The sequence below is a fragment of the Acomys russatus genome, chromosome 10 (genome assembly GCF_903995435.1).
Source record: "Acomys russatus chromosome 10, mAcoRus1.1, whole genome shotgun sequence".
NCBI lineage: Eukaryota > Metazoa > Chordata > Mammalia > Rodentia > Muridae > Acomys > Acomys russatus.
Genome location: NC_067146.1, coordinates 67153808 through 67296158, shown reverse-complemented (window position 1 = coordinate 67296158; position 142351 = coordinate 67153808). Strand labels below are relative to the sequence as shown.

At 48.4% G+C, this 142351-nt stretch overlaps 2 protein-coding genes across 2 annotated transcripts; one reads left to right on the top strand and one right to left on the bottom strand.

Annotated features, from left to right (window-relative positions):
• Positions 1–879: 879 nt before the first annotated feature.
• Positions 880–7250, bottom strand: Inmt (indolethylamine N-methyltransferase). Its single transcript, XM_051152326.1, has 3 exons — positions 6895–7250; positions 5611–5818; positions 880–1423 (listed from the first exon to the last, which is right to left on the bottom strand). Exons 1-3 carry the CDS (start codon positions 7049–7051, stop codon positions 889–891), a joined length of 900 nt encoding a protein of 299 aa, XP_051008283.1. The 5' UTR covers positions 7052–7250; the 3' UTR covers positions 880–888.
• Positions 7251–31877: 24627 nt separating this feature from the next.
• On the top strand, positions 31878–135820 carry Mindy4 (MINDY lysine 48 deubiquitinase 4). Its single transcript, XM_051152325.1, has 18 exons — positions 31878–32086; positions 35246–35365; positions 39677–39912; positions 41421–41667; positions 46576–46982; positions 78898–78953; positions 83539–83645; positions 85469–85585; positions 86751–86839; positions 94651–94752; positions 96208–96271; positions 97327–97392; positions 103096–103163; positions 115466–115529; positions 118569–118730; positions 125127–125307; positions 125830–125902; positions 135284–135820. Exons 1-18 carry the CDS (start codon positions 32024–32026, stop codon positions 135330–135332), a joined length of 2271 nt encoding a protein of 756 aa, XP_051008282.1. The 5' UTR covers positions 31878–32023; the 3' UTR covers positions 135333–135820.
• Positions 135821–142351: the final 6531 nt, after the last annotated feature.

Below are 142351 nucleotides of genomic sequence, written 5' to 3'. Positions count from 1 at the left end.
AGAGCCCAAGAGACAAGCTGCACGTGCTGTGGTTGACAGGGTACTATAGCCCTCCACTTCTCTTACAGAAGGCCAGGGTGCCCAGAAGCAGCCCACACACCCACGAGCACATTGCATACATTGATATCTCTGTTCTGAACCCGGGCATGGTGGCCAGAGTGGCTGTGGTTGGCGCCTGCAAGTCTGCTGAAGCTGCTGAGACAAGAGACCCTCAAGAGCTGCCTCTGAAGAATGTCAGGACGTTCTTCACAGTTGAGTGGAGAGTGGGGTCTGACTTTCACACGAACTCTGGTGCCTCATATTTGACCATGTCCCCTGGATGGGGAGGCCTGGTGGCACTCAGAGGAAGGATAGCTGGCTACCAAGAAAAGACTGGATAGCCTATGAGCATATACAGGAGGAAGAGTTCCCCTCAGTCAGTCATAGGCGAAGGGAGTAAGGGGAAAATGGGAGGGAGGGAGGAATGGGAGGATACAAGGGATGGGATAACAATTGAGATATAATATGAATAAATCAATAAAATATATTTTAAAAAATAAATAAATACATGGCGGGGGGGGGGGGAAGAGCTGCCTCTGGCCACAGTGAGAGACGCTGGCCTGCTCCCTCAGTGCAGGCCCCACATGGGCAAGCGCTAGCTCCAGCTGCCTCAGTGGAAACATCTCACCAACCACCTCTCTCCTGTTCTCCGTCCTGTGCCTACACTTCTGTTTACAGCACCCGCTCTCGGATAAACGTCTGTTTTTGGAAGAAGATATCCCAGGACAGAATGTAAGGAAACCACTTTATTTTAATGAACTTTGATCAGGGAAAGAAAAAAGAGCAATAGGGACCTTGAGGGTTTTATTTGTTTGTCTGTTTTGTTTTCTTTTTTTCCCTTGTGACCAGTTAACAGATAGAAGCAACGTGATCTGTGTTAGAAAGCTGTGGAGCAAGACTTTTTAAATGTTTGCCATAACTTCCCCAGGGAAGGCTCTTGTCTGCCAGGGGCTTCAGGCACTGGGGTTTTTTGCGGGCAACCACAAAACACATGCCGTCGTTGACGCAGTAAGCCTGTGAGTAGCTGAGAGGGACACAGCTGCACTTCAGCACCTGGCAACCAGCGTTTTGAACAGCCTTCTCCACTGTCTCCTTTTCCAGGTAGACCCCTGCGAACTTCTTGGGGCCCACCATATAGTGCTGGAACCGCAGGGTAACCATGGTAACCAGGTGGCCCCCTGGCTTCAGCAGGCCAGCCAGTCTGCACAAGGCTGCCTGGTAGGTCTCCAGGTCAGGACAGGCACATTCCATGGCCAGACAGGTTAGCACGCAGTCAGCCAGGGGCACTTGGGCTGACCCCAGCAGGGGTGTCTTGGTCACATCACACTTCAGTACATGAGTGACTGTCCTTTGGAGTTTGGCCTCCTTCTCCTGCCACTTGCTTCTGCGAAAAGGTCAGAGAGATGATGGGATGGTTATAACAGATAACGTGGCTGCAGTCAACCAACAGGATGAATGATAACTTTAGTAATTATTAAGAGCAGCTGTTGTGGTTGTCAGGCGCTTCTATGGCCCCACAGTGCCCCAGATTTAATCTGATCAGCAAGATGCCATGCAGATGAAAAGGGAGGCACAAAGCTGCTCACAGCTACCAGGGGCGGTGGATTTGTTATTTGATTCTGTCCTCCTCTTTCTTTCTTTTTTTTCTTTTAATATTTTTTTCAAGATTTACTTATTTATTATGTATATAGTGCTTGCCTGTATGACAGAAAAGGGCATTAGATCATATTATAGATGGTTATGAGCCACCATGTGGTTGTTGGGAATTGAACTCAGGACCTCTGGATGAGCAGTCAGTGCTCTTAACCTCCGAGCCATTTCTCCAGCCATGCTGTCCCCTTCTTTCAACTCCACCTTTCCTTCTTAAAAATCATCCAGTCTTTTTGGTGTATTCCATTATTGGTATCCTGTTTGTATGTACAAACATGTACTCACATGTGTAGAAATGTGCATGCAAAAGTTTGCACATGTGTATGGAGGTCAGCATACAACCTCAAGTGTCATTCACTCCTCAGAAGCTTTCTATTCGATCTTATTTTATTAACACAAGGAGGCTAGGCTGGCTGCCTAGCAAGCCCCACGGTTCACCTACTTCAGCCTTTTTTGCCCTTTTTTGGAGACAGGGTCCATCTATGTACTCCAGACTGGCCCAGAACTCACTCTGTAGCTCAGGCTGGCCTCAAACTCATGATTCTCCTGCCTCAGCCTCCCAAGAGCTGGGGTTCAGGTGTGTGTCACTTAGCATGGGATTTTGGATCATCTTGTGGCCAGTTCTGTGGTGTTGCTTGCAAAGGTAATGCTGTATAGGCCCTGCCACTCTTTCTGACCCCACCTCCCACCTCATAGAGAGTTCCTCGGCTTCAGCAGGCTGTGGGTGCTGGTATCTCAGCACTAGGGAGGCGGAGGAGGATCATGGATGAGTTTAAAGCCAATCTGGGCTACATAGTAAGACTCTGTCTCAAAAAAACAAAACAAAAACAAACCACCACCACCACCACCAAAACCCAGACCAAGCAGAACAAAGCCTAACTCCTAGGAATCTTGAACTTATTAAACATCATAAAACAGTGACTGGCAGGAGTGGCCGCCTCTGGTTAGTAGCTATCTGACTTTGGTCTCTGGATTTGCCAGTTTGGGATAGCTCTGCACATGGAATCCTGCAGTGTTCTTTCCTCTGTGCATGGCTTACTTTCAGTACAATGGCTTTAGGCTCGCCCATGTTAGGGCTCCCTGCTTGTGTAAATGTGTACTTTCCTTGGCTTCTGGGGGGGGGGGCACATGATTATGGTGTTTTCCTCCCTGTCTCCCTTCCTTGACAGCCTCCTTCCTGACCTCTGCTTGCAATGGGCCTCCTCCCTCTGGCCACTCAGTGATGCACCCAGAGCTCCTTGCCCAGCTCTGCAGTAACATTGGAGTTCCCACAGTCCTACGCTGCTGCTTCCCCCAGCATCTCCACAGCCATGTCAAATAAGCAGCTCACGTCACAGTGCCCAGCCATATCTGCTGCCTAAGGCTTTCTCCTCCTCCACCTCCTTCCTGAAGCTGGGGCCACAGACCTGAGGATTACCCTTGACTCCCCATTTCCCTTTGCATGTAAACTGCTAGTCAGAGTTGCTGTGGACTCCAGCATCCTCCAAGCCCTGGCATGGGCTTTTTTCTAGTTATAGTCACTGCTAGGGGTAGCCCTGCCACCTGCTGCTCTGATTGGGTTGGACACTTTCCTCACCTTGGTGTGCTGAATAGTTCTTTCTTTCTTTCCTTCTTTCTCTCTTTCTTTCTTTCTTTCTTCCCCCCCCCCTTTTTTTTTACTTTTTAAATTTACTGTAATTTATTCACATTACATCCTGACTATTATCCTTTCCTTAGTCTCTTACTGTCCCTCCCTCTCCTGCCCTATTCCCCTCTCTTAGACCTCTGACAGGGGGGCCCTCCTCCTCCACCAGCTAACCATAGCTCATCAGGTCTCATGTGGATACCCTGCTTTCCCTTCCTCTGTGTGCCTACAGGGCCTCCCTGCCAAGGAGAAGTGATCAAATCGCAGGCACCAGGGTCCATGTCAGAGGCAGTCCCTGCTCCCTCGACTCCCGATGTGCAGAATGAGCTGTCCATTGGCTAGATCTGAACGGGGGTCTAGGTTCACTGCATGCATTGTCGTTGGCTGGTGCTTCAGTTTGTGCAAGCCCACCTGGGTCCAGATCCACCAGCCCTGATGGCCTTCCTGTGGGGCTCCTGACCCCTCTTGGTTCTTCCATCCCCCCACCTTTCAGCCCTCTGCCCAGAGTCTGGCTGTGAATCCTAGTGTCTGCCCCATCCCCTGTTGGGTGGAGTCTCTCAGAGGGCATCTATGTTGGGCTAATATCCACTTACAAGTGAGTCTATACCACGTGTGTCTTTCTGAGTCTAGGTTACTTGACATAGGATGATCGTTTCTAGGTCCATCCATTTGCCTGCAAATTTCAAGATGTCCTTGTTTTTAATAGCTGAGTAGTATTCCATTGTGTAAATATACCATATTTTCTTTATCCATTCTTCAGTTGAGGGACATGTAGGTTGTTTCTGTTCTTTCAAGGATGCAGGTCCTGAACTACCGGGATGACTCAGTGGGTAAAGAAGCTTGTTGCCAAGCCTTATAACCTGAGTTCAACCCCAAGACCCACATGTTGAAGAGAAGGAAACAACTCTCACAAGTTGACCTCCACACATCCACTGTGGAATGCGTGTTACCATACACATGCACGCACATACACATCACATACACACGCATCACATACACATGTATACACACATGCACTGTACATACATACATGCACACATATATACATACGTATACACATTAACATACAAACATACACTCTCACAGATAGGGCATCCACACACACACAAACACACATTCATGCTGCATCCACACATATGCAAACGCAAATACACATGCACACATTCACACATACAGACACATGCACACATACATGTGTATACATATGTGTACACCTGCTGTGTCCATTTTTCCACTCTTATCACAGCCTTTGGGGGTGTTAGTGTGTGGCCTTGGTGGCCCACCCTGATGCCTGGCCGTATCTTCTTTATACATGGGTCTGCAGCCTTGGCTGTGCTGCTCACATCACTTGCATGGTCTTTCTGAGATGCAGCCCTGTTCCTTAAACTACAGGAGCTTCAGCTCTTGGAAGAGAGGTCACTTCTAGCCTAGCACATTGCTCCCCTGTCCCTGCTGAAGCTTCTCATCTCACCTCACACCACCTGTCTCACTCTAGCATGAGGGGAGCTGTCTCCCTGGTGTCACGGGAGGTCCATGGACTTCCTCCTGCTGGCTGTGTGTGCTCTTGACTCATGACACCCAGATGGGACAAACTCCAAGGCTTCTGTAACTAGCATTGGCCCTGGACACCACAGGCTGTCCTGTTCTGTAATAGAGTCAGTCTTCTGTTTCAATATTTCAGGGCAGAAACAATGACCTGTTTTTACTCTGCTCTAAGGGTGCCTAGAGGACCCTTTCTAAACCAGGGCCTCAGTTTCCCCAGCTGAAGGATAAGGTCAGAATCACAGACCCTTGCAGCTCCAGTTGGGGCATGTACCATCTATAAACCAAAGTGGATACAGGACCTGCAGAAGGTAACTGCTGTTGGCCTCCGAGGCTTTGTCACAGTGCTGAGGGCACAAGTGTAGGCCTATACCCCACAGCCTGTCTTTCTATAACAAGTGTGTCCCCAACATCAAAGGAGACACTGAACCAGTCTCCAGAGCGGAGTGGGGGTGGTATAAGCTGGGACAGTCAGCAGGACTTCCTGGAGGAGGTGACATAGAAGCTGGCGTCACAGCTGGATTAAGTAGGTACAGAGAAAAGGAGAGCAGGGCCAGACAGTTTGGGGACAGCATTAAGACTGGAGGTCCCAGAGGGACCCAGAGGGAGGATAGGTTCACAAGGTTCAGGCAGGCCAGGAAGAAGGTGAGGTGGGTGGTGGGGTCCTTGTGATGTCTTGAGCACCAGGCAGGTGTGGGAGGTTGTCTGAGAAAGATGAGGTGGATGGATAACATGGGACACTTGCAGATAGATACCTGTCTCCCTCCAGCTCACACACATGCTGCACTATGGCAGACCAGTCATAGGCCCCTGGCTCCTTTTTCAGCCACTTCTGCAGCTCCTGCAGATTCTGCGGAGTGTAGTCACTGACGATAATCTCCCGGAAGGCCTCACATGCTGAGAGCAGGTGATAGATGGTGGGGCCAGAGCCAATGTCAATGAGGACATCCCCCTTTATGCCTCCTGTGGAGAGAGCATGGCAGGACTGAGCACCCAGTTTCTGCATCCTGCTTGGTGCACGGAGAACCCCAAACCTCATTAGGATGTGCCAGCTGAGAATGCAGCAGTTCTTGCCTCTGGCCTATGTGTTGGCAGGATTAGGGAGCAATACTGGGGGCAGGGTACAGCTGACATTCTCAAAGCCTTCTCCATTGCCCCCAGGATAAAAGTGGAGGCCTAGAGTGTATGTCTGGCCTTCTGGATATATTTAGGATTGTTTTCTAATCAGATTACGTGTTTACTTCCAAAAACAGTAGATTTAGAAAACCCTTTCTGTAGTTGCCTTTTACCTACTGTGCCCCTGCCAAGGGCTGTGCCTACCCTCTGCCCCGGCCTTCTCTAGAAGCCAAGGACTTGCCTTCCACTATATTCTGAGGGAGCTTCTTGCCCCCCTTCCTTGGCACTGGTTAAGAATGGGTTTGGGGGTGCCCTGAACAACCTCTAGGCTCATACAGAAAGAACACTCTCTCCCCACTCGGCAGCCTGAAGCATGTTGCTTTAATTTTGCTGGTGCGACCATTTACTGTCTGACTTTGAGTGGCCAGCTCTCTTCCTCCCCACCATGCTGAGTCTGTTCCCCTTAGATAGTGGAGAGAAATTATGGATGCTGGCATGTGTGTGTATAAGAAGGCTATAGAGCTCTCTGGAAGGCCTCTGGCAGAGGGGAAAGGGGTGCACCATTGGTACTCAGGCTCTGTCACGTGTGTGTGTGTGTGTGTGTGTGTGTGTGTGTGTGTGTGTGTGTGTGTGTGTGTGTGTAAGAAGGCTATAGAGCTCTCTGGAAAGCCTCTGGCGGGGGGGGGGACACTCTTGGCACTCAGGCCTTTTCTGTCACTTCTCCCAGCATGGGCCTAGGAGCTCCACAAACCTGCGAGTACTCCTCAAAGTTTACAAGGGAAGCAATTAAGGCCTATCGTGGCGGCAAGCCAAGTTCTTTGCTCCTGAGGCACAGCTCCTCTGGACCTGCACACACTGCCATTTGTGGGCCCTGCGGACTGCCAGGCTGGTCACCTCCACAGCATCTGTATGCAGCCACTCACCTGCAGAGAAGGTCTGGTGGAGGTTCTGCAGGCTAAACTTTACGATCTCCCGCTCTGCCACCATGCCTGAATCAAAGCTGTAGAAGGTGGTCAGGTAGTCTCTGGGACTGAAGTGTTGTTCATAGTCCTCACTTCTCAAGTACACCTTGCCCTCCATTCTGGTCAGCCCCGTCACAGCTGTCTGTACTCCTCTTGCCCCTGCAGTGTGCCCTCTCCTTTTACACCATACCTTTTATGATCTCTTTAGTAGACCTCCCTTGCTAGGGAGGAGCTAGGGTTCCTGCAGATGATGTCAGTATGCTGGTATTAGATTTCTGGCTGGGTTGGGTTTTTGTGATGAAGCCAGAAAATGCTAGAGTCCTGGGGAAGCTCTCCTCCCTAATTCCCCAGGGTGCTGTGCTGACAGGAGGTGCTTACTGTAAGAGAGATACAGAGGGGCAAAGAGTAATTTGCAGAGACCAAAGAGACCAGAGTCCACTCACTTTTTCTTTGTTTAGTTAATTCTTTTTATTTATTTATTTTTTTGAGGCAAGATTTCTCTGTGTAGCCTTGGCTGTCTCAGACTCGCTTTGTAGACCCAGGCTGCCCTTAAACTCACAGCAATCCGCCTGCCTCTGCCTCCCAAGTGCTGGGATTAAAAGCGTGAACCTCCACGCCCACTGTTAATTCTTTTTTTTTTTTTTAACATATACACTTATATTATTACACACACACACACACACATACACATAATAAACTACATACAGCAAGAAGAACCATGAAACAATCTGGAATTATATAAATGTTACATTCATAGTGGTTTGGCTATTTGTATTTGGCATCCTTGAAGAAAACATCTTTCCTAGCTTAGTGAGTCTAAAATTCTGAACATAAATCAATAACTATCATATCTCATTTCTGTTGGGGTTGGGGTGGGGATGCAGGCCCCTGGCCAGCACATTCAAGGGCCCTGGGCTTCATCCCTGGTATTGCAAACAGAACAAAAACCAGAGCAGACGTGCTTGCTTCTTGGGATGGGGAAGTAGGATCAGAGACTGTTACAATTGGCATGGGGAAGTAGGATCAGAGACTGTTACAATTTCTCTGTTCCAGCCAGTGAACTGGCCTCTGTAGACTGCTTCTCTTTAACTGAGTTAATGATTCCCTGGTGCTTTCTCGTTTGGCTTAATATTTTCCTTTTTTATTAGCTCAAGAGTAAACTTTGACAACACCTCCCCCAAATCACCAGGCCTGTGTTGGCCAAGCCCTGCATTTGGACAAACAATTGAAAAAATTGTTAACAAACATAGGAAGGAGCTCCATACACCCACATACATGTGTGCACACATGTGCATGTTGCCATCCTCCCATCCCGGTATCTTTGGCTTGCACAGATCCGGTGTGGTCTGGCCTGGTTGCTTAGAAAGATGATGCCCCATTTTGCCTTCTATTGCATGGGAAACACCATGACCAAAAACAACTTGGGAAGGAAAGGATTTATTTGACTTAATACTTCCCGATCATAGTCTATCATTGAGGAAAGTCAGGACAGGAACTCAAGCAGGAGCAGAGGCAGGGACATTCAAAGAATGCTGCTTACTGGCTTGCTCTCCACGGCTTACTTAGCCTGCTTTCTTATACAACCCAGGACTACTGGCCAATGGGCTGCACCACCCACAGTGCACTGGGCTCTCCCACATCAATCAATAATCAAGAACCCCCCCCCTCCCATGGGCCAGTCTGTTGCAGGGGGGTTGTTCCTTATTTGAGGCTCCCTCTTCTCAAGTGACTCTAATTTGTGTTAGGTTGGCAAAACTAAGTAGGGAGTATGCAATGATCACAAATTAATAATAATAATGATAATGATGATGATGGTGATGATGATGATAATAATAATAATAGCAGCCCCATCTCTTTCCAAAAGTTATCCAAGAGTGATAGCTTCTGGATAACAAATTTTGGAGTGGGTTGCTAGAGGGAAAGCACGGGGGGTGGGGTGGGTGTCACACCATGGCCAAAGTTCATGACACCAATTGCCTACTATGTGACAGGGGTCTTCCATCATCTTCACAGCAACCTGCAAGGTAGCTGCCCACTCAGCAAGGAAGGGGGTGGTGTGATGCCCAAGGCTGCTCTCACAGCAGCAGAGGCTCCAGATTCATGTTCAAGGCCTATGCCCAAAGAGGGACAACAGCCCTACCCCAGGTCTTACCCTGTTCATCATCCCAAGCCATTCCTCAAACTCTCTGGCCTTCAGTTGTGTGGTTCCTGTACTCACATACTGCCTTCTGAGCTCAGGGAATCATCTGGGGACCCAGTGATGTAGAGCCTCTCCCTGGATCTCCAGCATGCCCTCAGATACCATGTTTTAAGCCAGAAGAATGAGGCCTGTCATCTAGAATGGAAGATGATCATTTCTTTTTTCTTCAGGTTTTCTAGAGCCTGGGAAAACATCTCCACAGGATACAAACTCAAACCCATCTTTCATCGTCATTTTCATTCTTTTCATTGTGGGAAGCACAATTTCCCCCATTTCCTTGCATTCACAGGCCCTGGAATCTGGTGTTTTCTATTTCACAAGAATGGTGCCACACAGCTGCCCATCCCGCTGTAAAAAAATACAATTAGTCACCCACTCAATGTATTTAAAATGAGTTGAAGCTAAGATCCATGGAAGCTAAATCCTAGTAGGTTCGTGTGAGTGGAGACACTGAAAGTGTAACATTTGTCTATGGTTTCTCACCCCGACACTTCCACCTTAGCTCAGGTACGGAGATCCAGGCCTCCTTGTGCCCACAAGTGTCTGGGGCAAGCTACCTGACGATGTTAGTTGTGCCTGGTTGTGTCCGACAATTGAAATCCTAACAGCTACTGTAATTAACAGAATCCATGCTTTTGGTCTGGCTTTTGACTGGGTTTTTAAGTATGTGGTTACCGAGTCAAGGCTTGGAAACTTTCAGTACAAATAGTTTAGGCAAAGAGTTCTCATGTTATTTTCCTTTTGCCTTTGAAGTTTTTTTTTTTTTAAGGATAAGTATCTGCTTAATTTCCCTCTAGGACAATTTGAGAAAGATTAGGCTTTGTTCCCTTTGGGCTGGTTTCTTCCTTCCAGGGTTGGGGAAATTCTTCAGTGTTGATGGTGTGTGAGAAGATACTGAACCCTAATTTTGAGATTTGGCACGAAGTAGAACTTGCTGGAAAAGCAGGTCTTTTCTGTAAGATTCCTCTCCCGGACAGGAGTCTCTCTCCACAGCCCAGGGAAAGAAGGCAGGGGAGGCAGGTTGACTGTGCATGCTCACCTGGTATGATGCAGTCTCTTCTAACTCACTGAATTTTCAACTGACCTCATTATCTACATTGGAATCTTGAAACTTGCCCATTTGATTACGATTATGGCACAGGTTTTTCTGAGTATAATTTCTTTTAGCTATTAAAAAAAAAGCACAACATAAGAAAAAGTCTAAAATGTCCATGTTCTTAGAAGGGACAGAAACTGTCCCAGTAGGAACAAAAATCTTGGCACTGTGGTTCTCAGTGGGTAGTGACTCTGCCTACTTGGGGCTTACCGGCAATGTCTGGAGACATTTTTTGTTCATCTTAGGTGGGGCCCCGGGGTAATCAGCATTTTGGGGGTAGCTGCGGACCATCCTGCAGTGTTGTTAAGTTCAGTGTCAGTGGTTCTGATGTGGAAAAGCATTTTTTTCTTAGAATACTTTCATAAGAGATCAACTCTGAGCAGATTCCCCTACCTCTGTGAGGACCCCAGATTGGGCTGAATTCAGTTTATACAGAGAGACCAAGAGGGCAAAGCGGGTAGAGAGGCAGGTGGATGCCAGAGGAAAAGGCCTTGTGGGGGGCCGGGAGGACAAGCTGAAACAGTGGAAGCAGAGAAAACGGTTCTGGGAAGTATGAATATGCACGCCAAGGGGTCCCATCTGTCCCATCCATCACATGGCATAGGTTCTGCATAGTATAGTGACATTTACATCCCGCAAATGCAAGTGTGGTGAGGTGCTGGGCAGCTAGGTCAGCCAGCAGCTGGTGGGGAGACTGGCTGGGGAGGGTGGGCATCAGGCCTCCAGCCTTCTGCTGCTGGGTGTCTGTACAAGACAGAACCATAGAGCCATGTGAGTCTAGGGCAATAGCGGTCCTTAGATAGTAGCCCTGATTTTCGTGATGTCTAAGTGTTAACTTGGCGGGCCCAGGGTGTTTTGGATGAGATTTAATTTTCACTGGCAGATTTTTAAAAATGAATCACACACACATAGGATGGGAGACTGACTTGCCCACACAGGAAGAGCTCTGTGGCAGATGGCCCCTTGCCTGGGTCTCCAGCCTGTCAGCTCACACTGAACATTTGAGTCTGCCAATCATGTGAGTTAAGAACTTAAGACAACTCTCTTCCTATGTGCGCTTCCTGGATCATCTGGAGAACCCTGACTAATAGAGGCACCTCAGAACCTCAGCCAGTGCCCCCCTGGTTAGAACTGTGTCTGTCTCAGTTTCTAGTGCTGCGATGAAACACCACAAGCAAAATCAACTTGGGGGGAGGAAGGTTTGTTTTGTTTATGATTCCGTGTCACTATTCATCCTGAAGGATATCAGAGCAAGAAGTCAAAGGGCAGGAAACTGGAGGCAGGAGCTGATGCAGAGGCCTCGGAGGAGGAGTGCTGCTTGCTGGGTTGTTTCCCATGGCTTGCTCAGCCTGCTTTCTTATTGAACCCAGGACCGCAGATTACAAGAACAGCCCCACTCACAATTGGCTGCCCCCTCCCATCAATCACTACCGGTAATTAAGACATGCCCTAGAGACTTGCCTACAGCCCGATTTTACGGACAACTGAGGTTCTCTCCTTTCAGACTACTTTAGCTTGTGTCACATTGACACAAAATTAGCTAGCACAGTCTCTTTATTAAACACCTCCCCCTCCCCCGCCCCACCGCCTGAATTATGAAAGACAGAGAAGCTCCCTGCCTGCTGGGAAGTCCTGGGTCACCTCCTTGGAAGCTGGATGGGTGACTGCTAGGTGACCCTGGCTTTGTGGAGGCCCCAGGCTGTAAGGGTTTTATGGAGTCAGAACTGTTTGTTTATGGAAACTCAAACAAAACATCTTGTCCTTCCCACTTCAAGGGCAGCAGGCCTGAACCTCGGCATGGCTGATGCGGTTCTGCCTATTTGTGACCAAGTCAGAGCTATTTCCTGGCTAAAGGAGGCCAAGTTTTTTTGTTTTGTTTTTTTCTGACTGTGGGAGGTTTCACAACTCAATCTCGTTTTAAAGGGAAGGATACTGAAGTCCAGGGTTGACTTAGCCAGGATCTATGTCAAGCCAGTGGCTGGGAAGCCAAGCTCCTCTGACTGTGGTTGGTATTCATGGTAGGCCTCCAAAGTCCTCATTCCTGGAGATGGTGCTGAGCTCTGGGCATCCAGTGGCCTCATAGTATTCCTGGCTCAGCCACCCAGCTCTGTCCCCAGGTCTCAACTCTAACCGTGGCCTATCACCTGGTCTGCAGAGAGCCATTCGACTCCAGTGACCAGCAGGAGATGAGATAGGAATATGTCTAGTCACTCAAGCCCATTACACTTGTGACCCAGGGGAGTGGCTTTGGGGCCTCCCAGCAGATGCAGATGGGGGCACTCTGTTTTAACACCTTCAGAGGTCACACACAGAAGAGAACTGCATCCGGAGTATGGGCATCAGTTGCCCCTGAGGGAACCAATCTATCTCCTGAGGAAACAAGGCCAGGGAGTTTATAGCTGCCACCAGGCCAGCTCTAGGCTCAGAGGACTTTCAGATGAGGTGTTAGTATGGTGGTCCTGGGGCCTTTTGCATCCTTGAAGAAGGGGAAACTCAAGGACCAGACAGTATGGGAGGAGCAAGAGGACTGTGTGGGAGCTCTGCAAGGATGGATTCTGGCAGACCAAGTGAGCCTCACTAAGACCTGGTCAGCAAAGGCAGGAGGGGGCAGAGCTCAGGGTTGCAGCAGAGACAGGTTTCACAGGCGATGGGTGACCGAAGCTCCTCAGGCATAGATGTTATCTGGCCGCTACTGCAACTCCTAGGGGGATGCTAGCCCCAAGCTAAGCTGTAAAGATAGACCTGGAGTGTGTGTAGGAGCCCTAGAAAGAGGATGGGGCAGGAATGAATGTTAGAGGCCTGGGGCTCAGGACATAGTGGGAGGACCTAGCACCCCGAAGTCCTCAAATTGCTCTCCCTGGGCCCTTGGATGGCTAGGGTGGATGGGAAAGTCTCTCATTATGCCCAATTTTATCCCTTTCTGAGGCTGTAGGTAATTAGCAAGGTTGTGGTGAGCTTAAGATATCCCCCGCCCCTGAAAAGATGAGATGGTGGCTGATGGGAAGAGCAAATTCCTGTTGGAAAGGTAAGGTGTTCGCCCATTGGTCCACTGTCAAAAACACATCATGAACTTCTGGGTTTGCATTGCCATGTATCCATATACGATCTGCAGTCAGTTTGTGCATCTAGCCACTTCGTAGCATCAAGATTCACTGCTTATCCCCTACTTGGGGCTCTTTATCCTTCTTGAGGATCAAGGGAAGGAGATTCCATTGGAACCACGGTGGAGGATCCCATAGTTGCTCAGGTCCACTCACCGTGGCCATTTTCTCACTGGAAACTGAAGCCTAGAGTTGGGGAGAGCTGTCCCAAGGTCACACTTGCAATCAGAACAGTAACGTTCTCGGCATGCTGAGGCTAACATGGTGCTTCACCGTGGATATAGCGGTCCCTTCTCAGACTCTACTCATGGTCCCTGCCTGAGCCCTGCCATCCAAGCAGCTCCAGGAAGGAGAAGTCTGACTAGGACGAGGCAGGAGCTCACGTATGATGCTAGCCGAGGCTGGTGCTGCCTGCTGACCACCCTGCTGGATGTGCACACCTACAGCCCACGGTGTAGCTGCCATGGCAGAGGGTGTAGTATGCACTACACTTGCCCACCTGCCGGGGCTTTGCTGCCTCCCCCACCTAACTGTGAAGCCTTTCTTTGCATCTCAGGCCGGTCACCACACCATGATTGCCGTACACTGCAATCTCTTACTCTACCTGGTGGGGAGGCTGGGGGCTCTCTGTGAGACTCTGAGGGTGGAGTTGGTGAACAGCATGTTATCCTGGACCCTGCCCTTGACAGTGAGCAGTTCAGACACAGACATCATTGCCATGGAACACTGCCACTGCTGCCATCACTGGGCTCAACACGGTGACCTTCCAGGACCTGGGCCCAAAGCCTAGAGAGCTGGCCAGAGGCCTGTCATACTCTGAGCTCCTCTGGGTATTCAAGATGGTTTGGGAATGGACAGTTTGTGTCTGGCTTATTTAACTTAGTTAATGTTTCCAATGCTTATCCATGTTATCCCCTCCCCCCACTAATGATTCTCTGCCGAATGGATATATTATGCCTATTTTATTTGTTCGTTCACCCATTAGTAGATACCCAAGTACTTCCACCCTTTGAATATTGTGAGTACTGCTGCTATTAGGCCAGCCATATTTAAAAACTTGGTCAACTTTTTTAATCCTCCCAGTAGCATTATTTTGTATCCCTGTTGTCCGTACAAGGAATCAGAGTGCTTCAAGTCACACAGCCATCGAGTGCCTGAGCCAGGCTTGGGAACTGGAACAGTTCAGCTCCACGATCTGAGAACACAATGGGTCCCACTGTCCTTTCAAAGCACCTAGAGAGTGTCCAGGTGGGCCTACGGAGATCCAGGAAGGTGTTAATGCTGAGATTCTCTACAGATAAAAAAAAACCTATTTCATTATTTTGGGCCAAATTTGAAGCAAGCTTTATTAAATATTAAATACTGAATAAGAGATGGGCTTTGGTCAGGATCACTCCTTGGAATTTCCCAGCTGAGTGGCCAGAGACACCTGTGTGGCCGGGGTTTATAAAGACAAACCTACAGGCCACTGTCCTTTGCCATGAGGCTTTTGTTATATCCAAGAACTACAACTCCCAGCATCCCAGGAGGTTACCTGGTCCTTGGCCAGGTGGGGCTTAAAGGTTAATTGGGGATATTACAAAGGCTCCATGGTCCCCATGACTGAGTGGTTCATTTGAGGCCCCAGGGAAGAAGGCTGGCCCTTCCTGCAGAGGGGCATCACCTGTGCTGTGTCTAGCCACACAGAGGTCCACCCTGCTTTCTAGTTAAAGCCCCCGTGGGCCTGAAGCACCGTAGATAAGAAAACACAGGCTGGAGAACCCCAGTGAGCTTGCCATTCCCTCCCCTCTACATTATCATAGAATGAAGGTAGCCTAGGCTCAAAGCAACACAAACTCCCAGTCTCCCAACCTTACCAGAGTGGTGCTGTGGGGAGGGAGTCTGACTGACTCCCGGTCTGTAGAGCCATTTTGAGCTCAGCGTTAGGTGTAGGACTCCCTCTCCCCAGCAGGGACTCCTACTCTATGCTTGACTTTATCTGGAGAGTGTCTTTAAGCATATATGCCCCAATGACATTTGATATGTGGCCCTTGACACAGCTCCCTGCTAGCTCTCCCCTCCCTGTACCTATAGGATAACTAAATACTGTGTTCCCATCCATATGATAGGAGCATGCTGCTAAATGCAAAACAAGCATCCTTAAAGTGCGTGGTTTCAACCAGTTATGTACACCTATCCTGGAAGCCCCCTCACAGCTCCCCAAGGACTATAAAACCTTTGTTCTCCGCAAGCAAAGTTGAACTGGCTCCCTGAAGTGGTTCCCCGAGTGTTTGATCTCCATCACACTACCACTCTCAGCCTTCCAAGCTCTGTGCCTTGCCTTCTGCTCCTGCTGCCTTGGTGGGCCGGTGACCAACAGCCCCCAGGGAGGAGGAGAACCACAGAACAGAGAGACAGTGAAGATATTCCCACAGGACATTGCTCCCTAAGCCCTTTCCTGAGGTGGCATTAAGACTTAAAGCACAGAAGCGAAATGGTCCCAGATCCATCTGGGGATCAGCCTGCAGGATGTGGGTGTGAGATACTATGCAGATGGGTGTGCTGTGAATGTCTGTCATGATTTAAGATCCTAATAGAAAGGACCAGAAATATAGAGACATATTAATTTAAAATAGAAGAACTCCAATGTGTCTGGGGTTGCCAGTTGCCCTTCATTGTCCATTACATCCATAACTCTTTTGGAATAGAGAAAGCTGTGCCTACAGCAACCTGGAATAAAGACTACATTTCCTGGCTTCCTACATAGCCAGGTGCAGCCCAGGAGTGTGTTCTAACCTAAGGGGCAGAAGTGGGCATCTTAATGCCAGCTTCTGAAACCTTCTTCAAGATGCACACGTGGATTAGACTCCCCGCATTGACTCTTCAGCCTTTCCTCCATCCTGCATCTTGGAGGCCAGATTCTTCCATCTTGGGAGAGGAGACCAAAGGTCACCTACTGAAAAGAAATGACTCAGAAGGAAAGCAAACATCTAATCACATAAAGCCCAAGGCAGACTTCCATCGTGAAGGTCCTTGATGTCATTGTTTTGGCATGGAAGCCCCAGAGGCAGTGTCCAGTGTTTCAAGTGTCTAAGAGGGAGAGGTACATGATGCTGATTGACCCCTGGCTGGTTGTTATCTTTGACTATGAATTGTCTCCCGTAGGCTTATGTGTTGAATGCTTGGTTGTGAGCACTGGCGTTATTTAGTGAGGTGACAGAAGCTTTAGGAGCTGGTGCCCAGCTGAAGGAAGTAGGTTACTTGGGGGACAAACTTTGGATGATTATACCTGTTCCCAGTCCCTTCGTCATTCTTGGCTTGCTGTCATTTGTCACATGCCTCTATCACCATAAGGTCCTATCTCAACACAAGCCAACAATCAATAGAGCTGAGGGCTGTGTCCTGGTACTTTTGAACCTGAGCCAAGATTAATCCTTCCTCCCTCCCTTAACTTGCTTCTGTGGAGATTTTAAAGGTGAAATTTATTTCTCAACAACCTCATATACATTTTCATAAACATAATATATTTTGATTATATTTGTGTTCACTCTCTCTTGTTGTTCTTCCACCTGTGTCAACCCTACCTCCAGTTGCAAGTTCCTTTCCTGATTTCATGTTATCTTTGTTTTTTTTTTTAATAACCTAGTGAGTTTTAAAAAATGTTTATTTATTTATTATGTACACAGTGCTCTGCCTCCATGTACACCTGCAGGCCAGAAGAGGGCATCGGATCACATTATAGACGGTTGTGAGCCACCCTGTGGTTGCTGGGAATTGAACTCAGGACCTCTGGAAGAGCAGACTATGGAGCCATCTCTCCAGCCCCCGACCTAGTGAGTTTAATGAGGGGAATCAGCTTGAGCATGGGGGTGGAGCTATCCTCTAGAACATGGGGGACCTGCCAATGTCTACACATCAAAGACAGCCAATTTCCTTCCAGCATCCCTCAAAGGTCAATAGTTCCCCAGGGAGAAATAGGTCTCTATGAGCACCTCTACCACTCATAAATGGATACTGTATATGCCTGGTGATTACAACTACTGTGAATCCTTGATTCCAACAGCCATGCCATGCCCCTTTCCCTCATCATCTGGCTCTTATGTTCTTTCGGTTCCTACTTCTATGATGCTTTCAAAGTCCCCAAGGATGTCAGATGGGTGTTTGGTTTAGGATGAGAACATTGTTAAACAGTCAGTTTATTGCAGCACAGTTAAGATCCAAGAGTCTCTGCATTCATTGCCATTTGCTACAAAAAGTGAACCCAGAAGCAGAAAGAGTCAAATGGTATATACTCACTTATATCTGGACACTAGCCCAAGGGGCATGTCCCATGAAAGTCTTCACTTACCATGAAAGTGGGACAGAGGGAAAGACTTCCTATTGGGACACTAGGTGAGAGAAGCAAGGGGAATGGGGAAATAGAAGGATCCAGAGGGTCCTAGAAACCTACAAGAAGAACATTATAATGGACGAATCTGGGCCCAGGGGTCCTGCTCAACCTATGGCACCAGCCAAGGACAAATAAGTACAGTAAACTTTGAACCCTTACCTAGATCTAGCCAATGGACAGGACATTTTCCACAGTTGAGTGGAGAGTGGGGACTGACTTTCACATGAACTCTAGTGCCCCATATTTGATCACGTCCCCTGGATGGGGAGGCCTGGTGGCACTCAGAGGAAGGATAGCAGGCTACCAAGAAGAGGCTTGATACCCTATGAGCATATATGGGGGAGGAAGTCCCACTCAGTCACAGTCATAGGGGAGGGGAGTAAGGGGAAAATGGGAGGGAGGGAGGAATGGGAGGATACAAGGGATGGAATAGCAATTGAGATGTAATATGAATAAATTAATAAAATATATTTTAAAATTATCAAATAAGAGAAAAAAAGAAGCTTCTCTGGTTAAAGTATTGTTTATGGTGATACACACAAATATTTAGAATTTAGTTCATTTGGCAAAACAACAGTAGTGGGTTCTTCCATTGGGCCCAGGACCTCCTTATCCATGGGATTTTGATCAAGATTTTAGTACCAGATATAATTCATCTTTGTGGGGACAGGCTTCAAATTCAATCAGAAAACAGCTGGTTACTCCATATCAGTCATGCCACTGTTGCACCTTTGGGCAATCTTGCTTGGCAGTCAATATTATAGCAAGCAAATGGCTGTGAGATATTTTTTCCACAGTAGTGAATGAGTGACTAAAACACTGTTGGTGGTTAATTCTATCACCTACTTAATGTTGTGCTGGTTAACTTTATGCTGTCAACTTTCTGCAACATGGGTTAAGTATTTTCCATTTTGTAATTCAGTGGTATCTTATTCAGATACCTTTAAGCTGTAGACATCACATATCTACTAGTTTTAGCACTTATTGATTATTCTTGCTTGAGTGAAAGATTATTATTATTGTTGTTGTTGTTGTGAAACATTGATTAACTAGTTACATCACCCTTTCCACATTTATTGGCTGCTATTCAAATGTTTTTTCCTTTCATTTATTATCTTGTACAAACATGAACCCAGAGACTCCTGTTTGTTCAGTGAGCTAACGATCTACCACTGTCTGGGCTGAATTTCATGAGGAGAATGGCCAATAGCATAGCCCAAACAGTCCTTTTGAGTATTTCCTCAATAAGCTTATCCTCTTTGGGATGACTGTCCCTTTTAATGCTCAACCATGTAACCAGGCCTGGAAGAAAAGGACAAGCATGAGGGCTCCTGGACTGTCTTTTCCAGCTGTGGCCCCAGAAGTGGAGAAGACACCTAGAGGCATCGGTAACTCATGAAGTAATCACCCTTCCACCAAAGTAAGGATCTGTGCCTGTTCCAAATGATATTGTGATTGAAAAATGACTTACAAGTGGCTCTAGCCAGGAATGCTAGAAGAAAGCAAATCCATGATAATACTCAAGCACTTCCTTGGAGCAGAGCAAATCACAGCCTTTAGGAGGCCCCAGAAGATGGAAGTAAAGGGCTTATGGAGGTTTTCAATGAACATCAGCTTGTTATGTGGAGCTCGAACATTCTAGCCACCTTGAGGGGAAAGGCCCCAGTAGAACCATTGGCACATAGATTTGTTCAGAGCAGGAGACTAAGAGGTCAGAGAGGTGGACCATAGGAAAAGCAAGAGGTACAAGGTGTAAAGTTGGAAAGTACAAGGAGACTTCCTATGCCAGCGGCCACATACGACATGCTAGCATCTACGCAGCAGCTTGGGGTAAATAAAAAAGATGACTGGAAGTGAGTGAATCAACTTGATATGGACATATTAACGAAAACATGCCTCTTCTCTTGCTTTCACATTGTTTTCTTCTGAGTCTTAGCTGAGAGGAAAAGTACTGTGATATCTGACTGGTGAATTAGATGAGGAACAAAAGATGAGGACCAGTCTTTGGTCCTACTTCTGTAACTTCCCTGAAGGCAACTTCTAGGGATTAACCACTAGCTTCACCCAATCCTATTGTTTTTATTGTTCTCATTGCTTATGACCAAACACACAACAACAAGCATTTTAAGTGAGGAAGGGTTTATTTTGGCTCACGGTTTAAGAAGTGATACAGTTCACCACTGTAGGGAAGGTGCGGAGGCAGGGGCATGAGGCAGCTTGTATCGTTGTGTTTGCTGTCAGGAAACAGCACAGACAGAAGGTTGGATCAGGCTATAAAGCTGCAAGGCTCACACTTAATGTGATTTTTTTTCCTGCAAGTTTTTACTTCCTAAAGGTTTCACAACCTTTCAAACCAACACCATCATTTAGGGACCAAGTATTCAAGCACAGGAACCTATGGAGCCAGGGGAGGGAGGATGTTCTAGTTAGGTCTCTGTTGCTATGAAGACACAGCAACCAAACTGGATAGTGTTGGTGCATGCCTTTCTTTAAATCTGAGCACTCAGTTCACAGAGACAGGAAGATCTCTGAGTTCGAGGCCAGCCTGGTCTACAGACAGAGTGAGTCCAGGACAGCCAGGCCTTCACAGAGAAACCCTGTCTTGAAAGAATCAAACCAAACCAATCAATCAAGCAAAGGAAAAAAAAAAAAAAAAAAAAAAAAAAAAAAAAAAAACCGAAGCAACAATGAAAACCTATCAACCAAAAGCAAGTTGGGTAGGAAAGAGCTTGCTAGCTCACAGGTTACAGTTACTTATCAAAGGAAGTCAAGTCAGGAACTCAAGGCAGGAGCTTGGAGGCAGGGATCAAAGCAGAGACCACAGAGAAATTATGCTTACTGGCTTGCCCAGCTATTTTTCTTATACAGCAGAGACCCTACATGGGCTGGGCTTTTCCATACCAATCAATCAAGAAAATGACTCACAGACTTGCTCACAGGACACTACCAGCAGCAACTCTGTTGGCTCTGGTTCCTTAACAAGTGAACTTTATTATGAATTTATTAAACAAATATACCTCCCTTACAACCCAGCTATCCTCAACAGGAGGGAAGGGAGATTAGTGAGAACAAGAATAAAACCTTCTGGGTGTCAGTTCTGTGGGGTGGGGAAGGTAATGGCTGTGGGGGATCAGGTATTGGGAGAGAGGGGGTGGGGGGCGGAAACCAGGAAAGAGAACATAAATTGGTGGTAGGAGGCATTTCAGGAACAGGGGAGACTCCTGGGAGTCTATGAAGGTGACCCTAGCTGAGACTTCTAGTAGCAGGGGGATATGGATCCTGCATTTGTCACCTCTGGTAGCCAGCTGGGACTTCTAGTGGAGGGAGGGGGACACCAATCCATTGATAAAACCTTTAACCCAAAATTTGTTTTGCCTACACGAAGTGTAGGGATAAAGATGGAGCAGAGATTTAGGGAATGGCAAACCAATGACTGGCCCAACTTGAGACCTACCCCATGGGAGAGAGCCAACCCTTGACACTATGAATGATAATCTGTTAATCTTATAAGCAGGAGCCTAGTGTAACTGTTTTCTGAGAGGCTTCATTCAGCAGCTGATGGAAACAGATGCACAGGCCCACCGTGAAACAATAGAGCTTTGGGAGTTTTGTGGAAGAGTGGGAGGAAGGATAGAGGGAGCTGAGGGGTCAAGGACACCACAAGAAGACCTACAGAGTCAACTAACCTGGGCTGATGGGGGCTCACAGAGACTGAACCACCAACCAAAGAGCATGCACGGGCAGAGCCTAAACCCCCTATACATGTGTAGCAGATATGCAGCTTGGTTATCACTTGGGTCCCCTAACAATGGGAGTAAGGACTGTCTCTGACTCTGTTGCCTGCCTTTGGGTCCCTTTTCTCTAGCTGGACTGCCTTGTGTGGCCTCAGTGGGAGAGGATGCACTTAGTTCTGTTATGATTTGAGGTGCCAGGATGAGTTAGTACCTCTTGGAGGCCTCCTGTTCTCTGAGAAAAAGGGGAAGGGAGAGTGGAGGCGGGGGAGGGAGAAGTGAGGGTGGGCTGGGAGGAGAGGAGGGAGAGGGCTGGGATCAGGCTGTAAAGTGATTAAATTAAAAAAAAAAAAAGATAAATGTCTGATCACTTATATCTTTGCTTTGTTAAACGTTAGTCATTTTTTAAAAATCAAGTCATATAAAAAACTGTGGGATTTTGCAAATTGAGGTTCCTGGTTTCTCTGTGGACTGTACTCATGGTTTAAAATTTATTTTGATTCCAAAGCATCCTTAATTCAAAAATTATGAGTTTCTGATATTATAGAAGTTACTTACTTACTGTAAACTGTTAGGGATGGTTAAGATACATAAGTTAACGGTTGGTCACGCTAAGTCCAAATGGAATGTTTGTAGAGACAAGCTTGCAGGGAGATGCCCACTCAGACACAGTTTACAGCTTATTGAAAGTCTTTATTCTAGGCAGCTGGGACTATATACAGGTATTTGGGGACCTAGATGTGGTCCCCAGTGTCCAGAACATGGGACTTTTAAAGGCAGAAACCATGTCCTGGCATTTCATTCATCAGTTTTAGGGGTAGGGGTGGGATTTGCAGAGGTAAGCAGCTAAGTGTTTAGCTGGAGGGGATTTGTACAGACAGTTTAACAAAAGCTAAGATAAATTAATCAGTACATCCTGAACTTGGGTTTCTAGAATATAATTGCTTAGTTTACCATGGGATTCTCCATCAAAGGGGCTCAAGTTCTACTTAAACTTGAAACGGCCTCAACAAGAGTATAAGATAGAGCAAGAAACTTTTCATTGTCTTGCACTATCACGAGACCAATTTATCATTTTTCATCATACAGTCTTGTGTATATGTTGTCAATGTTAAGCCTGCAGCAAATAAAACAAAACAAGTTTAAAGTAAACTTAACTTTGTTTGTTTAATGTGACATAATATTTAAAATCAGGTATATTAAAATTGGTTGTAAAAGATTAAATGCTTGAGTAAAATGAGTTAAATTTGCAATACACTTGCATGGTGGGCAGTCCCCTGGCTCAAATCATTCCCTTGGATGGAGAACCACGCCACCAGAGTCAGATGCATGCCAGCCTCATTACAGGGCAAGGATGCATGGGAAGTGAGCCCTGCCAGAAGTCTGCTGCTTCTGCCTCTGGCTGTATAGGCCTGATCAGCTCTGGCTGTGTGGGCCAAAACCAGAAAAACCCTCCTTATGTAAAGATGAATTACTCCTCATGGGTCATATGTCAGGAATTAATTCTCTTGCTCAGTAGAGAATCTCAGAGTCCATACCCACATCCTAGACATCTCAAACAACAGCGAGGCAAGTAGCAGTTACACTACCTTCGGTGTCTCCCAAACTGACGTATGGAGATTCTGTAAACAGGGGAACCTTTTTCCTAAGCTTACCGCCCGACTGGGATGGAACCTGCATGTTAGTTCTGTTGGCCGTGACCTTTACCCTGGTATGCAATTCGTCCTCTTAGCAAAATCTAATTCTAGGCTCCACACCCTAACCACTCATGTTCCTTTATTAAAGGAGGATGCTAGCAGCTCTGTCCTCAAACTCACAGCTTTGGAGACTAATTCAGAATACCCAAGCAGTGTCTGATTCCATTGAGTGATATCCTAAGCCCTCAGGTTCATCAGGAGGAGGTGATTTAGATGAAGGACGTTCTCTCCAACCTGGGCTCACCTATGCTGCTTTGAGACTATAATCTAGACTCTGCCCAGGCAGAGAGCTCCAGGACTAGTGGCTGTGCTCTCACCTTGAAGTCTAAAAGGAGTATCCTGAAATATAGGCCTAACAATTTGATGTTAACGAAACTATGTATTCAATTATGTTGTAAAAGACTTGATGATGGTTGTTTAAAGTAAGAGTCCCAGTTTTGCTTTTCTTGAGATACTTTGTTTTTGTTCATTAAATAGTAGCTGGTATTGCAAAAATCTGAAACAAAGATACAAAGTTCATCATACTTGCATGCAAGGAATAGACACTTAGACACTTTCTGTTCAGATGCATTCCTCAGATGCTGAACCTTCGATGTATTCCTAAACCCACTTCTTTTACAGAGCCTCCAGCTGCTTGTTCCTTATGCAGAAGTCTAATGTAAACAAACAGCTAATTGCAGTCATTTTATCCTTCCACAGAACGCCGGTACATGCTCTTGTCAGTTGTACAATTGCATTTAACCTTATGTTAATGTCATATTTAATCTTAAAATACCATGTTAATTTTGATGTAAAATTTTTCTTTGTTAACTTTGTCCTAATGTTCCCCAGAACACTGTACAGTTAATACCTTCTGACTTATGTCCGGGATCTTTGCCAACTGTTAGATTTTTGTTTTTTCATGACTGTTCGGCGGACCCTCTTTTGTTGCACTTTAACTGGGGCTCCCATCATTGACCTTGGTCAGCCCAAAGCAGCTAACTAGAGATTGGTGCTCCAGGCTCTTAAAGGCACTTTGGGTGACCTCTGAAGAGGGCCATCCAACTCATCCTTTGGAAACTCCCCCAATAGCTCTGACTCTACAACAGCTCCATTTGTTCCTGATACATCTGCAAAAAGACCTTTTAGATGTCGTGGAGAAGTAAGGGACCTTCAACCCTCTCATCCTAGGCCAGATAAAATTCTTTACACAAGTCCTCTATTTTCTACTGTTCCCTTCCTTTGGTGCTCTGTAGCTCCTTGCTCCTTCTGCTCCTTCATTTTGGCATGGCGGTTCTCTGCTTCCATTTTTTCCTCACTGGCCCATTTTGTCTCTCTTGCCTCCACCCCTCCCCCTTTCCTCCACTCCTCCCATTTCCTCAATCGTCCCAGAAAATCTCTTCACTTCTTCTCTCCCCCAAATACCCTCCTCAGCAGGAAACAACCCCACCTTCCACTATATCTTCTTAGAGTTTAGAGTGATGATTTTCTCCTGAAAGACTACATTTCCCAGCTTCCTTGTGGCCAGGCGAAGCAACTCTGGAAGGAGGGACTATGGGAGGGAACTTAATGTTCAAGTAGTAGTCCTTTCCACCCCTAGAAGGGTCACAGGCATCATCCACTTGCATGGAATGGTACACTCTCTCATCTACCTGTATGGAGTGAGGCATTTGCTCATCCACACATGTGGGGAGAATGTGGTCCCTCTTATCCATCAGAGAGGCCTCTCTGCTTTGTACCTTTCGTCTCTGCACTAAACCACTTGCAGAAATCTAACAATGAGTGCCTGCATATTTTTGGGTGACTGGAATGATTTCTTTTGCTCAGACTGGGATTTTTCTCGTGCCTCTCCTCTGTTTTGATATTTTTCTCTTATGCATGCTCCTGGAATTCTCTCTCCTCTGTGATGGAACATACACTGCCACTACTGTAAAACTATTCAAAAGGCCTTGTAACCATTAAATAAACAAATCTTTTGAGCCACATAGCTTATTATATCTGTGGTCCCATGTGCCTTCTATGGGTCTCATCTACATCCTAGTAAACCATTTTGACTGGATTATCATCAACACCACCTTTCTCATTAAGACAACTTCACATAGTTGAATATAAAACTTCAAAACTTTATTGTTTTCAAGAATCCTTACTAATGTCCATATAAATATTACTCCAAGTGGTTCCTATTTGTACAATATTCTCCTACTCTGGACCTTTCTAAATATTCAACGAAGCATTTACAGTTCTCTCATTAAGCCCTCATACAACACAATGTAGAAAGCCTGGATGGCTAAGACCAGACATCCACCTTTGTAAAGATGACAGCCAGGTCTTCTACCCCCTTTTGAGGCCATGAGCAAGACAAGCAATTTGTCTCACAATTCAGGATCTGTCCTGTCTTGGTGATACTGCCAATGCTCTCGGTTGCTCACTACAACTAGATGGTAAAACTCTATTGCTGAAGACAGCACCCATTCTGGTTGCAAACAAAGACATCAAGCTGGACTTGGTCATGTGTAAGAGTTTCCCACAGGCTTTGGTTCTGAAGACATGAAGGGTTCCAGAGAGCAGCAGAAGGGCTCTGTCAGGAGCTGAGGTACTTCAACAAGAGTGGGAGGGGAATGAGAAAGAGCAAGGGTGAGCATAACAAGAATGAAGTACATATATATATATATATGTATGAAATAGTCAAGAAACAGGTTTAGTTATTAAAAATAAATACTACAAAAAAGAGGGCAATCCTAGGAAGTAGTTTTTACCAGAGGTTTTATGGCTCAGGTAGAGTCAGGCCCAGAACAACACTTTTTTGTAAGAGAGGGTGGAAAAAAACAAGAAGAGGATCAGGCAGGATGGCTGAGCTGTAGTAGGTCACTGCCAAACTCAGTGACTGAATTAAAGTCTTGGGATATACCTGGAAGGAGAGACCCAGCTACTGAAAACTGTCTTCTGTTGGGAGCAGGGACGGGGAGGAGAGGAGAGGAGGGAGGGGAAACTGTGGTTGGGATAGAGAAAGAGGAGGAGGGGACTGTCTTCTGACCTCCACAGATGGATCATGACAACCACACACATTCGTGTGCACACACTGAGCCATTAACAATAAATAACTGTAAGGGAGCAAGAACAAGAGAGAGAGAGAGAGAGAGACACAGACAGACAGACAGACAGACAGACAGAGACACAGAGACAGACAGAGACAGAGAGACAGAGACAGAGAAAGAGAACTGTTTGGCTTTCTTATTTTGATCCACCCTCTATCATCTACATTTTCTTTGGAACTGAAACATATTTCTGTCTCCTCAACACCAGGTAAGAACTCTTACTTACTGCCTGCTTTACCCTTCCAAAGCACCCTGTCCAGCTCTCCCTTTTATAAAAATTTGAGGAAAAAGTAATATTTAACCCCAAATAGGAACCAAATGAATTGAGCTAGTTTTATTGCCCCTTCTCAGAAGCTTGGGACTTGTCCCTGGAGGTGACCTCAGTCCAAAAAATGAGAACTCACCAGCATGTAAGGCAGCAGCTCAGAGCACTCAGTTCCTTGCTACAAGATCATACAAGACAATTAATCTTTCTGACAGGATGGTGTTTCAAACTAGACTGGCCCCAGATTTATTAGCAGCTAACAAAGGCAGCGTCTGTGTAGTACTTCAAGAAAAATACTAGTTCTATTTCAAGGAACCTGGACAGGGACTAGAGAGCCTAAGTGGAATCATAAAATATCAGTGGGGTTTCTGGTGAGATTACTAGAAAATTGTAGGTTTATAACTCAGGAAGGAGAAAGATCTTAATCATCAGTAGTGTTGAGATCCTTGATTCTCACCTGGCTAAAGGTTCTAACTAAACCGCTGGCAGAGAGACTTCCTTTTCCTTCTCATGTCTCTGTAAACTTCCATATCTTTCTATGCTGCCCCACACAGACCCCCAGACAGCTAGTCACCATGATTCCTATGAGTGTGGATGTGGGTTTCTATGAGAAAGAGTGCAAGACTATATCTCATCTTTCAGGGCTTGTGACTATCTCAAAGGCACATGTTGATGGCCACTGGGACACAGATCAAGGGTCAGAGGTTAGGATGCAGTTGGCAGGATAGGGCCTTGAAGGAGTGTGTGGATGAACCATTTCTTATGTTGCCTGGAAGGAACCGCTGCCCTCTGGAAAGGGTGACCACATAGCTGGGAAATTCTGCAAGTCAAGTCATCAGAAGGACTTTCCCACAGTGTCCTGCTAACTAAGCTGGGCGAGCTGGCTGACCTAGTTAGTTCCCATCTCTTAGCTCTGGGCGTGGCATGGTGATGTGGGCAATGTGTTTGCTTGTCTTCTGAAGCAACCCCCTCCATTTGAGTAGACAGCCAGCTCTGCACGGTCCTTAAAAGCATTGAGCTGGAAGTGTCCTTTTAGTCAGTGTCCCTCCTAGAACATTGTGAGGGAGACAATGAATGCTTTCACAAAACCCCTGTCCCTGGATGGCAGGCCTCACATTCTTCTTTCAAGCCCCAACACACCTGATGCTTCCTGCAGCTGGAACCGAAAAGGACACCAGACAAGATTCTGTACATCCCAGGACTAGAGACACATAGAGACATAGGAGTCCACTGACTCACACCAGGACAGATCCACAGCAGAGTATAGATACGAACGCTTTCTAGGAAAAATCCTATCTCTGTTTCTCTCTTTCTCAGTCTCAGTCTCTGTCTGTCTCTTGCTCTCTGACCTTTCTCTTGCTATATTCATCCCTAACCTTTCCCAGATTGCTGTTGTAACTCTTTCCTCATCTTCCTGCTTCCTGACCTGTCCCTCTATAGTCCACTGTCAAGAAAAGAACCAGAAGAACCTGTCAACACCAGTTAGACTGCATTGCTCCTTTGCCCTGAACTTGCCAAAGGGTCCCCACTTCCGACTATGAAAGGAAGTTCTACTGATGGGCACAGGCTGCCCCAGCTGGGCTCTTCGTTTTTAGGGTTGTTGGAGGCTAGGCTCGACCATCTGTCTTCAATAAGCAGCAAAAGGTTTGCTCAATGTGCCTATGTTTGGATGAGGAACGAATAGAGCTCCAGAGATACTCCCTGGGGTGTGAGAAGAGCTCAGCATCATCAGAGTCCCAGTGTGAGAGTCAGGTTTAAATAGAGGGTCAGAGCTATGCAAAGCTCAGCAGTTATGGTCAAGGATTTGCTCTGTCTGGCCATTATTCACCCACTGTTGTCTCCCTGCAAGGTGAACAGACAAGCTGTCAGAACTGTGTGCCATCTCTTCCAGGGAGACAGGCTCCCTGTCTGTCTGGCCCTAGGGCCCCAGGCTTTTCCTTTCCCAGTGTGAGACTCCCGGGGGGAAATTCCAATTTCTTGTAGTCTATTGTCTCAGTAGTCTGATAGTCAAAGGGAGGGGCACACTATCAGTCTTTATATAATATTTTTGTTTCTTCCCAGACTATTATATCCTGTTTCCTCCTTTTCTTTCTGCCCGATGGCTTTTGTTGGTTAGCAAGCTCTCAGGCCGTCTTGGGGCCTTTTGCACTCATGTTTTTCTTTGCTTGGAATACTCTTCCTCCAAGTCTCTACATAGCTCATGTGTTCTCCTTATTTGGATTTTGCTGGGATGTTATTATGTGATCCGCCTGATGAGCTTGTGTGTGAGTGTGAGTGCTCATGTGTGTGTGTGCATACAAAGACCAGAAGTCTTGGATGCTGTTTCTCAGAAGCTGTTCCTGTTATTTTATGTGACAGGGATCTGGGACTCGCTGATTCATCTAGGCTGCTTGGTAAGCAAGCCCCGTCTGTCTCCATCTCCCTACTCCAGAATTACAAGTGTGCACGGCATGCTGATTTAAAAAATTTTATTTATTTGTTTGGTTGTTTACACATGGTGCTCGGGATCAAACCCAGTTGTCATTCTTGCATGTTAAACACTTAAGTGACTGAGCTGTCTCCTCAACCCTGTGAGGAACTTTTAAAAAAAGTGTAATCTCTGCCTACTAAAAGCCCCTCCTAATATTTTTGTGTTTTCTCTCCTTTAAATCTATGACATAAAAATGTCTTCTATGCTTATTTTTTCATTTTGTCTCTCTCTGACATTTCCCCCATTTCTCTTTTCTCTGTAAAGACATATTTTACAGGGTCAAATTAGTCTCATTGGTGTACTGTGTCCATGACGTGACACAATAAACAGGTGAATAAATGCATAGTGCTTCTCTTTGCTCCATTATTAGCCAAGGTTCTTCAGGACAGGAATGAATGTATATTAAAAGTGATTTATTAGATAGGTTTATACAATATAGTGTAGTCCAAAAATGGCAATTTCATACTAGAGAATCCAAGAGTTCAGTAGTTGCTTAGTCCTATAAGGATGGATTTCACAGTTGCTTAATACAGTGCTGAAAGACAGGAGGGTTCCTAGAGAGCTGCTGGCCTTTGGTCTAAGTTTGAAGCTGAAAGAAACTGATTCTAATATCAGCAAAGGAATCAGTAATAGCAGCCACAGGGTAGAGGAATTTGCCAGCAAGAAAAGGAGCAAGAAGGCAAAAAGCAAAGTTTCCTTCTTTTATCTCCCTTTTACCTAGGCTACCATTTAAGAGAGGGGCTTCCCCCATTAAGGATAAGTCCTTCCACTTCAAACAGTATCAAGAAAATCCCTCACAGGAGTGCCCAGGGGTTGCCTTTCCAGTATACTTTTATTCCAGATCCAGTCAAGGTGACAAGAAAGATTAACCATGACACCTCGATTTGACCTTGATCTTGATTGCCATAGAGGGATATTTTGCTTTCCTTTGTTTTTGTTTTTCGAGACAGGGTCTCACTACATAGCCCTGGCTAGCTTGGAACTCACAAAGATCTATTGCTTCCGTCCCTTGAGTGCTGGGATCAAAGGGATGTGTCACCATACCCAGTATCTTTTGATTTCTTTTTTTTTTTTTTTTAATTTTTTTATTTTACACCACACTGAGATAGTTATTTTAAACTATCAGCTTGTCACAATCTAGAGTCTCCTAGGAAGAAAGTCTCCGGGATTATCTAGATTAGGTTGTCTGTAGGAGGAACCGTGGGTGGTTCCATTCCCCAGTCAGGGGATTCTGAACTGTATAAGAGTGAAGATGTGGCTGGAGAGATTGCTCAGTGGTTAAGAGTACTTGTTGCTTTTGTAGAAGACCCAGGTTCAGTTCCCAGCACCTACATGGTGGCCCCCAACCACCTGTAACTCCAGTTCCAGGGGCCCCAACATCCTCTTCTGAGTCCCTGGGCACCATGGTACACATACATAAATGCAAGTCAAAATACCCATGCACAGAATAAAAATAAATTAACCTTTAAAAAAGAGTGAGGTTAGCCGAACATGAGTTTATTCATTGTTATCTATTCTTATTTATGGCTGTGATATGAGCAACTCCCTCAAACTCCTATTGCTGTGACTTTTGCAAGGTGTAGATCTGGAAGCTAGGACTGTGAATCACAGTATTTTGTCACAGCAACAGAGAACAAAGCTAAGGCAAACCATCACCGTTTTAATATGTGAGCTCTTACCTGTATATGTAAGTAGGTCTAATATATATAAAATAACACATTTATTAAGTGTGTCTTTACATCTGAAATAGCAGGTCCCCTGACAAAATTCATAACTGTCATCCTCACGCAATCCACATGCTACATAGTCTTATAGCACTGGGAGCTAGAGAGTGTCTTCATGGTGAACTTTGGTGAGTTAGAAGGTGGGGGTGGGGTGGGGTGGGGGGAGTGGGGGGTGGGGGGGGAGGGGCCCTGGAAATTGCAATTCAAACTGTGCTGATACACTGACAGTGTTGTCTTCAGGACTCTGAAGGGTGATGCCTCCTAGTCACAGTGCACATGCCACTAGCTGCTAGACCATCTTAGATAAAAAACATATCTTTCTGATTTTGTAAATGTTTTAGTGTTTATTGGAATTTAATAATCATATAAACCTAAGATGTTGGGTATTACTGCCTGGGAATAAATACTTTTAAGAAAAAAAATAAGGAACATGTTGGTTTAGAGAAAATAATACATAAGTAATAGTTTTGGTGATGTGTGTTAAGTCGAGACCCTAAAGTTCCCGGGTTGAAGTCTTAATGTCTTGTATCATCTAGAATGTGACTTACCTGGAGGTAAAGTTAAAAGGATGTCATTGTGGTGGACACAACTCTTTGCAGTCAGTGTTCTTCCAAGGAGATTTGAATAGCGCACAGACACATTTAGAGGGAGCCTCTGTAAAGACACAGAAAGAAGATGGAGGCAGTGAGAAGCGCTTCGAGCAATAAATGCTCCTGGTGACACCTTGATCATGGACTTGGAGGCTACAAGACTGCAGGACAGAAATTTTGCTGTTGGAGCCACAGACTGTGGCGTTTTATTATGGCAGCCCCAGCAAACCAACACAACAGGCAAAGGGCAGAGGTGGAGAAAGCTGAGGTGCTACCCAAGTGACTCGCAAAGACTTCACCAGTTTTTCATCCCTTCCAGTTTCTAGATGTCGGACGTTTGAGTCTTGGCCTCCTGGCCATATAGAGGCCAGTGAACTTAGGGGGCAACTACAGTGCTGAGGTGGGTTGTTGGGGACACTTGCCCGCGCGTTCAGGCCTTTAAGAACTACAGGGTAGGCGTGCTTCGCATTTTATGTATGGAGAAATGGAACCTTTGATTGGAGCAGTGACATCCACCTTAAGAGGCTGGAGTCACTCCTGCACCCAGAACTCATAGGCTATGCCCCGCCCTCAGCTGCTGCACAGACTCTGGTAAAGAGGATGCTCCTCCCTTCCCTCCCGCCCTTCTAGGGCACTGATTGCCCAGGAAGGGGAGGAGTTCTTCCCGGCGCGGATGCCGCCGTCGCCACGGCAACGCGGCTTTACTGGGCCCAACGGATTACGCGGCCTGGGGCTGCAGGCGGCCGCGTGGCCTCGTGGGCAGCGCCAGCAGCATGGACAGCCTGTACGTGGAGGAGGTGGCCGCCTCCCTGGTCAGGGAGTTTCTTAGCAGAAAGGTAATGGCTGGACACTCCGAAGCCCAGACAGCCGCTCTAAAGTTGGAGGGTAATCTGGGGTTTCCCTCAGCATCTTTGCACTTTCGGGGAGGGGGGGAGGGGGGAGCATTCCATGCTTTCTGTTCGCCTCAAGGATTCCCCCCAAGAGCGCTTCTTTCCCGAGACATGGCAACTACATTTCCCAGAAGCCAGTCCTTCCTAGTGCGAGAGCACGTCCACAAAACCAGGCCGGTCCTTGCTTGGCTGCCCTCCACTGGCACCCACGGTGACGGCAGTGCCAGATTGGCAAGAGAGTCCAGGGCAGAACAATTTCTCCCAGCCAAGGGCACAGGCTATGTCTCTAGGAAAGAACTTCCCCAGAGGATAGATCTGGACAGTCAGTCCTTTTGATAATTTTTAATCGAGTGGGGATTCCAGCGCTGCAGGAGCTTGGAGGGAGAATTATGTAAATTCTCTTACTGTCTTGTCCCGGAAGAGTTTCCAAAGCGTTTACAAGTTAGGAGGATCTTGGGTCCCCCATGGGCTTCTAGGAGAGGGAGGAGCTGCATGGGCTCCAGGAGTTGATTTGCATTTTACACGAAGTGGCCTAGCACGGGGCACTAAGGGTCTGTGCTTCCATGAGATGTCATACTGAGCTGTCCCGTGGGGCACTTACTTGAAATGGAAGTGTTTGGAGGAACGAAAGGAAAAGGCTTGAGGTCAGATGGTGCAAGTTTAGGTATGTGTTACAGGTTTGAAATGTGACATTAGTATCTCATCTTCTCTGCAAAGCAGGAGCTTTAAAGATGCACTGTGTCTGATGTACAGTGAGGGGTGAACAGGCAGTGCCTGTGCATTGTACCTGATACTCACATACAGCGTGCACAAAGCCATTCACCTTTACACTTCCTTGGCTGTTTTATCCATGCTCTGATGGTACCTGTTTTGAGATACCTATGTGCTTTTTATAATTTATTTTTATTTGGAAAAGCTGTAATGCATCTGGCTTCACTGCGTCTGCTCTGACTTTCTGACACCGAGTCCCGGATGCTAGTTGGATTATCGGTGTCCTGTGCTTGGAGGCTGGTCACTCCTGCTGTGCAAGTCTAGACACTAGATCTAAAAGTGTCAAGGAAGCCTTCGTTTCTTCAGTGAAATCCAGAGCCCCCAACTGACGTCTTCGGGCCTTACCATTTGGCGCCAGCTTACGTTCCCACCTCACACCTACCCAGGATTTCTGTGGGTACTGGGGATCAGAACTGTAATCTCTGTACTTTATTCACTTGCCATCTTCTCAAGCCCCCGGTGACCTTTCTGCCTGTATCTCCTGTCACTTTCCCCTGAAGCTCTTTTGCTTTTTAAGTTGCTAAAGGACTTTTGCACTTGTTGTCCCTTGTTTGGAGCACTGTGTCCCCAAGTGCCCCCAGGGCCTGCTCTCTCACTCTTTTGATGCCTCTATTCCGTTGCCACATAACCAAGGAATCATTTCCTTACCACCTTTCCCCCATACCTCTCCCGGCCCTCTCTGTCTATTTATCTGCATCCACCCCTCTCCTTTATATAACCCGTTAGGCTGGTTATCTTCTCCTCCATAGTATGGAAGCTGGAGTTTGTTAACTCCTCTGACCAGTGGCTGGACCACTGGACAGATGAGGAAACCAGAAGACAAGGGTTATGCTCAACACGTAGCTGCCTATTCAAACATGCCCCTGTCTTCACAGTCACCCTGCCTTGCTTTATGGTATACATTTTTATAGTGTACAAACTGTTCTGTCGTCACGGTCCGCTTCCCTGGCATGCTAGCCTTCCTTCCTTCTCTGCCTCCTGGACCAAGAACAGAACCGGGCACACTGTGGGTGCAGGGCACATGTTAGCTGAGTGAAAAGGATGGGGTTGAGGGGCTGTTCACCTCCACAAGGTGCCTGTACCCTACCCCCAGTGGTTTCTGCATGATGATGTGCTTCACAGCTAAACATGAGGAGCGCTCCCCCCGCCCCCTTGTGTATTAGATGCATGGAGACTCGGTGTGTCTTGAAGCTAATCAAGTCTGAAGTGGGCAATCAGAGAAGGACTCTCATTACTGAATGATCCCTATCAGGTTGGCTGCTGAAAATCATGCTATGTAAGGATGTAGAGTGTAGGTGGTTGCTTCTGAGCCTTCTTCTCTCAGCTAGCCATCTTTTCCCCCAACGTGTGTGTGTTGCGTGTGTGTGCACACGCACTCACACACACACACACACACACACACTTGTGCTTTTCCTTAAGACCTCATTCACTCTCTCATTTAGCACTATATGCCTATCTTTTTTCAAATTCACTTTTTCATCAAAACTCATGACAGGCAATGAGTTTGGCCTTGTTTCCCGCAGTTGGAGCCACTATAAAGTTCTGAGCACAAAGGCTGAGGGACAAGGCCTACCTAGGTACCACTTGCGGTCTGAGATCCGTCATGAACATGGGCTATCCTTGGCCCAGGCAGAAGGGGTTGAGATATCTGCAGGCATTTGGTGGTCACAGTGTCCTGTGATGGAGAGGAAACAGCTGTTGTAGCTGAGGATGCCAGGCTTCTGGCAGCTGCAGGGCTCCCCCTGTTTCCTGCTGTCTTTAGCCTACATGGTTGGGTGATGGCAGATAGTCACGATGTGCCCTGTGGGGGTATTGTGTCCCAGCCAGGCTTCCTGGCTAGACTGATGTAGATCTCCATCACGTGACTTCAAACATGTCTCCTGGCTTCCTCAGTTGAAAAATTCAGGGAACAATGGTTGGCCTTTACACTGTGTTTTGTTTTGTTTTGTTAACTTCCATTTATTTTTTAAAGGTTCATCTTTCATAGCCCCATGTCTAGGCCAAACACAGAGCCCCAAAATTGTGGTCCTTCAGCAAGCTAGTTACTGGAATTTCATTGTTATCTATAAAATAGATAAAAATAGTCCACAACCCCTACAGACCCCAGCTTTAGCTGACCCCAAATCAAACTGACAATGCTGTCAAGCCCAATTTTTTATAAGAAAATGTGTTCCTGAAGTCAGCTTTGGGCCCCTGCCGTGGCTGTAAGGAAGGTTGGTGAGCCCAGTCCTAACGCGTTCCAGCAGTCCTCTGTTGACACTGCGTCAGAGAACGGGAAGGGTTTTCATTTAAAAAAAAAAAATGTCAAACAGTGACTCAGATGTCTTCCCTCAGGGTTTGAAGAAGACGTCTGTGACCATGGACCAGGAGCGCCCCCGCTGTGACCTCAGCATCAACAGCAGGAACAATCTCCGCAAGGTTCTCCATCTGGAGGTCCTCTACAGGGAAAACAAGGTGCGTGCCTCTTGAAGTGTGAGTCCGGTGGTGGTCCTCGCAGCTAGGGCCTGGCACCTGTGCCAGGGTTAGGCTTAGGGACTGTCCAAGGTGACAAGTGTCAGAGTGAACTAGGCTCAACCCACCGGCCCCAAGTGTCCCCGGGCGGGTCTGAGGTCACTTTGTGTCACTGAGTCTGGGCCTATCTTGCCTAGTGTCAGGTTAATTGTTCTCTGTGCTCCCCTTTCGCCACACAGTGGTATTTTTAGTAAGACTGCTTAAGGATATGTCATGCAGTGTGATATGTGTAATAGATTGTATCATATATAATGTAACTGTTAGTATACTCTATGTAATATAGAATACATTTATGTATTATACTAATATTGTCCGTCCTCTGCCTGGGTAAGATTTCTCTTCTGTGGTGGTGAGTTTCTTTGAACGTACGTCAGCAGAGGTGGAAGCTGAGTGTAGCACATCCAGGGGTGTGGGAGGTGAGAAAGGCAAGGGAATAGATTTTCTTGGGGGTATGGAGGGTCCCCCTAAACCCAGACTCATATCCCACCTGCTGCTCCCATGGTGCCTCAGAGGCTTCTTCCTGTCACGTATCTGAAGTAGAACATTTTTGTTTCACTCGTGTCTGCCTCCCTCATGTCCGTGGCCTTAGTAGATGGGCAGAGCCTGTGTGTCATTTCAGTATTGTGGCCCCATGGTTAATGAATTCTCTAATGACTTACTGAAGAGTCCATATGTGTCTGTGTAGCAAGTGATGGAGGGCTAGAAGAGTGAACACAGGAAACATAGGAAGCTATAATCCTGACTTAGTTTCTCTTTCTGTTAGAGGAAGGAGTCCTCTCCAGCAGATGGTGCCTTATGCTTGGCCATGATACAGGAGTCAGGGAGAAAGTGGCATTTACTCTCATAGTTCTGTGTTTGTCACACTCTTAAAAGGAGCAAATGACACTTCACGCAGAAGTCTCACAGGTGAGGCATAAGAGAAGCCATGCTACAGTGAACAAAGTGAAGGACGTTTTGTCTTGGCCTTCTGGGCGGCTTCTCTGGGTGCAGTATGAAAACCCCCGAACCCACTGGTATGATGGGAGTTTGCCCCTGGGGAGATATGTGAGCCAAACTGGCTGGCTGTTTGACATCTGACAGTAATTTACAGGCCAGGATAGAGATTCTTTTTTCTCTTTTTGTTTCTTGAGACGCAGTTTGATTCTGTAACCAAGGCTGGCCAGAACTCACTATGATTCTCAGGCCAGCCTCAAACCGTGGCATCTCTCCTTCAGCATTCTGAGTACCGAGATTTACAGCTATGTGTGCTTCCAGGCCCAGCACCGAGGGGCTAGGGATTGATTTTCAAAAGAAGTCTTGCGCCTGGGGAGATGGCTTAGTGGTAAGAGTTTGAAGCTCCACCAACTACAGAGGGAGCTGACATGGCTGTGCACTCCTGGTGCACCAGCACTAGAGGGCAGAGACAAGCGGAGTCTAGCAATTTGCTGACCAGTCATCTTTCTGTGCAGTGAGAGATGAGGCAGATAATGATAAAGGAAGGTACCTGATGTCTGCCTTTGGCCTCTGCATGCCTGTGAACAGCTGTGTACGTGTGTATGTGTGTGTGTGCACGTCCCCCCCCTCACACACACACACACACACCACATACATTCAAAACCTCCCCCAACACATAATAATAAATAAAATAAAATGAAATCCTAACCGCTTGAATGGGCATGCAGGCAAGAACAAGACTATTTGAAATACCCAAAGAAACTTCCAGACACCTTGACAACTAGCTCACTGTGTATGGCGTGGCAGAGAGGACCCTGAGTCAGGCTGCCCTGCGTAAGCACAACTGTTCCATCCAGGCAGGTCTGCAGACCACAGCCACTGGCCCTCTTAGGCCCTGACAGCCAAGTGAGGTCACACCAGAGGCTGAGGCATCCATCCCATAGGATGTTTGTCCTTGTGTGCAGTCCTGGATTGGGGATGCAGTGGCCCAGCAGCACTGGGTCTTTCAGTTGCTGGATTTGTATGCAAGGGCCCAGGCTGTTCATGTTAGGGAGGTGCTTCACAGACACTAGGGCCTTTACCCAGAGCATCCTAAGAGCCTTACTGGTCCCTTGGGATTTTCAAAAATTAATTTGTTTTTTTTTAATAAAGATTTATTTATTATTATGCATACAGTGCTCTGCCTGCATGTACACCTGAAGGCCAGAAGAGGGCATCAGATCACGTTATAGATGGGTGTGAGCCACCATGTGGTTTGTGGGGATTGAACTCATGACCTCTGGAAGAACAGTTAGTGCTCTTAACGTCTGAGCCACCTCTCCAGCCCCCACCTTGGGATTTTTATATAAAACCTTTCATTTAATTTCTCAGAAGTATCTTACCATTTAACTTATTTTTATTTTTTTCACCACAGCATAGTTTTTCAAAAGTAATTATTGTCTTCAAAACATAAGACATCATTAGACCCAATTATTTGATGTAAACAGTTGTTATTAGCCATGATGGAATGAATTGGGGCCTATGTTTTAAAGCAAAATATACTCATTAGTCACCTCCTGCAGGTAGTTTTGAGATTCACCGAGCCCAGAGCTCACACAACCTCAGGGGAACTACTGTTCTGTGTCAGTCTTCCTAGTATTTGGTTTTCCTGACAGTTATTTGATAGATTAGGGTATATAGGTAAGACTGAGGTTTGGGGAAATCGTATTAACTTCACCTCAAGGCTGTGTGATCAGTCTGAGCTTAGTGATATAAGTGAAAAAAAAAAAAAAAAAGCCAAACCCTCACAATGGTGTAATGTGGGCAACCCAGGACACTAGAGCACCTCACTGAGAGAAAAGGCAAGATATTTGAAATAAATGTGTATGTTTTCTTTGACTCGCTTCATTGTAATCTTAATTTAGACCAAGACAAAATAATTTTTTCCATCTTTTAAAACTGGGTAAATAAACACATTCCTGATTTTAATTATCTGATAAGGCTGTTGAACTCATGGTTGACCACTGGCCCTAGGTCTTGGCCAGAGAGGAACAGCATGGGACGACCTGTGCTGAAGGCTCCACACCAGGCCCTTCATCAGGCACTTGGCCGCTCTGACTTGGCAGGCACTGCACGCAAGCCCATGTCTGGCCCCAGTTCAGCAGGACCGGGTGCTCCCAGCTCTTGGGGTGGGACTGACACATGGCCAGATGCCTGCAACCAGCCTGTGGATCAGTGCTTGGACAACTGGGTGTCTGTTCAGATTATTTGCGGGGAGGGGCTTAGGACGAATCAAAGCCCTAATTCTTGCTGTTTGGGTTTAGTAAGTCTCAACTGGCCGTGTATTTAAAAACAAGAAATCCAAAAACCTTTTAAGGATAATCGTTCCTGCAGGCAGTGCTGGAAAACACTGATAGCATTTATTCTAAAAGCTATGGCTTGAAAGAGTTTCTTCACTCACTTGTTTTTGACGGTTGGAGAATAGCCCGAGTCAGTCCCAGGTAATGCTGTGCTCTTCATTTAGTCTCTGCAGTTGCTAGTGGTCAATGTTAAAGAAACATCATCTGTTGTGTTACTTTCTTTTGTCTTAGCTATGACAGAATACCCAACAGAAACACCGTAAAGGGTGAAAAGTGTATTTGGGATCATGATTTTAGGTATTTTCGTCCTTCCTGGCTGGAGTGTGAGTTGGCTTATTAACGTGATGCAGATCAGAAGCAAAGAACAGGAGGCTGGACTCAGGGCCAGGTGACACCTTCAAAATTCTGCCCCTTATAATCTATTTTGGCCAGCCAGGCCCCAACTCCTAAAAGCTCTTTAAAATAGTGCCACAAGCTGGTGGTGACCAGGTATCAAGGACATGAGGCTGAGGGAGAGAGACATCTCAGATTCAAACCAGGATGCCCACTAGTAAAATGTTTAGGCCTCAAATGTGTCTTGGATCTCTAGAGGCCAGGAAGACAGGAAAGGAGAGAATTGACTCCTGCAAGTTGTTTTTTGATCACCCCACACATGTGGTGACGGCCTGCCCCCCTCCATAAATAAATGTAATGCAAAAGTAGATTAAAACTGTATTTTAAATGAAAGAATTTTTCTCTTATAATTGTTTCCAATGCACAGGATGTTAGTTGTTTTAGAGTCAAGATTTTTGTCTTTGTCTCTGAACCCATACCCAGTATGCTGTCTGGCACACAAAATAAGTAAGTGTGTGCTTGCTGGACGTGTGTAGCCGAGTGAGAAGCTGGTAAACGTATCAAAGAATCAGGAGAGTCATCTTTCCATTCTTCCCCAAACCCTGGACATTCAACTAATGATGTTTTTTTCCCCCTTTCCCAACAATAGGCAAAGGAAAGGCCTCTAAAAACGAACCTTGAACTCATCACGAGATATTTTCTGCACCATACTGGAGGTACAGACGATGATGGAAGCCAAGAAGCCCCAATCCCTGCCCTCCCGCTTCCAAAGAAAAACAGCAAACTGCCTTTGAGATGCTCAGAGACCACACTGGTGGATATATACGACCTTTCAGATGAAGACATGGGAAGACGAGCATCCTGGTCAGAAGGGAGCAAAGCCAGGTGCCTGCCTCTTCTCGTTTTCTCTCTCCTTTGTCTTTTCTTGCCTACCATCCCAGGCCGAGCTCCCCTTTACAAACTTGGTCCTGTTCTTCCTCACTTCTTTTCTTTTCTTTTCTTTTCTTTTCTTTTCTTTTCTTTTCTTTTCAGATTCAAGTCTGGTCATTTCTTTGTCACTCTCAATGACTGGACTCAGACTTCAGAGTAGATGCTCTCGATAAGGACAGCCCAAATCTCTTGGGAAACTGTTTCCTTTTCCCTGGCTTCCTTCATTCTCTTGGACCCAAGTTTAGTGTAGTTTTTGGCCACCTCCTTTCCTTAGTGTTTGGTTTCCTCAGCGCAGTGCGTTGTCATCTGGGTTGCTGGACTCGTGGAGTCACTGCAACTGTGTGCAGGCCGTGTGGAGTGCTGAGTGTTGGGTGCTTTGGTCCCTGGGTGACAACATTGGTGGACATCATCATGAGATGCTTTAGGTTTCGGCTAGCTCTTTGGCGCCCCAACCACTGAGGCACAGTAGTATTAGTCAGTCCAGGAATATAATATTCAGTCTCTCTGTCTGTCTGTCTGTCTGTCTGTCTAATATTCAGTCTGTCTGTCTGTCTGTCTCTCTCTCTCTCTCTCTCTCTCTCTCACACACACACACACACACACACACTAACCAAGTAGAGAACTCCGGTGACATCAGTGTGTGTTCCCAAACAGACTTAGACTTCCTCTCTCCAGTTCTATAACAAGAATGCCCCCCTCCATGCCTCCCAACAGCAGGCTCATTTGGCTATCCCTCAGGACACCTTGCTTCACGGGAAAACCTTATCCTTCCCACTGATCTGGATGATGTAACCCTTGCACTAGCGCTCTTTTCTCAGAGCACCAGCAGCAGTGCCTGTGGCCATGCGTTTCTCACAGGAAGTGTGAAGTTTGTGTTCATTGTCAACTTCAGTGAATTTCCCACAGGCAGTGCTCGGAAGCAGATACTTAGTCCCGTCTCGGAGTGGCCAACCACTTAGGAGGCACCACAAGAAAGAGCACTCCTTGCTCCTTGTTATTCTTTCTCATCTTTTTTCTCTTTCTCTTCCTCTCCCTCCCCTCCTCCTTTGCACACACACAACTGTACCTGTACACACCAGCATGCTCTACTGAATACCCAGGGATGTCACGTTTTCCCTAGGTATGCGCTCCACGAAGAGCCAGGCCAAGTTCCTCATGCTCAGCACTGCACCACAGGTGCCCTCCTCTATCATCTGAGTGGGCAAGACTCAAGGTGCTCTTTTAGCCTTCAGCCATTAGGACTTAGGGTCCCCTGTGGACCATCCATCACCTGATGTGGTTTGTACTCTGCTACATTTGTCCCGATACCAGCAAAGAACTTTCTGTTCCTTACCTGTCCTGACATGGAATGAGCTGTGGCTCATTTCCAATTATATATTTATGAATGATGGCTAACTTTGGGGTTTTTAAAATTACCATTCATTTGGAAGCTCTGTTTTAATGAAAATATTTTTTTTTTGCAGGCATGACCATCTCGATGGGGACATACTTGGTAATCTTGTATCGTCCAAAAAAAGCCCACTCAAAAGCAAGCCCGCACACACAGGCCTGGGGGACAGCCTCCCTTTGGTTCCTGCATGGGAGAAGGTAGACCAGCATCACTCATCAGAGCCTGTCATAGATGTGAAGAGGCCGATGGAGAGGACCAGGCCGAAGTCTGGCCTGATCGTCCGGGGCATGATGGCTGGGCCTGTTGCCAGCTCCACACAGGTGAGACTGCTGTTCTTTTTGTTTTCCGTAGACTGGGGAGTAAATGGGGTGGGCTTCAGGCACTGCTGGCTGAGAAAGGGGGCACTTGGGGACAGGAAGAATGCCTGCCTGTTTTCCCCTTTTCTCAGTGATTCTGTGGATGCTCAGCAGGCTATGTTGTCTCTTTGCTCTCAGTTTACCCACCCTTACCACATTGAGTGCTTTGATTTCATTTCCCTTTACTGCAAGTAAAGACACGTAGTCTTGGCTTTGTCTTTGCAGTTCTAGGGCAGAGGTCTCTCCTAATCTAGAAGACATCATTCTTTGCCATAGTGGTTAAAGCAGAGTAGGTACCCTGGTCCTTAAGTGATCACTTTTTTCTGCTTCATTTTTTAATTGTTTCATGGTTTTTCTTTCAGAAAAACTGTAAACATTTCACTTATTGCTTGGTGGTTTCCTTTAAGGAGGGCTCATGATCTGGTTTCATTAGGACAGTAGGAGGGGACACCAAGTGAGCAGAAAGAGTGAAAGAAGTTTGCAAAACAATAAATGGGGAAATAGCAAGATCACATCCTGTATCAGTAACACAAGGGGGCCAGGAGGCCTATACCCATTGTCTGGGGAATGCCACCTCCCCTCTCACTTAGCTGTGTGTCTGTCTCTGGGTGGACTTGTTGATGCTTTTAGCTCTTGTGGGGTTAGCAGAAAGAGGAAGGGCCTTCTCCCTGCCAAGCCACACCTTGGTGCTGGGTCCCACCCAAGGCATCTTGCTGTTAAAGAAGGAAATTCATAAACTGGACCCTGCCCCAAGGAGAGTGGCCAGCAAGGTCGGAGGAGCTGGGAGGAAGGTTAGTCTTGGGAGGTGTTTAATCTTACAAAGATAATTGTTGTTGGCAGAATATAAGAGATTTCTTCAAATATGGAAGAAAGAATAGCCAAGTCCCAGGTGGCAAATAATGGCTTCAGACTTTGGTGCCACTCATAATGCCTTGCAGTGGCCAACATCGCTAGTCAGTGCTCTTTTCTTGGGTCAGATCATTCTGGGTACCTTGAATAGTTACTGCCGGTAGAGTGACGTGGTGGCACATCAGAGGAACTGTGTTAGCTGTCTTAGTTTTAGTCTGGGGCCCCTGAGGGCTCTCACATTTGTGTGTGGCACCTGGTGTTCGTTCATGGGCCTTTTCAAGGTGGAGTGGTGTGGAATCCATGAGAGCTCTGGGAAGCACTGCTGTACCTTGGTTGGAAGTTGGTATGAGGATTGTGTCCCCACTTAGAAAATCTATATAACTCAATGACCAATATATTCCAAATGATTGGTGCATCACACTACTTAATCATACAAGGCCCAGAGCAGCCTCGGTGGGGACAGGTTGTTCCTCTCCCTGCTGGGGACATGGCAGAAAGGAGCCTAGCTGGGAGTTTAGGCTGCCACAGTGGCTCTCAGATCCTTCAGTCTCAGGAGCTCTTTGTGTTTTTTTTTAACACTGAGGAGTCCTATAGCTCTTCTTATTCATGGGGACTCTATCTATAGATATTTGCTGTATTGGAAATTAAAACTTGGATCTGGAGAGACAGCTCAGTGCTTACATGTGCTTGCTCTTCCTCCAGAGGACCAGAGGTCAGTTCCTAGAACCCATTTTGGGATGCTCACAACTGCCTGTAACTTCACTCCAGGGCATCTGACTCCCTCTTCTGGCCCCTAAGGGCAAGGTTGTACTTGTGCAAATTCATATTCTCTCTCTCTCTCTCTCTCTCTCTCTCTCTCTCTCTCTCTCTCTCTCACACACACACGTATGTCTTAAAAATTTTGAAATAAGAAATTAAAATAATTTATCTCATTATCATTAAAATACCAATAAACTTCGCATTTAACACAACGTATTTCGCTATAATGTATTTGTCCCAAAATAAATAGTTCATGAGACGAGTAATTGCTTTGCACATGGTTTTGCAAACCTCTTTAATGTCTGGCCCAATAGAAGACAATATAGATGTCATTTCTGCTTCCAAATGTAGTCTGTTGTAATACGATGTTTTTATTAAAGTGCATCGACATAATTTAGCCTTAGACAGAATTTAGAAAGGAAAAATTATTTTAAGACCTTTTCCAGAATACCATGGACACTCCTTGATACCACTCAAAACTTTTTAAATCTAGTTTTTAAAGCTGGAATCTTCCTCCCACCCCCTCAGACAGGGTCTCGTTGTAGCCCAGGCTAGCCTCAAACTTGCTATGTAGCCGAGGATGAACTTGAACTTCCGATCCTCCTGCTTCCACCTCCCAGTTCCTAGGATTGTAAATATGTGTCTCCATGTCTGGTCTGTGTGGCACTGGGACTCAAACCTAGGCCTTTATGTGTGCTAGGCAAGCTACATACAAACTATATGCTATATACCAAGCTGTTCTCCAAGCCCTTAATGTGGAACCTTAAGCCACACAAATGTGCTTTTTGTACTTTATCGGTTCCTATAGGTCTGTCATGCATGTTGAATCTTTTATTCTTGTATGATTAAGTAGTGTGATGCACCAATCATTTGGAATATATTGGTCACTGAGTTATATAGATTTTCTAAGTGGGGACACATTTCTTTATATGAACGCGCGCGCGCGCACACACACACACACACACACACACACACACACACACACACACACACACACACAGACTTGTTGATGTGACCACCAAAGAGTGCAAGAGAAATATAAGTCCCTCCAAACCCTCAAGCTTTTTGGTGGCTGATGCAGGATTCCCAAAAGTTCTGTTGTTTTTTTTTTTTGTTTTTTTTGTTTTTTTTTTTTTTACCCTGCAGCTTGCATTTCATCACTGAAAATAGTATACCACTTGTTTCCTTTGCTGTGACAGACTCAGTTTATTTTCAAGAACTGCCTGCCAAATTCCAAGTCTGAATCACCGCCATTGGTCTGCCAGCGGTTCCCTGAGCATAACAGCAAGCTCACTTCACTCACAGTTAGACGGCTGCACAAGCTGGAGCCACGATCCTTCCTGCTCCACAGAGGGAGCATATGCACCTCCCATGCGTTTGCAAGGAACACTGAAAAGATGTGTGCTGGGCCGTCTAGACGGACCGAGACTAATAGTGCTGAGTAGGTAAAGCTTCAGTGGGAGCTGTTCTTAAGTTAAATCAGTATTAGGTTTGTTCATTTTTATTGCAGGTGTGAGGCCGTGAAGAACACCCAGTACATGGGTAAAGTTTAGAGTCATGTACAAGGCCAGCAGTTTTCCTGCTGTGGCTGGCTGTGAACACTTAAGTCACACAGCGAGAAGGCAAATTAGGTCATGTTTCTACTGTCACAATCAGTTGTCTTGTCATTCTAACAAGATATCTGAGGATGGATAAATAAATAGAGGTTTACTTAGGTCGTAGTTTTGGGGTCCGAGAGCCTTAAGGCTCCTGTCTGCTCAGACTTGGTGAAGACCCTTCTGTTCTACATCATAGCACGGCAGGTGCCATCTTGGTAGGAGTAAGTACCTGTGGGAGAGGCAGGCTGTGCGTGTAAAACAAGGCTTCGGGGAGCTGCCCGGTTCTTTTACAACAACTCGGTCCTGTAGGAATTTATCTGGTCCCAGGAGATCGGTACTGACCCCTTCAAAGGGTGGTGCTTCTATGATCCAGTTATCTTCTGCTGGGCCGTATCTTCTCACCTTAACACCGCCAGCTCACAGCGTGTAGCCTGGGGAGGACACACTCAGGCCGTATCTAGCTACTGTAAGATTTGTTTTGATTGTTCCCTAAATGGTCTGGGGACCTCTAGAGGTAAGTGGACCACACTTTGAGGACCAGTGCTACCGGATGCCAGGGTCCTGTCTCCCACCAGGATGCCTCAGCTCTTTAGTGTGTGCAGGTGAGGCTTTCATGGTGCAGGTGAGGAGGTGACGTGGAGCTGCCTTTCTTTTACGGGCGTTGTTGTAGGCTTCTTTGGTAACTTTGGTGAGGTATCTTTTCTTGTGACATCTGAGTCCTGGGAAATGCGTTGAATGGTGGTTGCGGTAGAATTCCCTAAGTTTTATGGAAGGTGTTTGGCATTTTTGGCCATACTTGCTGGTTGCTTGAGGGAAAGGATTCCAGGCATGCTGGGTACTCCTCAGTTTTTACCAGGAAGCCATGGATGAGGTAAGAGGCTACACTGTGTCTCCTTGAGAATGGTGACTTGGGCCTTCCTCACTGTGTGCAAGTATGCCCTGGGCAGCTTGGGAGCAGCTTTATAGTGTCTTGTCATTTCCATGGGGACAGAGCTCTACAAAATTAGCTCTCCTCATTCCAGCCTAGGCTACCTACCACTTGCCCCTGACTTGTTTCTGGAAATGCTTAGAGACCCTGAAGTCTAAACCACCGAAAAGCTTCAAGGTAGCTCTGAGGCCATCCCGTCGCCTCATTGGTTAGTAGCAGGAGGTGCCTCTTCCCAAGGAAATCCCTGAGAGGAGGGCCAGAGTCCACCTGACTCTATTGGAGTCCTGCTTTTCAAATAAGCAAATCTTGAGTGCTAAGGAGGTATGTATGGGACGCTGAGTTGGGGTCTGCATAAACACCACACTCGAGTGAGGAATGGCTTTAGCCTTTCTTGATCTACCATGAGGAGAGACAGGGAGTGAGAGTGGCCTACTGACAGCCATGATTCTGTGACATGCCTGCTGTGCATTTGGGCTGTATCTTATCCTGTCCATGGCTATAAGAGGGAAGGGCTCCAAGGGTTATGGGAGGGGAGGTAGGGAGGGATCAGGAAGAGTAGGGAGAGAGGAAGTTGTAATCAGAATATATTACATAAAAATCATTTCAATAAAAGAAAGACAAAATAAAAGAAAAAAGAGAATAGATCTTCCTAGGGAGGGACCATCACAGGGAACAAATGATTTTTTTTCTAGTTCTCTTAGCTAAGGATGCTCACTGCTTTTTTCCTTATCCTTTCAGGATTCTTTCCGCAAACGCTCTCTGAAACGGTCCTCAGCCTTGAACAGGAAGCTCCAAGCCCCAGAGGAGAGCCAGCAGCAGTCTGAGCCTTTTGTGCACACCCCAGCGTGTCCAGGTCCACAGGAGGTCCCCACTTCTAGCAGGGACTCTGTCTCCAGGAGCCCTTTGGGCCAGCTGAATGAATGGTCTGTGGAGAAGCCAAATGCCACTTCCAGCGGCCAAGGGCTGTCCCAGAGGGACAGGCCCAGGCTAAGAAGTGTTTCTGAGGACGGCCCACTGGGGTCCACCCACACAGAAATCAGCACAACACCTTCGAAGTTGTACTTACCTGGTGGGAACTCCAGGATGACCCAGGAGCGGCTGGAAAGAGCATTCAAGCGCCAGGGCAGCCAGCCCCCATCTCTCAGGTGAGCCAAGCACCACCTTGCACATGTGGTCCAGCTGCTAATGACTTTCGTGGGCTCTCTTGGTCTCTTGTGCTCTCACCGCAAGTCTGTGAGGCAGCCAGGACCAGGACCAGAGAATTGGAATCAACCAGAAGAAAATGGAGCCAGGGGCCACACCTTCCCAAGGTCTGGGGGCAGGCCTTCTCTGTCTTCCCATTCTTCTCTGAGCTGTAGAAGGCTTGAATTGATGTCCCCAAGCACACCTGGGGCAGCACAACTGGATGATGTGGATTGGAGGAGTTCCCTGCACTCATGAACCAGCCCCCAAAGGCTTCTTGTGGGTGCTCCGTTTCTTTCTTTGACTCTGTTTTTTACTTCCATTCTTTCTTAATAGGCCACTGGGGATTTCTGCAGTAATTGGTTTTTGAGTGTTCAACCAGCCTCACACCTGGAGTGAGACCCTTGGCTATGATACCATTGGATTTGATTCATTAGTATCTCATTTAGGACTTTAGTGCATAGATCCATGGAGGAGATTGGTTGGTGGGTTTTCCTGTTGCCACTTCCTCACTGGATGCTGGTCCCTTTCTCTTAAGAGTGAATGTAAGATGGATGCTGTCCTTCACTACACCATAGAGTTTAGTGGAAAGGGATTCTGAAGGGTTTTAAGTTATATATTCGATCAAAGTGCTTTTAATTAGAAATTTCTATTCGTCAGTTTGGCCAAGTTGTATTTTTCAAGGACTTGGACAGTTTTTATCTGTATTTAGATTATTGATATAAATTGCAGAGTTAAAATGTGCTTTTTTTACTTTTAAGTTTGTAATGGCCACAGTGATGTCTATGCATCATTTTTTAAATTATTCCTTAATAGAAATTAAATCTTAGTAATATCTCATTTCCCCCTTGTGCACTTGAGTGTGTGTGCGCCTTCACATTCTATTAATCTTACGTATTTTCTAGGAACTCCTTTTGGCTTTATGTGTGTTTTTCATTAATTTGGGCTCATTTTAACTGTTTCATTTGTTCTCTTTCCTTTTGCCTTAATCTAGGACTGTTTTCTAGTTCACTGTTGTGAGTCTTTGATTCTCAACGGTCTTCTTTTGTGACATCTTTGTTTGCACGTGTCCTCCCATGACCTTAGGCTTTCTTCCTGCCTGATGGCAAGTGAGGCCACAGTTTGAAGGCTTCATTGTGCACTTCTGAGGGTAACGCAGCTTTTCAAAAGCTTGACGCTCCTGCTTCCAGCTCCTTTGAGGATGGTTTCCTTTCTTTGGCTTCCAACAGTTTGCATGCAGCTCCCAGTGTGGTTTTCATTGATGATTCTTTTTGAGATATAGCAGCTTTTCCGAAATTCAGGATTGGTACTTTCCATCAGTTTTGAAAATCATCATCTGTTTAAATACATTTTAACATTTTAAATACTGTTTCTGTTTCACCTTTTTTCTTTCTTTCTTTTTCTGAGACTCTGCTTACACAGATAGCCTTTTCATTGTGTCTGTGTGGTGTGGCTTTTTACTATTCTTATTCTTTTCCTTTTTTTTTTTTTTTTTTTTTTTTCAGCAAAATCTCGCTGTCCAAACGAAACTCCTGGGCCCCAGGGTGCTGGGACTGTAGGAGCATGCCTCTGGCTCCGCCCTGTCTGGTTATTTCCTCTTGATCTACTTTTCAGTTCATGGTTCTTCTCTCCTGTCATGTCTAATCTGCTATTAAACTTATCAGTTAGCTTCTTAATTTCAGTTATTTTACATTTTTACAATTTTTATTCACTAAAAATGAGATTTCAGTCCTTTTAAGATTTTCCTTCCTATTTTTAGGCATAAGATTCATCATGGTAAGCCGGGTGTGGTGGCGCACGCCTTTAATCCCAGCACTCAGGAGGCAGAGGCAGGCGGATCTCTGTGAGTTCAAGGCCAGCGAGACAGGGCTCTGAGTAACAGAGAAATCCTTTCTCGAAAAAACAAAAAACAACAAAAAAAAAACAACAAAAAATTTCATCATTGTTTTAAAGTCCATGACTCTAGTGGTTGAATTGCCTGTGGGTCTGCTGCTGTTGTCTAGTTTTTCCATTGAATTTTAGCCCTCTTTTGTGTCCTATTTCAATACGTTTTTGGTATTTTTGACTGGACCCTTGTCATTGTGTGTGAACAACTACATTGGCCTGGTTGAGAGAGAATGCCACACAGGCATAGAGGCCAGAGAAAAACTTCTGGGAGCCCATTGTCTCCTTCTGCCTTAATTTTGTGTAGTCAGTCTTGTTTGGCATATGGTTTACATTAAAAAACTTTCACTAAATTCCTTCTTGGTACTCTGGTGCTTTTTTTTTTTTTTTCTGTTTACATACAGTCTTCTGTTTCCTGTTTATATATTTGCTTATTTGTTTGTTCCTGTTGGGGTGAAAAGAGCCTCTTTTATTCTTGTCTTTGTAAAAGGAGAAGCTTTTCTCGGAGCCATCTACTCCGTCATCTGCCCTTCCACCGTGACTTGTGACGTCACCGTCACCTTTGCTTCTCACCGAGGAGGTCTTGTTCAGGCCGGCCTCTCCAGGATCTCTCATTGATTCTTTTCCTCCCTCCCACTGTCCTTCCATTCTTCCCTCCCTCCCTTCATTCCTCCTCCCTCCCCTCTGTCCTTTGTCCCTCCCTCTGCTGCCTTCCTTGTATCCTGAAGCCACACTTCTGGCTTCTGTGGCCTTGTAGTCCCATCTCTGTCTTGCTGGGCCCAGTCCTGCTCCTCCATAGCTGTTCTCAGGCCTTTGTTCTTTCCGCAGGGTTTGTTTGTTTCCATAGCACAACATGTCCAGGAAGGGATAGCTTGGCCCCTTCTGTCAAGTCCCTGTTCCCCATCACCTCACACTGTCCCTCTCTTGTTAGTCTTGCCTTCATGCTGAGGGCTTGTCTTCACCTGGCTTCTGCGCCACGCCTTTACTCTTTAACAGCATTTATCATTGCCAGAGATTCTTGGCTGCACTTGCTTGTCTATTGTCTGTCTCCTTCACTGAAGGTTATTTTCACAAAGGCAGGGACCCTTTAGTTCCCGGTGTTTTTGGCAGTACCTGGTAGGCAGAGATATTTCATGAATAGCCGCTTAATAGTTCCCTGCTACTGACACCAGCAGCCCTGCAGACGCAAGTCATTCTATGATACGGGCCCATGTTGTGTAAAGCACTGTTCTGAGTAGTCTGGGTAATCTTCAAACGTCTGAGGGGATAACCCGCATGTCACAGGTGAGGAAACATACTCAGACACATTCATTTGCCCACACCCTTGCATCTAGTGAGAGTTAGGGCCCAGTTTGCTGAGGAACACAAATGAGTGTGTCACATCTGTCCCCGAGTACAGATCCTTTCCACAGCCTTTGGATGATGGCTCCTCATCCTTTAGCACCCTTGCCTGCTGCTGACTGCCAGAGTCGTCTTGAGCTCGAGCCAGTCAGCTAACCTCTAGTTTAATCCAGTGTTGCTGCCTTGTGTTTCCCTCCCTCTAGTGCCAAAGCAGCTTTGTTCTAGAGAAGGCAAACTCATCAAAACCAGCTGGTGGTGGTGGTCTGGAAGACTGACTCTGACGTGTATGTACACCAGGCGGCCTGGGGTCTTCAGTTCTCAGTTTGATTTCCTTTTATCCTCACCCACTGGCTGACCCCAGCATGCTCGCTTTCTCCCTGGGTTTCAGCGCCTCTGGCTGTAAACTCGCCTTGCTTACACATATAGCTGGCTGGAGAGTCTCACCTCCAGAGTTAGTCTGCCCCTTGTGTGAGTCAGCAGGTGTTTTCTGAGTACCTGCTCTTTACAGGGCATTAAAGACGTATCGTTCTGGAACGTGAAGGTCTGGGCTGGCAAGCCAGCTGTATCTTTATAACCTCTGCCACCACAATCAGTTCTTAAATCTTGAGAGACGGCATGAGCTTCATCTTCTAGGAAGAGGAGGTGGGCTAAAGTAGTTGCACTGCTCTCTGTCCTCCAGTATAGGCAAGGTGTAGCTAGGAGTGTTTAATCTAACAGTATTGACTTCTGCCTGTCAGTGAACATACATTTGTGTGTACGTGTTCTTCCCTCTCTTCCCCCTCCTTTCCCCCCCTTTTTTCCTCCTCCTCTTCCTTCTCACTTTTCTTTTATGGGCACCATGTTAAGTGCATCACATGCTCTCACTTGTTTGCCATGGTAATCCATTGCTGCAGGTTTATTTTATTTTTTTAAAGGGCAAAGTTTCCATTAGATAACATCTCCCCCCTAAACAATTAATAAAGTAAAAGGCACTGGGTGCACAAGAGCTAGATACAGCATCGTTGTGACTATTAAAACCAAAGGCAGAAATGAGGAAGTCTTGAGTGCTGGTCGTCTCAAGGAGGCAGCTTTCTCTAGCTCACTATAGGCGGGGCTGGGGGTAAGTTTCTTCATGTGGTCACCTGGTGCAGAGGCCACCTTGGAAGAACTGCTCACTCTTAGAAGGAAGAGGCTGGGTCTCTGATGTCCCTTTATTTATACAAAGTTTAGCCATTACACTAGTCCTGATCCCTGGAGCCATGGAGGAGAGCAGAAGGCCTAGGAAGAAGGGAAACGCCGAGCTTTTTCTACATCAGGGACTTTTCTAGACTCACACAGGCTGTTGGTTAGGAGCAGGGAGCAGATGGTCTGACGGCGTAGGCACAAGTGGGGCTGCATCCCTTTCCCATTGTAAGCTTAAGAATCGCTGGAATCTTGGGTGGAAAACAGCGAAGCATCCTGCCACACAGAGGTCCGTGATCTGAGTCGGGTCCTACTAATGCTGAGCTGTGGGCAGGACTGCTTGCCCTCTGGGGGCTCCAGGAGGAGTCTCCTTATCTTGCCCAGATTCCAGTGGCTGCTGGCAGTGCTTAGCTGCTGCTCCTGTCTGCCATCTTCAGAGCTGGCCATGTTTGCTCAGTCCTTGTCAGGCTATCACCTCTATGCTTTCTCCTCTGCCTCTGTCTTCCACAGACAAGGATTCTGTGATGATAAGGGACCCTCCTGGATAACCAGGTTGCTCTCCTCACCTTGAGGTCACGTGGCTAAGCAACCATCCACAGCCTTAGTTTTTCCTTGCTGCATAGTCTAACATTAGTGCAGCAGGCCTGGGGTTAGTATGGTAGCATTTTTAGAGGAAGGGGTCATTCGATCTTAAGATTTATTTGTATATTATGTATATAGTGTTCTACCTGCATGTACACCTGCAGGCCAGAAGAGGGCACTAGATCTCATTATAGATGGTTGGGAGCCACCATGCCATTGCTAGGAACTGAACTCAGGACCTTTGGAAGAACAGTTAGTACTCTTAACCTCCTTCCCCAAGGAAGCTTTTCTGAATTATTACAGCATTTTCTTACAGCATTTCTGAATTCTGTTTGTTCTTATTATAGGTTTTCTTTCTTTCTTTCTTTTTTCTCTGTATAGCTTTGCCTCTCTTTGTAGGCTGGCTTGGAACTCAAAGAGAATTCCTGCCTCTGCCTCTCTGAGTACTGGAATCAAAGGCGTGTGCCACCACACCTGGCTCACTACAGATTTTAATGATTGTCTTCTGTGTTCAGTCTGTCTGTACCTTCCAGGAGTTTTCACCTGGATATGTACTCTGAATGCAATGTGGAAGTAGTAAGGGCTCCACAGAAGAAGAATTTAATTTAGTTGAATTTTGCTCCCAAGATTTTACACTGGGTATCTAAAAGTGCAGAGTGTAATAAACGCGCCGTTGGAACCCTGAGTTTATCTTCTTCACAGCCTGTTAGGGTCAGAGGTCCTTAGACACTAAATCTTTATGTGGGGATGGGAAACAGCTCCAGTGAATGGCGGCACTGCCCAGGCATGTCAGGAGGCACTCAGCCCTTGGGCCATTTCAGTATGGACTTTGTGTGCCGTGAGTGTGTGGTCACCCCCTGCCCCCCACAGCTGCCAAGACCTGTGTATGGTGTCCTGTTCTTTCTGAGGTCTCTCACTCGGCTTTAGACTTAATTTCAGCTCCCTAGTTTCTGAGAGAAAAGAAAACTAGGAAGAATGTTAAAGGATGCTGCCACTCAGGAGGGGCCAGGGAACACTACCCGGAAAGCCAGAAGGAGGGCGGTGTAACGCTCTGGGAGAAAACAAGAGGAATCAGGCCCTTTGGGGCAGGCATCAATGAAGGCCAGTGTGGAGGGGACAAGAAGGGAGGAATCCGAAACCAGGACTTACTGTAGGGTCTCAAGAGATGCCCTAACATGTCCTAAAGTGCATACTGAGCCCCTACAGGCTGGGCTGAGGGGGCTGAGCATAGATTCAAGACTCTTGTCATGGAAGGCAAGGGCCAGTTAGGAGGTATTTGACTTAATTTAGAAGAGAGTGAATGGTGGCTTTCTTCAATCAGGGTGCTGATAGTGAAGGTGGTGAGCCATGGGTGTGTGTATATATGTGTGTGCGCGCGTGCGCGCTTGTGAGTATGCATGTGTGCGTGTGTGTGTGTGTGTGTGTGTGTGTGCATGCGTGTGTGTATTTAGGGTTTCCTCACAGATTAGATCTTTTATGTTAGAGAGTAGAAGGAGAAAGATGACCTGAAGCTTCAGCTGCAAGAAGGGGTTGTCTTTGCTGAAACATGAAAGATGGGGAGAAACAGGTTTAGCTCAGAGCATCACCCATCATCTAAATGTCTGCCTCAGTGTGTGTCTTTCTCCCAGGTGACTTCCTGTGGGTCAGGGACCATGCTCTCAGAATCACAAACATGTGCTGTGAGTTGTCCTGCGGTCTCCATTGCAGGTGCTGTTGCTGTTGTGGCTGGGTGGGGTGGAGAGTGAGCGGGGCAGGGGACAGTCTCAGCAAGGACATGGGGTCTTAGTGTGATCCCATAGAGACATGTGGAACATGAACTCTGCTTTGGAATCTGTGTCAGTCATGGCTATGGGTTCCCATCCTGGGGTGGGCTGGGCACTGTGCAGCCTCCTTAGGGGATTTGAGGAAGGGTGACTCTCCCAAAGAGGTGGAGCTGTGAGCACTTGGAGGCTGGTGGGGACAGCAGATGGGATGGGCGTATCCAGTGTGAGGCATTTTGGGGGAGCACTGTAGCTAACGGTTATCAGAAGTTCCAGATCCTCTCCTCCTCTAGGGTGTTAATGTACCATGAGCGTACTGCAGAGCTTGTCTGAGGACAGATGTCCTGGAGGGAGTGGCCATGCAGGGCTCTTTCTCAGAGAAAGTACAGACTGCAGCAGGCGAAACTGGGAGGAGCCATGGCCAAACTTAGCTTCTCCCGTCAGGGTGCCCGTGGCTTCTTTACAAGAGCGTCAGTGTCACCTACCACTGGCTGTGTGGCTATGTCCTCTTCTGCCAATAGGACAAGTCTTTTTTTTTTTTTTTTTTTTTTTTGAGACAGGGTTTCTGTGCATCCTTGGCTGTCCTGGACTCGCTGTGTAGACCAGGCTGCCCTCGAACTCACAGCGATCCGCCTGCCTCTGCCTCCCGAGTGCTGGGATCAAAGGCGTGCGCCACCACGCCCGGCTACAGGACAAGTCTTGTGAATCTTTCTTGGTACCCCAGCCCGTCAGGCACTAGAGATGTTGAAGGATGAATCATCTGCCTCCCTTTGTAAGCCAGACCCCTCCGTGGATGCTGAATCGCAGCCCTTTCCAGAAGTGGGAGAACAAGGAACAGTGAGCAGGAGCTGTGGCGTGGGCAGGGTGGGAGGGCCTGGTTTAGAGAGGTATGTCTAGTGCAGGAGACTTCTTCAGGAGCAGCCACACTAGGCAAGGGGTGGCTGGGAGTTTGGTTCCAAGACCCAGGGCAGGCTGGCCTGTCTTCTTCTTCCGGAGGTCTTTGCAGAGCTGAAACAGCACCTTCAGACACCTCAGGCCCCTGCTCAGCCTTTGTCCAGACCAGTGGTTGGTTGAAGAGACTTGGCTCTTCTGAGTCTGGTAGAAATTTCATGTTCTACAGAATGGACACTAGGTGGCAGTGTAAACTTGTCTATCTTTGAGACTTAGCGCTGTCCAGCGGTGTATACTGAGCAGTATACATTAAGCACCGTCTCTCTCCTGCACTATTCCTCTCTCAATTCCAATCCCTCTCCCCGAGTCCCTTCCTGGAGGCCCCAGATCAGAAACAGGCTCCAGACACACGGATGCCTGTCCACATACTCAGATGGAGGGACTTCGGCCAGCTGAAGCTTGGCTTAGGAGAGGATGTGGCATCTGTGGTTTATTGACTGTTCCCCCACCCACGCATCCTGAGTCTGACAACATGTAGGCCACATGGGACGAGTAGTGGGTAGAATTTCCATCTTAATTTGTCTCTACATTGTTTGGACTTTATGTAAGACTGGAGACTCAAACTTGCCTGCTCTTTGAGACCTACATGACATCCAGATGCCATCTTGCCTTCTGGGCCTCCCACACAACCAGGTGGCCTCTTGGAGCTCAGCTTTCCTTCATATACTGCTCTGGAGCGCTGCCTTCTGTGGCCTGTCGCCTCCCCTGGTCTTGGCCTGGGCCACATTTAACCTTATGTATGTACTCCAATCCTAGCCCACCACTATTTCTTTTTCCTTCCAAGGCTGGCCTCTCTACAGTGGGCACTGGTAATCAGATGGCTTGTGGCTGTGCTCATATCACAGGCCCCACTCTGTCTTCAGGAAGGGGCTGTCATCACTGCAGCCCCAGCTGCCAGGGCTCACATGTCACTGGTACTGTGCATCCTTTAGGGGAAGGAGGCTTCCCGTGATGCAGATTTCTTTTGAGACAAACAAAGTGTGCCCAAAGGGCTACTCTCTATGTGTCTCCTCTTCTTGACCAACTGTGGACATTAGCAGAGTCCTGAGGCCCTCCTCTGAGGTTGCATGTAGCCCCTTGCCAGCTCGGTTGTGGTCCTGAGTTCTGGTGTGCAGAGAAGGAAGATGTCCCCAGTAGATGAAGTAGCTGCTGTTTCATGGAAGGAGGCCGTTGAACTCAGAGATAATCTGGAGGTGTTTGTGCGAGTGCAGTAGTGGTGTCCACAATCTCTTTCCTCTGTGCCTTTTCTGATTCAAGAATCCAGCCTGCTGGTCTCCCAGCTACCTTCCCACAGCCCCGCAGCTGCCAGAATCCCAGTAGAGGCCCACATAGAGGTAGGGCTAAGCCTGCATTCATAGTCTGGGGGCTAAGGTAAGGGTGAGGCAGGTAAGGCATCTAGGATGCAGAACATAAGGAGGCTGTCACTCTCAAGGCTTCTGGACTACAGCATGGTAGGCACCCCGAGGATGTGGCCCTTGAAATTTTGCACTCAAATTTTCATGATTTTCTCACCATCAGTGGCCTGGCTAGCAGAATCTGGATACTTCTCTTTGGCGCTCTTAATGTTATGGGGACTTCTCACATCTATGGAGTAATAGTTTGATAGTTCATCTTACTTTGAACTCCTTGGGGACTGGAATAGGGCCTTATTTTCTAGTCTTTCCCATTTCTGGCTTTGAGGCTGGCAATAATAAATGTTGAGCAAATAAGAAATGAATTTAGAAAGGGGAAGGGAGGAGAAAATTATATTGTTCAGTGCTATGAAACATACCCTGGACATCTTTAATAGAATTGAAACAATTCAAACTTTCTTTATTTTTCCTATGGATTTATATTAATTCATGCATTTATTTCTTCTCATACATTCATCTTAACTAACCATCCAAGTAACCAATAACTACAATCTAATCAACCCAGGCCACTAACCTATCTAGCCCAACCAATCCAACTAACCAACTAGACCAACCAAACTACCAGTGAACCAACCAACCTAACTAACCAGACCAATGGGACCAACCGACCTAAACTATATTCTTGATTTCATCACCTAGAGTGCCACCTTCTTCAGGATGTCCTTTCTGATTAGTTCCCTGTTCCTGTTCTTTGATGTATCTCTTCCCCATAGCTCTCATGCACACCATGCTAGGCGAGACTGATAGACTTCCTCATTCCTCCTGTTGCCTGAGCTTGGAGTGAACGTCTGAATTTCACCTCCTCTTGTACCAGTCAGAACTGTTCCAATAAGTAACATTGGAGTCAGTTAGTGGCTTTACTGAGAAATGGTGTGTGTGTGTGTGTGTGTGTGTGTGTGTGTGTGTGTGTGTGTGTGTGTTTGTGTGTGTGTTTGTGTCTGAGTGTGTGTGTGTGTGTGTGTGTGTGTGTGTGTGTGTGTCTGTGTCTGTGTCTGTGTTTGCAGTATGAGGTTGTTCTCTCAGGGGATACTGGGACATCCCATGCAGGATTAGTCATCTAATGACACCACAGGATCTCTCGGGGCTGAGGGATGGTGTGACTGACTGAAGTATTGTAGGGTCTTAGTGGAGATGGCTTCATGGATTAGGGCTGGGCTGTCCTGAAGGCTGAGTGGTGTCATTCGAAGGGGCTCATGCTGTGTCTAGAACATGCTCATTGTTCATTGTCCTCTAAGCCTTGGGTTTTTGGGGAATACGCTGACTGGGTCTCAGTTCTAATGCTGGAGGATGCTCTCCTGCTCTTCCGTAGCCCTCTTCTGTTGGCCTACATTGTACTCTGCTCTCTGTATGCCTTTCTGATGCTGGTACAGTTATGGAGAAGAATGGGAGCTTGCGTGCTTAGTCCCTCTAAGCCTGGGATTTAAACAAAGAGCAACCTTCTTTCTCCTACTCCGAGTCTCCCGAGGAGTGGATGCTTAGGGACTGGGGTAGAGAGAGCTTGAGTTAAGTCCCATCCATCCTGTGGCCTTGGACCCCTTTCCTCCTGACCCCTTGGTTGATTTCCCCAATAGCAGCCAAGTGGGAGGCAGCATTCTGCTGTGCCACCCTCTTAGGGGTGGCACTCCCACCTTGAAAAGATGGCCTTTGAGGCTGAGTTTATCAAATCAAAGCGATGGCCGGCCAGGACAGCTTCCTGTATAGTCAGATTCCATGTGTGCACCTCATTCCAGAAAGTTCTACTTTGTTTTCTCTGTTCATTCCATGAGAAGTTACTAAAGCCATGGGATTTCTTTCATTTCCTGTTGAAGACAGTTTTGGAGCCCTGGGTCCCTTAGAAGCAGAGCCTTTTCCTGACAGAGTAAACAGTTTTTGATCTCACTCTAAATAGATGGTAGTTAATTTTGTTCAGTTCAGCAAAGCATTTTCAGAGTGTCTCTTGCCATTCAAGTGGTTTGGGGAGAGCAGTACTGAAGAGAGATCCTGTGTTCAAGGGGCTGAGACACGCACACACAGACGTTCCACAGGACCGTGGTCATGCAGAAAAGATGAGTGAAAAGAACACAGCAGAAGGCTGTGCAGAGCCTGGCTTGTGTCAAGGATAATGAAGCTGTGACATCATCATTACTTAACAGGCCCTGTGGGTTGTACGAGCTTTAGATGAAGGGCCTCATTTGTTCCTGGTGGCAACACTAGGAAGGCTATTGGATCAAGTTTTCAAGTGGGAGACCAAGGTGCAGACTGCCCAAGCAGTGTGGATCTATGGAGGCAGCCTATATGTGCCTTTGTCTTTCTTACCTAGGTGCTATTGTTGTTATGAGACACCATGACCAAAGAGCAAGTTGGGGAGGAAAGGGTTTATTGGGCTTATACTTCCGTGTCATAGTCCACCACTGAAGGAAGCCAGAACAGGGACGCAAACAGGAACCTGGAGGCAGGAGCTGATGCAGAGGCCATGGAGGAGTGCTGCTTACTGGCTTGTTCCTTTTGGCTTGTGCAGCCTGCTTTTTTAATTTATTTACTTATTTTTTAATTAGCATCCAGGACCAACAGCCCAGGGATGGCCCTACCCACAATGGGCTTGCCTTCTCATCAGTCACCAATTAAGGCATCTTCTCAGTTGAGGCTCCCTTCTCTCCGATGACCCTAGCCTGTGTCAAGTTGACATAAAAGCAGCCAGCCTGGCCTCCTTCCTCACTGTCTCCAGCCCAGGCTAAGGAAGAAGATTTTCTGAGGAGCTGGAATTGTAAGGGTTTCCAGAGCGTGGGTGATTCCGTGCTGAGGAGACAGTTTGAACAGAGGAAAGGGGCAGTGGGTTTAGCTAGGCGGTGGGTGTATGGGACTGGGATAGAGGGGACTGGTGGACTGGACAGCTGACTTGAAAGCCAGGCTTTCTTTTCTAGGCAATAAAGAGAAACAAATCTCAAGTAGTTTGGGTGGTCTGGCGATTTCTCAAATCAGGGATTGTTAGTTATATAGGTATGTGAGTACAATGTGGTATTCTGACACAGGACTAGGTTATGAAATAATTAAACCTAGATCGTATTTTTATCTCCTTAAACATTAAACACCTTTTGATTAGTGCATAATAATTGTATATATTTTGGGGTACACTATGATATTTTGATGCACACAGGTACTGACTAAATCAGGGTAATTAACATTCTCACCTCTTCATCTTTGTGGGTGGAAACTTGAACCGCTTATCGGGTAGAGCCATGCTTCAGAAAGCTTAGTCCAGGGCGATACTGACCGAGGGGCCAGGAGCTGGGTTTCCAGGTAAAGAAATCTCAGCATGTGAGCAGCAGGGAAGGTTGTGGACCTGGAGGATCAGCGGTGCAAGGATATAGGACTGTGAGGACCAGGAGGAAGATGGGTGTTTCTGGACACTCACAGGGGAGTTTTTGTTTCCATATTTCAGGGCAAGCAGAACACAGATCCTATGCAAAGTCTGCCAAGAAGCTTGGGGAGCGAGGGCCATTAGGGCGGCGCTGGCGCGGCTCTGGCTGGTGAAGTTCTTGGAGGGTGAATATTGTCAAAAGTCACTGATAAAAGCATCAAGGCCAGAATCTTGCAGCGGGAGACTCACATGCTTGGCATGGGGCAGGAGAAAGGAATGGGATTAGCACAGAAGGAAGACCAGGGAGTCTGCTCCATCCCTGGTGAGGCGGATGGTTGCCAGGAGGCAGAGGCTCGTGGTTTGGGGAGGATGGGGTGATGCTGAGCCTGGTGGCAGGAGAGAGTGCAGGGACTCATCGGTGGCTTCAGAGAGAGCACTCTGCTCAGAAAAAGGCTGCAGGTAGAAGGTGGATTGCATGGCATTGAGGAACAGGAGGACCGCATGGCATTAAGGATACCCAAAGGTCCAGGAGTCCCGCTCAACAAGAAGAGAAGCCTAGGGTGTGGGTGGCAGCTGGAGGTTGTGGGTAATTAAGGAACAGAAGACTGGTTTTCAAATTCGGTAAGATGTTTGCAAACCAAGGCCTGGGTTCCAGCTGTCGAGAGCAGAAATACATCACCATCAACCCTGGGGAAGTCTGGATGTGTGTTAGGGTTGGGTCGGCCAGGGAAAAAGTACCCACAATACCAATTCATTTTCTGCCATGATGGTAACTGATATGATGGCACCGCAAGTTCCTGAAATGCCTTTTAAGTCCCCAGTGAAAGGGCTGATTCTGTTCAGCAGAGCTTGTGAGCTACTTGGTTTCAATCTGTCAGGGTCTTGCCAGGTCCTGTTATGGTGGACTGTTCTTGGGATGCTGTGATTGATAATGCTGCAGGACCTCAAAGCTCAGCTCAGCATCTTCAGTGACTCTGGGCTTAGCAAGGCTGAAAGGGCCTTGAATTTAGAGTGGAACAGATATGGGTTCAGATCCTAGCTCAGACACACCCTAACAGGGTGACCTTGGGCAGGATTTTTGCTTCTTCGTAGATCAGCTTATTCATCTCAGGTAACCTTGGTAGGACTGTCCTGTTGTTATGACGATATAAAATAATGTACATGAAGAATGCACTCCACAATTACTTTAATACCTATCTTCCTCTTCCATTTGGTTTCATTTCATTTTATATTTTTAAAGATTTATTTATTATGTATACAGTGTTCTGCCTGCATGTGAGGAAAAACACTTTTAAAGACATTCTTCCTTTCTTTCCTTCTACCTTCCTTTTTTCTTTCCTCCTTCCTTCCTTCCTTCCTTCTTTTCTTTCCCCTTCCTTCCCTTCTTTATTTTATTTTATTTTATTTTTATTTTTTCCTTCCTTCCTTCCTTCCTTCCTTCCTTCCTTTCTTTCTTTCTTTCTTTCTTTCTTTCTTTCTTTCTTTCTTTCTACTTTTTGTGTCTGTCTTGACTGCATGTACGTATGTGGACTGCATGAATGCCCCGTGCCCTCAGAGTCCAGAAGAGGGCACTGGGTCCCCTGAAATTGGAGTTACAGGTGGTCGTGAGGAACTGGGAACTGAACCCAGGCCTCTGCAAGTGTTCTCCATTGCTGAGCCATCGCTTCAACCTCTGTTGATTGTTTTTAGGATGAGTATATTCCTGAATTGATGGGGACCTTCTGAAAGGGATGACAAGGAAGATTGGCTTCAGATGGTGCATGATGGTACTGGCGAACGAGGAATGTTCAGAGTCTCAAGGAGGCCTGGGGGTAAGGGGGTGGTGATGTCCTGTACTCCTGGGTCTTTCTATCCTGGGCAAGTTAGTATTTCCTCTGGTGGATCTGTGGATGGATGGTGTGCTAACCCTTCCCAAGGACTGACATAAGCAATGTCTTCCCCTCTTCCTAAGGTCTCTATGGGATTTTGAGACATGATTCCACCACAGTTTACTTTGAGGAACCAATAAGTTTATGTGGCTTCCTTACAGAGCATAGGTTAAGGTTGCTTAAAGGAGCAGTATGGGTGCTCTTCTCCCCAGAAAGTTGCACCTGGAAAACCTTTACCTAGTAGGGATGAGGGATTCCCAGTGGATGCAGGATAGCACCCCAACTCTGGTCCTTGAAATCTATGTATACTCTAGCCGCCCCCGCCCCAGGCCATTTGTAAGGGATGCATTCAAAAGGTGGTAGGGAGCAGCTGAGTGCCTCCCCACACACCCCTCCGTAAGGGAGTACAAGCAGTCAACAAGCCTAGGAGGGTCTTTTGCAGGAGGCTGCAGATGAACTTTCCAGTATGACAGTGGCTTGGCTGGAGGACAGCCACTCATGACGATGGACTTGTGTTTTGGGGAAGTGTTTCCTCCCTCTGCCATGAAGGTTAAAGGGGGAAAGGGGTTTCTTCACCTGCAAGCTCTGGAGGTTGGTGTGGGTGTTACTGTTCACTTCTTTCCTGCAGTTCTTGGGGCCAGCACATTGAGTTGTCCCTACTGAGCCTCCTTGATAGTGGTCCTCCATCTCCTCTCTGTTGCTTCTTAAGGCAAGTGTGAGGACTCTGAGAAGAGGAGCATCCTTTAAGTGACAAAATGGCTCTCTATGGCCACAGGGTCATTTTGTTTAAGTTCACTCTGTCCACATAAAATTTTCATTTCAGAGAAGAGAGAGCAGACAACTGAGTATGCTAAGAGTGTCAACGATGGGAGCCAGGCCTAGCACTCTGCCCCTGGGCGAGAGCTAGAGGAAGGCTCAGTATTTGCTACCCACCTCCATTGGCAGCCCAGAGGCTGCTGTGTGGAGGGCACGTGATGACAGGCACCCAGGAGCCAGCCCTAAAGCTGCCAAGGAAATCTACCCATGCCATAGACCTCTACAGCCCAAAGCCACCCCTGTGCCCCACCAAAGCATCCTGACAGGTCTCAAGTCACTTTCCATCCTAGATGGAAGGCATTAGCCACCCCTAAAAGCTCTAAGAGAGAATTAAGTGAGGAAACGTTGAACACGACCCTTTTTAGTTAAAACAAAAACATAGCTAGCTCATTTAATATTCAGCAAGGGCATCACAACTGCTTTATTACTCTTCTTTTGGAAGAAAATGACTCCAAAGGGAACAGGTCCTAAACGCTGGAGCCTGGGAGTACTTAGACAAGGATCCTGGCTTTAGGGTGTCGTCATAGAAATGAAGCCACAGAGAATTCTCAGGGGAAGGTTGCTGTTTAGGAGAGGCAGGCCGAAGTACTTAGCTGTGGCATGGCATGACATCACTACTCCCTTTCAAATGCTTCAGCAAAACACCCTTCCCCCCTCAAAAAAGAATATGTGTTTGTGTGTCTATAAGCATGTGTTGAAAGAAAACAGGGCGGATGTCTGCTGTATTCTCCCACTTATGTTTTTTTCAGAGAAGGGAAGCATGAAACACGTGGAATAGGCAGGGAGAAGTGAGCGGCAGATGAGATGTAGCTTTCACCACCGTGAAACATGTGCGAGGCCATAGTATGCGTCATTACATGTTGGAGTCTGGGTGAGGCCATGGCATAACATGGGCTAGCCAAGAAGTGGAGGGGGCGCATGCTGATGTGAATGATGACAGCAACTCACTTGCCATGTGGGGCTGACTCCTAGGGACCATGGCTGTTACAGAACTAGCAGCTTGCACTAGTTGCACAGACCTGCTTCACGGATGCCCTTGGGGGAACTGGGATGCTGGCTTCTGCTCTTCCCCCGCTGGACAGGTCACCCCCATTCTTCCTGGAATGCCCCTTCCTGACACCCCCCCCCCCCGCCCTGGATGTTTTCTTCAAACTCTGACTCTTTGATTAGACCTGCCTCCTGAGGTTCAACATGCCATTTCCAACAGCCGACTGCTTGGCGTGGCTCGAGCTGTTTCAAAAGATTTATATTTATTCTGGAAGGAGCTCCAGATACCATTGGTTCAGAGCTCTTCCTGCTCGCTGTGTTATTGGGGCTGTTTCTTGCCTACATGATTCAAGGGCTGCAGTCTAGTCTGTGCCTCTGCACAGTGGCCTGCTGGGGATGGCGGGAGGCTGAGGCCCGAGAAGCAATGACTTGGGCAGTTGCGCGATAGGTGTCTGTGTCATTGGATTCAGATCCTTAGAATCCAGTAAAGGCAGAGTCTTGCAAGGGCTTCATTCTGCTCTGACTGGAGTTTTTATTTGCTTAATTTTTTTTTTTTTTTTTTTTTTTTTTTTTTTGAGACAGAGTCCCACTGTGTCGCTCTGGCTGTCTTGCATCTTACTATGTAGACCAGGCTGGACTCAAATTCACAGAGCCCCACCTGCCTCTGTACCCCAAGTGCTGGGATTAAAAGTGTGCGCCAGGCCAGCACACCAGGCTTTGGCAGAAGTTTTACTGTTGAGGTGAAAAGAGAGTGTGTTGCTCACATCCCGCCCCACCGCCGTGACCCTTCTTCCTTACAAACTCCCATGAAATCTGTTACTGCCTAGTGATCCAGAAGAGAAATGTGAAAATGTCACGTTCCCCATCATTTGACTCTTGGGGCAATTGTGTGCCCTTCAGCTTTGGCACTCAGAGAAAGTTTCAGCACTGGCTCCCACTCCCCAGAACAACCTAGAGTGTCCCACTTTCTCAGTGACTACCCTACCTGCCGAACTTTACACACACACACACACACACACACACACACACACACACACACACACACACACACACACGCTGCCTGTGTTCAACAGTTGGGCACTCACTTGCCTTGGAGTCAGGAGGAGCACGGAGAGAGGGGATCCCTGTCTGGACCCAGGGATATGCTCACCTCATTTCTAGTGAAAATGGCTGCCAGGAGAGGCATCAGAGGCAGTCTAGCTGGCTCAGGGACATGTCTAATTTTAGCCCAGGGTGAGCTGGTTGTAAGTTGGGGCTGGCTCACTCAGGAATCTTCCACATGTCTCTGGTTTATGTGTGCTAGGTTAACTCTTCCAAGGTTAATGAGCTTGGGACAACGTCTTCCCTCTCTTTCTTCTAAGAAATGCCCAGAAAACTGTGCGTCCTCTGTGCTCTAAGAGTAGGTCAAGATTTCCTGGAGGTTCTTCTCCCACGGTGGGCACTGTGGGATGGAAAAGAGACTAGCAGAAGGAGTTAGTTTTGGCATATCCTTTCTCTGTCCAAACTGGGGGGAAGTTAGAGGCTTTCAGGGCCTGCGTGCCCAAGGAGACCTCTGGTCATCCACCTGGGATCATGTCCATCATGCCTGTCATGGACACCAGGGATTAAAAGATTAGTAGGAAAATATATCCAAAGATGCCATAGCCAGGCTTTGTGGGGGAGGCCTACAACTCCAGATACTTGAGAGACACAGTCAGGGTTTGCTAGACTAAAGCATGATCCCAAGAGCAGTCAGAACAACAGAGTAGATGCTGTCTCAAGGAAGGGGGTAAGGGTCGGGTGGGAAGGGCTTGGGGATGGAGCCCAGTGGCAAAGCTCTCGCCCAGCATGCCCAAAGTTATGGTTCCATCCCTCACTACCACAAACAAATCCTTGACCCAGGTCACTTTCTGAGACAGATTGAGAATTCATGGGCCTGAGACTTGCACTGTCTGGGTGGCCTCGAGAGTTCTTTCTTGTTCTTTGTTTCATTTTGTTTTTCCTGATTATTAAACCGGCTTTATTCATGCGGGGCAGGTCTCTCTGTTATCACTGAGCTTTGTACATGCCAGGCAGGCTCTGACCACTGAGCTTCCCTTTCATTTCATTTCAACTTGGAAATTTTCACTGTGTGTTTGTGAATCTGTGTGGACTAGCGCGTATGGAAGCCGACGGTCAGCACCTGATGGTTTCCTCCCTTGCTCTCCACCATATTTCTTGAGACAGGGTCTCTCATTGGATCTGGAGCTTGCGAAATTGCCTAGACTGGCAGCAAGCCTTCAGAATCTTCTAGACTGCCCCTCTAGCGCTGGGATTTCAGGCACATGCTCTGTGTTCATGGCTTCTGGGGACTGAACTCAGGTCCTCATAGATGTGTAGCAAACACTTTACCAACTGAGAAAATTCCTTGGTCTCTCTTTTTAAAATGTGTATCTGTTCACTCACTGTTTAATTAGACTCACCCTGTAGCCTTGGCACACCTCGAACTTGTGATCTTGCTACTTCAGCCTGTTGAGTGGTTGAGATTATAAGCTTGCGTCATTAGGCCTATCTGAGTGGACATTTTAAGAGAAAGAATAAAAATGCATCTCCGTTGTGTAAATCTCCTAAAAATAACAGTGGCATATAGACATGTTGATGACCCCTTAGAAAGGAGGGCTCCTGGAGCTGCATGAACTTCATGATAAAACAGACCTTATTTGAATTGTCACTATAATTTTTTTTGTATGACATGTTAAGATAAGGGACCATCTTACAGTAAACAGTCCATCTGTCCAGTGACATGGATTTGGGAAACATTTTACTGTACTGTTTCCCTTTCCTTTATGTCACCTTGGACTTAGGAGTGGAGACTGATGTGTGTGGGGGCAGCTAAAGTCTGAGCCTCAGTGTCCCCATTTGTAAAAAAATAAGGTCAACGGTCCCTGTGCTCACACAGGACTTTGTGAGACTTAGACTTGAGAATTGCTCTGCAGGTGCCTGAGAAAGCAGACAGTGGCCATCATAAAGGCAAAGCTGCCGTATAGAACGCTTAGTGCAGGAAGGGAGACCCTGGGCAGGGGACAGCATCTGAAGCCACTTGGAGAAACAAGTGCCATTTAACAAGAAGCCTTTGCTTTCTCATGTGTCTCTTTCTGAATGGCTGTTCAGTCAGCTGTGGCCCGGGCAGCACTGCCTCACTGGTCTTCAATGAATATGGTCATCAGGGAAACGATCTGTGTGTTCTAAATGAAAATACATCACCCTAAAAGCTGTTTTACGTGTCCTTTGGTATACTTAACCAAACAGAACTAAATGGGTTGAATGTTCGATGGGACCAGGGGCAAGTTAGCCTTTCTCCTTGGCATGGCTTCCTTCCTTGGATATGTTTGCTGGCCTCTGTTGTGACAGTAAGGGTAGAACTGCTCCCCCAAGTGGCTTCTACTCCGAGCTAAGCAAACATCTCTACACAGCTTCCCAGCCCCTGTGGAAACCCAGGCCACGTCTGCAATGTCTTCCAGGCAACCTGTGGGAACCTTTTGTAACTCAGAGGATAACCGTAGACTCCCCCATGGCAGGAGAAGCTTTGGCCCTGGTAGTGCCTTTTCCACTGAGTTTTCGTGCCATGGGGGAGGTGGACCACAAGGAGAGGAGTCCTAATTAGAGGTAGTTTCAGTGGTTGTGTTGGCTGGTAGTGTAGGCTGGGCCCTACTCACCTCTGGAATACCTCTGACTCTGCATGAACCAGACTTCCCATCACTTCCTCAGGATTCTTGGGTCCATGCAGCTTCTTATGATGAGTGGGCTTGGTTGAACCTGGTAGCTCATGGTAGTGGGCAGCAGGCCAGTGGCAAGACCATGGTGAGAATGGCTCAAGGACTGGCATCATTGTGTTCTGTGAACTGTCTGTTTGACTCAGGTTGCTTTGATGAACGTGGCCATGGTCCAGGGCTGCAGCCCATAGAGACCATATCATCCCTCAAGAAGGTGTTCATTCTCCTGGAGTGACATCACCTCTATGTATTCTTTAACCTTTTTTTTTTTTTTTTTTTTTTTTTTGCTTCTTTGTTTTGAGACAGACTCTCTCCGTGTAGCTCTGCCTGTCCTGAAACTTGCTATGTAGACTAGGCTGGCCTTGACCTCACAGAGATCCTCCTGTCTCCGTCTCCCATGTGCTGGAATTGAAGGGATGCACCATCACACCAGCCTGTTGATACTATTTATTGATTGCCTGCCTCTCAGTATCAGTTACTTAGTGAAGCCGAACTCAGCTACACCCAGAACCTTCAGTCCTGAGCAAGGGTAAACAGGGTGAGGACCATAAAGCCTTGCTGAATTATGTTCCCCAGAAAGGAGCACAGCCTGCCCTAATGTGGTTGAAGTATTAAGGAAATGCGACCAAGGCCTTAACTTCCAGGATGGGATACTTGAAAATGCATGAACCAGACCGTTGACAGCCCAAGATCGTGTGCCTGGCCTTGCCTATGCCCAGGATCCTGGGGAAAACACTACGCTGTCTTCTACCTCACTCCATTCCTCTAAGGCAGTCGTTCTCGGTCTGTGGACTGTGACCCATTTGGGGTGTGTGTGCCAAATGTCCTCTTCACAGAAGTCACATATCAGATATTTACAATATGATTCATAACAGTAGCAAAATTCCCGTTATAGCAATGGAAATTATTTTATGGCCACAACGTGAAGGGTCGCAACATTAGGAAGGCTGGGAATGACTGCTGTAAGGCATCCAGGTTGGACTAGGTCTGGGATGGCTTCCTAACTTTCCAGACAAATGGGCTGCATCTAGGTGAACTCTGAGAGCTCCAGGGCTCCCAGAGGGAGCATTCAGTCAATGCCAACTGTATGTGGAAGCCATGGGCCAAAGTGGAAGAACAGGGAGCACAATGTGAGGGAAGGTCATAGCTAGTACAGTTTTGTTTTGCAAACTGTTTGCCCTTGAAGGAACCCTCTGGACGTGAGACTAGGGTAAATTTCTTTGTTCCTGGAATGTTCCAGAATCCACCTTGACTCATGGAATAGATATACAGGAAGAAGAAACGTTGGACGTGATCTTGGATCTTGCCTGGGCTTTGCATACTTCTTGTCAAGGGTGTGTGCCAAAGCATTTCAGGAGGGACACATACGGAAAGAGAGTTAAGCTGAGAAATTATCACCCCAAGAACAATAGTTCAGGAGGCCGGGGTACAACGTGTGTTCCCTCCAGCCAGCTACTGGGCCGATGGCTTTTCCAGGAGGATGCAGGGCCATCAGCTCCCTACCCCCAATCTGTCATCACTGGGTGATGCCTATCTTTGTCCAACCTTCGTCATCATGGACCCGGATGAGAGAGACCTGGGTATGCAGCCCAATTCCCAAGTAGGGATTTTCACCAGTTGCAGGAAGATCATTTATTTGGGTTGAATTGTTAAGGCAGATTGTTTTCACAGTGTTCCAAGCAGAGAACGTTCTTACAGGAAATACCAGACCAGCCAATTATAGTCAGGTTTTCCACATCCTCAAGAGGAAAGAAAAAAGATGGCGAGAGAAAAAGAGGAGGGATTGAAGAAGAAGAAGAGCAAAGGGGTTTCTTTCAATTCCGAAGGCTGACATTTAGGGAACTGGCAGGTAGAGGGTGAGTGAGACTTGTAGAAGTCGCTACACCACACACTGTGATGGTTAAGGCATACAATGACTCCTTCCTTGATAACCTGAAGCCCTTCCCGAGACCTCATGTTCTCTGTGGCTTAATTTTAAAAACGTCTGCTGATCAACTGGTTGTGGAGGGAGGCAGAGGAAGGGCCCCCCCTCCCCCAGGCTTGGACACTTCCCATCCGTCACACTGGCCACCAGAGGTGAGACTCCCAGGAACTGCCTTCCTCTTCCTGAGCTTGTCAGTAACCACAACAGGTGGCTTCCCAGCATCCCTTGCGTCTAACTTCCACCCTGCATCTCCACTTTCCCATCGGGAACAGAGAAATGGGGAACAGCAAAGTATAAAGAAAGAGAAAAAGAAAACAGTTATGGAGAACTCAGAGGCTTTAAAAAGCCTTTTGTATCAGCAGACCTGAGGACAGGATGCACAAAGGCTGCTTGCTGCTTCTCCTCAGGGCCATCTTTAGACGCAAGGTTTCTGCTGGGGATACAGGAAAAGAGCAGCACACAGGTCCCCTGAGGCATCTGGGGTAGGAACTGTCTGAAGGGCAGGAAGCCCAGGAGCACCAGATGTTAGCATCCTTAGAGCATGTCAGAGGCACCTCAGGTCAAATGGGCGCGGTGTGAGACTCTAGTATGCAGCCAGTGATATCAGACTTTGCTGTGTGCCACCCTCGACTGCTCTGCCAGATTCCTGTCTGGCTGTTGACGTTAGGGTCCCGTCCCTTGCTGCATGGCCCTGGTGCACCTTGAATGGGACACTTAGTACTGTGGATGTGGACATGCTTCCAAGGCAGAGAGTGTTGCACAGGATTCAAAAAGCCATCCCCTTCCTTGAGCTTGGCCAGAGTTCCCTTCCTTGGGAATATATGTGGGTATTTGTTTTTATCAAGTGCCTCTTCAGCATCAGCTTGTCATGCGTTGGTGTGAATTAACATTATTAAGTTTTCTACTGTTAAATTCTTGCATCCCGGGGGGTGTGTGTGTCATATTAACAAAACAAAACAAAAGAAAACAACTCATGGTCAGAGCAGTTGTCCAAGGTTTCCTTTCCTAATTTGCACTTACGTGGGCAAGTGTGAGTTTTTTGGAGTCAAGGTTATACTTGCGTCATCTTTTGTCGTCATCTCGGCTAATGCATAGCAGATGCTGTGTGTCTGGGGGCGGGGGGGGCCAGGGCTGCCTTCATTATTTACTTGATGCAGTCACTCACTCAGTTAATAAAACCTTCTTTGAGGGAAGATTCTATCAATAAGAAGGCAGATGCACAAAGAAGAGAGGAACCTGCCTCCAGAGCAGAGTTTCAGGGCTGCTCTGGGTTCTCTGCCAAGTGGGGTCAGGAAGGCTCTGTTCAGAGTGGAAACTGGGGAGAGTTCTGTCTGTTTGATGACACAAACCAGCAAGACACCATGGCGCATTTGTTGTTCAGGCTGCTCTTGAGCTCTGGCTCAGGTGCTGCTCTGGCCTCCAGGCCCTGTGTGTGCATGCTGGGGCTTCAGGCACGAATCATCCTGCCTGGAGCGACTGTAGTTTTAGATTTCCTGTTTGTTCTCACGCCAGTTTTGTGGTCATTATCCTTTTAAATTGTGCGTGTGAGCACAAGTGTGCATGCTTCTGCGTGTGCTATCGTGTGCATCCAGAGCTCCAGAGGTCAGCTTTGTGGAATTGGTTCTCTCCTTCCATCTTTATGTGGGCCTGAACTCTGGTCACTGTGCTTGCATGGCAGATGCCTTTACCTACTGAGTTATCTCACCAGCTCAGTTTTGAGATTTTTCTAGATAATTGTCCAGTTCTCTCTCTCTCTCTCTCTCTCTCTCTCTCTCTCTCTCTCTCTCTCTCTCTCTCTCTCTCTCTCTCTTCCCTTCCTTCCTTTTTCCTTCCTTCTCTTCCTCTTTTTTCTTTTTTCGTTGTTTTTGAGACAAGGTTTCTCTGTGTAGCTTTGGTTGTCCTGGACTCACTTTGTAGACCAGGCTGGCCTCAAACTCACAGAGATCCTCCTGCCTCTGCCTCCCCAAGTGCTGAGATTACAGGCGTGCACCACCGCACCCTGTAGTCAGTTTGTTGGTTTTCAAATGCCTTGTTTACTTTCTTTTTACTGAAGACATTCTTTTTAATATGTTCTTAACCCCTCCCTTGCCCTCCTAACAGTGTTAGTTACCCTGTTTTTTCTCCTTGTCAGTTATGGAGAACCAAGCTAGCATAGAGCGAACTCCCAAAGGCGTGCTCCTGTTAGTCTCTTCAAAGAATCAGCTTTGGTGATCACTGTGCCTACTTACTTTGCTCACTGTAAGTGTTGTACTTACTTCCCCTGCATCTGTCCTTTTCTAGTGACTCCTGCGGTATCAGGGCTTGGCTCTTTGCTGTACACTCATCCTCGCTGTTAACCCCTTAAGTGCTTCCCAGAGTCAAGTTTTTAGTGCTCACCGCTTTGAAATGTTTATTTCCACTGTCGTTTCTTTAGAATTACTTACATACAGATTCTCTTTTGGGAGGAGTGTTGAGGAGCTATCTTTACTATTGGATTTTAAACAATTTTTCTTTGCAGTCAGAAATACATCTTGGAATATTTATAGTCAGCTTTTGTAATTAAAGCTGCGTGGACTCACTCACAAGAATATATATTGTTTAATAGTTGGGTGTGTGAAATCATGCAGGTTATCTTGGCCTTCAAATGTCCTTTAGTCTTAGTTGTTTTTTTCCCCTTATTTTAGGTATTATTTGCTGAAAGAAGAGTGCAAAAATTTTCTTCTATACTCATAGGTTGAACACTTTCTATTTGATAGAACCTCTGTTTTATCAATGTCTTGTTCCTGTATTTTGGGAATGCTTTAGGAGTATATAAATTCATGGTAGATACATTGTCCCTTTTTAATTCTGTAATAAGTAGATATATCACTAAGAATTTTAAGTTTCAAATTCCATTTCCTATGGAGGATATTTGTTCTCATGAGTTTTAGAATGGCTCGTACAAGTGGCGTACTTCCCATGTTTTGTTGCTAAGCTTTAGTATCGTGTTACTTCTCTTGAAAAAATACACAAGTAGTAAGAAAAATGCAATCTGAGTGTCATTTTAAAAAAAGATTAATTTATTTTCATTTTATGCGTATGAGTGTTTTGCTTACACATATGATGTCTGTGAGCTGCGTGCATGCAGTGCTGGCAGAGGCCAGCAGCTCTGGAACTGGAGCTAAGGATGGTTGTGGCTATCATGTGGATGCTAGGACTCGAAGCCTCTCCAAGTGCTCTTATTCTCCAGCTGTCTTTCCAGCCCAAGTGTCTGTCTTTTCACTGCAAGTTTGAGCAATTGTTTTCTTTAGTTACGGACTTAATAGCTTTTCTTATAGTGTATACTTTAATTTTGCTACATTTTCTTCATTTTTTTCTTTGAGTTGACCACTGAAAAATAAACATTTAGTACAGTCATCTAACCACCACTTCTATAGTTCCAAAAACATTTTCTTCTCTTCAAGTAAGATCCCTTATTAATTGATTAGGCAGTTCCTCTCAGTCCCCTTCCGTCTTTGCTCCAGGCAGCTGGCAAAGTGCGCTATTTCTCACACATGGAATTGTGTGGTATATGTGACCTTTGGTGTCTGTCTGATTCCTTGAAGCTCAGTGACACTGTAGCATGTTCAGTGTCCGTTCCGTTATGCGGCAGAACAGCATTCCATTCTTACTTACTGATAAGCATGCTGGTGACTTCCAACCTTGGGCCACTGAAAGGAACGCTGTGTAGACATTCCTGTGCGTCTTCTAGCCAGTCCTTTGGCCCGATATGTCTAGGACTACCCTTGCAGAGTCAGCTGGTCAACCTAGACTCATCAAGACACTGCCTAGCTGCTGTCAGGTGGCACATAGTTGGAGTCCACTGGTGTGTCTTCCCCTTTTGGATCCAGAGATTATACAACATGTTGCAACAGTCTCAGTTACTCTTACGTCTTTTATCATGATTGGCTCGACAGCTCAGGACCCATCAGTGTACCCCTCAGGATGGAGAAGGTAGCCCCGTGATCACCTGCCCTGTCGCCCTGTCTTGTTCGCAGCTGTGCTGCCTTTGCTTTTAGTGTTCCCAGTAGGTGTGGCTGTCACTACTCTTAATGCTTTGATTGACCATTACCTTTATATTTTAAAAAACATTTTATTGGTTCTCTGTGAGTTTCACATCATGTACCCCAGTCCCACTCATCTTCTTGTCCTTTCATATCGGCCCTTTGCCCTTTCACCCCCTCCCAAATAAAACAAACAACTACAACAACAACAACAAAAGCAAAGAAAAGATCTCATCGTGGAAGCTGTGGTATGTCACAGTGTGTCCCACACTGTGTCCCTCTGTTCGCACATCTTCATTCAAATGTTCAGTGCAACGAGTCATTGGTCTGGTTCAAAATCTCCCGACTTCTGTGACACCTGATGTCATAGTACTGGCTCCTCACTGGGACTCCTCCTGGTTATCCTGTTGCTGCCCTGTGTCATGGAGATCCTGCAGCTTTGGATCAGCAGGATTGGCCGTTTCCTGTGCCCCAGTCATTCGCAGATGATATAGATTTTGGGGTGGGTCAATCCAGAATCCTGGATCTGGGCCCGGGAGGTAGCTGAGCTGGTCATTGCACCAGCTCTCCCTTAGCCACACCACCAGAGCGAGTTCTCCAGCAATTGCTCCAGCTAGGACACCCAGTGCCTCCATCAGCAGTGGGCAGGGTCAACTCTCCTGCTCTCCGTGCCTTTGGGCGGCTCACTCTCACCCAGGCCTCCAGAGCCAGCGTCACTGTGCTGCCCAGTGAAGGTTGGGGCCCACTCTCCTGAGTGCTGCAGCCTGTGAGGGGCTGGGCCAGCTCTTATTTTGTTTTCCTTAAATGTTTTCCAATTTCTTACCCTTCCTCTCTTTTCTCTTCTTTTGCCTGAAATAGGCCCTTTAGCAATTTGCCCAGTGAAGGTCTGTGAGAATAAACTTGAAGTTTTTCCTAGGACTTTCTTTGGCTTACCTTTAATGACAATCTTACGCTAGGAATTTCCCAGTCGATGGTTATTTTTTTCTCGCCACTCTGAAGGTGGCTTCCCGCTTTTGGTGCTACTAGTGAGAAGTCTTCTGTTAAGTTGTCTCTAGGAAATCCATCTTTTCTCTAATGTCTTTCTTGTTCTCTGTGGCATTCTGATCATCTCAGCATGACACATTAGATGTGTAATTTTCTTTGCATGTCTTACTGAGGCTTAGTGTAGTCTATAAAGATTTGTATCTGGCAATTTCCTGTTTTCTCTTCCTCTGGCAATTCCTTTTCTGTGTTATTGGACTGCAGTGTTTGTTTCTTCAGTATCTTTTACTTGGTCCTCCTTGCACCTTCTCTTTCCATACTAATCACAGTCGATACTGTCCATTAATAGTTCCCGACAGTCTCCTCATTGTTTTCCATCGGCTCTTCACACTTTTACCAAGTTTTTCCCCCACCCACCTAACATATAAAACCTCAAACTTGCAGCCAAAGTGACAGTGTACTAAACAGACACCTGTGTACTCATCACCCAGTTCAGCCATTGCTAGGATCTGTCTTTTTATTTTTACTACTGTACCTGCACATGTTTACATTTATACACTGTTTTACTCTCCATGTGAGAGTGAAAGTTGGTATCATGACATTTCAGCTCAAGTTTCCTCGGGACGAGAGTATCTCTACCCAGTCACAGGGCCATTACCATGCTCAGAAAGACTCACTTAAATCCAATAGTACTTACCATCTGCAATCTGGCCAAGAGTTCAGCGGTGGACACAGGAGAATGAGACAACTCTTCCCCCCCCCCCTTGTTTTATTAAAAATAGATTCTTTTCTCATACAGTATATCCTGATTACAGTTTCCCTTCCCTCTACCCCTCCCAGTTCCTCTCCGCCTCCCATCCCATCTGGATCCACTCCCTTTTTCTGATTAGAAAAGGACAGGCTTCTAAGAGTTAACAATAAAAACATAACCAAATAAAATATAGTAAGATATTAAAAAAACTGTCATATTGAAGTTGGACAAGGCAAACCAACAGAAGGAAAAGAGTCCCAAGAGAAGGCATAAATCAGACCCACTCTTTCACGTGCTCGGGAGTCCCATAAAAATACTAAACTGAAGGCTATAATATATAGGCAGAGGACCTGGTGCAGACCCATGTCAGCCCTGCGCATGCTGCTTCAGTCTCTGTGAGTCCATATGAGCTTTGCTCAATTGACTTAGAAGGCCTTGTTCTCCTGGTGTCCTCCATCCCCTCTGGCTCCCACACTCCTTCTGCCTCCTTGTCCACTGGATTCCCTGAGTTCTGAGTGGAGGGATTTGATGGAGACACCCCGTTTAGAGCTGTCTGGGTAATGTCTGACTGTGGGTCTCAGTATTTGTTCCTATCTGCTGCAGGAGGGTCCATCTCCGATGATGGCACCTATCCATGAGTATAGCAGAAGCAGAATGTCATTAGGAGTCATTGTTTTTAATCAGTAATATTTGGCTTTTCCCTAGGCCTCTGTGCTATATAGTCTCTGGTTTTGGTCACCCAAGCAGTATCTGAGGTATGGGATCCATCTCAGGAAGTGGGCCTTAAGCCCAATCAGACATTAGTTGGTTGCTCCCACAGCTTTGTGCCACCATTGCTCTAGCATATTTTGCAGGCAGGACAGGTTGCAGCTCAAGGTTTTCTTTGGCTGGGTTAGTGGTTATGTTTCTCTTTTGGCAGCCTGCAGAGCATCTTCCTGTAATAAAGACATGGGGGCGAAGGTTCTGAGTAGGTACCATCTTGATTTCTCTATGCTCAGTGAGTTGTGTAGGTGTTGTCTTCAGCAATGGCCTCTTACTGTCAGTTTGTGGAGAACAACCTATGGTCTTAGACTATAGGCTGTTTGGGGATTCCTATAGGACTTCTTTGGCCAACAGTCTCAGTGGTCCTTTCTCCCAGACAAGGATTCACTTACTCAGAGACGGAGTCCTTGGTCGTGTGTACTCTCCCCCACCTCCCGTCCATTGCTCTCCCTGTGGGATTTCAGAAATGGGGTGGAGGTCGTCGGTGTATGATAGAAGGCATGTCTGTCACTGGCCCTTGATACATGCCTCTGGGCTCTTTGCACAGTGGCACTTGGAAAAAGCATTGGGAAGCCTTGATTTATCTTTTTGTCTTTGTTGTTTCTAGTAGTTTTTGCTCAAAGGCAAGGGCACACTTTTAAGCTGACCTTTTCAACTGTACAGTGCTTATGCCACAAAGGGACACATGAAAGGAACAATAGCACATTCTCCACGTGTGAGCACACTCGAGGTCTCCTTTGGTGAGGAGATCTATGAGGCATGGGCACAAAGGTTCTAAGCTTCTCCTGTGGCTGATGGATAGCCCTCTGGGTGGAAGTCCCATGACTGGGGAGAGGCCCTGCTGTTCCCAGCCCAGTGAACACACTGTCCCCACCCTCTCATCAGCTACCAGGAACATTTGAGTCTCCGTCCCACTGTTCCTTGGATGCCGTAGAAGTTTCTGACAGGGACAGTATGTGTAGACTAAAGGTGTGAACGCAGTGGAGTGTTTGAAACCAGTGGCCTGGGTTTGAGTCCCGGCGTCAGCAGTTCTAAACCGTGCAGCTTGTGTCAGTCGCCTAGTTTCTATGAGGGTTATTGCCTCATTTAGTATCTTCTGTGGAACACTGGTTAGTGTTGGACATCCAAGACTCAGTGAGAATGCTGCAGTCCCATTTCTGTCCTTGGCGCCACAGTCAGTCTCCCACTCCTTAGCTAAACAACAGGGATTTAATGTCTCATAGCTCTGAAGGCTGGAGTCCAAAGTCAGTTCAGAGCTCACATGGCTAGATCTTTCTGAAGGCTTTGAGGGAGAGCCTATATCCCTGCCTTTTTACCCTCTACCTGTATCCCTTTGCTTGTGGCCTACTCTCCAATCTGCAAAGTGTGTCCACCGGTGTCAGCTCTCAGCACCTCATCTCTCCTGGGCTGTATCTCCTTTGGCTTGTGACTGCATTGTTTCTACCCAGAGACTCAGGATCTTCTTCCCACTGCAGATCCTTAAAGCCTCCTTTTTTTTTTTTTTTTTTTCCTGTAAGATAATAAGATAATGGCTCCTGGTTCTGGCCATTTGAATGCTGACATCTTTGTGGGGTAGCCTGCCACACCATCTTGGCCTTTTTTGCCTGGGAGACAAGCCTGATAGAAAGCCATTCATTTGTGCTGGGAGGTGAAGGCATAGATGAGTGAAGGCATGTCGGGGGTGGGGGCACCACAGTTAGGCTGTAGTGCATTAGGAATCTGTCAGGGTCACAGAAGCTTATCCTGAGATTCTCAGCACAGGGCAATGCAGGTGGGGTGTCATGGCTCAGCAGGAGTTGCCTCTGGACGGAAGGTGGCAGGTTCTCCTCGAGAGCCTTGCAGAGCAGCACTCTTAAGATATTCCTCTGCTATTACTTGCTTGATGTAAACCACGGAAAACTGCTTGCACCTCTCTTGACACTGAGGGAAGTAACTACTTCAAAAGGCCGTTTTGAGAGCCTTTGAGGTTTTCAAAGCACACATTCTGAGGCCTGAGATAATCCAAAGAGCCGAAAGGAGTTTGTTGTTGATGCTGTGGGTGTTTTTTGGTGAACGGGAATTGCTGTAGACGATGGTGATGACGGGGTAGCAGGGACCTTTAAGTAACTGTGTAGTGGGTGCAGGGTCATGTCAGACCAGCCTCTGCACACATGGTGTAGGAAGATGTGGGGACTGAGGATGGGCTGCTCCGGGTGTCAGGACAACATTAAGAGGCTGCTGAGACTCCATAAATGAGAGAGGAAGAAGCAGGGCCAAGTGGGTTTAAGAGGGCCCTGGTAGCCTTGGAGTGCCTGGGAGATGCCCTTGACATCCTACCAGAAATGCTTTGCAAGGACTATAGAAGCCATCTTGGGCAAGTGCCTGGGCCTCATGTTCCTTGCCCGTTCCTGGGCTTCTTGTCTCTTCCATCAAAGTGCCCTCAGCCTTTGCCGTAGAGCAGATGAGCTGGGTGGAGTCTGAGGAAAGAGTCTTTTTGATGGTGGTGCACCTTAGTTTTGCCTCATGGTCGAGGTGGGGTGCTCTGCATCCATGGACCCCTCTTCCCAGTTTTCTAGAGCGTTCTTCCTCCATGCCCCTCCCCCCAAAACCCCTATGAAATCCTGGTGGCCCAGGGCTTCACTGAGTAGGATGGGCACAGAGGGGAAGAGGCTGCTTGGGAGGGAATGTGATAGACCTCTGGGGTCTAGAGCCACAGAGAAACCGAGAGTCGCACGAAGCACAAGCACAGGGTCGGAGAACTGCGTGTCCCACACAGCCTTCACTCACGCCCTTCATACATCTTCAAGAGGAAGCCAGTTCAATGGAGGGCACCGTGGTGAGACTGATTGTTATTGCAGTCATATCTTACCCTGCAAAGACAGTGGAGGAAAATATATTTCAATGCCATGTTCAAAAGAACTGTCATTCTCAACATAGTAAATGAGTTTTTGGAGAATGATGTAAGAGTGTTACTTTCAATGTGTTCTATTTCCTTCAGTTCAGATTGATGCATGATGGAGGAAAACAAACCTAAGCAGAGCCACTACATGGGCGGAGCCTTTTTAGAAGGCTCTGAACGCATACAAACACATAAGTCTGAACCGCAGGGCCATTTTCCTTTCCAAAGTTGGTACATCCCAGGTGTGTGTTGTTTTATTTTTATTTTACTATTTTATTTATTTATTCTATGTATATGAGTGCTCTATATACGTGTTCACCTGTACACCAAGAGTGGGTACTAGAGGGTAGAGATGGTTGTGAGACACAATGTGCTTGCTGGGAGTTGAACTCAGGACCTCTGGAAGAGGAGAGAGAACACTTAATCACTGAGCCATCTCTCCAGCCCCGAGTCTGGTACTTTAAATGGCCACACATGGCTTTAAGAGGAAGCTGGGAGAGAAGAAAGAAAGAAACAAAGCTGGCTTTGAACCCAGGAGAGAAGAGATGCGTTGATGATAAGACTTGACCTTTGCTGGTCCACACAGGGTATCGCAGCAGTGACATCAGTGAAGTCTGTTGGCATGCAGCCTGCTCAGGGCACTCTCTGGGTATCAGGAGCAGTTGTCCTGACAGTCATCTGTCCTGTTTGTGTTCCTCTGCCATTCTCCTCTTCCACACTGACTTTCTCTCTCTCTCTCTCTCTTTTTCAGGAAAAATCAGTTGATGTCAGACAAGGTGGCTGATAAGCCAGATGTCCTGCAGCTAGGTAGGTGAAGCACATCCCTCACCATGTCCGTGTCACCTGGCAGGATTCCCTCCAGGTGGGAGACTCCTCACTACCCACCTCAGGGCCATGGTGCTGCATTTCTTCAGTGTCTCCATCTACTGCCTGCCTTTCTCTTCTGGATAGTTTTTTAAAGAGGGATTGGAAGCTGGGCCAGTGGTGGCTGCACACAACTTTAATCCTGGAGGCAGAGACAGGCAAATCTCTGTGATTTTGAAGCCAGCCTAGTCAACAGAGTGAGTTTCAGAACAGTCAGGGATGTTACACAGAGCAACCCTGTCTCAAAAAACAAAACAAAACAAAACAGAAAAAAACAAAACAAAACCAAAAAGCAAATCAACAAACAAACAAACAAAGAGGGACTGGTTATACAGGTGGATGTAGTCAGTCACACATGCTTGCAACCCCAGCACAGGAGGCTAAGGCAGGAGGATCCAAAGTGAGAGGTCAGCATGGACCATATGGCGAGACCCTGTCTACCAAACCAAGTCAAAGCAACCAACAAACCAAAGAATAGATTGTTTCTCCAAACCAAAGGAGACCAGCTAATAGAAACTAGGTTGCTTGTCCCCGGGTCTGCACCGCACAGCTGCAGGCACAGGAGATCTTTGGGACTATTTAGAATGTTTTGGAACACAGCTCCAGGTGAAAATATGAGGTAGCTGTGCCCAGGGTGGCATGTCCATCTAAAAGGTTTACAGGCATGATTGGGGTACATAAAGAAAGGTGAGAGGCTCAGCGTCTTCGCTCAGCCCTGTGCATTTCACACAGTGCCTGAGTCTGTGTCACTGGACTCTGAGATCAAGACAGAGCATTTGTTGCCACTTTAGCTTGGAAGCAATTTCTTTCTGTCCATAATCCTTGAAGAGAGAGCCTGGCAGGAGCTCTCGAGTGGAGGATGACAGGGCAGGGTTGGACGTGAGAGGCTCAACTTGAATGCTCTTCAGTCTGCTCTCCTCCTGGAAGCCAGCCCCTTTACCCTGCTCGCCTTTTGTGGCACATAGAAACATTTCTTTTTAAGCTGTAGGAGGAGAGAGGTACTCTCAGAAGTCCCTGTGTTGGATGTGCAGCCGTCAGTGTGCTTTGATCTAGCTGAAAGTAGAGGCCAGGGCTCTGATCGTGGAGGCAGGCTTGTTTATGCTGTCTGACCCACTTCAGAGGTACCAGAGCGTTAGAAATCACCAGGAACTGCTGGTGGGGATGATGTGGTCCTGCCCAGGAAAGGGTAGCTTTCTGCCCATGGCTGTGCAGAGTAAAGTGAAGGCTGTCCAGAGTCTAGAAGCCTTGGCATTCAGAGCCTCTGCGCTGTGTGGCTCTTGAAGCTTTTCTGATGAAAGTGACTCGTGTTTGGACACAAAGCAACACAGTTCCCGGCCTTCAGAACCCCTCTTGGAAGGAAGGCTCTTTGGCAGTTCCCAGAAGCTATTTGAAGTGTATGCACATGCTTTCTAGAAGGAGGGGGCCCTCTCTGCTGCTGGTTTGGATGAAGATTCAGACAAAGAAGAGGAAGCAAAGGATGAGAATAGAGTTAAGGAAGAGAAACGCAGAGAGGGTCTGAGGGGCACGGGACATGGGGTACAGAGAAGAGGCAGCACGTCCTGGGAGAGGATCGGTGGTCCCTTTTGTATCCTTTTTGGTCTGGCTTAGGAGCCTCTGTTTGCAGCCCCCCTGCAAGTAGAAGCGAGGCTTTGCTGAAGGCAGACTGTGCTGAGTGGAAGACATCTTGGACTCTTGGAGTGCAGAACTGGATGGGACAAAAGAGAGAGGTGTGCCATGCTCCCATAGATAGACGTGAACCTCAAGAGATGCAGGAGAGGGGCCCACAACAGTGGCATTTAGGTTCGACTTTGAAGGATGGGCCAGGGCTCGCCCAAGGGACATATAGAGATAACTGACAAGCAGAGGCAATGAAGAGAGCGAGAGAGGTTACTGAGAGGAGCAGGGCCCACAGGGTATCAGAACAGGGCTGGAGCAGGCAGGCAGAGAGGGTTCTGAGTGCTGTGCTAATTAAGGTTTGAACCAAATTACTGGGTACCAGGAGTTGCTGAAGACCGGGGTTATGCTGTGTAGACTCTGCACAGGATGGATTTCAATGTAGGAACCTCTGGAAGGGGACTGGTAAGGAACTCTTGAGAGAGGCAGGGCACAGTGGTGAGAAACCTTTGTTCCCAGTAACATTTCAAGACCTGCTCAAATGCCACCTTAACAGGACACTTCCCTGATCCCTCGTGCCTCACTCTCTCCTCCTGAACCTTTGCCCAAATTCCTACCCCAGCACGTTCACCACTGTGTTTGGGGTGCTGTGTCTCTTACTTTGGGCTGGGATCTCTCGGAGAACAGAATGGTACCTTCATCGGTTCTGGTCCCATGCTGTCTCTAGTATATTAGGTATGGATGTTTGATAGAGCATGTCACAGCACCAGGCCTGGTGATGCAGACCTGTAATTCCACTTTCTTGGAAGTCTGGCCAAGAGGATTGCCATGAGTTCAAGGCTAGCCTGGCTTACAAAGTGAGTTCAAAGTCAGGGTGACTTAGTGAGACCCTGTCTCAAAGTATCAACACTGTGCCTCTTGCTCTCTTTGGATCCCACTTAAGGGAAATGTGACTCTTTCTGTCTCTTGCCACCCACGTACCCCCTTCAAAGGGTATACGAAATGGGAAAACAAGCCCTTAGCTTCTGTTCAACTAGACATTCATATAATGGCCTTAAAAATAGCATTTTCAAACCACTGGCATTTGCGGACAGTTTGGTGTCTTGGCTAACATGTCATTCCTCAATGCTTGGCGGTCTTGCCACAGCTTGTCCCGGGGCCTGCTTTGTGGTCCTGAACCAACTTCCTGTGCTGGGCCAGGTTCTCCCTGCAGAAACCATGGAAGGCTGCCTGCTCCTTGGCTAATGCCACCCCACATATGTTATATGAATCCTGTTCTGAGACTCCCAGCCTCTCAGATTCACTTCATCGGCCGAACAGAGTATATTGCCGCACTCCCCTCCTGCCCGCCCCCCCCACCAATATACCACACAGTGGCCTTCAAATAAGCTTACCTACTGTCCCTTTCATCTCTTAGGAATCAGGCTGAGCCTGCCTGTCAGCCCTGCCCTCCTTCCCCTCTGCCCTGATTTCCCAGCAGCCCTCACTATCTTCGGCATGAGCCGCATCTGTTCCTGCCGTTTGCGGCATTGCTTGGTATGCATGTGTCTTTATTTGCCATTCCGTTTTATTTCTTCCTTTTCCTACCCAGCACCGTGTTTCTAAAATCTATCCACACTGCTGGGTGAACATCTGGTTTCCATTTCTGGTTATTTTTGAAAGTCCATGGTCACAGGGTAACGTTTCCAGAGATTCAAATGGAGACCGGTCTCATTTCAGTCTAGCTTCTTACTGAAAGTTCAGCCTCACAAAATATTCTATGACAGTTTTATACATGGACAGAATGAATTTTAGTCATTTTTACACCCCCCCCCCCACTTGCCGTCTCTCATCACTTCCTCTCTGCTGCTGAAATTCTTTTTAGCAGCCCATACCCCCACTTTCATGCCTTATCTTTTTATTCAGTGCATGAGTTTTCCTTGTGTGGCGGCTGGTTCTACTGGATGGGGAAAGAAGGTTGTTGACTTAGATACAAATGGGAAGCCGTCCTGAGATTACCCTCCGTGCCCTCCCCTCAGTGCCAGGTCCACCCTTTGTTCCCTCCCCCCAGTGCCAGGTCCACCCTCCGTTCCCTCCCCCCAGTGCCAGGTCCACCCTCTGTGCCCTCCCCAAAGTGCCAGGTCCACCCTGGCAGTGTCTCTGAGGAGTATGCACTCAGCTTTGCCAGCATGCTTACTCCTGGGGTCTTTCATCTGAGCATTCCAGTGTGTGTTGCACAGAAGGGGGCAGGCCAGAGGGTCTTGCTAGCTGAGATGTCACAGCTGCTTAATCTGGTAGGATTCTCTTTTAGCCTTGGTCACCCCAGCTGTGAGAGATGACCTGGAGTTCCTTCTGCTTGGAGGTCCTGGGGAGGCATGTACCAGGTAGTTTATGGTCAGCCTGGTTGGTGTCCTGCCTCTGCCACTTTTTCCCTGTGCAGCTTGGGGCAGCTGCGTCACTGCCGGTGCCTTATGCCCTTGTTGTAAGTGGCCAGTAGTAATCAGATTCTCAAAAGACCAAGTTGGAGTTGAACTCAAATGTTCAATAAATAACAATGATGATTTTAAGAATATATTATTATTTTTACTGAAACATGACTCCTCTAACACTGCCCTCTTCTCCTGTGTCCTTGGGGCGACAGACTTGTGCCCCCTGCCACCTTTTGTAAAGAGTGTGTCAGCGCTGGCCCTGCATCACTTACTGGCTGTAGGCTCTAAGGCACTTGATTCACTTTGTCAATTGGGGAGGAGGGGTGATGGCCAGGAGCAAACCCCACTTTGCTTTCTTCTTGGTTGGGGAGCCCTAGGCCTGATGTAGAGGCTGGTGTTCAGTCTGAAACATTCCTCACACTTCTCCAAACACTTCAGTGTGGCGGCGATGTAAGTGACCTCTGGTCCATTTCACCGAGCCACATTGCGGCCTTGTTTTCTTTCAGAGGATGTTGAAGATGAGCTGATAAAGGAAGACATTGTCCTGTCCCCACCTCCATCGCTGCTCAAGATGCAGACGGTGTCACAGCCGATTGACCTCTCACTGGCGAAGGTAGGTGTCGGCGCAGAGGGGCAAGGAATGCACCGTAAGCACAACCTCATGGAAATCACATAACTCGGATGCTTTTGGCTCAGTGGTTCTTTCTCATTGTAATCTCCTGGTCGCTGTTGAAGCAGGAAAATTGATGTGACGGATAAGGAACCTGAACTGAGGGCTCAGGAAGACTGTTTTAGTCCTGACTGGCGCCCCCTCACCCCCTACTTCCTTGAGACAAAGGAGTGGGGGTGGGACTGGGTTTTCCCCTTCTGGATGCTGCAGGACCCTGCTCTTGATGGCCCAGAGCTGCCTCACCCACTGTGGTGTCACAGCAATGGGGTAGTTGTCCTGTAAGATTGACTGGTTCTGTGCCTACACTGACGTCATGCCCTAGGCTCTGGGCAGCTGTAGAGCTAGAAGGACAGGGAGGGCAGTTCTTCAGCACACCCAGATTTGAACCTCTGGCCTCCTAGAGGGACCCATGGCAGCAGGACACAGGCACCCTGCCTTATGGCCTCCTTGGCAGAGGTGCCCTGTGTTCCTCAGGACCCTCAGTTGCTAGGGTGGCTCATCCCTCCTTTGGCTAGAGGCTCCTGCAGGCTGGAGTGTTGAGCCTGCTGTCCCACACCAGCTTTTCAGCCAGGGATGGGATGGAGATCAGCCTGCTAGTCCTAGAGCCTTCTTGATTCTTCAGAGCACCCCACTCCAATGCCTGTGCTAGAACTGTTGACTAAAAAACCATAGACCATGGATGGGGGGGGCATAACAGAGGGTGGGGCCCATCAGTGTGTAGCATTGGAACTATAAAGGTCTGGACAGAGGTACGTGGGTTAGTAGAAATGAACCACAAACTGAATAAATATTTTCTGATATCTAGAGATGTGACTGGAAGGATGGAAACAGGCCTTGAGAGGTCATAGGAAGCCCTCTGCGCGGTAGGGCTAAGATCACTGACAAGTGACACTCTGAGAAAATTCATTTTTATATTTATGTATTTATTTTCAGACAGCTAGGTAAGATGCTTTTGACTTTGCTCAGGGCTATGGTGTCTGTTGCAGCTACTCATTTCTGCTGCTGTGATGTAGAACTAGCCAGAGACAAAATAGAAACAATGCTCATTGTTGTGTGCTAATAAAACTTTATTTACAAAACCAGGTAGGTGCTAGATTTAGTTTTTGGACTATAGTTTGTGCCAGAGTTGTGGCTTGAAGGCTTGCTGAGAAGTTGAATCATTTGGGCAGCTTAAAATCTGATAGTGGGGATAAGGTGCACTTGCGCGTGTGTACACACACACACACACACACACACACAAACAAAAAACCAAAAAAAAAAAAAAAAAAAAAACCAAACCAAAAACCAAAAAAAAAAAAAAAAAAAAAAAAAAAAAACCCAAACAAACCTGTGGGTCCCAGGCTTTCATCCTCAGGAATGTGGGTTGGATTGACATGGCCCGTGCATGGCCTTCACACCAGGATTATTTTTAAGTGCGCCTAATTTTAATGTGAGCTCAGGTTGGAAACTTACAGTCTTTCCGACGGAGGATCTGAGGTCCTCCAAGATCCCTGGTGAAGCCAAAGTTTTCTATTTCAAGGTCTGTATAGGAAACTCTTGGCCCACATTAGCATGGGCTGGTGTGGTTTACAGACACTCCAGAGGTACGATCCTTAAGGTCAGGTTTATCTTCCTCAAGTATGAGAAGAATGGGCTTGCAAAATAGACGCCACTGCCAGAAAATGCACTTCCTTGTAGAACCCAAGACCACCTCCTGCGGGGCCTGTGCTGCAAGCCTTGTTATTGTTCATTTTATAAACAGCCAATAAAATGCTTTTCCCTCCCAGGAGATAAAGAGCCTTCTGTTCGGCTCTACCTTTTGCTGCTTCAGTGAAGAATGGAAACTTCAGAACTTTTCCTTCAGTGACACCGCCTCGTTAAAGTACGGCATTGTGCAGAACAAGGCAGGTTGCTCTTGGGGTCCCCAGGGATCCTTCTTCTGGATTGTCCTGTACAAAGTGGGGACATCAATCACAAGGTGACCTCCGAGAGCATCAGTGAGGTGATCTGGTCTACCCTACACTTACCAAGTTGTCACTCACTCCAGGCAACTAAGATGGGGCTGCTACAGAAAGAAGCACCATTGTGATCCTCTCTGGGGACATTCTAGTCACATTCCCTTCCTGTGACACTGGGATGTCAACGGCAGGGAGCAGAAGGTGGCCTTAAGCATGCTTGGGTGCTTTCAGAGGCATCACAGGCCAAACCTTGGGAGGGGCTGGGCCTCTCAAAGGTAGATCTGGAGAGAGTCGCTTTCAGAAAGTGACGGCAAGAGTGCAGGGGTGGGTGCCAGGAGTTCAGGGCTACAAGAGATACCAAGCCATCATGTGTGCAAAACACACATAGGAAGAGGTGCTTGTTCTTTTTTTTTTCTCAAAGATTTATTTATTTATTATGTATACAGTGTTCTGCCTGCATGTACACCTGCATGCCAGATCTCATTATAGGTGGTTGTGAGCCACCATGTGGTCACTGGGAATTGAACTCAGGACCTTAAAGGAAGAAGTAGTTGTTACACAGCCAAAGGTAGGCGTGGGAAGCTTTGCGCCTGCCCTGGGCATATTCAGTAGGATGGCCTCCAGAAAAGCCTGAAAACGTTCCCCCTCTGAGGCCAGAGGCTGCAGGACAGCTCCACCTGGCACAGTCCTTGGCTATGGAGTCTCCCCTGCCTCTGCTGTTTGAGGAAGGGCCCTGAGATGACCAGATTCTGCCTCCCTCTGTGGTGTGGCCAAGCTCAGCTTCTCTTTACCACAACTTCAAGGGTACCCTGACCTATTGCCCTGGCAACCCTTGGACACGGTGGGAGCTGTTCTTGAGTGACAGCAAGCCCACGGTCATGTCTCCAGCTTCACACCTGACTTTGTAAATAGTCACTTTCATCCCACGAGGAAGGATCTAAAACTGGCCTCTCCCTTGGAGCGGGATGAGGCCTAGGGGTCTACATATAGACAGGCCACCTTGCTGGAGACCCCCCGTGATTGGGGATAGAGGCTAGTGGGTGGGATGGGGAGTATCTTGGGGCCAAGAAGTGTAGTCTTCACTGGTGGTGACATGTGCCTTTCTCTGCAGGGTGGTCCCTGTGGGGTTCTGGCGGCTGTTCAAGGCTGTGTGCTGCAGAAACTCCTGTTTGAAGGAGATAGGAGAACCGACTCTAATCTGTAAGTCAGTGCTCATCTTCCCTTCCCCGGGGATTCTTTAGAGTGTCCAGAATAAATAAGCATGGAAGTGTGGGCGTTCCCTGATATTTCCCGTCTCCTGGAGGTTGAGAAGGGCAAAGGTGAGGACAGCTAGCTTGCAGGGCTCCTGCTGACCTGCTTAAGTGAACATGGTGCTCTTGGCTCTAGGAGCAGGCAAGGTTGGTGAGTCATGTTTTACTCCACGAGGCCGGTGACTGAAGATGGCTCTGAAAATGTACCACCTCTTCACACTGCTTTCCACACCCATATGCACCCACTGACTCTCTAAGTAGGTCCAAGGCCTTCCCCCACCCAGTTTGTCTCTTCTCCATCAACAGTGAGAACTGCACATTCCAGCCAACTCCACTGTGCATGACTTTCTCCTCGTTGTGGCTATGTACTTTCCATTTCACACACAAGTGTTTGTACCTAGGAACCGCTGCTCATCACATGTACTCAGCGCCCCTAGAACCCTTTCGTGCAATGAGAGAAGCCAGTGTTTTCTCTCCCTCCTCCCACCAGAGGTGCCAACCAAGAGGTTTGAGATGTGTTGGGGAGGCCAGCACTTCTCCGCCGTCCACTTCACACTCCTGATGTGGTAGTACCTGCTGGAGTAGGGACCCCTGTAGCCCTCAGCAGGGCCTTTGCCTACTTCCCTTCGTGACTTGGACCACACCCCATAGGGTTCTGGTAGTGGTACCCATCCCCTGATGGCTGCTGGGATTGCACAGGGGAGCCAGACAAATAGACAGGTGGTGATGGGGGTCAAGCACGCTACTGAGGGTGGGAGAAAAGGCTTCCTGCGGGTACATTGGAATCTTACTGATGTTTGCAGAAGGAAGGAAACTCCTTATTCCCCTCCACACACATCATGCCATACTTTTGTTCCTCTAAAATTTCCTGCTTCTCAGCATGTACCCTCAAATTCTTTCCCCGTGTCCTCACGTGGTTTATCTGCTGGCCCCTCTCACCACCCTGTCAGTGAAGGCCTTCCCGGACCCCCCATGCGCTGCCTCTAATTACTCCCACCATTCACTGTGCTCTTGTTCATTGGAGCAGTTAGGTGTCTATATCTGTCTCTTCCCTAGATAGAGCACAGGGCCCATGAAAACAGGGGCTTCCCTGAGCTGCCTGGTCCACAGGCTGGTTCCTGGAATCCGGCACAGTACAGTGCCTGGTCCTCAGGAGAGGCCCTTAGGATTTTTGTTGAATGAGTGCATGGACAATGAATGAGCAGTCCAGACAGGCAGGGAGGGGAGGCAGGATGGTATTCTGGTAAAGAGAGCAAGATGCACAAAGGCCTTAGGGCAGGGCCAGGGGTTGCCTGAGGTGGCCAGGGATGGGGTAGGGCCCGGCAACCAGAAGGGCCTCCGCGTTCTTGGGACTACTGGCAGCTTTGAGTAAGCCTTGGCCCTGGTCCCTGTGAGTGATGCCTCATGACTCACGTCAGCCAAAAGCCCCTTCAGAGCCACTTTAGATCCCTAGCTTTGGACTTCCCAAGGAGTTGTACATAGATGGTTTCTCAGTAGTCTGGATGCTGTATTAAAGTTGCTCCCAGAATGGGGCACTGCCCAGGCTATAAGTCATCTTAGTTTCTTGTAGTCCACAGGGGAAAAGGAGCCAGAGCTTTGAAGGCAGGAGACCCACCAGGTTAGAGCCTGAGGCAACTCTGAGTCAGAAGAAAACCCTACCAAGTGGTGGAAAGTGACACTCTCCTCCACTCCCAACATGGCCTCTCACTGCTTAGCACCTGCCAAGCATGGCCTAGGCCTAATCTATGCACTGTCACATGGACAGCTTTACCTGGGCTCTGCTAGAAAGAGGAGCATGAAAAAGGAATGTGGTCTTGGCCTAGAGCCCCTGTGCACTGGGACCTAGAGAAAGAAAACACATTTACCTGGTCAAAACCCCAGAGGGCAGGCCCGCTGTGTTTGTATGTGGGACCTGGGCCATGATGGCTGCTAGGGCTGGGGGCGCACAGCTGGGAAGAACAAGGACGTTGTTGTTGGGGTTATGTGATAGGTGAGGTTTGAGTTCTGTGTGGGAGCTGAGATGTTAGAGGCTTGTGTTGTGTGGGGTTGTGTGTGGCACTGTGCTTTATGTCTGAATTACTGCATGTGAGTCGTAATTCATGAGGGAAGCTGTGTTCTGTATATGTGTGAGCTGTGTTATGTATATGTTGTGTTACATTGAGGGGGTTGTGCTGTGCAGAGGTTACATTATGTGGGAGTTGTGTAATGGAGAAAAGTTGCATTGTATGTGGGATTATATAGCATGTGTGAGTTTTGATTTATGGGATACTTGTTCTGTGTTTTGGGGGATATGTTATGTGTGGGCTCATGTTGGATGTTAGGGCAATGTTGTATGTTAATTATATTGTGTGTGAGCTGTGTTTGGGGGCTGTGTTGTGGGTTACTTGAAGGCTGTATTGTGCGCAGTTTGTGTTGTATGTGGGTTATGTGGTGTGGGGGTTGGGTCGTATGGGGGTTGCATTATATGTTGAAGTTGGGTTGGGTTGGGGGTATTTGGGCAGGTTATGTGATGTGAGTGGGTCATGTTTTCGGAGGCTGTGCTCTGTGTGGGTTGTATAAAGGCAGTGGATTATTTTCTGTGGGGTGGGTGACGCTGTATATGTGGGCTATGTTCTGTAAGGGTTGTGTTCTTGGAGTTGGTTATGTTGCATGTGGCTTATATTGTGTGAGTGTGTGATGCTGTCTGTGGGATCTGTCTGTAGAAGATGATGGAGCTTTCCTTGGGACTCTGGATGTTTCTGGATGCTGTAGGATCTGTCTGTAGAAGATGATGGAGCTTTCCTTGGGCCTCCAGATGTTTCTGGATGCTGTTCATTATCTCTTCTGCACCCTACATCCCCATGGTCCTTAGGCTAAGTGCACAGGATGTTCTTTCCTACTTAGAGAGAGGGAAGCAAGAACACTTGACTCAGCTTCCTGAAGTCCAAGAAAACTTAGGGGGAAATGGTGGAGGGGTGATCTGTAGAAGTCCCTAAGGCCCTCCCAGCTGACCAGCATGGACTGTTCCTACCAGAGGAGTGGTGCTGCTGCCTCAGAAAGGCACTAGGAAAATGGAGGCAAATCACTAAGGACACGGGATTAGGCCAATGCTGATAGAAGACAGAGCAATAGGCTGTTTTGAGCCAGGAGGGGTGCATTTTCAGTTTGTGCCTCTGCCTTGCTAGCATTCTGCAGGTTGAAGGATTCAGTAGGTATCTTGTCCAGCATTCCTGTGTGCCCTAAGGGAGAGGGGAGTCTGTCTCTGGGCTGCAGAAAGTACAGGAGCTGGTCAGGACCTGGGTTCCAGTGGTGGTGGAGGGCTCACACCTCTGAGTTAGTAAACTCCCTCTCACATTACACTCCTTGAGAAAATGCAAACAGAGCCTTTTGAAAAGCCTTCCAGGATCATGCAAGTGAGTAGGCCCATTGAATTCAGTCCATCACAGTCCAGATGGGGAAACTGAGGACCACAAATGGAGGGATGCTAGCCCAGGGTCACAGTGGGCATTGTTGCTGAGCCAAGACTGGTCTGAGATGGTGTGAGGAGCTGAGGCTGTTGGAGCTTGAAACAGTTGATGGAGGATCCAGAACCCTCTGGGCTCTTCATTTGCAAAGCACTTCTCAACAGAACATCCCTTGGCCCACTTTAGTAAAAGTAGTGCCGAAGAGCACAGACAGCTATTCTGTAGTTGGCATGCGTGTATGCATGGGTGCATGCTTGTGTGTGCGTTTGTGCGTGTGCATGTGTGTGTGTGTATGTGTGTGTACAATTATGTCTGTTTTAGATCTCCAGCTCGAGTGATGATTTGCCTAGTACCGGAGGATGGAGCCGTCCATGGTCTGTGTATTCTAGATCCCCTTTTACTCTGAACTTGCCTAGCTTAAAAAGCAAGGCTGGGGTGGGGAGGAAGACAAACTCCTCTTTTGATCTTGGCAACTGTGATGCGTCTCAGGATGCTCTGCCAGCCCAAGGATCTTCCACACGTGCAGCTTCTGGGCTAGTCTCTTGCACACCGGGTCTACAGGATCCAGAGAAAAGGACGACAGGGTTCTAGGACAGCAGAGCTGAGAGTGGGTGGCTCTTTCAGACAAGCCAGGCAGAAAGAAATGCTGCTTGGCAAGGCTATGCGTTTTCTGTGTGGCTGTCTGGCCTCATTACCACTCAGTCCATCAGGCTGGCAGCTGCCTCGCCTCAGTCAGTCCAACAAAGCCAGGCAGCAGGATGCGGTGTTTTTCCACTGGACAGGAAGCGCTATACAGCTTGCCTTATCCCCTCCACAGACCCCAAGAGAGCCCTAGGACTGGAAAGGCCTTTAGAGGCTGGTAGGAACACGGAGAGGGGGTCTGGGACGTTGTCCTTTTTTCACCGTACTGCCTTTCTGAAATCGTGGAACTTGAGGTACATAGAAGGAACACTTGCCTCTGGTTCTCCAGATACAGGGTCCCTGTGGCCCCCAGCCAGCCAGCCCTCTGCCTTCCCTCAGAGGGCCAGAAATGAGGGAACCGTGGCCTGCACACACTCACCGGCTTTATCCAGAACTTTATATAGCCTTGGTTTACATGGGTACATCTGTGGGGAGATAATTAGGGCAGAAGCAACTGTTTTCTCTGAAACACTTGGGCCAGCACAGGCTTGGTGGCTTCCCTCCCAGCGCCCCTAAGCACTTCAGCCTGCACTTCTGGAGGAATTCGATTCTTGAAGGAACTTCTGGTGTAAGAGCCTGGCTGGGGGCCAAATTCCTGGTGGGAATGTGACAAATGTGTGTCTGCTGTCTATGCAGTGTAGGACCTTCTCTGTCACCAAGGGATCACTGGTGAAGCTGTTGCCCAGATAAATCGTAAGGGTACTGGCTATGTAGGTAGCTACAGGTGACCCATCTTTTTGTTGTCATTTCTGGGATAAAGGCACATCTGTTTGTGCGTGCGTGTGTGCGTGTGTGTGAGACACAGAGCCCTGACAACTCAGCAAGACTAGGGAGGGTATGGGGCTCCCTGTTGCCTGGGAATCAAATACTGACCCCAGACCTCTTGACAGCTTGTCACTGCATTTCCCTTGATTCTGTGTGTTATCTAGAAAATGAGGTCTCAAAACGACAGGCCTCAGAAGGATCGAGAAGGCCAGGATAAGGTGGGAAGCTGCAGAATCTCATGACTAGAAGCTGACACAGAGGACTGGAGAAACGGGGCAGCTCAGAGAGGCAAAGCTGCAGGGTGTGCAGTGGGAACAGGGGCATACTGGCCCAGGAGCACCCTGTCTTGATTGTGTCCCAGAGGCTTTACAGATGGGCTGCTAGGCAAGCGACAGTTTCTAAAACCATGGTTAACCCCACTTTCCCATACTCTCCTGTCCTCTTTCCTCCCTGTGACTTGGTTAAATCACTTCATTCCCAAGATTTAGTTCCTCATTTTTAACATGGCTGGTAGAGCACTGAGCTCATGGGGTTGTTTGAACAGTTTCACCAAATGATACACATGGAGTGTTTATCATCAGTGCCTGGCATGTGCTAAGGACTTCTGTGCTAGCTTTTAAAAGCTTGAATGACGAAGGCTGGAGAGATGGCTCAGTGGTTAAGAGTGCCAGAGAACACATGTTCAATTCCTCGCATCTACATGGCAACTTACAACTGTCTGTAACCCCAGTTCCAGGGGATCAGACACCCTCATGTATATATACATGCACAAATCCAATGCACATGGGGGGAAAAAAAAGAATCTTGAATGTCACTGCACGAGAGATTTCTGAGCAAGGACTGTTTGCTCCAGACATTCACTTGGAGTGCTTAGATGGGGCCTCCTTGGCTCCGAGACTTTAGGTTTGCTTGCCATAGGTGTACCAGGCAGTGTACTTCTGTTCAGGCTCGCTTTTACACAATGTCTCCCAGGTTGAAAGTTTCCGTCTGGGTGGAGTTGGGGTCAGGGTGGGAAGAGGCCCTACCTCAAGCAGGCTAGTGAATGTTTGGGACCACGGGACCAATGGTGGCCTAGAAGAGAACAAAACTCACGAGGGAGGGAAGCAACTGCAGCTGGGCAGTGGTGCACAGGCGAGACGGGTAGCCGTGAGATACAGGGTGTGCAGTGAGTAAGCCCTAGCTGCCATCTGGAGAGCCATGGAGCCTGCTTGTAGGTTTTGAACCCTAAGAATAAACGCCCAGCCCTCTCTCTTGCTGCTGTCTGCCCATCTCTGCCATTCAGGCTTCTTTGTCCTGGCCATGGCCTCTCCTGAAACCCAAAAAATTGTTTTGTCAATGTTATTTTCCTAGCAAGTGCTGACTGACCTGGGTTGGTGCTGCTAACAGCTTAAGCCATCCGGTTTGGCGATGATACGGTCCCCATTTCCTGTGAGGAATACAGCAGGCTTCCTGCATCTGAGGAGGCATTGGGCGGTCACTGGCTTATTTTCTTCCATGCTGAGCCTCATCGCTCATCTTGTTGCCTCTGCAGCCTTGCCAATGGCAGGAGCTGTGTGTGAGTAGGTGACAGCTGTCACCACAGACAGGTGTCCGGTGAACTCCCTGTCTGTGGTTGTGGCCTGTGTGGTGACAGTAGTGATGGGACCAGTGACTGAAAACTCCTCATACATCAGGGACCAGGCTCATGTGCAGTGTCTTGTTTAAGGTTCCCAACACTGAGGAGAGTTCAGTGCCAGTTCCTAAATGGGGAAACTGAGGCACCACCGTGTCTTGTTCCCTTTTATTATAAAGTAATTAGATTTTAACTTTAAATAACAGCCTGGCTGTGGATGCGTGGCTCTGAGTCCCACCATGGTAGCTGTTTATTGGTCTCCTGGCTGCTTCTCTCCTCTCTCCCTGGCAGGGGGGGTAGATTCCAGCATTCTCTTCCTCACTCACACCTCTCAGTGTGGAGGTCGGGCATCTTTTTTTTGTGAGCGAAAACCTGGAGTTCTCCTGTGTGCATTCCTTTGCCCTGCCCCCAGCAGATCTTCATCGTGGTGGTTAGGAAGAGATTCAAGCCAGCTTCTACAGGAATGCATGGGAGCTCCACAGAGCACAGAGGAAAGCGGGAGGGTGGAGGGGTGGGGGGTGGGCAGGGAGGACATAGCGTGAAGGAGCCCTGGAAACATCAAGTGGAAAGAAATGGCTATATTTGGCTGCTGCCCTCCTCCCTCTTACTCTCACTGTGCCCCAGGAACTTCTTAGTCACCATTTTTATGGCAGGCTGGCTCAGCGGCTTTGGATGTGGTGCCTGGCTGAGCCTCCTAAAGCTACCCTGCGCCTACATGTTGCTGCTCTGTGCCCTGCCCCCGTCTCTGACCTTCATCTCCTGTGCCTTGCTTACATCCCAGAGGACCGGGCTAGCAGCTTTTCTCATCTAGGAAATCTGTGCCAGCCCCACTTTGTCCTGTGCTTTCCAGGAATACCACAGCTTGTCCCCTTGCACCTGGAGCTCAGAGGCCTGAGGAGTGGTGGACCCCATCACAGAACGGCCACTGCTGTCAGGCACACACGTGTTTCAGTTGGCAGTACCCTAGCACCCCTACAGCCACCCCAGGGTCCTGGCCTCCCGTTGTTGGGACTGGCCAGTGTCCTCTTGGCTCTGTCAGAATGAAAAATCTTACCAAGCTCCAGTGGGTAATATTCCTGTCCCCAGGCTCAAGGCCTGTCCTTGAGGCTCGCCCTATGATCCTCAGCTGTAGACCCTGACGCTAAGCCCACAAGTCCCTAGCCTGCAAGGAAAGAAGCCATGTAGAGGGCTACCTAAACATAGGGCATGCCTGTTCTGCTCTGTGTCTTCACAAGCCTAAACATGTTCCTTTCTTAGCAGCCGGCTGCAGCCCTCAGATGCCCAGAGGACCCACTGCCTTGCCCTGGCCATCGCAGACATCCTGTGGCGAGCTGGAGGCAAAGAGCAAGCCGTGGTTGCATTGTAAGTGCTTTCGGGGGCCATGTCACATTTAATCCCAGCTTGTTCTGGCCTGGCTGCTGGCTGAGGCTGGCCTGGTCTTGGACAGAGAGTCTGTATGCTGGGCAGCTGGGCTCTGCTGATGTCCAAGCTCCAGGCTCATGTGGGAGGATGTGCTCTTGCCTGTCTGCTACCCAAGACTTGGGAAGCGCAGGAGAAAGCCTGTGACCCAGGCACTCAGTTCCCCTCTGTGGTTCCCTGATCCTGAGGCCACAGATCAACTCAGTTGTGACACTGCTCATCTGTACCACCATCCAAGACCCCAGAAGCATTCTTATGCCCATGTCACTGCGGCCTCATTCTGGTGAGCATGAGATAGAGAGGTGAGCGGCAGAAGCTGCAGCCTGGCCCCTGACTTCTGTTACAGTGGCCTACCATCAGCTTTCCCCAGACACCTCCATCCTGCCCTACATCCTACAAGCTGTCTTCTGGATATTTAGCACTACGCCTCGGGGTAGAAATGTCACTCTGCCCCAGCTCTGTGGCTAATCTTTGGGAAAGAAGGTGGCCTGGGGGATGCCTTTGGTTATTTAGCATAGTGCTTAAGAAAGGGGTCTCTCTAAGGCAGACTCTCAAAACTATTGCTTGTTGGATATGGAACTTTGGGAGCTCACCTCACCTCCTTATTCCTCATTTGTGGACTTGTTTAGAAAATGGGGGTGATAATAATGAATACTAAATGAGAACTAAATGAGTAAGTATAAATAAATTATATGTATTAAATATAATAATGTTATTGGTATGAATCATTTATTAATGTAAATAGATAGTGGATAATAAATGTAATGTGCTTAGGGCAATATCTGGGTATCACATCAGTGGTGGGTTGGGTTGTTGGCTCCTGCTACCTGCCTTTGGTACCCTATGCCAGTCAACTTATTAACCTTGGCGCCTGTCTATTTGGCAGCTCTAAGGCCAGAGGGGACAAGAGCTTATGGAACAGAAGCACAGAGAAGGAAGATGATATGTCCCAGGCCACATAGACGCTGGTGGCAAGTGGGTCCCAAACCAAAATCCTACTGTTAGTCAGGGCTGCCCTGCGCTACACACCCTTTGTTGCTGGGGGAGTCTCAGTGGGTAGGGAGGTTTCTAAGATGCCTGGAATCCTTGCCCTGGATGAAGACAGTGGCAAGCCAGCAGTCCTTCCCCTGCGGATGTGTTTGCCAACTGTAAGGGGGAGTCAGGTCTCCTCCTGCCAGACATAGGCGTGGTTGTTCCGAGCTCACTCTCCACTCTCTTTTTCCATGCCCCGGACTCGTGGGTGAGTTCATAGCAGGAAAAGCGAGAAGCCCTTGGCTCTGTTCTCTTTGGAGCTGTCACTCCTGCCCTCATTTATTTCATGGCACATGTGGTCTTGCTGGCTGGAGGGCGTGCCCTTTCATCTGGTGGAGGACTGATGCACCTTCTTTTCCTTTTTAGGACTTCAGGAGCATCGCACTTCAGTCCAACAGGGAAATACAAAGCAGATGGAGTCTTAGAAACAGTATGGCTTTCTGGAAAACTATCGTGCCACCTTTGGCTTTGTTTGGGGACTATCTCCTTTCATATAAGTAAATCCTCCCCCAGCTTGGGCTGGCTGGCCATCCCCACAGTCCAGGACCCTAGAAATCTGCCCATTGGGGTTGGGGGAGAGCTGGGTGGCTCTGGGGACTGGCTCTTGTTGAGAGGCCAGTGTCTCCTCATCACCTCCATAGACACAGGTATAGATGTGTCCTCAGTACCCTGTGTGCACTGGCCTTCTGTACCTCCTGTGTCTTTAGTATCTTTTTTTTTTTTTTTTTTTTTGGTTTTTTTGAGACAATGTTTCTCTGTGTAGCCTGGCTGTCCTGGACTTACTTTGTAGACCAGGCTGGCCTCAAACTCACAGCAATCCGCCTGCCTCTGCCTCCCAGAGTGCTGGAATTAAAGGCGTGCACCACCACATACATTTTCTAGCATTCTTATGGGTGGGGAGAGACAGTAGAAAGTGGGGAGAGGACGTTGATAATGTGGAGCAGCAACCATAAGTGCTGTAACCTAAGTGCAAGTTAGGGAAAAAGTAGGAAAGATACCTTGAATTATAGAAAATGCAGACACAGTGAAGATACTCAAAACCTGGTACACCTTCCTTGACTATTTTTATTTTAGCCAATTTGTTTCCTATGATCTAGCCATGTGCATATGTGACCCCTGAACCCGCATTCAGGTCCCTGCTTGATTGAATGGTTTTTGGAATTTTTTTTTTTCTGACCTGATTGAGAATAAATAGCTTGTTGGGTTTTGACCTGCCCTGGCCATGGTGACATGGAGAAGTGATTCTTCCCTGACCCTTATATCCCTTGTCCCACCCTCCATAGACAGGGAGCTAGATCCCTGTGTACCAGGGCAGAGTAAGGGGCCACTACAGGAGGACTAACCCAAAGCTCATCCAGCAGTGGCCACAGCCTTGTACTTTTTTTTTTTTTTTTTTTTTTTTTAGTAAAGTCAGGGCGTGACCCAGCATGAGACAAAGCACCTGAGGACGTGTGGCTCATTCACCCTGTGTGTGTTTCTTCACAGCTCACATTGTATAGCTTGACCTGCTCTGAGGACCTGGTGACTTTTCTCCAGCAGAGCATTCATCAGGTATGAGCCGCTGTTTCCTTGGAGGCTTGAGCATTGCTAAGCTTCCTAGTTTCTTTATGCTAGAGGGTGGTGGGTGCATTAGTGCTCTGGCCATCTGCACCCTGGGGTTGGCAAAGATGCCACTCAGAGAGGGCTGCTGTAGGCTGGAGGAGTGTGGATGTAGGTTGGAGACACAGTTTCCATGACATCCTCGCAGGCTGGTAGTGATCACAAGGCCTCGGGAGCTGTAACAACCTGCTGCAGCTGGAAAGCTTGGCTTTCTAGGGCCTTCCCTTTGCTGAAGCAAGCAGCTACTCTGGATCTGAAGTGCCTGGACTCTGAATCAACAGAGAGGGTTCTAGGACAAGCTGGGAGGGAATGAGAATGCAGTTTTCTCGGTGCCACTGGAGGAGACTTTGCTTGACCCAGGACCTCACCAGTGTCCCAGGGAGGTGGCTGAACCATGCAGGGCCCTACAGCACCTGGTTTGCTCAAGGAGGGCTGTACTTCGCTTCTGAGATTAGCTCATAGCTTATGGGCCAGTTGGATGGGGAGAACACAGGGAGGGGTCTTATAATTCCCAGTGGGATAAATTACTGTGTAGGGGGTGCCGAGGAGGCGACCTACATTCCAGGGGCAGAGGCCTCGGCTAACAGAGGTAGTCAGCCTGGCTTTGGTTCTTGGTTTGGATCTGAGTGGCTCTGAGACTTGGGCTCCACGCTGAAGCTCTCTGAACGTCAGTTACCGCGTCTGTCATGCCTGGATAACAGCCAAGCCTGCCCTCACAATTGTGCAGGAGCCTGATATGGGCATGTAAAGAAGGCAGTCCTTTCTGGAATGGCCCTGATCCATGAGGGTCAGGAAGGATTCTGGGGGCTTGAGTGGAGAGCCTAGGGAGGGACAATTGCCAAGAGGCTGGACCCAACCTGAAGTTCCCACACAGATGCCCTTTCTCAGCACTTTGCCCAGAAGGTCCTGAGTGTCTCGGCACTGCCCCAGAAGCATCCTGACCCTGATAGCATCAGATGTTCCCTGGGAAGGAAACAGTCCCACAGCAAGAATAAGTGAAGGCAGGTGTGGTCATGGGACACTGGCCCCGCTGAACCCCTTTAGTCCTAGAACTGCCACCTCTCTTTCTGGGGCAGCTCAGGAGAGTGGGGGCCTGCACAGGGGTATTGGTTAGGGCAGCTTCCTGCTGTTGGGTCTAGGTGGAGGGATTGACATGTAGAGAGAATCTTACAATAGCTGTTTGCCACTTGCCCCATCTCTGGTTCTCTGTTTTTTGTTTTGGTTTGGTTTTTTGTTGTTGTTATTGTTGTTATTGTTTTGTTTTGTTTTTGTTTTTCTGCCACAGTTCTCTACTCTTCTAATAGAAATGAGAGGGCTTGAAACAAGGGCCTAGGCGCCTCCTGGGCACCTGCTGGTTGCATGAGAACTTGACCTTGGTAAAGCCTTGTTTTCTTATCCAGAGATGGAAGCTGTGACAGCTGAGAAGCTTCTAGAGCAATGAAGACTCCTGAGCACTCATGGGTAGACAAGAATGCTTTCCACACCAAGTGCATGTGCTCTGAGTGAGCAGCACCAGGCCTGCCTGTTGAATGGGTGTGTCCGAGGCAGAAACTGTGCTCGAGGGATGCCCATGGAAGGCTGTCTCCTTAGGCAGATGGAGGAGGGAGCTGTCCTAGCCATGGAAGGGAAGTGGTTGAGGACCGGGGAGTGCCCAGTGTGCAGTCAGCGAAAGGCTCTGGGGCCAGGCCACTGTGCCTGTGATGGTGGCCGTTGGTATTTGGTTCTCCATATCTCTGTCTGCAAGTGAGGTCTCATGCCTCAGACTGTGGCCTGGGCCTTCCATGAAGCCTGTGCACCACAAAAACCATGAAGGAGTTCAGGGAGAGGGGCCTGCTGTCAGGTGAGGGCCTCGTCAGTTCCATCTTTAGGCTCTAGGCATGGCTCCTCGCCAGCTGCGGTTCCTCAGGTCCCATCAATACCTGGCCCCCATCCCTCTGGAAGCAGCATTTCCCCCCCACAACTTAATTGATATTTTTGCTGGAAGTAGTTGAGCTGCCTCAGCACTGAGCACACCAAATCCATTTTTCATGGGCCGTGCCTAAGAGAGGCTCCTTGTGCCAGGCTTGCAAATGCACGCCACCGCTGCCCAAAGTAAACAGCTTCATGTTTTCATTGCTGCTCGCCACTCAAGAGGTGTCTGTGGCCCCAAGCCAGTGTGGGAGGCTCTGTCCAACCGTCCATTGGGATACCTTGGTGGGTTCATGTCTTTCCAGGGCCTGAGCTGTGCTGGCAGAAGGTTCTTCTTCCTAAGCGGCACCAGACACTGTTCCCACCCCACCCCCCAACCCCCACCCCCACCATAGTTTCCAGCCCAGGTTGCCTTTCATACCATCAGGGTGCCCCGAGGCCTCCCATGTCTTGGCAGCTTGAATTTGATGAGATAATTTTGATAAATATTTTTAAAAACAAGAAGGAATATTGATGCCATTCAGTTGTGTTCTGAGGAGGGTAAAAAAAGGCCAATTTGGGTTGGGTTTTCTACTCTGGTCGGGGGGGGGTGGGGGGCAAAGGAAGGACTAGGACCATGCCACGCCACGTTGTAACAGCTCCCCACTGGGCATGGTGAGTTCAGCTATACCACAGCCCTGCAGGGTGCAAGCCTCCACAGGCTTTGGCCTGGGAGACGGATCCTAAAGCTGAGGCTATCCCTAGACAAACAGTAAGGCCAGAGCAGAAGGGAAGACCGAGGTAGAGCTCGGTGACTTCCCTAAGGCAACTACAGGGTTGTATCAAAGCTACACAGAGAATCTCCCATCCAAGTCCTCCCCAGCCGAGTGGGGACAGCAGCATTACTCTGCAGCGGCCACTTCCACAGGAATTGTCTTTGAGAGCATGCACCATAAAGAACCCAAGAAGTATGCAAGGCCTTAGTTGTCTGTGTTTCTCATCGTAGAAGCCACAGCACCAAGTGTTTGGTTTGAGGTGACAGGATATAGATGAGGCTGAGTGCTGTCCGTTCATTTGATTTGTTGCCATTGTAAGAGTGGAGCCTGCTTGTAGAATGAGTGGCATTGTCAGGGCCCTCAGGCCTTCAGCCTCTGGGCGAGCCTTTGCAATCACTTTCCTTGCCCAGAACAGTGGTCACATCTCTTCTTGCTGCTTCTCCACACTCAGCTTTGTGTGAGGCCTTCCCATGTGTTTTCAGAGGAGCCTGCCACCCTGCTCTGGCTGGACCGGTCTCTACACTTTTCAAGGTTTTTTTTTTTCTTTCCAAGTTACCCCTATCCAGGAGACACATGCCCTTCTGCTTCTCAGATGAGCCTCTTGTATTGTTTCTTTTTCAAACAGGGTCTCCCTATATAGCCCAGGTTGGCCTCGCACTCATTTATATCCCTAATCCAAGCTAACCAGGCCAGCACGATGGGCCTGAGCCTGTGGTCCTCTCAAGCTGGCAGCTGAGGTCACAGAGGTACACAACTGTGCCTAGAGGGGACGAGCTCTTGGTACAGGGACTCCACTCATTATTATGTTTTTATGATCAGTTAGCTGACTATTTGAATTACAGGGTGAAAACAAAAACTGTATTTTGAAGGAAAGATAATTTCATTAGGATTTTGAGCTGTAATAGTTTCCGAACTAGAATACTATATTTGAGTCTGAGTTTCTTGGTGGCCAAGGAAAAAATAAAAATGTACTCAGTTACATCATTCTTGTCGAAATAGCCCTTTCTCCTTTTAGCTTTAAGTCCAAAACTTATTGTTGTCATACAAGGAATCCTTGCTGTTATAACTGCACTTTCAAACACAATTCATCATTCTCAAAATGCGAAGAGCAAAAACTTCATACTGGTTTGGGGCTGGGAGGTGTTGATTCTTCATTTCAGTAGACTACTGTCTTAGGTTTCTATTCCTTTGATAAAAATACCATGACCAGCCTGGCATAGTGGCACACATCTTTAATCCCAGCACTTGGGAGGCAGAGGCAGGCAGATCTCTGTGAGTTCGAGGCCAGCCTGGTCTACAAAGCAAGTCCAGGATAGCCAGGGCCCACCATGACCAACAACAATTTGGGGAGGAAAGGGTATATTTCAGATAACAACTCTCAGGCCATAGTCTTTCACTGGGGGAGTCATGGTAGGAACTGAAGACGGAGCCTGGAGCAGGAACTGCAGCAGAGACCATAGAAGAAGGATGCTTACCGGCTTCCTCCTCATGGCTTGCTCATCCTGCGTTTTATCTTCTTTTATTTTATTTAAATTTTTGAGTTTTTACTTTTTTCCCTCTCTTATTGAGAATAGATTATTTTTTCCTCACATAACATTTCCTGATTACAATTTTCCCTCCCTCTAATCCTCCAAGATCCTCTCCACTTTGCCTCCCATCTGGATCTGTTAATTTTCTGTCACTCATAGAAAGAACAGGTTTCTAAGAGATAATAATAAAATATATTAACAATCATCAGTTAAGAAAATGCCCTATAGATTTACCTACAGGCAGTCTGGTGGAGGCATTTTCTTACTGGATGACTCTAGTTTGTGTCAAGTTGCTAAAAATCAAACAAAAACAGTAATAAAAACAACAAACAGAATTAACCAGCACAACTGTGGTAACCGGTATAATGGAGCAAGAGCTAGAAGTATACCACAGTGTACCAGAGCTACCATGGTTGCCAGCCTGCCCTGCTCTAAACTGTAGTGTTCCATAGCTGTTGTGAGTGCCAGCAGGCCTGCTCTAAACCATAGTGTGCCATAGGTGCTGTGGGTGCCAGCAGGCCCCGCTCTAAACTGTAATGTGTCATAGCTGCTGTGGGTACCAGCGGGCCCTGCTCTAAACCATAGTGTGCCATCACTGCTGTGGGTGCTAGCAGGCCCTGCTCTAAACCATAGTGTGCCATCACTGCTGTGGGTGCCAGCCGGCCTGCTCTAAGTGCTTTACAACTTGCTGTAAGCAGAGACCCCTATTTTGCCTGTATTTTGCAGTGAAAAAAAGTGGACAGGAACCAGGAAGTTCAGAAACACCTCTATAGTCATGTGGCTGCTCAGATCAGCAGAGTCAGGCAGCCAGCGGGAAGATGCAAAATAGACCAGATGCAACATCAGCAACATTTTAGCATCAGACAAATCAAACCCAAGATAACCAGATAATCAAAGTTGCATAATTAAAAACCCCTTTAAAATAATCAATTTGTAACAAAGATGGGCAACCCCCAGCCTCCAGTGGATCCCAGCCCTGTTCTCCATCTGTTGACTACTTGCTGACTGCACAGTTCAGTTCTTCTGTAAAAGGAGGTGTGTCAGGTAGAGCCCCCTTAGGCCCCCACTATGTACTCAGGAGCAAGGCGGCCTCATTCTCTGACCATGGGCAATAACAACAGAGCTCAGCTCTCTTCTGTCAGAGTCAGAGGTGACAGTGGTCCCAGAATGGTATGTGGTACCACACTGCTTGCTTCTGGGCTTTGTTGCCCCTGGGGTCATACATGGGCTCCATGATGGCATTTGTGTCACCCAGGTTTTGTGGCTCAGTTCTGTGCTCCTGTGTCTGTTAGAAGGCCTGATCAGGAAGACTTAAACAGCATGTGCTCTCTGTGGTTACCCACCAGCCTCTGGGCTGGAAGCCATGAAGCCAGGTCCTGGCAGGCGGTGTTCTGGGTATGGCTGCACAGGTGGCTTGAGGGTGGAGATGCGTGTTTGACAGGTCCTCTTTCCTCTTCCCTCAGTTCGAAGCCGGACCCTACGGTTGCATCCTGCTCACCTTGTCTGCCATCCTGTCCAGGTCCCCGGAGCTGTGAGTATCTGCTCTCATCCCAGGGTAGGGGCTGTCTGTCTTGTTCCCTGGACAGCACTTGATGAAGCTACAAGGAGGGAAAGCTGGCTGGCGTGGGGGAAGAGTGCTCACAGTGTATATACACATCTTCCTGGGTTGCCTTCTCTGTGGCCTTCCCCTATGTGCAGGGGTGACCCCCTCCCTCCCTCCCTCAAAGAACTTGTATGAAGCTGCTGTACTTACTTGCAGCCTTGAGCACTCAGTGAGATCCTCCTGATATGTGTGCAGGGGGTGGATAATGGGGACAGAGACCTGGGCATGGCCATTAGGGAGCCCAGCAGATTAATAGCACATGAATTTTCTGTGAAGCACAATTGATCGATTCACCATTCCTTCCAAGCACAGATGGGTCTAGGGTATAGAGCTCATGGGAGGGAGTATGCTTAGGGGTACTTGGTAAGGGAGATTTGAGAAATCGCACTTAGCAGGTTTGGGGAAAGGCCTGAGCCTGGCTTGCCCTGGCAGAAAGAGCATTTGTTCCTTTGTCGATGTCAGCTGGGCTGGTGGCCTAGTGCTGTCTCCCTGGCTCTGCTGTAGGTGGGAGGAGGCATAGGGCTTTGCAGCCTCGTGCACTGGCCCTCCTGCTGCTTGCCGATGCTGACCTTATTAAACCGGGGTGTGCACAGCACTTTCTAATGGCGTTTTACTTCTAATCCTGCCATAATGATATGATTCATTCCTGGTATGGGCTCACGTGCATGGAGACCATAAGCCTTTCTAACTTCTCCCAGGCTGGCCTTGCTAATCCCTGGACGGTGGGAGGGCTGGATGGGGGGTGGGGAGCTTTGAGCCTCACTGAAGGGGAGCTGTGCTCTTGAGGACTAAGTAGTTCTAATTTCAGCTTCCCCATCTGTGCAAGAGCTTCTGGCCCAGGGTTCAGGTTATCTTGCCTAAGGGTGTGCTGACTTTTGCACTCTTTGGAGCAGCCTATAGTGAGTGGGCACCCTGGCCACATGCAAACTCCTGCCTGTAGCCTTGTCCTTCCAGAAGGGACTCAGGGCACCACGTCTAAGTGATCTTCTCATTGGACATAGCTTGAGAGTTATTGCCACCTCTTAGTGACCCATCTGACTTGGAGTGGATGGGGCAGTCCCCATCCTGCCTGGGTCATTTGTGAGCATTCATTAGGGTGGAGATAGCAGTTATAGTCCTGGCAACACGTGGATGTTCATCTGCATAAACACATGCACGTGTACACACACACACACACACACACACACACACACACACACACACACGTGCACACACACATATGGGCACAAAAACACATAGACATGGACTTAGGCACACACAGGTATCAAACACGTATGTAGCATGGACACAGAGGCACAGTCCACCTCACTCCAGGGCCTCTGGGTAGCTTTCTTGAGCCCTGTAGGCAAGTGTCTTGAGACTCCTAAGGCAGGATAGTCTAGGGCAGGCCTCTTTCTTCCCCAGGAGCTGACCAGAGACCTGCTCTGGATTGGGTTTGCCTTACGCCAGTGGTCTCTCTTCACCTTTCCGTAGAGGCCAGAGTAGAGAACAGCCTCATGTATAGCGATAACAGTGGTGACCAGCATCGTATACAGCTTCAGTGTGCCCAACCCTTTGCCTTGACAGTCACACTGGAGCACATGGCGATGTCTACCCTGCCACGCTGGGTGGGTCGTTGTGGTCACTGTGGCTTTAGGAGGTGAACGGTTTGCCTAGGCTCCACGTCAAGGCAAGCTGGCAGCCAGCTACCCAGCAGCCTGGCCCCACCCAGCATTTTTGCTTTGCTGCATACAAAGGTGAATTTGGGTGATAGACAGACTTGGGGTCAGGCCTGGTTGATTGCTCCTCTGTGCTGCACTTTCTTCCCCTAAGACCTGGAGAGTTGGAGGCCACTCATCCCTCATGGTTTGCCCCATCATTCCTCCACAGGAAGCCCCTGGATCACAGGTAGGGCAAGGTCACATCTGCTTCCATGATCCTACCTTGGGCAACTCTCTGGAAACAGGACATATGGGCTGTGCTTCTGCTGCATGCTAGCCTCCAGCAATCCTTTTCCCTCCCTCCTTTAGTCTTGTCTTAATGCCCGTGAGGCCTCAGTATATATAACCTCAGGATGTCCTGGTGTTCAAAATGCTCGTCCTTGCCATGCACTTCCTGCCCAAACCTAAGCACCATGGAGCCGGAGATAGGCCCAGTGGGAGAGCCACTCCATGGCCCGGGATGTCCAGCGGGAAGTGAACTTGAGGTAATAGCAATTACTTCTGATCTCTTCAAATATATTGAGAACCAGGGCAGATCTGTGTAGCCAGGGTGGCATCTGCATATACCCTCAGAAGGCTGTTTGAGATGGGAACATCCTAGCAGCACCAGCCTTGTCTGCCACACACAGGAGCTTTCTTCAGAGGAAAGATGGGGCAGCAGTGAGGGCAAGGGCAGCCTGGGCAGTCCCAACGCTGCCCCGATTCTGAGAGTGATGTTGAAATGACCCCAGCCCCCAGCTCCCAGCTTTGTGGGGACAGCTCTGCTGACGACTGGCTCCTGCTGGGCTATTGGACTGGGAAAACCAACTTCCCTTCTACCGCCTTGGGGGGGTCGGCAACCCTCAAAGGCCTTTCTTCATAGACATCTGGACACAGAGGTACAGATGTCTCCCTGCTCAGGCAGCTGTTGGCCTGTTGGTGAAACACTCAGTGCAAACCCTTAACAGCTTTATTGTAGATCAGGGGCATTTGTATCCACCTCCTCTCAGCAGCCCACAGCTCTGGCTGGCCAGTGTCTTCAGGGGCTAGGATAGTGTCTTTTAAACTCTCATTGAAATGAAACTAAATCCAATTTTATTTTTTTAAAAAAACTACCCTACTTCAACAAAAGAAAACAAAAAGGAAGGAAAAAAGCCATTTCAAAGCTCACAGTGTAAAGCAGAAGCAATCAGGTGACTGGTGAGTGTGGAAGTGATAGGGAGGACAAGTCCCCTGCCTACCCCTCTTCAGTGGCTGGCATGGCTCTTCCTTGGAGAGGTCCCAGCTCTGCTTTAAATAAAACGTAACCAGCAGATGATGGCCAAGGGCCTTCCTGTTCTGGGTTCTGCGTCAGCTTTGGAGAATCCTTTGATGCTGTTTCTGGTCTGTTACCACTTTGGGTGGAGTTGGAAACAGGTTGCAGGAGCCTAGAGTGTCTATTACCAAATGCTGCATAGCCATGAGAGGGCTGGGCTGGGGAGGCCTCCCTAGTTCATTCCATGTGCATGTGTGTGCGTGTATGTATGTGTGTATGTGTGTGCGCATGTGTGTGCATGTCCATGTGTGTGTGTGTGCATGTGCATATGTGTGTGCACATGTGTGTGCGTGTGTGTGCATGTCCATGTGTGTGTGCATGTGTGTATGTGTGTGTGCCTATGTGTGTGTGTACGTGTGTGCATGTGTGTGCTTGTGTGTGCATGTGCGTGTGTGTGTGTGTGTGTTGTGTGGGTATTGAGGTGGATGTTGCTGTTCTGAGACTGTGCATAGGATAACATCGACATGTGTGATGTGAATGTGTGACAGAAGGGGCACACACTCTCCAATTCCTGGCAGGGTTCTCTCCAGCCCAGAGGCTGCCCTTGTATCACCCAGAAGTCATTTTCAGGTAGAGTAGAACTAATGTGGATGCTGTGGGCAGATGCAAACCCAGCATACCCACCCAGCTGCTCCTATGAGCAGGCAGAAGCAGGCCTTTGAGCTTTGCTTCCCCCAGTGAGGAGGAAGGGGCTTGTGTAGGCTGCATATCTTAAGATGTGCAGTTTCTTACAGTAACACCCATGTTACATTTCACGCTTGCCTGGCTTCTACACACTGAGCCTGTGGCTAGAGATTTCCCCAGGGAACTCTTGCAACCCCCCAGGGTTGCTCAGAGAACTACAGCCAGGCACTCTCCAAATCAGGCATGGGTGACCCAGGGCTGGAGGTGGGGAGGGGAGAAGGGTGCAGTGGGAAGCACAGCCTGGCTCACAGTGGGGCAATGCCTGTCAGTGGCAAGAGGTCATGCCAGCAGCCGGAAAAAGAATTTTTTTTTTTTTAATACAGTGGACCATCAGTATTTATAACCGCAGTGCCTTTGGCAGATGACAGGTAATCATGAAAGTCCAAAAACACAATGTTGGGCAGCACAATGTTGGCCCAGGCATGGAGGCTCAGGGCCCAGCCACACTGCATCCCACCATGTGACTCTTGCCCTCAAAACTCTTGAGATTAGAAACAACAATGGCAGCAGGACAGTCCCTTTCCTTGAGAAAATAGCCCTGAAATGAAAGTCAGCTACAAATGCTGGCTAGAAGAAAGTGACAGAAGGTCAGTCCAGCCAGCAGAAGCCAAAGCTTAACTCGTTCATGTAAAAGCCTGGCTGGAAGAGAAAGACATCTGGGAGTAAATGCTGACTTTGGGCTTTGGGTCTGTCCTCTGCATCCCATCCCTGACTTATATCCCAGCTGTGTTGTCAAGAAGAACCAGACTCCCATGCCTGACATCATTGTGCCCAGCCCTGGGTGTTCCCAGCATAGAGAGTGTGAAACCTGGGGTGCCCCCAGGAAGACAGTTATAAACCAGAGGTTCACTTCACTGGCTAGGGATGGGATGCTTTGGCTCTAGTCAGGGAGTAGAGACACGGGGAACATTGACTAATAGGACAAGAGCCAGCATCAGTTTGGGGATAGCCCCATATGCTCCTCTTAGAAACAGCTAATGGCAAGCACACAATTAGCCCAGTGGCAGACTCCCAGAGTCGGGAACTGGGAGGCCAAAGACATATGCAGTGAACCTAAGGGCTGCGAAGCTCTTGTTGGGAACCTGCTGTCCCTACACATGTGTGGCTCTGATCACAAAGTAGGCGCAGTGCTTGGCGGGCAGCACCCTCCGACTTCCTAAGCTTTCTTAGTTCTGGATAATGAGAAGTCACAGACCAGGAGCCCTAACTCTCGCCAAATCTCTGTTCCAAGAATATTTACATTACCTTTCATAACAGTGGCAAAAGTACAGCTATGAAGAAACAACGAAAATACGTTTATGGTTGGAGGTCACCACAGTGTTCGGAACGGTATTAAAGGGTTGCAGCTTTAGGGAGGTTTGAGAACCATTGCTCTACAGGCTGGTCCACTGCTTGATCTTACAGAGACGTTTTCTCAATTGAGGTTTCCTCCTCTCAGATGACTATAGTTTTTGTCAAGTTGGCATAAATTTATCCAGCAGACTGTGTGGTCTGGAGGCAATTTAGCCAGAAGTTGAGGAAAGATTGAGAGGGCCCTTGCTGCTGCTTTGGGCTTTTGTGATCTTGGAGCAGCCTAAGGAACAGACCATAGGCCCACTTCTCAGGGGTCTTTGAGAAGTGAAGGCTAAGGTAGTGTTACAGCTGACAGTGTCACTTGCCTCATACCGTCCAGCTTAATAGGCTGTACATAGTCTTTCTTTTCTGGGGGATGGGTGACAAGTGCTACTCAGGTGTGCCTCATGACTTAGAAGGAGTGGAAAGCAAGGTTCCAGCTAGGCCCGCACCAGCCCAGGAGCTTGGCGGCTTTCTGTACTTCCAGCTTCAGATGCTAGGCTGCAGAGATGGTAGATTTAGCTGGGGAGTGCCCTCTGGGGCTAGCTGTGGGCTAGCTTTGCCAATGGGCACTGTGTCTGAGGGTGCATGAGAGGGGCCTACTCTCCATGGCCCAAGACACTGTGTGGTTGATAGCTGAATGGAAGGCCCTCCTGACCCTTGGGCCCATGTATATGTTTTAGTTCTCCCTACTTCTCCCATTGAGGATTCGGGTATCCAGATGAAGAGGCCAGGCCTCAGTAGGAGGAGAGGCAGGTGACATAGTCATCCTTCCAGAAGGGCAGCCTGGACCAAGGGTAGGCTGCTTCGTTATCCCCTCCTTGGTCCACCACCTGGGAGCTAGAGATTGGAAGCTGTCCTCCGGGCCTCCTTTGCTCACAGCTTCTCCCATCTCAGTTACTTGCTGCGCATCTGCAGGGGCTTGAGCCCAGTTTTAAGCACCGAGGAACCCAACAGGGCATTGCCTGGTCCTAAAATCCCTTGTTGCTTAGAGGGGCAAAGCAGTCGTCTGAGACCAGCCAAGCCTTGGAGTTGGGAAAGGAGGAGAGGAGAGATGGGGTACTTCTGTCCCCGAGGTAAAGAAGGGCTGGCTCTCTTTATGGAGGAAGGGAAACTTAGCAGGATTAGCAAATAGGGCTTGTCAGATAGAAAAACCAGCGGCTGGGGTGGGGGGGGGGGGCCTGGCTGAGAGGAATAGCACCAGAACCAGGAGAGACTGAGTCATGAGGTACAGGCAGCTTTAGGGGCACTCTGGGCAGTAGTGAGGGCCATGGGTTCCTTGGGTGGTACTCCAGTGAGTGAGTGAGCAGTGAAGGCCATGAATTCCTTAGGGGGTATTCTGAGCCGCGGTGAAAGGCATGGCTTCCTCCTGGACTTCCTTTATCTTCCCCAGGCAGGCCCTTTTTCACTCCACAGAGATTGCTTACTCCGTGCATTCTCTTCCTCTCAGTGCCTGGGGATGGGAAGGACCTAGCCCTCCTGCTAAGGTGCTCTCGCAGTATGCAAGGCCTATCCATGGTCTGGTTTAACAGTACTGTAGGGTAGCTCTTGTTACCCCCAGGGGACCACAACACAAGTGGAAGAAGAGGCCTTACCTCCAAGTATCTGACTATTGTCCCGCTCCTCTGGGCCTCCCTGTAAAAACCATTTCCCCAGATCCTTGGTAGATGTCCTCAGCTACATCCCAACCCTTTGGAGGCCTAGGCTTACCATTGGCCCTTGCCTGTGACATGCATGGTGGAGGTTGCAGGAATCGTGACCTCTCCGTCATTGTTTTCCTGTTTTTAATTATTGTGATTGTAGGAAAAAGGAAGTGACATTTACCACATGCCAGAGGCTTTATATAGTTTATCTCACTCTGTTCTCACAGTAACCCACAATAGGAGGCATCACCATACTCATATGGCCTTTAGGGAAACAGACTGCCCAAAAGGGACAAAGTTTAAATGGATGTGTTTGGCCTCGAACCTAGGCCTCACCGACTCAGAGCCCAGATTCCCTCAGTTGTATGACAGCTGCCCTTCCCACTGCAGAAACTCACTTCCTCGAAGGAGACTGGAGGTGCAGAAGTATAGCCATGGGAAGGTGCCATAGGAGCTCACCAGGGGGACCTGGTTCTACAGAGCCCAAGTACCAGTGGGTAGGGAAAAAAAAAAAGGGGGTGGCTGCTTTCTGTTTATACAAGGCTTTCAACGATCAGAGTCAGAGACCAAACACCCTTGTTCCCATCCCAGAAGTTCCCAGAGACCACGAGCGTTTCCCTGGTCTCTTGTTCCATCACTGAGGACTCAGGCTGTAAGGGAGGCTGAGCTGGCCACCAGCCTGCCTTGTTTAGGTAGCTGGTGTGACTATAAAATGGGGCCATGTTTCTAGGCTACACAAGCCTCTTATTTCCCCTTCTATGTAGAAGTTTCTGTGCCAAACACCATCTTCACATGGGAGGCCTTTGGGTGAAGGGACCAGCTGCCTGGAGCCAGGGTTGGTGGGACTTGGGGAGGGCTTCACGGGTTTGGCCTGCCTGGAGCTGCCTGGCCAGGCTAATGCCTGGCTGTATGTCAGGCCACATTGAGAACACTGGCCCTGCTCACGGTGTGACCACACAACAAAAAACAGTCTTTTCCTGGGACTTCAGCTTCCCCATCAGTGAGAGGCGAGGGTTTTGCCCTCCTGGCCTGCCTCCCAAAGCATTTGAGGGAATGCATTTGGAAGGATTTGCAACTGGGACGTGAAGCCCCTGTCTTGTCAGCTTGTTCCATGGTAGAAGCATTAGCTGTCATGACATGTGTGACAAAGGGCAGAGATCTGGAAATGGCTTCAGGCCCTGAATCCTGCATGATACCCATCACTAGCTTGGACCAGTCCTCCTCCAGCGTTTTCTGTCTGCCAAATACTGAGTCCCGGGGCTCTTGTAGCCCTCAAGTTCTCTATTCCTTGGCACTGCACAGTGGTTCAGGGTCCTTCAGATGGTGAGATGATTTGTGGAGCTTGGTCCTTGCTGGCCTCTCAAGAAGGGCTCTGTGATGCCTCTTGTCACTAGGTGGCCCAGGTACCCACAGGTCAGGTCCCTTGGTCCTGGCCCGTTACTCCGAGATGTTGAGGGGTTGTGAGCAGGGCTTCTGGTGCTGAGTCCTGTAGAAGCTACGTAACTTCTGTAATGTAGGCTTTCACACAGATTTTGTTGAAAGAGATCTTTAAGTCTACACTGGAGGGCCTGTTCTAGTAGCCTAGGCTGGTGCTAACAAGGTCTGGAACTTGGATATAGAGCCTTACTCTTCTTATAAGCCTGTGTGATGGTGGAAGGCAGTGAGGACCCACCCTACAGGCTGAATTTTAATAGGAGCACCCACTTAAAGACCTTCACTTTTCCTAAGTACATGTTCAGGGTTGGTTGGGGCTTCAGTGTGTGTGTGTGTGTGTGTGTGTGTGTGTGTGTTTGTGTTTGTGTTACTATACTGAGGATTGTACTAAGAGCCTCACATTTGCTGGCCAAATGCAAATGTTCTAACAATGAGCTAAACAATCCTTTTTCCATTTTAAATTTTGAAACAGTCTTGCTCTAGCCGGGCTGACCTTGGGCATAGCTTTTCTTTTCTCTCTTTTTAAAAAATTGGCTTGTTTGCCTTTTGAGATGGGATTTCTCTTTGTAGTCCTAGAACTCTCTTTGTAGACCAGGCTGGCCTCCAACTTAGAGAGCTGCCTGCCTCTGCAGGGGTGCTAGTATTTAAAGGTGTGTGCCACCACAGGACTTCCACCCCTCCTCCCTCAGCCCCTGAGTACCTGCAATTATAAGCAGGTTTGTTTCTTCAGGCTGGGTTCAACATATGGATTTGGGGAGACAATTCTGCCTAAGACCATTTTGCTCCAGAGTGGAGATTGGGACCCAGGGAAGAAAGGGTTTGCAATTACTGCACAACAGGCCGGAGCTAGAACTCAGGGCTGGGTTAGGCTTCTATGTAAACCGGTCTCTTGTATAGCCAAAGCAGAGGAGGACGGCCTCTGCCCCAGGACTCCTCACACGTACAACTCCCCAGGGGGAGGACTGACGGTTGCCATTTGCCAAAGTTGTAAATCTTTTAAGCCATAAGCTGCTTCTTGGCGTCTCCCGAGTGCCCTAATGTGAAATACACATGTCCCTCCCTTTTAAGATCCAAGCAACTCCTGAATTTCCCATCGTGTTTGCACCTAAGGATGCAATTACCATTTCCTCCCATTGTCCGTTCCGCTAGTCCCTCTTCTCCCAGCTGACGCAGGCTTTCGAGCCTGCTGGGTGAACACGTGGCCGAGAGCTTATGAAGATCAGACTGCTTCTGAAAGCCACAGGTGGCTGGTGGCCAGCGATGCTTATCAGTGCCCCCAGGACTGCTTTGAGGTTATTTTCTTCTCATCAGAAGACGTTGTATATGCCACAGGGAATATTTCCATCAATTCTTCAGCCTTGGCTAGCACCAACCCAGCACTGTGCTTGCCATGAGTCACCCCTTGCTGGCTCTCTCCCAGGCATGCTGGTCTGCTTCTGGTGGGCGAGCCCTACAGGCCTTCCCAGAGGACCCTGGGCCTTTGTGGTTCTTTACAGGCCTTTGTGATGTTACCCGAAGCCCATCTCCCCAAGCACCACTTTCCTATTTGACCATCAATTAAAAACCACCATCCACCCACCCACCTACCCACCAATACACACACACACAAACACACACACACACACACACACACGCGCGCACACACACACACACACACACACACACACACACACACACACACACACACACTCAGTTTCCTGGCAAGGATGATAGAGTTTGAGTTTCTGAGGTTACCTGGGAAGGGAAGAGGGCCGGAGTATATGTTTTGGGCTTGTGAGTATGTGGGGACCTTGGACTTAGAGCATCCATTGAGACCAGGTTCTCCTTGCCTTCCACTAAAAGGAAAAAACAAGTGTTCAGTCACTGAGCCCCTGCTATCCTTGGCCCCAGCTCAGTGCTTCTCCTGGGGTGTGGATGTAGGAAGCAGACCAAGCCCTGGCATGGTACCAGGTGGGTACTATGTATTAAGAACTGTGTGATGCCAGAGAGGCCTAGGAGCCAGGCTCTCACCTCACCTGCTCCCAGTGCCCTACCTGCCTGAGCTTTCTTTCCACATCTTATAGATCTTCCAGATCTTACAGATCAGGAAAGAAGGACTTAATCCTTCCTTCCTGGGGGCCTCTTCCTGTGTGTGGTCAGTGGCCACAGCTGCTTTTCTATGTGCTGGCCAAACAGTTCTAGGGTGCATAATATTGATGCTTCCAGATGGATTTACTTTAGGATGTCTGAAGGACCAGAATCCTAATGATATGATTGTGGCACTGACAAGGAGGGCTTTGAGAGTGTGCACGGAGACTTCTTGCTTCCTCGTGGCCAACTCTCAACCCTCATGGGTGGGGACCCCTGCCAACATGGGTACCTTGAGCTTTTCTGTCCCCACTATGTATGCCCATTTCTTCTAGTTTGCAATTTTTTGTTTGGTTTTGTTTGCAAAGAGGCTCTTCCTTCTGTGCTGATTGAGGTTCTATCCGAAGGATGGAGCCACATAGGCAACAGGAAGTGGGTCCCAAGGCCTTGGACACTAGCTTCCAGGGTTTCCCACCATCCCATTATCCATGAGCAGAGTACCTTGGTGAGGTACTCTTTGCTGTTTCTTTGCATGGTTTCAGGGAATATTGGGAGGCAAAAGTTGTGCTCAGGTGGCATGGCTGTTGTCAAGGTCTCAAGGATGCTTTTTATGGTAGGCTGACTTCTATTGTCAGTAACACCATACCATAGAAGTCAGTTTTAAATGAGAAATGTATATTCTGGCTTATGGGGGTCCAAGGTTCAGGGTCTGTATCTTATGATGATAATATTTCTGACAGTCCTGAGGAGGGACAGGCACCACACAAAAGCAAAGGGGGTGCATATATGCCTCCTCTTCCACCTTCCTTCCCCACTGGCTCCCTCTCTTTCCTCTTTTCTTTTCTCTTCTCTCCCCTCCCCTCGATGTCTCTTCTGATCAGGCTATCAGGATTCAACTATAGTGACATCATCCTAAAGACCTTACTTTATCCTAGTCTAACTCTAAAGGCCTCAACTCTAAACACCATAGCTATTAAGATTCTACCTTCGTGGTCTGGGGAGATGGTTCAGTTGGCAAAGTACTTACCACTCAAGTATTAGGACCTGAGTTCAGATCCCCAACACTCACGTAAAAAAGCTAGGTGTGCCTGTGAAAGCTTGTGGTCCCAGTATCAAGGAGTGGGGACAGGAGGATCCCTGGAGTTCACTGGCCAGCCAGTCTGGTCAAACTGAGAGCCCTAGGTTCAGTGAGAGACCCTGTCTAAAAAATGAAATCAGTGTCAGCCAGGCACATATAGCTAACAGTAACTAGACTTAGTGGGCTATCAAAAAAAAAAAAAAAAAGCTACAAAGTTGGAAAGGGTATGATTTGGAGATCTGGGAGGAGCTAATATAAACTAAAGGAGCATAGATATCATATTTTATGGTATGTGCATATGAAAAAATGTTTAAAAAGATAAGGTAGAGACTGTTGAGATGGCTCAGTGGGAAAGAGCACTTGCCACCAAGTCTAGTGCCCTGAGTTCAATCCCTGGAACCAACTATTGTTGGCCAAAAGTAGTCCTCTGATTTGCTATGACAAGTGCATGCCTGTGCATGTATGTGTGTGTACATATGTGCACACATAATAAACACACCAACAATAATGTATAGATTTATAGAGGAGGACATCTGACATTAGCCTGTGCCCTTCACAAGTACACATACATGCACACAACTTTTTATACTCTTATTACCTCAGAATGGGATTTATATTTTAGCATATGAACCCCTAAGAGTCATCCTTCAGCCATATTGAAACCACAGCAGAGCCATTTAGAGTCTGTTCTGGCCAGTTCCTCCTGTTTTAACAGACTAGCCTGACAGAGGCCCAGAGAGTAGGGGCAGACACCCCATCCTCACCATTAGTACTGGTAGTTGTGGTGTGAATTTTGGACATTGGACTCCTAGCCCAAGGATCTTTTATATTCCACTCACCAGATTTTGGTGTGGCCAAAATTATGTGGCCATTTTGTGTCACCACCTCCACAGAGGGGTCTCAGCAAATCTGGAATCCACCGCCCAGGCCCAGTGAGAGCACCCCGCTTCTCAGTCAGGAGCACACATGCTAATGCCCCTCTCTTTTGTGCTTTCTAGTGTCCGCCAGGACTTCGATGTCCCCACCAGTCATCTCATTGGAGCTCACGGATACTGCACACAGGTCAGGAGGCAATGGGACCCACAGAGGGGAAGCCAGGTAGCCCTCCTCCTTCCTGAGTTGCTTTATTTGATCTTCATTGGATCAAACACCCTCCAAGCAGCTATAGTGAGGCCGCTTCTTCTGGCCTTCACTGTCATGGAGTCCTGGAAGAAAGCTCGTTTGCTTTTCACACTTGGTGTGCCTTCTACATGCTGGTTGGTATTCTTGGGGCCACAGGGATACAGAAGAGGTGGAACATAGATCTGCTTAAGTGCTGAACTGCCCAGAGTCCCCAGCACAGCTGGTAATCCTGGGGAGGAGCATACATTGGCTACACTTGCAGAGGGCATTGCCTTCGCAACCATTCTTCCCTCTGTATCTTAACAACAACAACAACAACACCCCATTAGGGACCCGAGGAGCACTGCCCTTACTTGTCATTCATACTCCCTGTCAGGTAGTGCCACTAAAGACACCTGTTCAGGAACCTGTCTAATCTGCATCAAGACAGCTTCCATGCACATCTTTCTTAGCACACCCAGGCCTCTGACAATGGCGACGTGGGTCATACTGATATGTTGCCCTCTGTGTATGCAGAAGCCAGAACTCATTGATCCAGCTGGGGAGCCAGTTACTCTGGGCTTTTGACTCATTTGTGCCTATCCCTGGAAAACCTACCCTGGTCCCGTGCAAGGGCAATAGACACCCACAGAGGGGTGTGGGGTTGCCTTCTGCCCCTCCCTGCAAGAAGGACATGGAGAATGTCCACTCTTTTGGATGCCTGGTGGCCTTGCATCTTGGTCCCTTTTTACCCCAAGGGAGCTTTCTCTTATGAAGGATAGAGAATAGAGCTGCCTAGGAAGGGGGCAGGAATCCGACTGGGGGTAGAGGAGGCTAGACCAGCATCATCGTGAGCTGGGCTCAAGCCTATTCTCTGCTGCACTCACAAGTTGAGGCATCTTCCTCCCTTCCTGAGCTCCAGTGTCCTCCCCTGTGGGAGAGGCACTGGGCCCAGTCCATGGCTGCTTAGCTTTCCTTGGCACAGCAATCCCTGTGGGTCATGTGGAAAGCAGGCTCTGGCTCAGGGTGAGCTAGGAAATTTCTTCTTTCTTTTTCTTTTCTTCTTTCTTTTTTTTTTTTCTTTTGAGACTGTGTCTTGCTGTGCAACCCAGGCTGGGCTTGCATTTCAGATCCTCCAGTCTCAGCCTCCTTAGTATAGTGCTGAGATTACAGCCATGGACCTCCTCACCCCAGCCCCATGGAGCCTGAATTTCTAAAAGTTTCCCCCAGGAGGAAGTGATCCAGGGCACACACTTTGAATAGCAATGGCCTAGATGGTGGCTAAGCCTTGCAAGTGCAAGATTTTCTTTCACTGCCCATAGATGCATGGTGCTCCTTCTAGCTCAAGAACACTTTCTGCTGGGAGGGATGTTTTGACCACTTCCCAGATGGAAGGGGGTGGGGGCTTTATTCTTATCGAAGATAGAAAAACTTTCCTCCTTAAAAAAAAAAGGAGTGTGTGTTTCTTAGTAGCCTCTGGCCTGACGTACAGCATCTCAGTGCAGTTATTTCCTTTGAATTCTTTTATTGTTTCCTCTGAAGGACACAATGAGGCCCTTCACTGTCTCCTTCATGGGGACCCCTTGGTGGCCATCAGTGGAAGCCTGTTACTAGGGCAGGGGTGTTAATATCAATGGAAGGCTTACTTACCTGAAACATCAATTTCACAGGGGAAAACAGTTCAGTGAACTCTGCTCCATAGGGCCTAAGTTGGGTGGGGGTGGCACAGCCATTCCTGTGGGCTAGGAGACGGCTGTGGTGTGCTGGCTTGCCTCACAAGCAATGCCAGCCCCACTGGGGGATGGTACCACAGAGAGACTGAGTGCTTGTCTGAATGCTAGGGGTGGATTAATCAGAGTCCTTCCCCAAAGAGTCCTTGGAAGCTCTCACCTTTCTGCTGGAGTGTTTGCCTAAGCAGGATGGCTGTCAGGGTAGCGAGGGTGGCACAGACGCCTTATTCAGCAGATGTGAGTGAAGGTTCGGCTCAGTCACTTTCTGGCTAGGTGGCGAGGACATGTCCTTCCTCATCTGTCACACTCAGTTTCTGTATTCCTAACCAGTGGTGGGACGTGGGGGTGTCCAGCCTCAGTGATCCACCGCAGTACAGCTGCCAGAGATGGATACTCCTGAAGCTGCCATGCCGCACTGAACACTGACTCCAGGTCTGATGAGGTTACAGATCTGCCTGGCTGGGTGGGTGGCATGAGCCACAGGTCCCCTGCATACCTAGTGTCTGAGGATAGCTCAACACCACCTTCTTGCTGCCCTCTCTGCCTCTGCTCTTGCCCCTGTCCTGCTTTGTTCCCATCTCCATGTGACCCTAGGAAGGCCAGGGGCACCTCCTTAGTGCTGTAATGTGCAGGGTTAGCTGGCTTCCTGGCCATGAGGTATGCTGGGTCCTGTGAGATGTCATTGTTGAGGGAAGCTGGGTGAAGGGTACACAGGAACTCTCTGGACTATTTTTGCGACTTCTATTGAGTCTAAAGTCATTTCAAACATTAAAACGCTTATTTGTAAAAACACCGTTTTTTCAGAAGTCTTCCAGAGGTCATTCTCCAGCAAAGCTGCTCTTGCTTGGTTATATGACCATCTGCCTTTGTGGGGCAGGGAACGCTCTGTGCACACATTTTTATAGCCACGGTCATGTCCTACGTTAAGTTTTAACCTCAGACACGTCCTTGACCTCCCTGGCTGGCCCAGAGCATGGAGCCGTGCCCGCCCCCCCCCCCCCGATACTAAGACATAGGACAGGCTCCTGTGTTCACTCAAGGAATGCTTACAGATAGATTGCTGAGTCCCTGGACGTGCTTTAATGGAAGATTTCCCCCATCAGAGCCTGTGGGAAAATCAAGCCTCTACTGTCTCCACTCCGCGTTCTATTTCTCGCCTTCCTCGCTTTCTTTCCTCCTCTACCCTTTTTCGCTTGTTCCCAGCCTCCCCTCTACCCTCCCAAGGCTGACTTCAGAGGTCTGACGCAGCTTCCCCTTCTCCCATCAACAGGAACTTGTCAATCTTCTCCTGACCGGGAAAGCGGTGTCCAATGTTTTCAATGATAGAGTGGAGCTAGACTCAGGCGATGGAAACATCATGCTCCTCCGGGGCATCGAGGCACGAAGCGACATCGGCTTCTTATCTCTCTTTGAGCACTACAATGTGTGCCAGGTACCTGAATGCACTCCGGAACCCAGCAGCCTTGATCCCTGGACCCACGCGATGGAAGGCCATGGAGGAGGGGAAGCTGGCCTCTGCTTCCCAGATCTGGCAGGAGTTCAGGTCCAGCCTGAGTGCAGAGCAGCCTAGAAGCTTGACTGTGCTGCCGATGCCACAGACGCTTCAGAACCAAACCAGCAGATTCTGGGTTCCAGGAAGGATAGCTGAAAGAGAACTCATGGGGCTCATCATGTGGCTGTATATCAGAGTGGCTGCATCTTGTGTAGGAACGTGTGTGTGTGTGTGTGTGTGTGTGTGTGTGTGTGTGTGTGTGTGTGTGTGTGTAGGTTATTGTCTTCATGAATATGTTTAGTGTGTTGAGGAAGAGCAGTCTCTGGAGGCAGGAGCTGGACGTCTTAGGCTTTGCACTACTTTCTTCGGGCTGCTCCAACAAAATGCTACAGACTGGGTTCTAGAAGCAACAGAGATGCTTTCCTTCACAGCCCTAGACCCTGATAGGCCAAGATCAAGGTGTAAGCTGGTTGTGCTCCCTCTGAAGGCCACAGGGAGAATCCTTTCACGCCTCCCCTGACTTGTGGCGTATTCCGGCAGTCCTTGAGTGCTCTTTGGCTTACAGATACGGCACTCCAGGCCGTGCCTCTCTTGTCATGTGGATGTTTGTTCCTTGTGTCTCTGTTTCTGGGGACCTCAGTTGGATTAAGGGCACACCACTCCAGTATGATCTCATCTTAACTAGTGGCTTGTGCAGCAACCCCAGTTCCAGATAAGGTCCTATTCCAGAGGCACACGGGGTTTACAGGTCCTTCGAGAGGACACAACTCAGCCCACACAGCTTCATTTGGCTTGTTTGCTGGGTGTGGTCCCTCTGCCTCTGTTCTTGCTGGGAAAGGCCCAGGCTTTAAGTGAAGCTTGTGGGGCACTGTGACTGTACTGTGTGTGGGCTGGCCAGGGGCGCTCTCCACGAGACCTGCTGCCTCAGCTGCTTTTAGACCTCCATAGAACCTCACTTAGTGGCTCCATATCGCCCACGGTTCTGTGGCTGTGGATATGGAGAGCACTGTCCTGAGGGCCAACAGGAGACTGCTGACACCACTTAGACACCAAGAGGGCATAGATGAGGCTTCATCACTGCCACAAACAGGAAGCACGGTCTTACTGTATGGACCCCTAGAGTGCCAATGGGGAGAGGACTTGGCAGAGTGGGAAGGGTCACACACTCCTTCCTGTGTGACCTCTTATTTAGGGATGCTATCCCTTGCTTGTAGACCATGTGATGTGCCTCTTCCTGATCCCTTTCTGAGTGACCCACCCAGTTCACAGAATGCAGATGTGAGGGTTCTAACTGCCTGGAGAGGAAAGGGAACAAACAGTTCCTCTTTGGTGTGTTGGCAGTCTGGCATACGACAGCAATTGACCATGTAGCTGAGAAGAAGTTACGAGGCAGCAATTGACTATGTGGCTGAGGAGAAGTGTGGCACTTAATGTATAATAAATACATCAGACCATCCCCCAACAGAGAAGCTCTGAGCTAGCAATTGACGGTGTGGCTGAGGAGAAGTACTGAGAATCTTGCAGGTGCTCCTGTTCTCCAGCCTGACGGTCCATGGGTTTAACAGGATACGCTTGGCCAATGTCATAGGCTGCATAAGCCTGAGCTGGAGATCTTTTGATGGTCCAGGATGCCTGTGAAAAATAAACTGTTTTGATTTGATGAGTAGAGGGCAAATGAGGGGAAATGCAGTCTAGACCATTCTTCACTCAGAAGGAAGTGACGATTGGAGAAACTTGGGCCCAATGGCTGTTTTCTTCTAGATTCCTGGATTCACATGGGCCCTTCTGCTGGCCAAGCTTGGGAGTCTTGTCCCATGTGGGGAGAGATGCTCTCCTGGGTTGTGCCATGGAAAGCACACCAAGGAAGGGGTTCTGAATGCATGGACTCTTTCTCTCAAGTAGTTACCAAGGCTGGGTCATGGCCTCTCCTTCCCCTAAAGATCCAAGAAGGGCCTGGCAGCCTTCAATTTCGTAGAGCTGCCACCTCTCCTCCCTGTGGCACTAAGGTCTCCTATCAGTCACATGGGACAGAGGAGCCCCAGGGAAGCTGAAAACTCAAGGTCTGACTGAGACAAGTTCTTGGCCTACCTGGCCCCGTCTACTGGATAGCATTAATGTAGCCACGGGGAAGACCCAGAATTTGAATATTATTTTTTCTGACACCCCCACCTCCCATCCTGTCCCTTTAGTAAGGCAGTGTAGTCTTTAAAAACATAGACCCAATCGCAAAACCCTATGCTCAAAACGCTGCAGGGCTCATCACTTTCTAGGAGTATTCTGAGCTGCACAGTGTCCACTGAAGTTTATAGGTGAAGTCCTGACCCTGGCACCTCAGAGCAGGACTGTATTTGGTGATGGTCCTTAAGAAAATGATTAGGTTAGAATGAGGTCACTGGGATGGCCCTAATCCAAACAACAATTGTCATCATAAGAAGAGATTAGGAAGCAGACACAGAGAGAAGACTTTGTGAGACAAGGTGAGGGGAACAGTTAACCAGAAGCCAGAGAGCTACGCCAGCAAATGATTCAGACAACACCCTGATTTCAGAATGTTCCAGAACTTTTAAAGTGGGTTGTAAAAACATTTTTATTAGTTAATTTATTTATTCACTTTATATCTCAGCCATAGCCACCTCCTTCCTGCCCTCCCAGTCCTTCCCTCCTGCTCTCTTCTCCCCTCCCCCATCCCCTGATCCTCAGAAAAGAAGAGACCCCCCCACCCCCACACCAGCTCATCAGGTTACATGGAGACTGCGCCCTCTTCCCTTTTGGCATGGCATGGCAATCCCACCAAGGGGAAGTGACCAAAAGCAGGCAACAGAGTCCATGCCAGAGAGATTCCTTGCTAGGGGACCCACATGAAGCCTGGGTTACCCATCTGTGTAGGGGGCCCTAGGGCCAGTCCAGGCAAGGTCCTTGGTTGGTGTTTCAGACTCCACAAACCCCTGTGAGCCCTGGTTAGTTGGTGCTGTTGGCCTTCTTGTGGAGAATGCTCCAGAGTTTTTGAGAAAATTCATTTATGTTGATGAAGCCACACAGCCTATGGTCTTTGCTATCATGGCCTGAACACAAATAACTAATGCAGAGATTAAAACCCAAGCTTGCCATATGACCTATGTGTCCTCCCACAGCCGTCCCTTCTTCTTCCTCTGGCTCTCCTGTGGGGCCTTTAGCGACACCTGCCTCCTCAGGTCATTGCTTCCTCTGGGCCTCTTCTGATTTCCTGTCCCCTCCCCCTCCCCTGCCTTCCCCATTCTTCAAGCTTTGCCTTAATGTTACCTCCTGAAAAGGAGGTATTTGCCACCTCGGTCCTTCCTCTAACTGAGCAGGGATCTCTTCCCCCTGCCCTGCTAGCCTCCTTCCAGTCGCCCCATTCCTTTGCAGGCCCTCACTTGATTTAAGCTTCGCATTTGTTGCCTTTAGGATGGAAGTTCTCTGACATTCCAGCACTTTTGCAACGACAGCACACTGTTGTAGTTAGTAGTGCGTCAGACTCGGTCACCTTATGCCTTTCTTGGGGACAGGAGAAATGGTGAGGACCTGACAGTGGCGAGGTGCAGCACATCTCAGCGTGTTTGAGTGATCCCCCTCTGCTGTCTTTATTGATCTCACTTTTCCTCGCACTGTGTCCCCGTAGTGTACTGTGCTGCCCGGGATAATGGGTAATCACATCAAATGAGTGTCACTGTTCTAGACAGGAGGGCAATTCTGCTTGTGGTCAAGCACTGGTCCATGACAATAAGTCCCTACTTGCTGGGGGCACTCACCATTTCTGTGAGAGATTACGATTCAGGTTTTAAAAAGAACCCCAAGAATCAGGAAGATGGCTCAACAGGTAAAAGAGCCTGCCGCCAAGCCTGATGACCTGAGTTCAAGGCCCAGAACTCATGTGGTAGAAGGAAAATACTTAGTCCCTCAAGTTGTTCTCTGGCCTTCACATATATGCATACTCACACACATATACAAATTTTTATGTTTAAAAATCAAGGCAGATATTATATATTTAAAAATATAAGGTAAGATAAGGTAATAAGGTATCAGGCAGCAGATATTATGTTGTAGAGGAGTTTATTAAATGAACATGATGGGGAGAAGGGGAAGAGGTTCCCGAGACAGAGAGAGAGAGAGAGAGAGAGAGATGTGAAGGAAGCTAGTCTTGGTCCATGGTTGATGAGGGAAACTTGACATGATACAGCAAATTAAAAGACCTGATCCTTGGCCTCAAAGACGTTGACTCTGGAGGCTATTCTCCCGAGAAATAGTACATCCTAAAGCATACCTGTAGTTCACAAGCTGCACTTCCATGTTCAGAATCAGGTCACTGTAAAGGCTGTTTTTACACAGTCTCTGCATAGATGACCCCTGGTGATGTGGAAAATTTTGAATGGCATTAAATAAAATCTTAGGAGCGAGGAGTGTGGCTTGGTCCAGAGCACAGGTTTACCATAACCTCCTGAGTTTATTCCTCAACACTAAAAATACGTTTCAAAGTTCAGAACAATGAAGATAAACAAATAAAAGCAACCATGATAGTATAGTATGGTCCCCAAGAGAGAGCCTAGACTGCACTAAGGAAGTGGCACACCCAACTCCCTAAGACCCCCTAAGGAAGTTTCTCTGGAAAATGTCTCCTCCTGGAAAAGGCTTATGAATGAATACACTCATTTATAAGCCCTCTGGGCAGCTGTTTTGTTCTTGATCTTTGACTGTTGTTTATAAATGGCAAACTGCCCTCTTTCCCTCCTTTGGAAAATCAGGAGCTGATGGCGCCCAGGCCTCCCCATGGCTGGCTTAAGGCACTTTCCCTCCCTGTTGTGAGTGAGCACAGACCCGGGCCCTGGCTCCCAAGAACAGCCTCTTTTGAGCACAGAAAGGAAGCTAAGCTTATAGAAGGGTTAGACAAGGGTCAGTCATGTCCAAATGCCCCACATCTCAAGAGGAGCGGGCTTGCAGTCCAATTGAGAGTCAACACATGGCTGAGCAGAGAGTTCGGTGGAGTGTCACACAGGGCTGAGTGGGCAGGGGCTTTCTTGTAGATAAGAAACAACCAGCACTTGGTCGATGTGGTCCCCCTACACTCCACCTTAATAGGCAAGTCATTCACGGGCGTTCCTCTACCCCTGGCACCTGTAGCTCAGCATTATCCCTGAGGTGGGAGTTGCCTCACCACCCTTCTGTGGTCGGCCTTAGAGCAAGTATGCCATTTTCACTATTGGAAAAATAACTCCCATTCTTTCCTTGATCCACAGGAGGCTGTAAACAACCTGAGCAGCAAGCATCTCAACTGAGGGGGGGAGGGGGAGGGGGGCAGGGGAGGCTGTGGATTAGGTAGGACCAGGTCTAGGCATAGCTGAATAAACTAGTACTGGCAGGCGAGGTGCTGCCTGGGGCACTCACAAAAGAGTGTGTAGAAGGTGGCCCCTGCCCCGTGGGTCATAAATCAGTTATCTCTTTGCAGGAAGCATTGTGGCAGTGTGCTGGGTGGGGGCGGGAGTGGGGGGAGGCTCTAGTTTGTTCCCGCACACCTTTTGCCAATCATGAAAGTCCTTAGCAGGGGACTCACGGACACTTTTTGCTCCACTTTCTGGTGCAGCCCTGACCTCATCCTCCAGGCTCTCCCCTTATGAAACAGCCCACTGTGCCCTGAATTTCTCAGCCATTCACCACCACCACCCCCATGCCATAGACTACTCACTCAGACCCTTAGCTCTTGGCTTCCCAGAGCCCCCAGTCCTCCCTGACTTCAAGGCACAATTCTAGTTGAAGTTTAGTGTTATTCCCGAGGGTCTCTATTTTGCAGCCATTTGCTCACACACTGGGCAGGCTCCTGGTAGAGGTGCCGGTGTTGAGTGGTGTCACAAGGCACTATGGTGTCGTGGTTGAGGGGGCAGTTGCTCGGTGACATGCCCCTGGGAATCAGAAGGAGACAAGGATAGCTGCATACGGACTGAGCAGCTGAGGTGATACAGCTCTCAGAAGCGACAACAAACAGTGGGAAGGCCCAGGGATTGGTGAGCCCAGTGCCTGAGGAGTGCAGCAGGAATCATGTAGGCCATCATGACTGAGCCACACACAAGTGAGATGTGTGAGAGTGGAGGAGAAGAGAGGACTGGGTTGTGGCATCGATGCTACCTGATGCCAATTGGTGTGTTGTCGAGAATGCTGTGTGTGAGTTCCCTGTGATCCTGGTTGTGGGGTGGACCAGCTCTAGAAGGTGAGCTGTGATCTGGGCAGCAGGCGGGGTTTCTAGTATTGCACCAAGGATCTCTGGGAAGCTGGCCTTACCTCAGTTCGTCTGCACGTTCCTCCGTTGCATCAGGCCTTTCTTTCCTTCAGGTCGGCTGCTTTCTGAAGACCCCAAGATTCCCCATCTGGGTGGTCTGCAGTGAGAGCCACTTCAGCATCCTCTTCAGCCTCCAACCAGAGCTCTTGTCCGACTGGAAGACTGAGCGGCTCTTTGACCTATATTACTATGATGGCCTGGCCAACCAGCAGGAGGAGATCCGGCTGACTATCGGTGAGACACCCTAACCCATCTCTTCAGGGAGCCTCCAGGCTGCTCCAGAACCAGCCTTAACATACCTTCTCGGGATACTCTTGGGTGGCCAGAGAGTGATGCTAGCCTGGCCACCCTGTAAGATAGTGCCATGGATGGTCCTTGAGCCCTTGATGGCATTAAGGGTGGAAGATGGAGTTACAACCACACTCAAGTACCCCATAAACTATGCTGATATGTCTGGATTCACTTTTATCGCAATAGGAATAATGGGAGGTTTTAGGATAGAGGAATAATGAGACCACAATTGTTTTAGAAAAAAAAATGATAACTAAAGGAAGGCATAGTTTTTGGGGAGGTTGGAGGTAAGAGGTCAGTTCACTGTCTAGGTAAGAATCAATGACCAAGAAGGAGGGAGGGACCAGTCAAGTTGGAGATGAGTGCATGATACACAAGGGATGGGATGGGTTCCTGCAGTTGCCTGTACTCAGGGCCAGTGCATCTCCACAAGATGATGTGAGTGCTTTCCCTCCTCTTTCCTAGATACCACCAAGACCACCTCAGAGGACAGCAGCAACAACCTTGTCCCTCCCCTTGAGCTCTGTATCAGAACCAAGTGAGTAGGGCCGACTCTAACTTCCTAAAACTCTCCCAGAAAGGTCAAGGTATGCATTGGTTGGGCACGGTAGGCCTTAGACCAACAGACAAACAGCTTCCTGGGTGGCCTGATCTAGAGGGATGTGATCAGGTGATACCATGGTGCAGCTGATTAGACACTGGGCTTATACTAAGCAGGTGTCTCCATTGGGTTGAGAGAGTTGGCTGACTTTTCAGGAGCTGGAGAATGGAATAGAATTGGGAGAGGGGATATGGGTGCCCACAACAGCAGTGCCTGCCAACCCTCAGTGTAGTAGAGCCACTCAGAATGCTGAGCAGGGATGCTCCTGTCTCAGAGGCACTTCGTCGTGCCTCATGCAGTGTCTTTGCAATTTGGGGAGGCTGTGATGCAGGCCATCTCCACCCCTTTCTTCCTAAGCTCTTTGCTGTGCCCCAGGCCTGGACTGTGCTCTGAAGGGCCTTGGGCTGTCTCTAGTAGAAGCCTCTAGATCATTTGGCAAGATCTTCTCAAAGTCTGCCATGGTGACTAGGAAATATGTAAAGTAGGGAAGCTGGGAGTAGGGGTGGAGGTGGAGGGGAGTGTCTCTGGAAGGCAACAGGGTCCTGGTTGCTTTTCCTGGGATACAGTGCCTGCCATCATGGTTCTGAGCATGAGTCCCAGAGCCAGGTGCAAGCTGGCTGTGATGCACTGGTCTTTACCTGTCCGACTTACTATGTCATCTGTAAAGTGGGGACAGTGGCAGTCATTGTCCTTGGGCACTCACGACTGGGTGCTGTCTCAAGAGGAATCTGTTTCCCTGGCTGGGGCCAGAGTCACAACCTGGCCCTGAGCTTCTGGCCACCTGGGATACATGTAGCAAACCTGGAGTCCAAGCGTGCTGCCCCTTGCAGACAAGCAAGCCTTCGAATGGGACTGAGGAAGAGAGCAAGGACTGCCTTGGCGCCGTGGAAACATCAGGAAAGGGAAGTGGGAGGGCTGCAGGCACATCCCCATTGTGCCCTTTCCCTCTCAGGCACACACAGGGATACAGCATTCCTGCAGGGTCATAGGCTGTCTGCTTTCATCAGAGGATTAGGGGACATGCAGGCTGCTGTCCTTTCAAGTACAAAGGGCCACTCATTCAAGGTGATGAGTGAAGGGCTTTGAAGGGGGAAAGGAGCTGACCCTGGCCTTGGCACCTAGAGCAGGCTAGTAGAGGAGGCCACAGCGTGACCTTTTGAAGGAAAAGGTCCTCAAAGGCCCCTAGGCACAGCCTCTACCCCTTCTAGACTGAGATGCTCCTTGGGATCTCCTTTTTACTTTATCTTTGAACCCCTCCCACCAGTAGTACCCCTTAATCTCTTCACTGCCATCTTTTGACAAAGGATTGTTCCTTGTTGGCCAAGCAGCATCTCTCCCCTGCCCCCCACCCCCCAGGCCTAGCCTTGTTTGAGAATGGCTCAGAGTTGGGGCCTGCCTTGAGGTAGCCTCTTGCCTCCAGATGGCTGGCATGGAGCTCAGTTCAGAGTTATCGAGGGTGGGCTTGGGGCTCTTCTGTTGCTGCTTTGTCTCTTGGGGTGATCCTAACCCATTCTACTCCAGTGAATCGTATGAGGTGCTGGAAAGCAGCTGGAGTCGGGGCTGGGCCTGGTTTTCCCTGCGCTCACTTCTGCTTCCTGTCCTGGCCTCAGATGAGACAGAGCCATGGGCTCTTCAGAAATGCTTTCCAGTGTTTGTCACAGAGAGAAGTAGCACTGTGTGTGTAGCATACTGGGTTAGGGGCACAAGGCCTAGGGACTCTAGAGGTCCCAGACCCCATGCATCCCTGGGTTGGCTAAGGAAAGCCTATGTGAACTCTGGATCGCTCACTGGGGAGTCTTGCCCCAGAGCTTAGGTCCTACACTTGTAGACATTAGCTTCCTTTAAGGAATATGCTAGAATTGGAGTCCCCAGGCCAGCTAGGGCCTCTGTGGTGAGGCCTGAGAACGTGAATTCCTATGCAGTCCCTGGCTCCTGCTGCTAGGGCCATCTAGGAAATTTTTCATTCATTTGAGTATATATATGTGAGAAAGTGAGTGAGTGAGTGAGGTGTGTGTGTGTGTGTGTGTGTGTGTGTGTGTGTGTGTGTGTATGAGTGAGTGAGTGTGCACACATGCCTACCTATGTATACTATGGAAGCCAGAAGAAAGCAGAAGATATCCTCTACTCCCACCCCCAATTTCTTTGAGGCAGAGTTTCTTGTTAAACTTGGGGCTCATGATTTTTAGATAGTCTAGAAGTCAGCAAGCCCCAGCAATACTCCCACTGCAGCTAGAGTTACAGGCTTATTCCCTGGGTCCTGGGATTTGAACTCTGGTCTTCATTATTGCTTGGCCATCACTCTTAACTCTAGAAGCATCCCTCTAGGCCCTAGGACTACTTTTGAGAAGTGCTGTTCTAATGATGAGTAAGGGCTTCCTTGGACCCATCCGTGTCCATCTGCCTTGTGAACCTGCCCTTTCTAGTTAGTTACCAAAGGAGGTACCAAGCGTGTATGGTAGCCAGGGGCCTGGGAACTCTCTTCCTAATGTGAGGTTTTTGCCTGCTGTACTTTCTCATTGTATTCGCCATGGTGGGTCTACCTGGCCAGTGACCACATGGGAGCACTTTCCCAGAGTTTTTCCCAGAATTATTCCCAGAAGGCTGAGTGGGTGAGTGAAGAGTGGACTGGCTGGGCCCCTGTCCCCTTGATTCATCAGATAACATGCCACTGTAATGGGAAACAGCAGGCCAGGAATCCTTGTCTGAGGGATTGGATTACAAAGCCTTTGCGTTTTGTTTTTGCTGCAGATTCTCGAACATCTCAAGAGAGGAACTTGGGAAAGTAGCCTCTGAGGTCACTGTGGGTCCGCTGGAGCGGTCTTAGCTGTGGGGGTGACATGAGGGGGCAAATCCTGCTGCCTCTAGACCTGCCTTATGGTGCACATAGTGCCGTAGTTCATGCTCAGGCCGCTGCCAAAATCAGAATCAGATTTCAGATAACCTGGTGAGATGCAGCCGAGTGTTCAAAATCAGTAGGTGTATGAAAAGTGTGGCTAGCTGGAGCACCTGGTGGGCGGGCGTGGTTTCCTTCTCATCCTCCAACTCTTCATGGAAGCTCTGCCTTGGTTCTTTAGAAGAAACAGCTGGATGAGAATTAGTTTCCACTCGCTGGGGGTTCAATCAACTGGAAGTCAAGTTCAGAATCAACCCTGATCAAACCCAGGGGAAGAAGGTCTCCTCCTTAAGGCTTAGTGCACGCAGGACTCATGACCCACCCTATAGGATGTACCTACCACATACCTGACCATCTGGCAATGTGCTTCGTCCCCAGTGGTGTGCCCACCCCTCCAAGGTGCCCACTCCGCCCACCCCCATCTAGCCCTTTCCTGTCACCTGGCTCTATTGTCACGGAGGCGTTGCACAGGCCTTCAAAGAGCGGCATCCTGATTAGAAACATCACGAGGTCCCTATGCTTTCCCTGTTCTTTAATCCGATGCACATCTTGGCCCCACAGAATCTCTTGTTACCTTTGCTGTGTCAGGAATGTGGGGTTCCATCTCTTGCCCCTTCCCCTGTTGTTCTGAAACTACATCAGGCGAACCAGACTCTTTGGGGGTCATTTCCACCAGCACACATTGACCTCTCCCAGGCTTCCATCCTTACTGGAGTGAGAGGGGGGAAAAAATGAAACCATTGTCAATAGGCCAAAGAGCAGAGGAAAGAGCTCATAACCGGGCCTGGGGCTAGGGACCAGATGTTTCTGTTTGGAGGCGCAGACAAGAAATGGAAACTAGTTCCCGACAGGGTCAGTGTCTCTGAGGACTGGGAGAACATTCACCTCCCTCAGAGATGCCCTGCCCTCCTTCCTCCTCCCATGCTGATAACCTTGCCTGGGCCAAATCCCGACTCACAGTGCCCCTTAGCCACAGGAGCTGTCCCTGGCTCCCTCCATCTGTGACAACCACACTCTTTGGATGTGCTGCTCTCCACATATTCCCAGTTTGCCCTAGCTTGTCACATCATACGGGTTGTCCTCCTGAACTCAATTCTGCCCATCTATTAGTCAGATATCATTGTGTTTCCCGAGCCACTGTGAGATCGAAAGTAGAACCACAGATGTATTCTCAGGCCTTTACAAGCAGGCTACCGGGAAGAGACTTGATACCCGATGAGCATATACAGGGGGAGGAGTTCGCCCTCAGTCACAGTCATAGAGGAAGGGAGTAGGGGGAAAGCGGGAGGGAGGGAGGGAGGGGAGGATGCAAGGGATGGGGTAACAATTGAGATGTAATATGAATAAATTGATAAAGCAGTTTTTAAAAACAAGGCGCTCTGAGCATGTGGGGAAAGACAAGCAGGCAAAAGCTCAGACAAGGGGAGAAGGCATGGAGGTGAGTACAAGACAGCGTGCCATAGTGTCATGTAAAGAGTGAAGAAAGACTTGGGTTTCCCTGCTGGAGACCTGGGAGAGCAGTGGGCTTCAGAGTAGATGTGTAAAAGGAGAGAGCTGGGGTGGAGGAGGGTCCCCACACCTAGGAACGCTGGGCATCGGGTGATGTCAGCTCTTCCTGAGCCCAGTCCAAGGGCTGAGGGCCACCTTCAAGCCAGGTGTCCTTCTGCAAGGGGCCTGGATCTGAGCCTAGAAAAGGATGGGTGGGCCAGGTGGAGGACTGGCCAAGGCCACAGGTACAGGGCTAGTTCTAGAACCACCTCTGAGTGCAGGGATGGAAACTTGTGTCCAGGCTATCTGGAAAAACCAAGGCCAGCAGACCGATCCCTGCATGCATCTGTAGCAGCTTGGAGCCTTGCACCGGGCCTGCCCTCTCTTTGCTGTTGTGGCCCCATGCGGACCCTCTTCCTATATGAAGTCCATCAGGTTCAGCAGTGGTCTGAATCTCTGTACAGGCTGGAGCTGACTGTACTGTAGTTATTGCCCCAAGGCTGGGGGCGTGGCTTATCTGCATGCCAAGACTCTTTCGCTGTTGATTTGAGCTGAAAGCTCAACTACTAAGTTGGTAGAGTCATTTTTTTCACCTTTGGGAATTTTTGCCAGTCTTGAAACGCTTTCAGCAATTACAGTCACGCGGAGGGCACCAAGTGTCCTGCAGTGAACAGAAGCGCTCCCACACCAGAAGTATCCAGTGGCAAAGTGCTTTGAAGTGTACAGTGTGTATACTCTGTCTCCTGTATTGCTGCCAAAGACAGCCTGGGCCTCTGACTCCAGCTGCACGTGTAGGCACCTCTGCACCTCTCCACCTCACCTGCTCACCTCCCTGTATTCCCCAGGCCTGCTGCAGCATTGTCAAGTCTCTTCTCACTCTAGACCATTCAGAGCAACTGTCACTGCTCAGCCCTTGCAGCATTTTAGATGGCCTGGGCCCTGGTTTCCCATACCAGAGCACAGTGCTTCTCTCTGCCGCCTTTGTACCTGCTGGCCAGCCCAGGAGGGCTGCTTTCCTTGTGAAGGGCTTCAGAACCAAACACAGACCTAGCCGCCTGCCAGTGAGGCTCCGTGACTGGCGTGACACAGATGTTGTTTAGCGACGGGTGAGTGTGACTCACTCTGTACTGAAGCCAAACCCCATCTTGTCTGTTGGGAGAGCCTAGGCTTGCCTGCAAGTGGGGCAGGCAGAGTCTGGGGGGGGGGGGGTGAATGGATATGAAGAAGGTGGCAGTACCGTCCCCAGGGACCAGGCTGAGGGCGGAGCTGTCACTCTTCTTTGTGCCTCCTTTCATCACCACTTGGGGATCTAGATTTAAGATGGTTTTTTTGTGTGTATTTTGTTTTTAAATATTAATTAATTTGTATGGGTGTTTTGTTCATCAGCTCCCATTAGGCTACAGTTATAGACAGTTGTGAGCCACCGTTTGGGTTGTGGAAATTGAACCCAGGACCTTCAGAGGAGCAGCCCATGCTCTCAACCACTGAGCCATCTCTTCTGGCCCCTGAGATGTGTTCTTGGTCCCCAAGACTTTGATGCTTGTACACAGATCTTACTAGAGCCATAAAAGGTTATTTAATAGAGCACTTCAAAACAGCAAAGATGAACAGGAAGAGATAAGTAAACTTTTCAAATAGTATGGCATTGTTACAGATCTGGAATTACGACTAAGTCAGCAGCTGCAGTAAATCGGGCCCCTCAGAACCCGGGATCAGCACCTCGCCACCTCTACCTGCTCAGTGTGCCAGGCAGAGCAGGCTCTGGTCCCCTGCTGATAGACCCATGCTGTCTCCCTGGGAACCTCATGAGATTCCAACCCCCAAATCTTCCCAACAGAGGCTCCTCATGTAATAGTTAACTTCTCCAAGTTACGTCAAGTTTTCTACCAGTACAGTGGCCATGTCTACTAATAAGGCAGTCAAGAGAAATGCTACAATGTGGTTGCACTCCATCAAAGTGGGTGTGTTCTCAGTGACCAAACCTGATAGAGTCCCCTGGATCTACCTGACGACATACAAGAAGCTTGGGAAGAGGTCTAGAGCTACGGAATTCATCACTGAGCTGCCTGGGTCTCCTTCATCTAGTAGATTAAGAGACTGGCCCTTGGGATTCTCACATGATAATTAATTAGGAAGGAGGAGTGAGCGCTATGATGAATGTAAGAGTGCCTTGACACTCATTTCCCAGCACAGGCTAGGCTGCAGATGGATCTTCAAAAAGGTGGTTCTTCCAGCACTGATTCTTGGAAGATCTTCTGAAATTGTTTGAGTATTGTGCCCAAAGCAGAACCAAATGCCTCTCTTGCAAGAAGCAAAGGACTGACTACCAAAAACCCACCTGAACCTATACGGGTGAGATCTTTCACCATTGCTGGGTATCATCAAATGACACCCAAAAAGAACACAAAATTTGGGAATAATGCCTCAAGTTAATATTTATGCCTAAGCTGGGTTTTCCCACCTACCTATTCTAGCCTTTTAAATAGTTTGGTTTGTTTGTTTGTGTTTGTTTACAAAAATTCAGATACCCAGCTTTCCTGAGACGTTGACTAGGGTGTACATTAGGGCAGTGCTCTGTCTTACACATGCCACTCTCATATCTTCAGTGGTGTGGGAAGTTTATCTTGTCCCTGCCATACCCTGATGGGGCTAATATGTGATGTTAATTGTTCTTTGTGGCCCTGTGCAACTACCATCTTCCACACCAAAGCACTCCATACGAGACAGAGGTGCATAATTTGCAACTAAGATTCATTGTTATTGTTGTTTTCCCCAAATAACAAGAAATCTGTTTGTTTCTTTGATGGGAAATGGGATGGTGTAAAACAGAAAATATGAGTTGGGAACTATAGTTTATACATCTATCAAGAAGATGTATAAGGCCAGGCATGGTGGCACACACCTTTAATCCCAGCACTCGGGAGGCAGAGACAGGCGGATTGATGTGAGTTCAAGACCAGACTGGTCTACAAAGTGAGTCCCAGAACAGCCAAGGCTACACAGAGAAAGCCTGTCTCAAAAAAACCAAAAAAAAAAAAAAAAAAAACCCAAAAAAAAACAAAAACAAAAACAAAACAAAACAAAAAAGTGATGTGTAACTTACAGGAAGGAAGGTGAGTTAGAAGACAGAGTGAGTAGGAATCCTGCTACCTCTGGAAAGGGTACTTTTCAGCCTAAGCACCAGAGATACGGAGGCAGCAGTGTGGAGAGCTGGAGGAGACAGCTGAGGAAGGAAGTGGGAGCTGAGTTGGAGGATGAGCTAATAAGAGTAAGGAGCACTGGGTCCAAGATGAGCCATTCAGTTGTCGCTCCACATTGATGGGGAGGTTTCAGGATTACCTGAGGATATCAAAATCTGAGGATGCTTAAATCCCTTCTTTAAAATCACACATCTTTCTGTATGGTTTAGTCTCTGGATACTTATAATATGTAATATTCAAGCACTTGCTATACTGTATTGTTTACAGAATAATAGCGAGGAAAGTAAGGCTGTACATGCTTAGTACAGGCTTGTTTCTTGGCTTGGAGGTGGGTGGGTGGGGCTTTGTTGCTATTGTTTCTTGATTTAAAGATAGTTGAACCTGTAGATGGGAAACCAGTGCTCTTTAGTTATTTATGGGGGTGTGACCACAGTATGTAACAGAAACAACTTAAAGGGGAGGGGTTTCACTCGACTCAGTGTTTCTACGTGTTCAGCCCATCGTGGTGAGGAGGGCATGTGTGGTAAAGCAGCTTGGTTTAGTGGAGAAAACATGTGTCAGAGGATGTTGACATCATGGTACACTAGAAAACTGAGTCTGACAGGAGCCAGGGCCTGGGTATCATCTCCAGAGACCTTCTTCTGGTGATCTCATTTCCTAAAGGTCCCCAGCTGGCACCACCAAGCAGGAAACAAGCATTCAAACCATGAGCCTGTGGGGGACATTTCAAGGTCCAGTCATTGCTCTGCAATAGGGGCCGCTGCTCCTGTCATTCTGTTAGGATATACTGCACTGTTACTCTGCATGGCTCTGTTCTCTCTCCTGCTGAAGTTCCAGGCTTGCCATTTTAGGCTTTTCCAGAGAGTTGCTGATTTAAAACAGGAACAGCATCTGTTTTTCCTTTGCCTGTGGCAGTTAGGATTTTGACTTGACTTCTGGTTTTGAAAACAGGACGTTGGTTCCCTCTCCATATGCTGTGAGACAGTTAAGCCCCACACTCCTACTCTGCCCTATATTGCTGCCTCGCCACCTCTGTATCCTAATTCATGGTGTCTTCCGACTACCTGTAATGGTAGATTTGCATAATTCTCCATCTGCTATAAATTCCCCTCGGTTGTTGAGAAAATCAACTCTACAGATCAGAACCAGATGTTAGGAGAGCCCCTGGTCTCACTTACAGTCACTGTTCCACTGGATCCGAGATACAACCATGTAGCTACTTAGTTCTTCTTAAGGCTTCATAAATCAGTTTTCAAAACCTGTTTTGTTCCCACGGTACTCACAGCCCTCCCTATCTTTCTGTGGCCCTGTGGAGAGATGCCCTGGTCTGCGGTCAGCTGTTCAGCCTCCTCTGCATCTTTTCTCCCTGCCTTTCCTGCTCCTCTTTGCACCTTGGACATCCCACAATATCTGTTTCCCTGGCCCTACACAGGTACCCCTGAAGGACTATTGCCAGGCACTGCTAGACAAGAAATGGTCCAGATGTACTTGGATGAATTAAATCATTAGAGAGCTTGTAGTGTCAGAACCAGGCACAGGTAGTTATGGCACAGAAGTACAAGTCACCTGTTACCTGTGTCTTCCCTGTGGTTACCAGGGTCCTCGGTGTCTTTATTGCATGCCATACGGGTGTTTAGGTTGGGTAGAGTGTGGAGAGCCAAGGGGCAAGGTGGAGCCCTCAAAGCCTACTTCCTGTGTCCTTGGGGCTCTGACACTCTTTTGTCACTTTCTTCATAGGTGGAAGGGGGCATCTGTGAACTGGAATGGCTCAGACCCCATCCTGTGACCCTTGGCTACATCGAATTCTATGACTTCAGCACCCATCACTGGGATGACCCCTGGACTCCAGGTCTTAGGGTCAAGTCTCTTAGAGGAGTTACTCTGCCTGAGTTTGCATGGCCACAGAGGCATGCGGAGCCTTCCAGTTTCTCCCATGAAGGGCCGTGGTAGGGTCCTGTGCACTGCTGAGGTTCCCTCCTGGCCCAGCTGCAACTGCCAAAGATGGGAAGGAAGCCATCGTAGACTCTGCTGCCTTTCGTCTGCATTCTTCCTGGACAGCCCTGTCAACAAGGCCTCTGATGTGGCTGGCCTTGGCGATTCAGGACCCTTGTTACTACAGCTTCCATAAAGCAAAAGTCAAGCCTATGACCAGGGCAAAACTTTGTGGTTCATTGGTATGAGGGGAGCACAGGTCTACTGACACCATGGCTAAGGTGGAACAAGGAGGTGGAAGCCCAGGACCCCAGTAGGCAAAGTATCTCCTAACCAAGATGTGAGACCAAACTCTGCCATTTGTCCCAGAGATGTCCTTGTCCGGGTTTCCTTGTCTCTCTAAGATACAAGCTACAAAGTCTAGAGAACCCAATTTAGGGAAGACCCGGTTCTCTTGTGAGGCCACATTGAGTATGGGGTGAGCCTAGAAGGAGGCTGGAATGGGTAGAAACCTACCCAGGGATTGACTTCATGTCCAGGCAAGCAAGAAAAGATGAGAATAAGCAGAGGAATCAAGTGTTGTCTTCCGCATGGCTGTGGGGAGAACTGACTGCCATTGAGAGTAGGCCGGGCTTCAAAAGTGCTCACATTGCAGAATAAGGAGAGAGGTTGGGTGGTAAGTTGGTATATTCTGAGTTTCACTTACTGCCTAGTACATCTCCTATGGCTTTCATCAAGGAGTGGGATAAAGCAGCAAGCTGGGGAAGAACTGTGGGAGAGACTGGCTGGGTCAAAGCCAGCATCCAGGGCTGCTTGCAGAGGTTCACAAGAGGGACCTAGAGGCAAAGCTCCAGACCTCAAAGTCCTTGTCATAGGGATACCCAGGTAAGAAACTAGAACTAAAATTGTGGTAAAGCTTGCAGGTGCCTCCACCCCTAGCTCAGGGGCCATGAAAAAGTGAGTACTTACTCAAGTGTCCCAACAGGTCACAGATAATACAGATGTTGGGGGTGAGCCAACTCAGAGCCCTGAATCTGGGCCTGGATGGTAGCTGATCTGGTCAGGGATCAAGAGAGGCTTAAGGGAGTCGTAGATGCTTCATGGCAGCCCATCTTTGGCTTCTATGTTTCCCCATTGGGGTTTAGGAGCCTAGCTGCTCTAGGGCTGTGTCCTCTGCAGTAAGAAGTTCCCATGCTATAAGAAGAGAGCCCCCCTCCCTCCTTTAGAGAGTTAGGGATTTGATGGGGATAGCTACCAAGCTTGTCTTGTGTCTTATGGCTAGGGCACAGGCTGTATCCTGACTGCAAATCTTTGGGGACGAAGGGAGGACTCAATTATGCCATAAGAGAAGCAGAGGGCAGGAGGGCTGTGTCCTGCACCAGGCTCCCACGGGGCTTGCTGTGTAAACTTTAGTGGCCATTCACAGCAGGTTCCCAGTAGAAATGCTTCCTATATCTCCTTGAAATGTTTATGCATTTGTTTTCCTTGGCCAGGGATGGGCGGCTGCAGAGTGCCTGCCTGAGGAAGTTGGTTTCCCTGCAATGGCCTTGTTTATCGGCCTGGGGAGGAAAAGTGTCTTTTCAATGAAACCCACTTAGTCTCCTTGCCAGGGGCTCTTTGGCAGCACTAAAGAAAACAAACAATTCCCAGCAATGCTGCAGGAGATTAACCTGACAAAGCACGGGCCTTGCTTTTCGGGCCTTGCTTTTCTAGGGGCCCAGATGCAGAGACTCAAGTATGATGCCTCGGAGAGGAAGGTGGGCAGGGCCAGGTACAGCCACTCCCAGGCTTAGAAGCAAGAACACATTCTCAGCAACACTCTCAGGGCTGTAGGAATGAAACACCTCATCACAAGTGGGCATTGTCCGCATAGAAGCATTGTTTCCTAGGGATGCAGTGGATAGGCTTCTGTGGCTCATAGCTCTCTCCCAGACTATTAAAATCATTAATGCCCACATACGTATGTGTTTAGGGTCCATAGTTCTGGCTCTATTGCTCTATGTGGAGACAGCGCTCTGAACAAACTGGCCAGCCTTTTCCCATTGACTTTCCTCTTTCTTTAGTGTTAGCTCCTTGATACAGAGATGGACAAACAAGCCATGACTGTTGACTTCTGGCATCATGGAGAGTATATGGGACCAGTGTAATAGCCACTTAGCTCCAAATTTTCATGAGTAAAGGCCTCCCTTCCCCTGGGATAGTCATTTGAACAGGGTGCTGTGGTTATTTTTACTTTCTAACCTTGATCCAGGAGTCCTCCAGACCCTACACTGGTCCTGGCTCTTCCTGAGAAGAAGAATCAGCAAGACAGTTCTCTCTCTCTCTCTCTCTCTCTCTCTCTCTCTCTCTCTCTCTCTCTCTCTCTCTCTCTTTCTTGATTCTTTGAGTTTCACATCATGCATCCCAGTTCTGCTCATCTCCCTATGTCCTCATATCCACCCTTGGCCCTTTCAGCATCCTCTAAAACAAACAAAAAACAAAACATAGAAAACATCTTCTGGAAGCTGTAGTATGTCACAGTGTATCTCACCATATATTTCTCTGTCCACACATCTTCACTTACAAATGTTTATTGTAATGAGTCATTGGTCTGATTCAAAAGCTGTGGATTCTGTGACACCATTAATATTGGATCCTCACTGGGACTCCTCCTGATTATCCTGTTGTTGCCCTGTGCTATGGAGATCCTTCAGCTTTGGATCAGTAGGACTGGCCCTTTCTCATGTCCCAGCTATTCATAGATGATATAGAATTTGGGGTGGGCCAACTCAGAACCCTGGATCTGGGCCTGGGTGGTAGCTGAGCTGGTCACTGCACCTTATCCACATCAGCAGGGTGATCTCTCCAGCTAGGCCACCCAGTGCCACCATCAGCAGGAAGCAAGGTCAACTCTCTTGTTCTCATGCCCTCAGGGCCAGCTTACCTGCACCCACACCTCCAAAGCCAGCTCTATTGTGCTGCCCAGTTAAAGCACAAGCTGCGCTGCAGCCTATGAGGAGCAGGGCCAGCTCTCCTCACCCATGCCATCTCAAGGCAGACAAGTGGCAGGGCCAATTCTCCCTCGTTTTTGCCCTTCTGGCAGCTCGCCTGTGCCTACGCCACCAGGGTCAGCTCTGCTGTACTGTCCAGGCAAGATCAGCGGCCACTCTCCTAAGTGCTACAGCCAGTGAGGGGCAGGGATAGCTCTCATGCCCTCAGGGCCAGCTCTCTTGAATACCACCACAGGTAGCAAGGGGGAGGGCATCATCCCCACACTCATGGACACCTCACAGTAGACAGTGGTGAGGCCAGCTCTCCCATACTCTCACTCTTAGGGCAGTTCACCTGGGCTCCCTCCACCATGGCCAGCTCTACTGTGCTGCCCAGGAGAGGCGCAGGGCCAGCTCTCCTGAGTGCTGCATCTGATGAGGGCCAGGGATAGCTCTTCTGTGCTCATGACCCTGTTGGCAGCTTTCCCAACTGCCAGAGGTGGTGAGAGGCAGAAGCATTACCTCTGCTCCCATGCAACCCCACAGGCAGATGAATTGTGGGGTCAATTCTCCCAACCTTACACCCTTGAGGCCAGATCCTCCACACTCCAGGCACCAGGGCCAGCTCCACTGCTTTCTGGTGCTGCTGCCAGTGAGAGATGGGGCCAGCAGCCAGTGAATGGCAGGACCACTTCTGTATAGCCCCTGGACATTCATGTGCTCCCACATGGCTGCCCCTACCAGGGACATTCCCATGTTCTATAGTGGTAATATGAGGCACAGACATTGACATTGACCCCCGCAGCTGTGTAGCCACAGAGGCAGATCTGGCCCTCAGCATCAGCTTGTGCTGGGACCTCACAATGGCCCCAGGTGGCAGGGCTGGTCACCCACAAGTCTCAAGTTCCATCTCTTCATCATGCTCAAGCGGCTCGTCTTCCCTTTCTTTCCCATCCAACCACCACATCCTCACACATCGTGGTGGCTCCCACTGCAAGCAGTCCCCGTGTCTGGAGAGCCCTTGGATGACATCCTCCATCAGTACTGTGTGGTGTGGCATCAAGCAGGTATCTATGGATTACCTGTGCTATGCAGGAGCTAGACAGTTCTTACCTGTATACCGCAGCCAACCTAGAGGCTGCTCTTTGCCACCACAGATAGTTCTGGCTCCTTCATTTCTCAGGATGTCTGATGCTGGGGAGTTATACCCTATCTATTGCTTAGGGCAGGCCAGCTCTTCTGTAGGGGACACCCTCTCCCCTCTCCCCTTTGTGGAACACCTTTTTTCTGTGGAATCCATTTGAGAGTCATATGAAGCCCATATGGCCTTGCCTGTGCACACTGGATCAGCTCTGGCCGTCACTGGATCAGCTCTGGCCGTGTGCTCATCACCACAGCTTTTTTCATAACTCTCTCTGGGTGACTCAGCTGCCCTTCCTTCCACCAAAGGTGGGCATTGTGCATTTGGGCACATTGTTTTCTTTTCTTGTTTTCAAGACAGGATTTCTCTGTGTAGCCCTGCCTGTCCTGACTTGATCTGTAGACCAGGATGGCCTCGAACTCACAGAGGTTCACCTGCCTCTGCCTCCCCAGTGCTGCAATTAAAGACGTGCACCACCATCATCCAGCTGGATACATTGTTTTCTAGGGATCAAGTGGGTAGGTGTCTGTGGACCATAGCCTTTTCCCAATATGTATTAAAGCTGTTAATGCTCACATACATGTGTGTTAAGGGTTCATAGCCCTCTACCGTGTTGCTCTACTTGGAGACATGCTCGGCAGCCCATTGCAAGCTTTCAAGAAGTTGTCTTGGGAACTGTCTTACTTGGCTTTAGGAGCAAAGACAGTCCTTTCTGTCCTTGTGTCTGGTGCCTCTACACAAAGACACTCTTGCCCCCTTCACTTATGGCCAGTAGGGTAGTGATGGCCTGCTTGGTTCTGTAACCTTAGAGTGCCACACAAAGCATTTTCCAGGACAGCAGGGTTCCTGGAGGGGGAGGGGAGGGGGTCAGAACTAGGCCAAGGCTTAGAGATGCCCTAAGGCAAGGCTGCTTTCAGACTTGGCCTGATTGCCTCCAGAGTCTCTGTGTCACTGGGATGGGACCAGTGCTGGCCAGGGGAGCGCAAGCCCCCAATCTGCTGAGAGTGAAAAGACTTAGTTGACACATGCTCTCAGCTCCACTAAGCAGACAGCAGAGGACTTTCTCCTGTTTGAGGTGCTAGTCTTACTGCTCAGATTGGCCCTCAGAGCAGCAGCATGCACGGACTGTCTCAGCCAGGCTGCATCCCGGCCCCACCCAATCAGAGCCTGCATTTTAAAGTGGTGGGACAGTTCCAGTCTGAATCACTCTGCTTTCAAACTTGTGATTCTCATGAAATACAGAGGGGCACATAGGAAACTCACCTCGTACGTCTGTGGGGAGGAAGCTGCCTCAGTATCCACCTGACCATATGTGGCTCTGAGCACTTGACTTAGCTGGCTGAGCTTTTGTGTCTTGTGTGTGAAGCTGCAGCCTCCCAATACCCTAACACAAGGGGAGCTCACACGCTGAAGCACTTAGAACAGGTCCCAGCACACTGGGGGGCTTAATAGATGCTTCTTGCCAGTTTCTCCCAGAGACGAAGAAGCTCTTCTACCCTGGGCTTTACAGCATAAATGAGTAATTGAGTGAACAACCATTCCAGATAGAAAGCACAGTGTGAGCAGACAGACCATGGCAGTCACAGTGTCTGTATACCTCATTCTGGGGGAATAGAGAGTGTTCCAGAGGGCCAGTGTCAGGAACAGAGAGCAGATGAAGACCCCACGTGTGGTCAGGGTAGGGCACTTTCCTTGAAAACAAGATTTGCTCAGAGTTCTGCCAGGTCTCTTTCCCTTCAGGTGAGAGGTACACAGGGTGGAAGCAGGGGCTGCTGGTAGGATGGCAGCATAGGAAAAGAGCCCATGAGTGGGTAAGGTAGTAATGTCCTATGCTACCACAGGCCCGGGTCCTAATACGGCCACCAAACCCTCAAAGGATCTTCACAGTTACAGGAGGCAATCAAATTGGGCTGCCAAATTTCTCGACAGATATTTGACTCCACCCACCAGAATTCTCCCTCCTCCCTAATCATGCCCTAATCCTCACAGGGCTGTGGGAGGTGTGATTATCAGGCAAAAATGCCGAGCATGTGTGATCATGGAGATTGCTTCATGCACACTGCAGGATGGGGGGGGGGGGTTGGTGAGTAAATGGCATAGCAAGGCATAATATGGCCAGGATTCTTATGTTGCAGAGTCTGGAACTTCTAGTAGCTCTAAGCAGTCCCCGGATGGCCCAGGACTCCAGTAGACAGGCTGAGGGCTCAGTGGTGGCCATAGTCCACTGGCGAACCATCTGACCATGCTGTCTCTCTTGTCCCCAGTCCCATAAATACCCATTTCGACCCTTTCTTCTCTAAGAGAGTCACTAAAGACCTTCTGTGTCTCTGCAGATGGGTAAACTGAGGCACTCTGCTTTTGTGGCAGTTTCTTGGAGGCCAGACCACCAGGTAGTACTTGAGCTGGGGGGAAGGGATCTAGCCTGCTTGTCCCTGTGTTCTTCCCAGCACCCCCTCCAGCCCTAAGTGAGCTCCACCCACCTAAAATCACAGCGGCAATCTTCACTTCCCTATAAGTCTCTCACTACCGAAGCCTCCCTTAGTGTCCCTTGGCATGGCTGGCTCCTGGCTTTGGCTTCCATGTCTGGCTGTCATATCCTACCAGTCCCATGGACTGCCTCCACAGTCTTCCTTTGGAAGCCCCGCCCCCCACCAGGCCCTTCCAGGATGCTCTCGACTTTGCTACCACTGCAGTTCCCCGACAGTGGGTTCTGGTCAACACGTGCACACATGCAACCACCTGCACACACACACACACACACAC

Coding starts and splice junctions, on each gene's coding strand:
- Inmt (XM_051152326.1), bottom strand. CDS start 7,051: ATGGAGGGCAAGGTGTACTTGAGAAGTGAGGACTATGAACAACACTTC. Junction 5,819..6,894: donor CCACCAGACCTTCTCTGCAG/GTGAGTGGCTGC, acceptor CTCTCTCCACAG/GAGGCATAAAGGGGGATGTC. Junction 1,424..5,610: donor TGTGAGCTGGAGGGAGACAG/GTATCTATCTGC, acceptor ACCTTTTCGCAG/AAGCAAGTGGCAGGAGAAGG.
- Mindy4 (XM_051152325.1), top strand. CDS start 32,024: ATGGACAGCCTGTACGTGGAGGAGGTGGCCGCCTCCCTGGTCAGGGAG. Junction 39,913..41,420: donor TCAGAAGGGAGCAAAGCCAG/GTGCCTGCCTCT, acceptor TTTTTTTTGCAG/GCATGACCATCTCGATGGGG. Junction 125,308..125,829: donor GGAGATCCGGCTGACTATCG/GTGAGACACCCT, acceptor CCTCTTTCCTAG/ATACCACCAAGACCACCTCA.